We start from the raw sequence: 141,805 nt of genomic DNA on the forward strand, positions 1-141,805 counted from the left end.
GGCTGCCCGCATGCCAGGCGAGCATGCTACCGCTTGAGCCACATCCCCAGCCCTCTTTCTTAGATCTTAACAAAGGGATTTATACCCACATCATCAGCTTTGTCTTTAGCCTATAGTTTCTTGTCAGCATTCTGGACTTGATCTTTGCCCTGAAACTTGTTTTCTAAAAAATATTTCTTTTTTCTTCTTTCCTGGGCTGGGAACTAAATCCAGGCCTCACACATGCCACTGAGCTAGACCCCTAGTTCAGTTTATTTTAGTTATAAACTAACACAATAAATGTGATCCTTTTTTGGTGTATAATTCTGTGCATCTTAACATATGTACATATTAATGAAACCCTGGCCACCACCAGGACACAGAATTCCCTCATCCTAAAAAGCCCCCTGACCTTCTTCTCCCACCCTAACTACTGATTTGTTATCCATCACTATAATATTGCCTTTTTCAAAGTTTCATATAAATTAAATCACATAGAATGTGTAATCTTTGATGACTGGTTTCTTTTGTTCAGTGTGATATCTTTGACATTCATCCATATTTTGTGTATTCCTGTTGCTTTCAGCTCCCCAAGAATCCCTTCCTATATATTGATGAGTAGTAATTCTTGGAGTGCATTACCACAGTGTGCTTATTCACTTGCCAAGAGATGGACATTGGGTGATTTCCAATCATTGGTCATAATGAATAGAGCTACTCTAAACATTCATAAGACAGCATTTCATGTGAGCAGAAACTTTCATCTCTCTAGGGCAAATACCCACGAATGGACCTGCTGGTTCCTATGGTAAATGTATGTTTAATTGTATAAGCTGAATTCTTCATATTTAACAGTACATTCTTTTTAAAAAATTAAAAAAATTAGTTGTAATGAACATAATACCTTAATTATTTTTTTTTATGTAGTGCTGAGGATCAAACCCAGTGCCTCACACATGCTAGGAAAACACTCTACTATTTAGTTACAACCACAGCCCCATTCTTTAGCTCAGTCTCTCTCTCTCTCTCTCTCAGTCAGGGTCTCACTATGCTGCCCAGGCTACTCTTGAACTCTTGGGATCAAGTGATCCTCCTGCCTCAGTCTCCAGAATAGCTGGGATTGGGTTGCTTCCACAACTGGCTCCTCTTCTTTTATTATAGGTAGCTAAAAGAAGCCAGGTAGCACCTTTCACCTTCTCTCTGGGCATCTACCTAGCTAGGTCATCATACTCATTTCTATTTTCTATTCTACTGTAAATGACAATGTTGCTAAGCCTCCTTGCCAGGACGCATCAGCTGTCTCCTTTCCTCTATTGTGAAATAATATTTTTCTCACTTTAGGGACTCCATTGTCTTTCATGGCAAGGTCTTCCATCTCCTACTGCCCCATCCCAAAGCCAAATCAAATCCACATGTTTTAGTTTTATATTGGCAGTGCCCTGTGTTTTAGTTAGCTTTTGTATTGCTATGACAAAAATACCTGACAAGAACAACTTAGTGGAGGAAAAGTTTATTTGAGGCTCACAGTTTCAGAGGTTTCAGTCCAGAGGTGGTTAACTCCATTGCTGCAGGCCCAAGATGAGCAGCTCATCATGAGGAAAGAGGCCATCAGAGGAAAGCCCCTGAGCTCATGGTGATGTCAGGAAGCAGGAGACAGGAGGAGCAAAGGGGCTGCAAGAAAGATAAACCCTTCCATAAAATACCCTCAGTGACCCACGTTCTCCAGCCATGCCCTACCTGCCTACAGTTACCACCCAGTCAGTCTATTCAAACTAGGATAGAATGATTAGGTTATAGCTCTCACAATTCAATAATTTTACCTCTGAGTATTCCTGCATTAACAGGAACTTGTGGGAGGACACCTCAAATCTAAACTCTAACACCCTACTTCTAGTACCAATACCTTTTCTGGTTCTCTATGGCTACCTAACAGACCACCTCCAAATGAGTACAGTAAAAACATTCATGAACATCTACTACTGTTCCCTCTAATAGTTCTAGAGCTTGCTGAACTCAGGTGATTCTCACTTCTGGCATGTCATGTAATAGCAGTCTGATGGTGGCTGGAAACCAAATCATCATCAAGACTTCCTCACTCACTTGTTGGTGAAAAATGCTGGTCACAGGTTGGTATTTCAGCTGGAGCTGCTGGCTAAAACACTTATGCCTGTTGTCTTTTTATACTTCCTTATAGCAAGCATTCCAATATCAGAGAGAAGAAAGGGGAGGGAAGGGGAGGGGAGGGGGAGAGGAGAGGAGAGGAAAAGAGAAGAGAAAGAAAACAGAAACCCTGGCTTCAAAAACCATACAATGCCATTTCGGGTGCATTTTATTTGGCTAGAAGTGAGTTCAGCCCATTTTTCCTCTTTTGTTTGTTTTGTTTTGGTTTGTGTTACCGAGGATTGAAGCCAGGAGTGCTATACCACTGAGTTAAATCCCCAGCTCTTTTTATTTTTTTATTTTGAGGCAGGGTCTAAATTGCCTAGGCTGGCCTGGACTTTGTGATTCTCCTGCTTCAGCCTTCTGAGCCACTGGAATTGCAGGTATGCACCACTGTTCCCTGGCTTTTCTTGCCCCCTGCCCCTTTTTGGTACCAGGGATTGAACTCAGGGGCACTCAAACACTGAGCCACATCCCAGCCCTATTTTTGTATTTTATATAGAGACAGGGTCTCACTGAGTTGCTTAGAGCCTCGCTTTTTGCTGAGGCAGGCTTTGAACTTTCAATCCTCCTGCCTCAGCCTCCTGAGCCGCTGGGATTATAGGTATGCACCACCATGCCCAGCTCCGGCTTTTTTTTTTTTTTAATGGAGCCTCACGGTGTTGCCCAAGCTGGTCTTGAACTTCTGGGCTCAAGCTATCCTCCTGCTTCAACCTCCTGAGTAGCTGGATATATGCTGCTGGGGTCCAAAGTAGATCAAGTAAAGATTCTACCTCTGTTGATATGTTTGTTTGTTTGTTTTTTTTTTTTTTTTTTTTTTTTTTGCTATCCAGGGGCACTTAACCACCAAGAAACATCCGTAGCCCTTCTTTAATTTTTTATTTTGAGATAGGGTCTCAAAAGTTGCTTAGGGCCCCACTAAATTGCTGAGGCTGGCTTTGAACTTGTGATTCTCCTGCCTCAACCTCTGAGCCACTGGAATTACAGGTGTGTACCACCACACCTGGCTGTTGATATGTTCTAAAAGAACCACAGTGGGTCATTTACCAAGGGGTACCTGTAGAGGTGGAGAGATAGATAGGAAGGTAGCCCATTTATTAAGGTGGGGAATATCAGGCAAAGATCAGATTTTCAGAAAATATGGAGCTCATTCCTGGCATGATGACTGGGGAATGTCTATTGGTGATGGAGATGGAGATGTGGAGCAGGCTTTGAGAAATACTAGCCTGGAACAGAGTAATAAGTCAGGCTTGAAGTGACTCACAAGTTGTTATGAGTCAGTGTCATGGATGGTTCCTGTAGCTCCAAGGCTGGAGGAAGTCATCAAGGGTAAGAATGGGGAGCAATAAAGAAACAGCCAGAGCTAGGAAGAGGATGACACAGCAGATGTTGCAGTGGTCTTCCTGACTATGGACCCTATTTTCCCTATTCTAGAGAAACTCTTACTTTGGTGAGTAGTCGGTTCCTGTACACCTCCTTGATGTAATTGGGAACTATTTCTGGGCACTATAGTTGGCTTAGGTGCAGGTGTGCAATGTAGTATTGTGAGGGAGGAAAAGCAGGGAGAGGTTTCTATGATCATCCAAATGGACACATTTGGGAAAAGATGGAGGGTCCATACAGCTGTGGCAGTCATTTTTCAACAATGAGGCAAGCTGGGAGGCCAGGTCACTCACAGAGGTGGCGGCTTTATCTCAGATTAACAAACTCTGGGCACCCTATAATGAACTCTTGTGAGAGAATTGAGCCAGCAAGTTCTATAACTTGAAGTCCAAAGCATTCTTATTGGTCCCAGAATGAAGATGACAAAAAAGCCTAAAAATGGGCTGGCAAGGTAGGAGGAGAGAGGTGTGGATGTGTGCTGCCCTGCAATGGCAGCTAACATCTATGCCCCCCCACCAGGGCCCCCATGATCTTAATGGGTTTCTAAACATCTCACACCTCCTAACTGATTGAATCCTAAAAATGACTCCTGATACTTGTTGTTATTATTATTTTCATTATCTGAAGTACTGGGGATTGAACCTAGGGCACTCTACCACTAAGCTAACACTGTTTAAAAATTTGAGACACAGTCTAAATTGCTAAGTCTGTTTTTGAATTTACCATCCTCCTGTCTCAGTCTCCCTAGTCATTGGGATTATAGGTGTGTGCCACCCAACTTGGCTGATAGTCACTATTATCATGCCAGTTTATAGATTAGGAAACCCAAACACAGAGGAATGAAGGAACCTATGGAAGATTTTTTGTGCAGCTAGGAGTTGACTATTGAGTTCAAGTCAGGCAATTTGTTGCTCTTCCTGTGAGCTACACAATATATTTCCTTTGGAGGTGAAAAGGAGAGTTTTAGGCTGAAGTGCCTGGCTCAGCTGTCCGATACTCCTTATCCGACCAAGTGTAGGTTACCAGCACTGATGGGCCAGATGAACAGGGAATGGTGTGAACAGAGCAGGAATGGCCTAAGCAAAAGAGTGAGGAGGTGGAGAGCCCACCTGAGACAGATCTTAAGCGTAGTGGCTGTGAGGAGGTCATTGATCTACTGGGGAGTGAGGGGCAGGGGGATGTCTTGCTGGGGGAGGGGAAGGGGACTTCTGGGACAGGTGGGAAAGCGGAAGGAGAGACTTCACATAGGTTGGGAAGATTTCCCTGACCCAAGAGCGAAGGCAAGAGAATTGGGGTCCACCGGACAGACGGTTTATGGGAATTTCTCCATGAGGCTGAGACCCGGGGTCCAAAGTAGGTGAGAGGTTTGGGGTAAATGTGAGGTGGGTTCGCGATGAGACTGCCCAAGGTTTGAGAGCCCATCCGAAGATAGATACTAGAAATTTGAAGACCAGGAGTTTGAGCGGCTTGGGTAGGTTTCTCCAGGCGTGCTCACCTGCCATAAAAATGCCTTGAAGGGGACTGGGAGCCAACCTAGTCTCGAAGAAGTGCAGCCATTGGTAAGGCCGTGGCGGGAGGAGGCACTGCGGTGCTCTGGAGGCTGCTATCTCGGGGAGTCCTGGGGTTGAGTACCTCACCGCAAAAGGAGACCGCCAGGCCCCGTGGGCGGCGGGGAGACAGCTCTCCAATCCTTCCGCTTGCGCTGACGGCCCTAGGTGGACAGGAGGGCGCTGCTGGGGCACAATGCTCCCTCCTTGCCGCCGCCAGCCCCCGCACGCCAAGGCGGAGCAGGCTTTCCCGCCACCGCCGCAATCGAGGATTAGCGTGCTCTGAACCCGAGCGGCGGGATTAGCCCGCATGGACTTGGCGCCCGGCTTGGGGATTACCGCGCGCTCCCCCCCGACGTATATATTTTGGCCAGGCAGGCCGGCAGGCCGGGCCAGGCATGGCGGTAGCTGGGGGTGCCGCGAGCCGCAGGGGCCCTGGGCGGCCCTGCCCCTTCTCTATCGAGCACATCCTTTCCAGCCTGCCGGAACGGAGTCCCCCAACCCGGGCTGCTCGACCACCGCAGCCCAGCGGCCAACAGAGCCCCACGGAGCCCGGGGAACCCGGGGCGCCTGAGATTGTGTCCTGCGCCTGTTGTTGCTGCTGTGGACCCCGCGCAGCATCCCGCAGGACTCCGGAGGCGGCTGCGGGGCTGGGTGAGTGGACGCAGGGTGTGAGGGCGGGACGCGGGACCTCTGGGCGCGGAGTAGTGGGTGGGGAGCTTGGCTCCTGCCCTGTGTTTCACAGCGCCCTCGCCTTGCAGGCGCGCGGCTACCGTGGCCACTGAGGCTGGGGCCCGCGGCGCCCTTGCCCTTAGCCGCGGCGGCTGGAGGCTCTGCGACTCTCCCTGGTGCTGGAGGCCCAGTCCCACAGCGACGCACTAGGCGCCACCGCACCATCTTCAGCGAGGAGCAGCTGCAGGCGCTCGAGGCGCTCTTTGTGCAGAATCAGTACCCCGACGTTGGCACGCGCGAGCGCCTGGCTGGCCGCATCCACCTGCGCGAGGAGCGCGTGGAGGTGGGTGCGGGGCAAAGCCACTCCGGTAAGCTGACTGCACGCGGGCTGCTGCTGGACGGCTAAAGGGTCCACGGCAAGAGAGTCCGCGCCTCCGGCTTTCATTCTTTTTCAAAGACTGCGTCGTCCCGAGCACCGCCTGGCATAGTGCGACCCAGCGCAGAAGAGGAAGGAGCCCTCCATACAGCGAATGGGGCAGAGGGCCGGTCCCGGGGCGGGTAGTAGGCGGGGGCATGCATGTGCGGGAAGATGTAGCTGGAACTGGAGGGGGGAGGCAAGACTGGTTTTCTTTGCAATTATTTAAAACTTTTCTCTCTCCCCTCCCCGATTTTTTTTTTTTTTCCTGTGATAAATGAGGCATTCGTTCATGTTCCAGATTTTGGGAAGTTCAGAAATTCACAAGCTGTATAAGGGGCGTCCTGGTCGCCGCTGGGCAGAGGCTGGGGCGGGAAAGGGTGGGAAAAGGGTTTCCATCCTGCATCATGAGCCATTCGTCCCTATCTGCAGCAGATAAGGGAATGTGGTGTACCGCCACTAAGGTGCTGGCTCCGCAGGCCTAGTCCACCCACATCCCTGTGGTTAAGCCCCTACCCAGGTCTGGCCCTTGAGAGTGGCGCGGGGTGGGGGTGGGGGGCACGCGGATCCTGGGAGTCCCATCAGTTCCTTCTCCTCTTCCTCCTCAGGTCTGGTTCAAGAACCGCAGGGCCAAGTGGCGACACCAAAAGCGCGCATCAGCATCAGTGTCAGCGAGGCTCCTGCCCGCGACCAAGAAACCTCCTAAGGAGAGATGCTGATGGATCTGGGAGCTACTCTTGATCTTGACCATGATCTTTGGGGTTCACAAAGAGAGAGGAGAGACCTACCTGAACAGGAGCTAGGAGAACATTGCAGCCTCTTCCATCAGTCTGCACAGCTTCGTACAGTCTGGAGCTAATGCTGGGGTGCCAGTATATGTGTGTCTGGTGTTAACTGCCCCATAGAAGGATTGGACAGCAAGCACCTGAGTGTCCTGTCTTCCCCAGTGGCAATAAGGTAGGAACCAGGAAGGTTCCCTTCGGGTGGAGTGGGGCAAAAGAGCAACAGCTTCCTCAACTCCCACTCACCACACAGAAAGGCATTGATTTCACCCCAGAATAGGAAATACCACTTGTCAACACCTGCATCTAGAATCCTCCCCAGAGGAGTTTCCCTCCCTACCCCTGGGCGGGCTGGATTCCCTCCTCTCCTCATGGGGATATGGGCCCCACAGACCTGGTCTTCCACTCTCCTGGGGCTGGATGGTGGTGTCTGCACAGTCCTGGGCTTGCTGCCACTTTGCATGTCCTATGCTGGGCCTTGGTGTCTGGACCTGCAGAATAAGAAGGTTGGATGAGGTAATTTTCAGAAGCTTTCTCACCTGCTCCTTATAGTGATATCAAGAAATAAATAAAAACTACAAATACCACAGAAGCAGTTCAGAGTCCCAGATCTGCCCTAGCTCCATTTCTACATCCAGGAGAGAGCTGCCTCTACTATCTCTTTCCAGGGAATGGGGAATTAAAGTCTTTTTTGGGAACTCAGCCCAGTAGATCTGCAGTCCCTATTCCAGGTGCCCACAACAGAGCAGACTGGCTCATGGAAGGTGGCTAGACTCTCTGTGGGCCTGCTTTGTCCTTTAAGTGCTTCATGGACAAGGGTCCTTGGCTTCCTCCCTCTGGGGATTTCTATGCAGCAGAGTTTACCTCCCTTACAATGGTCAACCTCTGCCATCTAGGGTAGGGCAAGACAAGGTTGGATTGAGGTGATACCACACACATGGCCTTGGGAAATATCTGCTTTCTCCTCTACTATTTTGGCCCCAGGATGAAGGAAAGTGTAAAACAAGACTTCCATTTCTCCAAGTGGACTCATGCAGTGTGCCAGAGGCACCTAACACCTCATCTGGCTTGAGCACTTTGTTTTCTCTTCTTATGGGTCCTGGAGATTGTGGGGAGTGATATCTACAAGAGACACTGTTCATTCATAAAAGCCAGACAATGGAAGCTAGGGCTGAAGCTCCTGGGGCTCTCTAGGGATGACCGGTTCAGATAACACCAAGAAGGTACCATGTCTCCCAGCCAGAATTGCCCCTGCACTGCTGGGTACCTCCAAGACAGGCATTCTCACCACACACTGGGCTGTCACAAAACTTCTGCCTGAATCCTGGCCTTGCTCTTGAAGATTTCAAGGTGAACAAGACTGTGTCCTGGTCAGCTCCCCTGCAGCCTGGGGCACCACCATGTTGCTGGGTGATGTGTCTCTTTTCCTCCTTGGCTGAACAGCCATTTATCATTGTGTACGGCAATCACAACCCGAGCTTGCCTGAACTCCACCTTCCATATGCTGCTGCTCTCCTGAGCTGTTTCCTCCCTATCTAATTGCTCCTTGGCAAGCTGAACCCCTTCAAGTTGACCACTGATATAAGCATTCTTGAAATTTAGTCCCAAGTGCTCCCCTCTTCTTTTATTGGTTTCCTTTTCCACCCTCAGTTTTCAATTCCCATCTCTCTGCCACATTCACATTGCTAACCCAGGCCTCTTCCCTGAGCTAGATATTTATATCAAATTTCCCCCCTAACTACTCCATCAGGAAGCCCACAGGCTCATCAAGGTCACATTGTCTATAGTAAGCAAACCAGCTGCATAAGCCAGAGAGGTAATAATTGTCCAACTGCTCTTTGTCCCTCACCCACCATACCCAGTCCAACAGCCAGTCGATTTTACTTCCAAATAAATACATAGATATATCTCAGAATCTACCTTCTTTTCAGTTCCAACTGCACCAATCTGATGCAAATTACTGTCACTTCTCACCTTCACCATTGCTGCAATCTCCAACTTCGTCTATCTGTACCTACTTTGGCTCCCCCTTAATTCAGAATAAAGGTAAAACTCACTAGAACTCATGAAGCTCTGTGAAGGCTGGCTCTGCCACTCCAGTGTCATCTCACACCTCACTGAACTCTGTCTGTGTATGGCAAAGGTCTGCTTTGGGATTTGCCTTGCTCCCTTCCACCACTGGGGCTTTGTATATGCTCTTCCTGTTTCATTGGTTCAACAATGCCTGTCCATTCATCTTTTGGATCTGCAATAACTTTCTGCCTGGAGAAATTTCCTTGACTTGCCTCATTAGGTCAAGATTCCCCAAATAAAAAAATTTTCTTGCATTGCCATAGCTTCTATTTTAGACTTGTTTGTAGAATGACCTAAATAGTTTCTCTCCTCCCCATTGGACTGTTAGCTTTAAAAGCAGGAACATCACCATGAAGTCCTCAATGAGTCCATATGAATGAATGGATGACCACATATTGAAAAAGCAAAATTCAACTAAATCATTCTTGGGGCAGAACTTGTTCACTTGACATAATTCACAAAAAAAACCTCCCTTTCGGAAGGAATTCCTGAAAAATGCTTAGGTAACTTTCTGTTCCATTTCAGTGAGAATTGGCTTTCTTCTGGAAGACCACTCTGGTATTTAGGGACCTCCTGTAACCAGACATTTCTTTATTGAACAACTTTCTTATTCTTTGTTTTCATTAATCTTTTGTTAGATAACTGCCAAGAAAGAATTATCTTGGGGTTTTTTGCATAAAGTTTGGAATGTGTATATAATCAAGTTTTCTGATGAATGTGTTTTTGTTAACACACTGAAACATATACAGTGATTATTGGTGACAAATCCAGAGCCTTTTGATTTCCCCCAAGCTGAAATTTCTCACGTTAGCATGAACAAATCAAACAGTCCCCACCACAGCGCCCCCTCGTGTCCACAGATCAGTCAGGCATGAATGATGCGGGGCGGGGAAAAAAGACTACAACTCCTATGAGAGCCAGCGTTAGTAATGACGTCACTACGGAGCGCCGACGGATGCTAAAAAAGCACTGTTTCCCTATTGGCTGACTGTTGGGAGGCGCTGGCAGAAAAGGTGCTCCGGTCGCCCCATACCCTGTGACGCGCCACCGTCGCCCGAGCGGTTCTGGGATAGTGATGGAGACGCCGGGAGTATCTACCCGGACCTTATTGCTCCCGGCCGCGTCGGGGCCCCAGAGGAAGCGATCGGCTGGGGAGACCGAAGCTGTGAGGAGCAAGCAGCGGGTCCTGGACGAGGAAGAGTATATAGAGGTAGTCACCTCAGTGAAACGCCGGCGATTTCCGGGTCCCTCCCTGGTTTTGCGCTTCTCTCGGTTTCTTTCTCTCCAGTCTTGGCTCTCCAGTCCACTAGTGGAAGTGGAATAGCCGAGTCCCTGCTCTTGAGGTGTGGACAGTCCCGAAAGCCAAGTAAATGGTGGGGAGGGAGATGTCCTTAACTGAGGAGGCACTAGCAATATTTTCAGGGGAAAGTAGAGGCGGCTGTGGCGAGGGTCGGGGACATGAGTTTTTCTATTAAAGTGTAAGAGTTTGACACACTTGAAGGATGGTGGCAAAGAGGACTTGACTTAGTCTGCAATTGTGGCAACAACATTGAGTGAGTGGGCTGCAGCCCCTAGAAGGAGGGGTTTGTTCTACTTCAAATACGCAGGAGGAAGGACTAGTATAAAGTTTAGTTTTAGACTGGTTAAATTTGGGACTTTTCTAGGATGTACTGACTGGCAGTATTAATGGACAGCTGGTTACACAGATTTGCTGCTTCCAGAGCTAGGTCTAGCTGGAGGTGCAGATTTGGGGATTTCACTATGTGACCATAGTGACTGGCTGAAGTCACTCGAGAAAGGTTTGGATTGGAAATAGAAACTCCTTGGTACAGTGAAGGTGGTCTGATTGGTATGAAAGTGGAGTCAGTAAAGGAACGCCCGTTAAGAGTGGGAGAGAGAAGAGTTTTATGGACATGGAGAGCATACTTAGTAAATGTTGGATGTTGCAGCAAGGCCACATGGGATGTTCAACCTCACTACAAAGGGCCCCTGAGCTCCTTCAAGCAAGCTGCAATTATTAGAGCAGGCAGAAGCTGAAGGAGGTTCATCAAGGGCTTTAGCTTGTATAGCAGTGAACTGTGAGGTGGAGCACCCAGATTGCAGCTCTGACTTTTGTTTTTATGTCCAAAAGGGCCTTCAGACAGTCATCCAAAGGGATTTCTTTCCTGATGTGGAGAAACTGCAGGCACAGAAGGAGTACCTGGAGGCTGAGGAAAATGGAGATTTGGAACGAATGCGCCAGATTGCAATCAAGTTTGGCTCTGCCCTGGGCAAGATGTCTCGAGAGCCTCCACCACCTTGTAAGGGGACCTAGTGGGTGGCAGAGAGGGTGAAATCTACTGAACTTTGCTATAGGCTTGCTCTAAACCCTACATCTCTCTCTTTCCCCAGATGTGACTCCAGCCACATTTGAGACTCCTGAGGTGCACACAGGCACTGGAATGGTGGGCAGCAAGCCCAGGTCTCGGGGCCGAGGTCTGGAGGAAGGTAATTGAGCGCTCCCTCTTTTGGTCACATAGTGGTGATTATGTGGGAATCTTATCCTGTGAGGCCCTGAGAGAGTGGTCCAGGGACTTCAAGTCACCTCTTGCCCCTGAGGAGTCTCCACTCCTGAATAGGGGTCAGGAAGTATTGGACTAGGAGGCAGAAGATCTGTTTTAACTCCCAAATGTGGAACAGCCCTTCAAGCCTCTCTGTGTTCCATCTCTATGGATTGAGAATTTTACTCTCTCTCACTGGTCTGCTGTGTGCCAGCCCTTGCCCTGCAGGTTTCATGGGCCTTGGAAGGCTCCTTTCATCATTGTCTCCTGAAATTGTTTCTTTCATATTGGTCACTTCTCCCAGATAACTGCACTGTTCGCTCCTTCACTTGCTTCAGGGAAAAATTTCCTGATCTCCCAGTGTAAATACCTTTGGTGTTATGTTCCTTCCAGCTTGCCTTTGTGTTTTTGCTGTAGGTCATAACACCTTTTTTTTTTTTTTTAAGTTATTGATGGACCTTTATTTTATTTATTTATATATGGTTCTGAGAATAGAATCCAGTGTCTCACACACACTAGGCAGGCACTCTGCCACTGAGCCACAACCCCAGCCTAGGTCATTTTTTTTTTTTTTTTTAATATTTTCTAGTTGTCAATGGACCTTTATTTTATTTATTTATATGCAGTGCTGAGAATCAAACCCAGTGCCTCACACATGCTAGGCAAGCGCTTTACTACTGAGCCACCACCCCAGCCCCCAGGTCATAATATTTTAAAACTCCTGTTTATTGCCTCATTCTAAATAATATCACTTCCATGAAAGCAGGGACTTTGTCTTGCTTCCATCTGAATGCTCTGCATATAGAAGAGCATATGATATGTTGTGGGTCTTTAACAGACATGGAGAACAGATGAATGAGTTATTTTTGGCATATTTACTAGAATATGAGACACAGATATATGGGATACGTCCTGAATTTAGAAAGGAATCTTTTTTAGGAAAGAGCATTCTGAAGTCTTGTTAAACGTAAGTATATCATGCACTGTAGGACTTCTTGGTCACTTTATCTTTTCATTGGAAATAGAATATTAGTGCACATATAGGTGGACAGCATACTTTGTTCTACCAGGTTCTAGTCTACAGTATACTTTATTGGCACAGACATCCCAGTGTGTTCAAACAAATATGTTTTTTGTTTTGTAGCCCAGCTCCCTCTGCCATTAACACAGATCTTGTTCTTGGAGCTTGATTCTCTATTGAAGGGTGGCATGAATCACAGGGCAATTTGAAGATTCTTTTCTTTTTATATACCTTATATGTCAATAAACGTAGGAAACCTTTTCATAACCTAAGTGATAGGTACTTTTGTCATTCTTGTTTACAGATAAAGTGAGGCTCCAAAAGGCGGTAACTTGTGTAGTTCTCAGAGATGATCATTGGTGGAATGGAACTTAAGTGATATCTCTTTGACCCCAGGTCTTAAAACTGTAGTCGCTGTGCTTTGAGCACAGTCTAGCCTATACCTGGTGGTAAAGTTGTTACTACGATAGAAGATAAAACTCTTCTATAAGCTGGGTATGATGGGATGTTCTTAATAGTCCCAGCTGTTCAGAGGCTGATGTAGGATTGTGAATTTGACTCCAACTGGGTAATATAGTGAGACTTTGTCTTAAAAAAATAGAAAACAAACATACAAAACAAAACAAAAAACTGTCTTCTAGCACTAGGGTGCCACCTCAGTGGTATGCCACTTTCCGGGGTGGCAGTAATATGGTTGAGGTTGTGGCCCAGCACCCCCACGTGATTACAGAGGCCCCATTCGGAACACTAGGTCATATAAGATTCCTGCCACAGGGGGCTAAGTGGCAGGTCCAGATACTTAGATAACTACCCACCTGTATTGCAAATACCAGGAAGCAGGGAATGATTAGATTAAGGAAATCCCAGGGAGGGAAGGGAAGTCCTGAGGGCTTTGGAGGTAGATCCTGCAGGATTTGCATGGTTTTGGCAGAGGAAAAGCCAGCCAACAGCAGAACTTTTGTGATCAGGGATTTTGTTTTAATGCCTGGGTCTGTACCTCCTCCGCCCAATCTATTAGATTATATTGCATGCTTTTGGCATCCATCAGATGAGCAGAGCTGTCCAGGCATCTTTAGGGCTCTATCTGAGGGCTTTCTGAAGAGTTGGGGTGGATTGATACCACCCCACGGGGAGTCTTCCAACAGAAGTGAGGATTCTAGTCATAATTTTCATTGTTTGTTTTCCCATGACTGCAAAATGATGTTTGTATGGGTTCCCCTGACTTCCACCCTTGAGCAGGAGAGGCTGGAGAGGAAGAGGAGAAGGAGCCACTGCCCAGCCTGGACGTCTTCCTGAGCCGCTATACGAGTGAGGACAATGCCTCCTTCCAGGAGATCATGGAGGTGGCCAAGGAGAAGAGCCGGGCCCGCCACTCCTGGCTTTACCAGGCTGAGGAGGAATTTGAGAAGGTAGACCTGGGCCCTCTGTCATAGCAGGGAGTCCCAAGGCAATGGACACTGTGCCTTGGGGTCCCACTGACCCTTATTTTCCCCCACGTGATTACAGAGGCAGAAAGATAATCTTGAACTCCCATCAGCAGAGCACCAAGCCATTGAGAGCAGCCATACTGGTGTGGAGACCTGGAAGTACAAAGCCAAGAACTCCCTTATGTACTACCCAGAGGGTGAGTGGTGGGGCCAGGTGTTTCTGGCTCTGCATTTGGATCATAAGGTTTGTGTATGTACGCCCTCACAGCATCAGCCTCGGTGGGGTCCTGGTCTCTCTTGAGGTGGGTAACTCATATAAGTCAGTGGGGTAGTAAAGTCCTCCCCAGCTTTGTTTAGGCTCTGCAGGTGTGGAGTGTGAGCTAGGCCCAATGCTTCTGTTTTACTGGGTGAATTGGCTGAGAAAAAGGGTGCTCTCACCTCTTAGTCAGTAGGGCTCATGGTACTGAGGTGGGCCTTCCCATATACCTGATACTTATTATCATCTCTGCTTCATCTACCAGGTGTCCCTGATGATGAGCAGCTATTTAAGAAGCCCCGGCAGGTGGTGCATAAGAATACACGCTTTCTCCGGGACCCTTTTAGCCAGGCTTTAAGCAGGTCCCAGCTCCAGCAGGCTGCAGCCCTCAATGCCCAGGTGAGCCAATGAGAGCAACAGGATTAGATATGGCTGGGCTGGTGTGGGCAGGCATGGCCTCTCTCATCTTGGCTGCCCCTTTAAGTTAGAACTGTCCCTTGGCTTGGTGGAGCTCAGTAGGTGGAAATATTGAGGTCTGTATGTGGCTGGACCCTGTGTCTTTTCTCAATTCATGTGAGCTTCCACTGGGATACTGTCTTGGTGTGACACATTCTGTGGGCCTAGATCTATGCCTTATCCCTTGATGGTGGTGGGCCAGCAAAGAGGCTGTTGGGAGCCAGCCAAGTCTGTTTACACCCATGCTTATGCATCAGACAGGGTTGTGGGTAGACATGGGTCAGTGGGCCAGGGGAGCCAGCAATGGAACCTGGCCTCAGATGGTGGGCTGTGGCGGGATAGAGCTTGGAGTGGTAGAGAGCAGAGAGATTGTGAGCCTGGGAGCAAATTGAGTGGGTACCCTTTGATAGACTGTGATGGTCATGGGGTCAAAGGTTGGGAGACAAGAGACGGGAGACCTAGAAGTGCCTCAGAGGAAAGATAGCATAGGCCCTGTTGTCAGCATTGCACCTCAAGAGGCAAAGGGTGTCAGTTTTGCCCTTGATGGAAGGAAGGAGAACATTCTTGCTTAGATGCCTACTTTGACAGGCCCTCAAGATGTTTCAGCAGAGGGGTGAGTCCTTCCTCTTTTTCCCCAAGCGGACTACCCACCCCAGGGCCCCAACTTTTCCCTGAGGAAAGCAAATATTTCTAGCATGTTCCTCTCCATCTGCCTATCAGCCAGCTGGGGAGACAGCTCCCATGACACTATCTTTTCTGCTCATTCCAGCACAAACAGGGCAAGGTGGGTCCTGACGGCAAGGAGCTCATCCCCCAGGAGTCCCCCCGAGTGGGCGGGTTCGGATTTGTTGCCACTCCATCTCCTGCCCCTGGTGAGAAATGGGCCTGGTGCCCAGGCTGGTCGGGGCTGTGGGTGGGCTGGACTCTCAGGCAGACCCAATTGTAAACTGGAGTACTATCCTGTTGCAGTCCTCTCAATAGTGTCAGCAGGTAGTACTTATAGATTAAAAGTCAGAGAGCGGGATAGGGTGCAGAAATTCTGGGCACCAGGCCCCAAATCTTTTCATCCCAGAGGCAAGTGAAATTTGGGTCAGTCCCTTGATGCATAGGAAGTCTAAACTCTCAGGTACTGGTTGCTGTGATATAAATCAGGGTACATGGAGGCACCATAGGTTTTCCCTGAGTTTTAGGAGGTTTGGGAGCCCTGGGAATCCTGAATATCTCCTACTTCAGAGTGCCCTGTGCTAGGATGGCAGCTCAGCTGACCCAGCTTCCAGTCTATTCTGCCTTGGCTCACAGGTGACCTTAGCATTTCCCTCTCAGAGGCTGGAGGTACTTTCTTCCCAGGGACTCTGGAACCAGGCATGGGCTAGCTGTTGGCCTTGATGTTAGCTAGGATGCACGTGGAGTAAACTGGCTGTGGTAGTTGGGGAGTGCCTGGGGTGGCACCCCCACCTGGTTCCCCTGGCCTGAGTAGCTATGGGTTCTCCATCTGCAGGTGTGAATGAGTCCCCACTGATGACCTGGGGGGAGGTTGAGAACACACCCCTGAGAGTTGAAGGATCGGAGACACCCTATGTGGACAGGACACCAGGGCCAGCCTTCAAGGTGGGTTGTGGTGAAAGGGAAGCAAGGGAGGGACTTGGTATAGACATCTGAGGAGTCTGAGTCCTTGCTGCTCATGACCAAGCACAGAGGACTGGACTCCCAGCTGGTCAAGGCAGGTCCAGCTGATGGGGATGAGCACTGATGCTTCTTAATGCTGAAGAAGGTGGGATGGGTGGATGGGTGGGTCTTTCATGGGATTTAGGGGAGCAGGGGCCAAGATACCAAGGTCTCTAGGGCCTGAAGGCCAGGGGCTATTCACAGAAAAGGTGGGAGGAATTCAAAATTAGAACAGGAACTCCAACTGCCCTGCAAGCCCAAGGGCCAGTGAACCATGGTTTGTGTCCTCAGAAGGGCTATGTGCTGACAGAGCAAGGCTTCTGTTTACAGTACATTTTAGATGTTACAATTCTAGTCTAGTATTGTAGGAGTGGATAGAGTGAAGTTTGTGAGACCTAGGGTAGAACAGGGAGGCTGTCAATGGGCCTGGGTAGATGCAGCAAGGTGAGGTAGTATCACATGACTCCGGAGTGCCAGGCAGGTTGATAAGCTGGAGGCAATGGCCATAGAAATTGTTGGGCATGGATAAGTGGGCAAGAGGAGTGGTATGGCTGTAAGAGCCCTGGGTAAAGCAAGATGTCTTTGTGCAAAAAGTTTTTGGGGAAAATTGAATGATTAGAGTAGTTTAGAAAGGGAAAGGAGATGTACCTAAGAATTGGGAGCCTGCACATCTTGCTGTCAGAGTGCTGGGCTCCTACCTGTTGTGACTCTAGGGTGTTGAGAGGTCACAGGAGGCAAAAGTTTATGTTGTCACAGACGCTGAAGATGTAGATTACATTACCATCAAAAGAAATCAGGTATAGATTCTGGAATGAACACATAGGTCTGATTTGGTGGCTGGGTCAAAGGTTATCTCAAGCCAGTCGCCTTCCAAAATTGGCAGTGATAAGTTTGAAATGCAATGGAAAAGGAAAAGAGGAGAGAGAGATAGAGAGATATAGATCACTTGTGTAGCAATAGAAACAAAACAACTAGGAGTAATGCTGAGGAGAACTTCTGCACCATGCTACCATGCTTTCCAAAACCCAGGCGAAGAGGACCCGGACCCCCACCCCCACCCCCAGCATGGCACTGCTCATCATTCCCCAGAATAGTCTCCTTAGACATACTAGAGCTCCAGATAAACATTGCCAGAAGTTTTGGTGCCATGGTTTCAGAATTTATCTGGGATGCAAGAATAGCCAAGATAACCCTGAGAGTAATAACCAAGAGGGATCTATGCTGTCATACATTAAAGCATTCCCTAAGGCTCTTGACATGTGAAAAGTGTGCCCCTGCCCAGCAACTCAGGAGGCTGAGGCAGGAAGGTTGTAAGTTTGGGACTAGCCTCAGCTATTTAGCAAGGCCCTAAGTAAATCAGTGAGACCCTGTCTGAAAATATAAAGTGCTCAGGATAGCTGGGCGTGATGGTGCATGCCTGTGATCCCAGCAAGAGGCAGGAGGAATTCAAGTTGGAAATCAGCCTCAGCAACTTAGCAACACCCTATCTCAAAAATAAAAAAATAAAAAGGACTGAGGATGTAGCTTAATTGTAGAGTGTTCCTGGATTCCATAGGGGGCAGGTAAGAATTGTGCCCTGGGACCAAGAGCCCATGGCCAATAGCAAAGGAAAAATAGCACTGAAACCATCCACAGTTCAAGTAAGAACTGGAGGTATTATAAAGATGGCAATTCAAATTGTGGTGAATAGCAAAATATTTAGAAATAAAGTGAACTGGGTCCTTAATACATATAGCAAAATAACTTGCAGAAAGATAAAAAGGTTAAAGGTAAAAACAATCACCATTAAACAACTAGGATAAAAATAGTGGTGAATATTTTTTTTGTTGTTGTTTTGGTATCAGGGATTGAACTCAGGGGCACTTAAACACTGAGCCACATCCCCAGCCTTTTTTTTTTTTCTTTTTTTTTTTAATATTAGAAACAGGGTTCTTGCTGAGTTGCTTAAGGCTTCGCTAAGTTGCCGAGGCTGGCTTTGTACTTACAATCCTCCTCCCTCAAGCCTCCCAAGCCACATGAACATTTAGTTTTATCTTAGGAACTTTCTAAACATAAAAGTAAAGGAAAAAATTTCACTAAGTAATAGCTACAACAGTCCCCTGTTATCCATGTTTTTGCTTTCCAAGGTTTCTTGTGGTCAACTGCAGCTTGAAAGTATTAAATGGGAAATTAGAGAAATAAGTGTTCATAAGTTTTGTTTTGTTTTGTTTTGGTGCTAGGGATTGAATCCAGGGGCTTTCTACCACTGAACTACATTCCAAGCCCTTTTTATTTTTTATTTTGAGACAGGGCCTCACAAAGTTGCTGAGGCTGGCTTCAAATTGTGATCTTCTGTTTCAGCCTCCCAAGTCACTGGGATCATCAGCATATGCCACTACATCCAGCAACAGTTCATAAGTTTTAAGTCATTTTATGATAATATTCTACTTTATCTTGTTGTTTTTCTCTTACTATGCCTAATTGTGTGTGCGTGTGTGTGCGCGCGTGTGTGTTGCTAGGGATTCAACCCAGGGTCTCAAGCATGCTAAGCATGAGCTGTACCACTGATATATCCCCTAACCTCTAATTTGTTTGTTTTGGTACTGGAGATTGAACCCAGGGACAGTTTACCATTGAGCTATATCCCCAGCCCTTTTTTATTTTTCATTTTGAGACAGGATCCCACTAAGTTGCTTAGGCCTTGCTAAATTGCTGAGGCAGACCTTGAACTCTTGGGATCTTCCTGTCTCAGCCTCCCTGAGCCACTGGAATTACAGGCATGATCCACCATGCCAGGCACAACCCCTAATTTGTAAATTAAGTTTTATTATAGGTCTGTATAGGAAAAAATAATATATAGTTCAGTTTTCAAGAGTCTTTTGAGGGTCTTGGAACATCACCTGAGGATAAGAGGGGATACTATATATGAAAATGATGAACTTTGGTACAGCAGAAAATGTCATTTAAAAAAGCAAAAGCAAATAATTAAAAAATAAATTTGGTGTAGCTTAATTTAATTGATAGGTAAAGTTCTATAAGTAACAACAATAGACAACTAAAAAGAAGATAAACACTTGGATAGAAAAAGAGGCCACATTCACATATGGAGAGTTCTTGAAAGAAATACAGAAGGGTAATAAAGACAAAAAGATTGTCACACTAATAATTGGAAAAAAATGAAAACAGGACACTTTTTTCCCTGAAGGCTTGTCAGAAGTTTATACCTTGGCAGTCCTGGCCTTGAGAACCTGTTGAATCCAGGCAAGGAGGGGGGCCCTGGGGAATGTACAGGTATGACAGGATGGGTAGGGGCTTTTGATAGGCTATGGGGGAGGGTGGCAATGAAGGGTTGCTGGGATTATGGCAGCCAGGGAAAAAAGATTGGCATCCACAGCAGCTGTTCTTCCAGGTGAGGGACTGCCTGGCTTGGTGACAGGTCCCACACAGGCCACCCACATGCCTGCTGCCTTGTAGATCTTGGAGCCTGGCCGTAGGGAGCGGCTGGGCCTGAAGATGGCCAATGAGGCTGCTGCCAAGAATCGAGCTAAGAAGCAAGAAGCCTTGCGGAGAGTGACAGAGAACCTGGCCAGGTAAGGGGCAACTAGGTCCTGGGAAGGGGTAATGGGTGGGGATGAACTAGTGTCTGCCTTGTCTCTGCTCTGCCCACACTCAGCCATGTGGATGTATGGCTTATAGGGTAGAACCCAGGGCAGATCCATGGGGTTCTGCAGTAGGTGCTGTAGCTGCTCCTCTGCTATGGTTGCATGTGGACCAGGCTACAGGACTCTTTCTGTGTTCTTTCCTCTACATCTCCTTGACCTGTCCTTAAGAGTCACCTTTAGGCAATTTGTCCCATTATGAATTCCTATCAGTCCTGTGGAGACAGTGTTATTATCATTCCTCTTGGAGAGAGGTGGGAACTCCAACTTTCAGAGGTCTGTAGTCTATCCAGCCTCACAGCCAAAGGCAACAGCATCAGTTGAACTCAAGTTCAGTCTGATTGCTGTGTGCTAAGCCACCCAGTGTTGTCTTCCTCAGTTCAGAATGACCATACCTCTGACAAGGCTTTTCCTTAGGGGCTGAGGGAGGCCTTACTCTGATACCTAACCCTACTTCTCTCCCTAATCCCTTCATCCCAGCCTCACTCCCAAAGGCCTGAGCCCAGCCATGTCCCCAGCCCTGCAACGCCTTGTGAGCAGGACAGCCAGCAAGTATACAGACCGAGCCCTGCGGGCCAGCTACACACCATCCCCAGCACGTTCAACCCACCTCAAGACTCCAGCTGGTGGGCCGCAGACCCCCACGAGCACACCAGCCCCTGGTTCTGCTACACGCACACCCCTCACACAGGACCCAGCCTCCATCACAGACAACTTACTACAGCTCCCTGCTCGGCGCAAAGCCTCAGACTTCTTTTAGAGCCAGGCCTGTGCTGGGCCCTTGGACATTGTGTGGAACCTTCAGGACAGCTGTCCACCCAGCAGAGGACTCCACCTGGAAGTTCAGGCACAGACCGGAGGCATTTGATCATCACAGGAATCACAGATGAAAGATGCTGTGCCTCAGCCAGGCCAGCATGGGACACATGCCCTCTCCCTTTGGGATACAGCACCCATGCTGTCCCTTGGGGCCTTGCTGAAAGTTTCTATGTCATTAAAGAACACCTGGCACATTCTGGCCAGGCTGCCCTTCTGCCCTGCTCCTTGAGTGGGCCCTGGGACCTCCTTGGGCCAGCTGTGCTATCTTAAGACTTCAGGATTAGAGGCAAGGGTGCCTCCAGGGGAGGAAGCTGTGGGTAGGGTGGCTCCTCCATTATTTTCTGTGACTCCCTTAGCTACCTTCTGAGCTGAGCTCACAGGTCTTTCTGAGGAAGTGATGGAGCCTCCAGAAATATATTCCTCATGGTCATCTGGAACTCTGAGCCTGTGTGGTTTTCTGGTTATACAGCCATGTAGGTCCTGTGTGACAGACCCTACTTCTGTATGAGGCACTTTCATGGTGGCCTCAGCCATCACCCTCTCCCAGCACTTGACTTCCAGCTCAGAACAGAACCATCTCTGCCTTCCTGCCTGTATTCTCCCCCCACTGCTCTTGGTCTGAGACATGGGTGCCCAACCCTCAAGTGATTGATGGCCAGCTGGGCTCATATACCTATTATCCATGGAATTGAGGGTCATGTCATGGTTTAGTTCAAACCAGTGACTTCAGGCCTCAAGTGGGGGTCACAGGCTATACCCTCTGGGGGACCCAGAGTTCCCACTATTCAAGGGGCTTAGGGAACACCTGATACAGCTCAGAACAGAGTCCTGCTTTATGACCTGTACAAGCCATTTTCTCCAATCTTTCTGTGTTGGTCCTCTTGCCTGTTCCCTAACTGTTGATGTTTTCTGGAGGCTAGTCCAGAGACTGACATCTGCCATTTGATACCTGACTAGGGTTTCTGCTAACCTGTGCTCCCCCACAAGTGAGTTTCTGCAAGCTCCTGGGGTGGCTGTCCTGGGACCCTCCAGGAGTTGAAGCTAGGATGCTTAGTGGTCAGAAAGGTGGGGCCTTGTGTACTTTTGTCTAAGAAGGAAGGTTGAACTTTAGCCCCTGGGAGCCTCCAGGAAGTGGGAGGCAGGAGGTACTGATGACCCTCAAGCACTTAGCATGTAGGTAGCATGCTCTGGGGAGTGATGGATTATCAAACGGGAAACATAAAAGACTGGGCAGTGCCATCACCAACAGCTGCTTCATAGAGCTTGCAGGCCCAAGTGGTGGGGAAGGTGCCCGCAAACTGCCTCATCTGGACTGCCCCTGGATGATGATAAGGGTGGCCCATGAGCAGCTGAGCCAATCTCAAATGACCCCAGGGATTAGAGGAGGACATTGAGCAAAGAGTTGTGAGAAGGAGTATAACAGGGTCAGCATAGGCTGCACTGCATGAAGTGAAGGAGAGGCATGGAGCTGCTCAGCCCTGGAGGCCTCAGGGACAGGGGCAGGTCAGAGGCAGACAAGTGTGGGCCTGGTAGGTAGACCATGGCAGAAGTCCTCTTGCCATAGGCCTCACCATGAGTCTGCCTATACCTGAGCACCGGCCTCTGGTCCCCTATGCTGGAGACCCCTGCGCCGGCTGAGTCCTAGAGAAAAAGACTCCTCACTGGGCACTCTTAATGCTTGTATACACTTTGTGGTTTATTTGGTGGTCAGTAATTAATGTCTTTGCAACTAAGTGGAAGAAAGCTAATAGAACGTAATCAAAATAGTGGTTTAATTGACGGATTTTACTTGTTCCTTGCACCTGTGCCTTCTTCAGCTCCTACCTGCCTACTTAGTTTATGTGAGCGCAAACTACACGCTACGCCCCCCAGGGCCCTCTCCACCACTAGGTGCTTGCCTTCCCAACCTCAGCTCCGGTGATGTGATGGTCTTTAGCTCTGGAGGTCTCAGCCAGCCTTTCCTCCATCCTGTCCTCATTTTCAGGCACCACCAGCAGTCGGTGTTGGGTTTTGGCCCCCAACTTGTGGTCAGGCCGGTGCTCGGGCCTTGTACCTGGCCGGGTATCCAGTTTACACTCAGCCCGGTACTTGCCCTCCCCCTCCCTCTTGAAGGAGGCAGAAGACATGGCTTTGGGCTTGGGGGGCTGCAGCCACGAGTGGCTGAGAATCTCGTCAATGTGCAGCCGTCGGTTGACATCTGGCTGCAGGATACGGTAGATGAGGTCCTTGCATTCACTTGTCAGATTCTTGGAGCGGGGGAAGTCCACACGGTGCTCCTTCTGGATGCGCAGCATCTTTTTGATGTCAGAATCATCGTAGGGCATGGAGCCACAGACCATGATGTAGAGGATCACGCCCAGGCTCCAGATGTCATACACCTTGGGCTGGTAGGGGATGCCCTGCAGCACCTCGGGGGCTGCATATGCAGCCGACCCACAGAAGGTCTTGCTGAGGACGATGCGCCCGCTCCCGTCTCGCAGGCAGCGCTTGGAGAAGCCGAAGTCAGACAGCTTGATGTTGAAGTCCTTGTCAAGGAGAAGGTTTTCGCACTTGAGGTCTCGGTGGACAACATCTAAGTCATGGCAGTACTTGACAGCTGAGGAGAGCTGGCGGAACATTTTACGTGCTACATCCTCATGCAGGGCCCCTCGGCACTTGATGAACTCGAGCAGGTCACCCTGGACCCCAAGCTCCATGACAATGTAGATGCGCCCATCAGAGGTCTCAAAGATCTCATATGTCTTGATGATGGAGCGGTGGTTGACAGTTGCCAGGATGTCCATCTCTCGAGGAAGGAATCTCTCCACAAAGTCAGTGGGTGTTTTCTTGCGGTCGATAATCTTGACTGCCACATTAAACTTAAGGCGCTCAGAGTAGGCAGATTTGACTTTTGCATAGGAGCCCTTGCCCAAATTGATTCCCACGATGTAACCCTTCTTCCTTAGGACCGCGGCATCATCCATGGTGCCAGGAGCGGCCGGTGCCGCTGCCCTCTACATCCCCTCCCCACACGGGCCAGCAGGCATTGTCCTCATCTGCACTGTGGGGAGTTGCTGGCTGGGCTGGGCCTGGACTTGGAGGGGTAGAACGCTCAGCATTGTCGCCAGGTGACTTCAGCGAATGAAGTCATAAAGCCAGGCTGCCGGGAGTGGGGACTGGGGAGTGGGGACTGGGCTGAGGAGAATGGGGCCCCTGGAATCCTGGAAGCCAGGCCAACCTGGAAGGAGCACCCTCTTCCTCCCCGCCCACTGGAACAAAGCCAGGACCCAGGATTGTGGTAACCCTCCCTGCTCCTCTTTCTTGCTATTGCTTCCCTGTCATAAGTCAGGCCCAAAAGGAGGTGGCTCAGGTCCAGCCAGAGTACCAATCCCATGCCCATTTCTCTTACCTGGTCATGGGAACTGACCCTGCATTGGTCCTTCTTTCACTAGGACCAGTTTTCCTGCAAATTCTTAGGGGTGTGAAGAAAACTCCATAGAGCTTCTTGGAATCTGTGGTATCTCAAGCCAGTGGTGGTTCCAAACCTGGTGGACCAAAGCAACTCTTGTGTTTGAGATCAGGAGCTGGAGTCCTTGGGCTAGACAACTAGGCAGATGAGCTGCTGTTGCTTCAGTGAGCAGGGGTGTTTATGGGGATGGGAGGGCAGACAGTACTCAGAGATGCATTGTTTGCCTGGCTAGGTGGCTAAGGGTCCAGGGCAGGGAGATGCATGTTCCAAGGGGCAGGGCAAGCTTAGAGATGGGTCAGGCTTCAGCCAGGTGGAGGAGGTAGTGGGGCATCTAGTCTTCTGAGAGTGGCTGACAAGTCAGGAAGGGAGAGGAGGAGAAAGTCAGGGGCTTTTTTCTCTAAGTGATGGGAAGTGATTGCATAATCCAAGTCTCATTTTAAGGTGGTCACTGGCAGAAAGAAAAGAATTAGCTTTGGGGAGAGTGTGGAAGCTTACTGCCTTGGGTCAGGTTTGAGAAATCTGGGCCAGTGTAGGCTTCTGGGGGTTTAAAAAAGCCCCAAAAGGGTCAGCCTGGATCTAGTCAGTGAGTGGGATGGTTCTGTGGCAGGGTCCTGGGGGATTGGCAACATTCAGAGCATTATCCATGAAGGGCAAGCTTCTGGGTGGGGAGGGGGTCCAGAATATTTCACTTTGGACATTTGGACATTGATGTGGAGTAAGCAGGGGTCACTTGCTAGAACCCTGGCATTACATATCATTTGCATCTCAGACTGCCTATTGTACCTGGTGTGTGGATTTTTGCTTTGGAAAATTATATACTTTATGCATCTCTTTAGCTACTTTGGAAGTCCTGATGTTTGCTTGCCATCCATCAGAGGCATCCTATGCCCACAGAAGCTTCTAATACAGGTGAGCTAGGGGTGTTGTATTAAGAGGGAGCAGAAAGGCCTGTTTCTTGCTTTTTCTTTTTTTAGTTGCAGGTGTACATAATAACTTTATTTATTCATTTATTTTTATGTGGTGCTGAGGATCAAACCCAGTGCCTCACACATGCTAGGCAAGTGGCCTATCACTGAGCCACAAGCCCAGCCCAGAAAGCCTGTTTCTATGTGGGATTTCAAAGTTTCCAAAGAGGAAGTGACATAGGAGTTCTGGTACAGAGAATCCACAGAGCTTCACCAGGTGGACAATGGGATAAACATGTTAGGCAGAAATGACATCTTGGAGCAAAGGCATAGCTGTGTGGACACATCTGGAGCTTGTAGTGTGCCCTGAGTCTGGCAACCTAACTTGGGCTGCCAGTATAAGAGACAGGATGGGTAGGGTGGGCAGATGTATCCATGGTGACCACCTTTCAGCAGCACCAGATTCCTCAGTCAGGCTCTGGCTCTGTAGAGTACTCATAGCTAATAGCTTTAGCTTCATGCATTCCTTTCTCCGAGAGGCTCTTTTTGGCTGAAATGACCGTAACTTCACTCCTTTGTGTCCTAGAAGGGGCTGGCTGTAAGATTTGCAGGCAAGGGGCTGGGGATGTAGCTCAGTGGTAGAGCACTTGCCTAGTACGTGTGAGGCACTGGGTTTGATCCTCTGCACCATATAAAAACAAACAAATAAATAAAAAAATATTTTAAAAAAGATTTGCAGGGCAGGACCCAGGAGTATGATACTTCCTTCTTCTCCCACATTCCTAGCAACCACTGATGCTGGAGCATCTCTGTTTATTAAACACAGGGCACACTACATACTATTGGTCATAATATTGGTTAATTGCACCAATTCACCATCTCCTCCTCCTCCTCCTCTTTCTTCCTTCTCTCTCTCTCTCTCTCTCTCTCTCTCTCTCTCTCTCTCTCTCTCTCTCTCTCTCATGGATGTTGCTCTCTCAACCCTGCCCTTGCCCAGGATAGTGTGGTCTCTCTGTTTCTTCAGGGACATGCTGTAGGAAGCAAGTGTCAGCTTGGCACAAGCAGAGCTGCTGAAACATGGAGTGGGTGGTTTTGTCCTGGGTGTTTTTGTCACGAGGCTAGGGCACCTAGTATATTTGGAGTAGGTTAGATCTGACTGGAGACCTCTAGGGTTATACCTAGTGTGGCTGGGGACCTGCACATTCCAGGAAATCTATAGTCCTCTGAGTTTCACTTTCTTAAATAAATTAGATCCCCACTGACCCATTCTTCCCACAAGCTTGTGAGAGTCTGTTTTAGGTGCTGAGGGACACCAGTGAACTAGAGGCACCCATGCCTTCCTGGATTCCAGAGGTCAGGGAAGCTAGATGTCATACCGACCAGTGTGAGTGCATGATGGTGGTTGTGTCCTGACATGGCACCATGGAGCTGTGAGGACAGAGAATTGGAGATTAAATTTAAGAAGGCTGAGGTCTGGGTAACTAGCCAGGTGGAAGAGAATCGCGGGTAGGTAATGCCTATAATGGCCTGAGGGTCACCTCATGATGAGGACATAAATGACCAGGGAACCACCTTGAAGTCTGGTCCTAAAGCCTCTGAGGATGAAGGTGATCAATCCAGGGTCAAACACACCAGAAAAACTGTCCAAAAGGATGAGGCTATCTGTGGAAGCTATTGTTACCTGGGCCTGCTGCTCTGGTACTGTGCTTTCAGGTAGGTTGCCAATCCTTTCTGAGCTATTTTCACACCTGTAAAGCACACAGCAGGTACTCCTAAAGCCCCCCCTGCCCAGGATGCCTTCTGGCTGGGATGGGCTGCAGTGAGTCACTCCTAGGCCTTCTTACTCTCCTCTGTCCTGAGGACTATGGAAGACCTGCAGGGATGAGCCATTCTCCACCTCCCCACCCAGATAGCATCATGTGCCCTGGGATACCATTCCAACACAAGCTTATTCATGGGAAAGATGCTGGGAGGCCTTCTAGTATTACTGAGGACTGTTCTGTGCCCAGATCCTGGGTACTCAGAGGCCTCCCTGGCAGAGTTCACAGGAACAGGATGCAGAGCACCAGTAGGAATCCCAAAAAGGTTTTGTGGAGGCCAAGGCCCCTTGGCTAAGCCTGGGGAGATGGGCAGAGTCTGCAGGGGCAAGTCTACTAGTAATTATGGCACTAGTGTGTGATGGAGGTATGGGGGTCAGGGTCATCTCTAGGAGGCCAGCAGAGAAAGGATGGGTCTAAAGAAGGCCAGGGCTGGGATTGTGGCTCTGGGGTAGAGCACCCGTCTAGCATAGGTGGGGCCAGGGTTCGATCCTTAGCACCACATAAAAATGTATTGTGCTGTGTCCATCTACACCTAAAAAATAAATTAAAAAAAGGAGAAGGCCAAGCCTGAGAATACCTAAGAGGTTAGGTACTTGAATCCATCCTGTGGGTGGTAGGGGCCAGACTGGGTGTAGGAGGGTGGTTCCTGTGGGAGGTGATGGGAGGAGAGGGGGCTATGGGATGAGGGAGAAGCCAGGGAGGAAAGTAGATTGGATGTAGGAAGGGATGCTGGGATCTCACTGGACCTCAACTTTTCCCAGGGTCTTGGGAGTTGGGGTGTTTCCAAGTTTGGGATACAGATGGAGGAGTGATTTTAAATGCTCTTGTTTTTGTGTATGTGTACTAAGCCCTTAGCACCACCCCCCATGAGGTTATCCAATGTGAGGTGAAGAGAGGGGCCACTGTGGCCAAGAGAGGATTGCCTGGGACAAGGCACAGGTAGGGCATGCAGCACATGGCAATCAATAGTGCCAAGTGCAGGCCATACCTCCCATGGGATACTGGTACCTGCCTTGTTTGTCCACAGGGTCCCGGCATTCTTTGTGAGGATATCTATTCTATTTGCCAGTGTCAGCTTCTTACCTCTGGAAGGAATGCCAACCCTGGCATCAGGCTGAGGAAGGGATGTGGTCAAGGCCACACAGGACTGTGGAACATGCTGGGCCATCCAGCTGAGTCTCTTACTTCTCCTGGGCTGAAGAATGACCATGGTGGGGATATAACTCAGGGCACTGTTGAGAACTGGGTGCCAGTTGGACATGGGGGGAACATGTCCCATGGTGGACAGAACAGAAAAAAAAAACAACAGTTGTCCTGCCCTCTGCAGTCTCTCCCCCAACCCTCACTGACTGGAAAGCTTACGTAATGCATGCCAAGGGGTGATGGTGGCATATCAGTCTAGAACTCAGCTTCAAATGCAGAGAGCCAGCTATCCCAGTATGAGAGGCCCTGGCCTCCCACCCTTCCTTTGCAGGCAACTGTGTTGCCTTTCTCAGCCTTCTACCCTTTCCTACCCCTAATCAGCACCCATGGACCTTCCTCTGGAAGCAATATCTTCCTCATTCAACTCTCTGCTCTGACCCATGCCCCTCCAGGTCTCCCCAACACCTGGAAAAGCTGCCTTAGCCAGGTCCTAAGGTCACAGTCTGAGCTGGGCACACTGGGATATATTTTTCCAGGAGTGAGAATTCATAATCTGAGTGGGAAGCCAGGGGGCACCCAGGACTGCAGTCAGTGGGGCAAAGACATTCACCTCGGGGTCTGCACTAATATAGTGATTTATTGCTTCTTTAGCCATGTTAGTTACCAAGTTCAAAGGGTGGGAGAAGAAACTGACGAAAATAGCGGCTCATCCGGGACTGTCTTCCTTCTCTGCTCATCCCTTGACTCCTTCTGGGCTCAGGCTTCAAGCCATGAGCTCTGCCTCATTCCCTGCCAGCCCCCTGGGCTGCAAGAGGCTCACTAGGTGTGTGTCTCTGGAGGCTGTTGGGGAGGCCCTTCCTCTGATTCCCTGATCATCTGCTCACTGCTGAAGCCCAGGGTCTCTGATTGCCTGGCCACTTGCACTGTATCCTCCTCAGGTTTCGTCTCAGGCCGTGTCTCGTGTCGTGCCTCAGCTCGAGCCTCTTCCCGAGGCTCCAGCTTGGTGGCGGATTTCTTGTCAGAGCCAGGTTCAGGGGTCCATTGCGGGTCAATGCTCCGGGAGCTCTCCCCCTCCTTGATGGCTGCAGAGGATAGACCCCGTGCCTTGGGTTGCACCCAGCAGTGGCTGAGGATCTCATCTATGTGCAGCCGCCGGTTAACATCCGGCTGTAGCATGCGGTAGATGAGGTCCTTACATTCTCCTGTCAGGTGCTTGGAGCGTGGGAAGTTGACACGGTGCTCCTTCTGAATGCGCAGCATTTTCTTGATATTGGAGTCATCGTAGGGCATGGAGCCACAGACCATGATGTAGAGGATCACGCCAAGGCTCCAGATGTCATACACTTTGGGTTGGTAGGGGATGCCCTGCAGCACCTCAGGGGCTGCATATGCTGCTGACCCACAGAAGGTCTTGCTTAATATCAGTCGGCCACTTTCGTCCCGCAGGCAGCGCTTGGAGAAGCCAAAGTCAGACAGCTTGATGTTGAAGTCCTTGTCAAGGAGAAGGTTCTCGCACTTGAGGTCTCTGTGGACGACATCCAGGTCATGGCAGTACTTGATGGCCGAGGAGAGCTGGTGGAACTTCTTACGAGCATCATCCTCTTGCAGGGCTCCCCGGGTTTTTATGAATTCAAGGAGGTCTCCTTGGACCCCAAGCTCCATGACAATGTAGACCTTGCCGTCTGATGTCTCAAAGATCTCGTAGGTCTTGACGATGGAGCGGTGGTTTAGCATGGCCAGAATCTCAATTTCCCTGGGAAGGAATTTCTCCAGGAAGTCTGTGGGGGCTTTCTTGCGGTCGATGATCTTGACCGCCACGTTGAACTTTAGGCGCTCAGAGTAAGCGGATTTGACTTTTGCGTATGAGCCCTCTCCCAAATTTATCCCCATGATGTAGCCTCGTCGCTTGAGGACGGCAGCGTCATCCATGGTGCCGGGAGAGCCCAGTGCCTCTGAGGCTGCCCTCTACATCCCTGCGGGACATGGGCCAGCAGTGTCCTCATTTACACTGTAGACAGAGAGTCCTCTGGGCTGGCCGGGCCTACTGTCCCTGCCTCCTAAGAGGCCAAGACTCTAAGATGGAACATTCAGCACTGTCTCCCAGGTGACTTCAGTGGGTGAAGTCACAAAGGAGGAGTGCCCTAGGGAAATGAGGCTTTGGCTTGGACTTGGAACCCTGGGAGGATCTGCCAGTGGGCTGGAGCAGACTGAAGGCCAGCAGAGTGCCCTCATGCTTGGCTGGGACTTGAGGTAAGAGAGGGCTGTGGGGAACACAAATGTTTGCCCATGTTTCCAAAACCATAACCAGGATTGCTTGTAGAGTGATGGCGCTGGTGACTGCAAACCAGGTCACTCTAGAGAATCTAGGGCAGGTCCTATCAACAGGAAACAGCAGACACACTGAATTTACAATAGTTTGAGGAGGATTTAATTAAGGGATGATTTACAAGGTGAAAGCAGAGTGTAGGGAACTCCAAGGGTAGTATAGGTACCCTAAGGTAGTTACAGACCTCTGGCCCACATGGAAGGAGGAGTATAGAGAAAACCACCCTGAGAGAGGCAAAAACCGTTGATGGAGGGAAAGAGCTAGGCTGTGGTGACATCACAGGTTTGTTTCAGGGAAAGTGATCCAGACCTCTTTTCCTCCCTTTAGCTCTTGACATTATTCACACAGGCAGTTTGCAGGGGCCCAGAGCAAGGCTGAAGAAAGGTGAAGATGGGTTATGAGGTGCAAAGATTCAGTTGCTGCAGTTTGGGAAAGCAGGACTTTGCACTCTCATTGCAAGATTTGGTTAGACTTTTCACCTCTCTGTAGTTTTCTTTCCTCATCCAAACCTTTGCTGGCCTGCTTCTCTTACAGTGGCTCTTCTTCGAGGACAACTGACTCGAATTCTGCTCTTGACTGTAAGTTCCCTCCTAGGGCCCTTGCCCAGCTTATGGTCCTGGCTGGGCTCCCAGGACAGATCTGGGGGAGAAGCAAAAGGCTGGACCTAGAACCCATGCTGAGTACTGGAAGCTGCTCCTGGGAATGCTCTGAGAATGGCACAAGCAGCAAGGGCAGCACTGGACAGGGACCTTCGTTTCTGCCAGCAGTGGGATCCCTCTGCTGTGACAAGCCCTTAGTCCAGCACCTGATCTGGGCTGTGTCCTGGGAGAGTATGATCCCTTGAAGGTCTGGCCTAACTTTGGGTTTGACCTTGACTTATTCACATTGAGAGAGAGTAAGGTACCCTCTGTCATGACCTCAAGAGTCACAGGCTGGAAAAAGGGATGGAGGTGGGTCAGGGTATGCTGGGATCCCACTAGCTTTGGCCCTTACCCTTTTTCTGTGCTCCTCATCTTCACTTTTCCTAGCCTTGACCACCCATACTGCCAGGTCTGGTGTTTAGCTGGTGGACAGCCTGCTTATCCCTCCTGCTGAGGATGCCCCATCTGTTATCTCTCCTCCCTGTTCACCCTATTCATGGTGACAGGTGCAAAGTCAGCACTTGGAGCTTTGTTCCCAGAGAGTTTAGCATCATCCCTCATCTCTACCCAGTGCTTTCCTCTATGCCTTCGCCTCCTCTCCCAGTGTGTAGGCAGGTCCATCCTCCAGAAGAGGCCAGCTTTGCTCCAGTCTTTAGGATCTGGGCTTCCCTGTTATTCTTTGTGTGACTCCCTTAGCCCATTTACTCACCTGTTAAGACTTTCAGGTTTTGTTGTTTTTTTGGTTTTGGTATTGGTTATTGAACACAGTGGTGCTTTTACCACTGAGCTACACCCCCAATCCTTTTTATTTTGAGACAGGGTCTTGCTAGATTGCTGAAGGCTTGCCTCGAACTTGTGATTCTCCTGCCTCAGCTTCCCCAGTCGCTAAACTTTCAGTTTTGTGTGCTGATGAAGTCACACCTGTCTTTTCCTTACAGGACTGACCCTCTTCCCTGTTACCCCGCTCCTCCAGTTTTCTTCCTTCATCCTCCACAGCGGTCCAGTCTTAAAACGCCACTTTAGGGTGCACTGTTGGGTATCGGAGACGACGTGGGTCCGCCAGTGTGAGGATCCTTTGGGTCTTTGGGTCCTGCTTCGACTTCTAGATTGGCTATTCCCGCGACACCACTCCGCTTCGCCCCCAGGCCCTGCCCCTCTGAGTCAGTCATTGCGGTCTCACTCCTCCCCCTCCCCCTCTCCCATTGCTCAAGCCTGGCTCTGTAGGACCCTAGACGCTTGGGTGGCCCAGCCGCTAAGACCTCGCCCCCAAGGCCCACCCCTCTGCCTAGCCAATGGAATGCTTCAGGCCTGCTCCCTTTAGGGACCGTCCCTCAGTCTCTTTCCCCGCCGTCTGGGCCTTAGGCCTCTCCCCTTTTCAGGCCCTCCGCTCAGACTCCGCCCCTTGCCTAGCCCAGATTTGCACGCAGCAGAACGCGCGCGGGCTCCGCCCCCCTCGGTGGTCATTGGCTCGCGCCAGCGTCGCGGGTTGGAGGCGGGGCGGCGCGGGCTCGAACAGGACGGCCGCCATCTTGCGCGGAGCTTGAGTCGGTGCCCGAGGTTGTGGCCTAGAGTGAGTGCGAGTCTGTTGCCCTGCCTCGCCCCGGCCCTGCCTCGCCGCTGCTCGATCCCACCACGGCTCAATCCCGCTGCGGCCCCACCGGAGTCCTCGTTCGCGGAGTCCCCGCAACTAGCCCGGGTCCAGCCTTTCGAACCTCACCCCGGCCCGGTCCGGCCTCCCCGCGGGGTCACGCGGCCGCCCCGGGGACGATGAACGGAGGATAAATGGTGCCCAAAGCAGACAGCGGTGCTTTTCTGCTGCTCTTCCTACTCGTGCTCACAGTTACTGAGCCGCTGCGACCAGGTGCGCGGCGCGGTGGGGGGGCGGGGCGGGGGGCGGGGCCGCGGCCGGGAGTCCGGCGAGGGCCAGAGCCGGGACCACCCTCCACACTCAGCTACCTCAGGCGGTGCGCGTTTGAGAAAGAGATGGGTGAGGTCTGGTTCACCGGCTGCTGGGCGCAAGCTCTAGCTTCCGGTACCTGATACCGGGCGCCTTGCAGGTCTTGCCGCTCTGTCCTCGAGGATGTCGCCTCTGGATCCTCCTCCACCAAGCACTGCGTGCCCTGAGAGCCACCGGCCAGGAGCTGCGCCTTGGGCGCGCCCTGCGGCCAGCCCCAATGTCATGATCGACCTGGAGGGCTGGGGGCCGGGAGCAGTTCGTGGAGGCACCTGGTTTCACAGGCGTCCGCCCCCCTGTGGCCTGGTACAACCTTTCAGCCCAGGACAGCGGTGACTGGGTGGCTTGTTTCCTGTGAGACGTTGCACCGGAGAAATCCTCAGCGCAGAGCCCGATCTAGAGGAGGTACTAGGTCTACAAGCATCCTGTGCAGGGGGCAGAGATCTCGCCGTGGTGCCAGACTCTTAGCAGTGCTCCATTTGTGTGACGCGATTAAATGCTTTTGGAACTCCCCTTGGTGGAAAATCAGAACCATGACTACTAGAGGGCCCTTTTCTGCCTATGTGGGGTATCCCTGAACTGCACCAAGAAAATCGGATCCCCCTTAAGGAAGGATCATTTATCCTGTGCTGCAGACCCATTGTTCTTTTAAGGGGCTACAAAATGTTTTAGTGAGCAGAAAAAAAGATTCTTAGATGGAAGAAAATGTTGTGTGTATTAATACAGTCACCTTTACTTCAGTCCAATGAAAAGTACAATTCTTAATTTTTTGGTACAGTGGATTGAACCTAGGACATCTCACTTATTAGGCAAGCACTCTACCAGTGAGCTACATTCCCACCCTTTTTTATTTTGAGACAAGAACTAAGTTGCCAAGGCTGTCCTCAAACTTTGATTCTCCTGCCTTAGCCCTCTCAATCGCTGGGATTACAGGCTTGCACCACTAGGCTGATTTCTGACTGATTCTTACTGGTTTGTTATTGAGGCAGTGTCCTATAAAGGGTGAAGTGCCCAGGGCCATCTTCTGAGAGTGACATCAAGGATGAGGTGGGAGCACAGAGGTGTGTACTTCACTTTGTTGACCTATCCAGGTTATCATCCTAGAAATGCTGCATTTAGGGGCTGGGGTTGTGGCTCAGCAGTAGAATGCTTGCCTGGCACTTGTGAGGTGTCCAACTACAACTAAAAATGAAAAGAAAAGAAAGAAATGCTGCACTCTGGGCTTCATGCCTTTGTTATCTGCCTGGAATGTCTGCCTCTTCCCGGATGTCAACCTGATGGCCGGTGCCCTAGGCCCATGCTTAACCTGAACAGAATCAGTGATGTTTCCCTGGCTTCTCTGAGTAAGCTCATTGTGGAATGACCTTGGCAGGGATAGAAGCCATGAAAAAGTTTGCCTATGAGGAGGGTACAGAGTTGATGAGTTTGTGGGTTCTTATTAAATTCTTCATAAATGTGTGTACCTTTAGAGAGGTAAAACAATCCTGTTGTGGTTCCTGAATCCCAGTTTTATATATGAGGTCACTGGGCTTGGAGATGAAGTCACACATAATGCCCATCATCTTTGGCATACCTCTGGTTTCAGGTCCAGCATCTCCTGCCTGGATCACGGAAGTGACCAATGTCTTTAACTCCTTTTCCCCATTAACATATTTTACCAGATGGCTAGAAGCAGTAAAGAAAGTGTATGTAAATGCTTGATGTCTGCCCATCACTGGGAGTGTTCAAATGAAGAGAACATACCCTTCCCTTTAGGAGTTCCTGACGTGGAGGCAGAGTCTAGGTACATTCTTTTTGGTTGAGTACCCCTTGAGCATGGGAGCCCAGAGAAGGTGGCAGAGTTGTCTGTCCTTTTGCACCTGTGAAGTAGTGAGTACCCCCAAGTGTGGCAGCCTCGAGACAGGTTGGCAGAGTTGTCTGTTCTTTTGTACTTGTGAAGCAGAGTAAGACTGCAGGAAGCTCATTCTGGGGTCTGAGTGAGACATGAAATGGGGGGGGCTCCAGTAGAGTGAGCAAAGTTATCCTTTTAATTCCATATCCCTCCATATCAAAAACATGTTTTGGCTTTTCTTATTTCAGCAGCCCTTGGGTGGTGTTTTGGATTGCCCTAAAAAATCTCAGGGATCCAACTGGCCCCTGACTTTCATTAGGCAACTAGGACAATTCTCATCCTGGGCCAGATGTTTTCTTTGGATGCTCAGGTGTGCCTCTTCACATATTTGCTTAGTGTCTATCTTTAGAATGCCAGGCAGAGGTTTGCCTGTTTGGTGATTGTGAGAGGAAGGGACTTCTCCTTTTTGAGAAAGAGAAGCCCCTGGTCTTGGTTTGCTCTCTTTTTTGTCTGGTTTTGAACCATACTTGGGTGTTAAGAGGGGCACTAGCTAGAACCTGCGTCTTGGGAGGGAGGCAGGTGGAGATGGTATCCTCTGACTCCTGCTCAGTGTTATCCCTGAGAACAGGGCCAAGCTACTTTGGCCTCCTCTCTGAGACAGGGCAGAGCCTTTCACAGAGTGGTGGAGAGACAGCATATGCTTGCAAGATTTTTCACCAAAGTTTCTTTTTCTTTTTTTGGTACCAGGGATTGAAGTCAGGGGCACTTAACCACTGAACCACATCCCCAGCCCTTTTTTATTTATTTATTTATTTATTTTAGTTTTCTGCGGACACAACATCTTTGTTTGTATGTGGTGTTGAGGATCGAACCCGGGCTGCACGCATGCCAGGCAAGTGCGCTACCGCTTGAGCCACATCCCCAGCCCCCCCAGCCCTTTTTTGAATTTTATTTAGAGACATGGTCTCACTGATTTGCTTAAGGCCTCGCTGAGTTGCTGAGGCTGACTTTGAACTCACAATCCTCCTGCCTTAGCCTCCCACTGAGGATTACAGGTATGTGCCATTGTGCCTGACTCTTTTTTTTTTTTTTTTAAAGGCTGTGTAAAACTACTATATTTACAAAAGTTAATTCAGGGGCTGAGGCTTGTAGCTCAGTGGCAGAGCACTTGCCTAGTATGTGTGAGGCACTGGGTTCCAACCTTAGCACCACATAAAAATAAATAAAGGCATTCTGTCCATCTATAATTTTAAAAAAAGTGTATTCAGTCAATATACATGCATACATACTTCATTTACATCTTGAACAAGGAAAAACATTCAATACTGCAGAGCTAAATGAGACTACTAGACTTAACCGCAGGTGTTAAATGCTGAAGTTACACTAGTTACACTGGAATATGGGCAAATATTGCTCAAGTAAAATTCTATTGTTAAAGCTGAAATAGGTTTAAGGTCATTTGAGTTTAAGAATAGTTAATACAAATCCTTCAGAACCCCATCTATTTGTGTTTGAATTATGTGACTTTTTTCCTAACTTGTGTATTAAATTTCTCTTTTACAAAATCCAAAAGGAAAGAAGAAATCAATAAAACAGAGTTTATAGTAAATAAAAGTAACATTCAAAACTATAATTAAGATGAAGTAAGGAAAGCCTAAACATTAAAATTGTAAAACTTGTTGGAATCAGTCCTATATTTAGGAGTTAGATAATACATACAAATATTTTCAAGTAGATTACTTGCTCTGAGATGTTCTTTTCTAAGTGCACTGTTAAACTAATCAAAACCTCTACATATTATTCCCTTAAAATAGTAGCACACACTATTGATATCTGCAAAGCTGTCAGTCTGAACTGACTTAGTGAATGAAAGTAAACAACAACAAAAAAATTGGATAAGTAATAAGAAATAATGGGAATTACAAAATGTATGCACTTCAGTTCTTTTAATCAGCCAGACAGCTTACTAGCTCCTGTGGAGTATGAATGTGGTCATTGGTGATCTCTGTCCCCTCCAGGGTTTCAGTAGGAAGTTGCTTGTTCAGCTTTGCTTTAGCCATGTTGTAATCCCCAGAATCAAATTATTTTTGCCCTTTTTGCAGTCGTTTTCCTTAAAAAATCAGAACCTTCAGGCTTTTGTAAAAAAAAAATACCTTTTAATTTTGCTTTTTCAGCTTTCTTTGGATTAGTTACTTCCATTTCCTTCTGCTACTCCTCTGAGTCTACTTGGGAGCTTCCACAGACATAGTGTTGTTCCCTGTAATCTCACTTCTCCCCCAAAGTTTCTTTTGAAATATATATTTGGTCTTGGTTGATTGAAGATGGGTTATGTATTGATTAACTTTCAGATGGTCCCTTGTAGACTGTTATTAGCCCCATTTTACAGATGGAGAAACTGAATTACAGTGCTCATAAAGCTAAGTGATTGAGATGAGATTTTAATTCTAGGAATCTACTTGTCCCCTCATTATGTACCCTTGGCTATGTCCCTGTTCACTCTGTGAATGTTCAGTCCTGGTCTTAAGAGAACCTCACATTATGCTTTGAACAGTTTTCTTAACCTGAGCTGTGGAGTTCCAGGCTGCCTCTGTCCCTGATAAGTCCTGGGGATTCTCTACATATTGAACCTTTTTCCTTCTGAATGTTATGGTCTGAGGGATGGAATCCCTCTATCTCCCCCACTCATTCCCCCCACACTTTTTCTGTAATTGGCCATAGTCACCACTGATGTGTATTATGTCCTTCCAGGGTGTGGGGAGAAAGAAGGATCAGAGATTTGTACTGAAATAAGTGTGAAAGCAACCTGGGTTCTCTAGGAGTTGCTAACTGATATTGTTGCATTGGTCTTTTTCCCACTTGTGCAGGGAATGCAATATCATTTGCTCATCTTAAAACTCATTCTGTTGGGCTTGGGTTATAGCTCAGTGGTAGAGTGCTTGCCTAGCATGTGTGAGGCACTAGGTTCAATTCTCAGCACTACATATAAATAAATAAAGTTTCAGCAATAACTAATAAAAATATTTTTTTAAAAAACTCATTCAGTCTTGGGAAACAAAATCAGAGATGTAGATTAAGCCAAATCTCTTTCCAGGGTGATTCCATCATATGTAGCTGAAAAAACTTGCTTCTAAGCAAGGCCATAGTCCAAGAACCCTGGTCTGTCTTTGCCTGCCCATTTCTGGTCCTATAAAAAGCCTTTTGCCAGGCCAGGCCTCCTGGTGAGGTAGCAGGATTAGCAGCTGTCCTGCTTGTATTACTGGCAAAGCTAGTTGGGAAAGGCAAGTGACTTGCTTAAGGTCACACAGCTGGTGAACAGCATAGCTGGGATTTAAGCTCAGCCTTCTAGTTCAGGGTTCTTTCACCTCTGATGTCCAGAGTTTTCTTTCATGTGGAGTAGCATGGATTGGTGAATTGGAAAAGAGAATACTTTTCCTATAAGTGGAAGGAGCCAAAACTCAGAAGTAGCTGGAAAGTTGAGAAGCTTTGGCTTTTTAAATTTTGAGTGCTTTCCTTTATAGCCCATTATCCTGTGACACTTTGTAGAACTTATCCTGCTGGCATATTTGACTTTTGGGTTAACAGTTTCATTCTTTTTGGTTGGAAAGTGGTGTAACACAACTTTTTAGCTTCACTGGCTAATGAATTGTTATTTTTTTAAAGGGAAACCTTTTATTTGAAAATAACTTCAAATTTCAAGAGAAGTTGCAAGAATGAAATTAGGGCAAAACAAAAACCCAAACCCCACTGCATATCCTTTGCTCAGACTTACCTGTTAGCATTTTAGTTTATTTGCCTTATCCCTAACCCCATGCATGTGCCTAAGTGTGTGCCCTTGTGTGTGTACATAGGTATACACTAAAAACACATAATGTTTTTCCTGAATAGCATTGAGAGTAAGTTGAATACATTTTGGCCCTTTACGCCTGAACATGTCAGCTATTCAGGGAGCAGGAGGTGGCTCCATTGCCTTTGCTAATACCTGCTCCGTGCTAAGCACTGCATCATGGTCATGTCCTGTGGGGAAGGTCTTGAGGCCATAAGTAGTCCTGTGGTTAAAACTTAGGCTGACCCTAATGGAAGTGAATAGGTATCAGTGCATGTTAACAGTTATTTATTTTTTATTTCTTCAGTTGTAGATGGACCTAATACCTTTATTTATTTATTCCAAGGATTGAACTCTGGGACACTTAACCACTGAGCCACATCCCCAGCCCTTTTTTGTATTTTTATTTAGAGACAGAGTCTTGCAAAGATGCTTAGAGCCTTGCTAAGTTGCTGAGGCTGGCTTTTTTTTTTAAAGAGAGAGAGAGAGAATTTTAATATTTATTTTTTAGTTTTCGGCGGACACAACATTTTTGTTTGTATGTGGTGCTGAGGATCGAACCCGGGCCGCACGCGTGCCAGGCAAGCGCGCTACCACTTGAGCCACATCCCCAACCCCCTGAGTCTGGCTTTGAACTCACATTTCTCCTGCCTCAGCCTCCTGTGCCACTGAGATTTTAGTCGTGTGCCATCATGCCCAGTTATTTATTTATTTTTATGTGGTGCTGAGGATTGAATCCAGTGCCTCATATATGCTAGGCAAGCGCTTTACCAGTGAGCTATAACTGCAGCCCATTTAGGGTTATTATTGCAGTTGGTGATTCCAGTCTTAGGAGTGAATATGTGCTCCTGTTTATATCTGTGCTGTTGTTAGACTGTGCCTTCCTCTTCTTTCCTGTTCTGCTTCCCAGGACTACCTTGTGGCCACTTTCCTTATCATTTCCTTCCCTGGATACTTCCTGAACTGCTGGATGAGTATGTCCTCAGCAGTGGTGGGAGGAGATCTAGCTGTGTACATGTTCTCTTAGCAGTGATGGCAGTTGATCTAGCTGCATGTTGTCTTCTTGGTAGTGGTAGTGATGACCTAGTAATCAGTCACCTTCCCCTGCTATACCTGAACCTTTGACCATCAGACTTCTTTTGTCTCCTTGGTGTTTGACTTCAGGAAAACTTTTAGTAGTTTTTTGACTCTCAGTGAAATATGTCAGTAGTAACATTTAGAATCCAGTAGAGAACCTATGGCAGTTTAAATATCTTCTTGGTGTGTTGATGGATCATTTCTTCATCATACATGCTTTTTTGTTTGGGTGTTGAGGATTTGGTGACCATTAGTTTCCCTAGCATTCTGTAGAGCAGATTAGTAATCCTGAGAGCCTGATGTGGGGTCTCTAGTTTGCTGAGCTTGAGGAATGGTTAACAGCTGTATTTTGTTTTGGGCTTGATGTATTAATTGTCTTCGGAGCGTTAATGAAAGCTAACACATCTTGTCCTGCAATTTCAAGCTAAGCTTTGTGTCCTGTTATGTAGACATAATGGGCCTTGGTAGGGCAAATCCAGGCTGGAGATGAATGGCTCATGGGCCTGTGTTTGGAGTGCAGAGGGCTGTAGGTTTGGATGACCTAGGAAATAGTAAAGTCCAGATGTGGTTGTGCTTCATGAATGACCTGTCTGTAAAAGGATTCATCCAGGTTAGATAGCGGCAGTTTGGGTGGTGGTTTTAGAGCATGGATCCTAAAGCAACACTGCCTGGAGTTGAGTCTGTTCTGCATTTCCCTCTGTGACTTCTCTGTGTCTTGATTACCTTACCTGGAACATGGACATCATATTAGGGCTTCATGGAGATGTTGTGAGGGTTAAAATGGGTAAGTATAAAGTTCCAAAAGTGATAGAAAGCAAATGCTTCAAACAGGCAAACTGTTAGTGTTATTCTCAGATGGACATCTGGGTTACCCCCTGAATCTGTGTGCAAGATTATGTATGTGAATATAGGCATGACTCCTGAGTCAGGGCTCCTTCCAGGAGGTAGTAAAGTGCAGTGGTTTTAAATTGTGTCTGCCACACAGTGAGTGCTACAGAATCTTAGTGGTATTAGAGGAGCATATATGACTTTCTGAGAGTTTCCAAAACAGCTGCCATGCTTTGGACAGGGCCAGAATTGTTCACAATTTTGCTCCTTGTCATATTCTTTATTTCTTCATCATACATGCTTTTTTGTCTGGGTGTTGAGGATTTGGTGAACATTAGTTTCCCTAGCGTTCTGTAGAGCATGTTAATAATCCTGAGAGCCTGGTGTGGGGTCTATAATTTGCTGTGTACATGTCCTGATTAAGCAGAGTTGGCACTCAGAAATCATTATTGAACAAATGTACAAATGGCTATTTATATTTTGACATAAACAGCAATAGTTCCTTTAGCCAGTGGGCCTTGCAGCTGCCCTTAGAGGGGTGGCAAGGAGGATAAAGGCCTTGTGGCTGTCCAGAAGGAATGCCTTTGGAGGATGGTGGGAAGTGGGGTGGGGGGTGCTGGTGGGGAGAGAGCCAGCTGGTCTGGGCCTTGTGCTGGGGGAGGTTGCTCCTCAGATGTTAGCTGGGTTGAAAGGTGATAGAGTTGAGGGCTTCTGGTCATTATGTATCGTCCCTGAAGTTCACCAGCCATTTAGCCTGGGGAAGGGGGCTCCCCTGGGCTTGCTTGGCAGCTGGATTTGGTAACAGGCCTGCCCTTGCGTGAGACCTCTTTTGGCCTTTCCCCAGGCAATGCATGGTGCAGGCTGTGGTTGAGAGCTCACTGGATATGAGAGCTGTGCATGACTACTCTTGGCCTTCTCTCTCTCCTCCACCTTCCTTTTTCTCTCTGTTGATTCAGTCATCCTGGGCTGGTCATTGTCCTTAGTGTATATTTCTGCCCCTTCCTCCTTTTGGCCCCTCTCTGTAGCCTAACTTCTGCTGTCTTTGGCAGATAACCATTAGTTTGGTCAGCTTGTTGTCCATTCCTTCAGCTGGTTCCTGTTGGACAAGACAGGGCTGAGGGTAGATTCTTGGCAGATATGCTGACTCACTGAGTTAAAAGCTGTGGAGGGGATTGCTTGGGGCATGCCAGGGGCTAGGCAGTGGGCAGAGCTGCAACAGAGAGTCCCCCAAGGGTCAGTACAGGGTTGTTAGCAGATCTGAGCCATATACTTCCATTGAAATTGGTCTGTTGATGCAAAGAGTTTGCTTGTACCACTGGCTGCCACTGGGTTTATTGGCCATCCTGGTAGTGGGATAAGACCTTGGGATCCCCCCCTCCACCTTGTTCATGTGTTGGGGTCTAGTGCAGATTGGTATGGTACCTCACGGGCACAGAGTAAGCCCAAGGGTTATAGATGATCTTGTCTGGACAGTCTGGAAAAAAGTGATGGTTTTCTTCTACATTTACAGATATTTACACAAACTTTTTACATAAATGAAATTGTTCTTTTTCATTTAACAATGTATTTTGGAGATTTATATAGATCAGTATATATAAACTTATCTCATTCTTTTTAAAGATTCTTTTATTTTGGAAACATTTCAAGCCTAGAGAAAAATTGCAAGTATAATAGCATGAATTCCTTCTACATACAAATTTCAAATTTACCAATTGTTAACCCTTGACTCACCAAACATTTGCATGTGTACTTGGTTTGTATGTGTGTACACATACACTTTCTTTTTTGCGATACTACTTGAAATTGAATTGTAGACTTGTTGACAATTCATCTTGAATTCCTCAGTTTACATTTTTTAAGTTCATTCTCTATAACCACAGTTTAGTTACCAAATTTAGGCAGTTTATAGAGATATACTGTTTATATCCTTACTTGTCAGTTGTTCCATTTAGTACTTATTCTTTTTTCAAACTTGGTTCCACCTTAGGATTATATGTTGCATTTAATTGTCACATGCATCTTTTAAATTCTAGAACAGCTCTCTGACTTTCTTTGTCTTTTATACCATTGTCTTTAAAAGGAATACAATCATCATACAGAATTTTCCTCATTTTGGACTTATCAGATTTTTTCCCCCTGTGAAATATTCAGTTTGGCAGGAATAGTGCCTCAGGACATTGAACCACCCTCAGTGCATCCCCTCAGGAGGCACCTACTGTCAGGCTATTCCAGGAATGTCTATTTTGCCTACTTGGTCAGGTGAGATAGATAGCTTTGCCCAGTGTTTTAAAGCATTCATTGATGATTTTTGTCTAAATTATTTATCATGATGATGGTTGCTAAATCATGATTTTCTCCTTATCATTCTTTTTTGATTGGTATTCTATAAAATAGAGCTTTCCCTTTTTTCCTTTTCATCTTTTAGAATTAATATGGACTCATGATCCTTTTTTCTCTCGTGTCATAACTTCTTACTGTTAGCATTCCTTTTGAGGCTTATAATTGATTTGGCAAGCATTAGCCCCTTCCGACTAGCTTCTATATTCGATGCGTTTCCATTCCCTTCCTTGTACCTTTTTTTGTTGATTTGTTTTTTTTGGTACTGGGAACTGAACCCAGGGACACTTTACCTCTGAGCTACAACTACCCAGTCCTTTTTTATTTTTTACTTTGAGACAGGGCCCTACCAAGTTGCTGAGGGTCTTGCTAAGTTGCTGAGGCTGGCCTTGAACTTATGATTCTCCTGCCTTAGCCTCCCCCAGTCACCAGGATTTTATACATGTATCACTGACCAGCTCTTCCTTGTACCTTTTTCCACAGATCCCTGGTTCCTTGTTTTGGGAGATGTTATTTAGTGTTTTGGGTGCTAAGAGAATGTTGCTGTCCAGGAAGAGTGTCTGTCTATCTGAGCATGTGTAAACATGCATGCATTGTCTCTATACCTATGTTAATTCATACTGTTTCTTTTATTTCCAGTACAGCATCACACTATTGCTTGCTTTTCCTGTTCCATATTTTTATCATCCTTTTCCAAAATGAGAACCTTGGCTCCCAGAAACATAATAGATTTACTCATTTACTTAATCATACAGTGCACATTCAGTAGTTTCCAAAGTACACTAAGAGTTTAAGATTTTTTTCTCCAACTCTTTTTGACTTTTTGTACTCTTAGTATATACTCAAGAGTATTGGGTTCAGGAGGTACTTGTATTAATTAATATCTCTGTGTGTTTGTTTTTGTTTTTTTGTGGTGCTGAGGATTGAACCCAGGGCCTTGTGCATGTGAGGTAAACACTCTACCAACTAAACTATATCCCCAGCCCTGTGTGTTATAGTTTGGTTCAAAGCTATGTTGATTTGAAACTCCTCTTATTAAGTAATATTGAGGGTGATACAGTAATCTCAGCATTATCACAAGCTTGATTTCATCACACTGATAGGTAAAGAAACATCTCATTTTTTAATTTAAAAATCACTTTTAAATTTTATAGTTTTTTTTTTTTTTTTAATATGATGCTGAGGATTGAACACAGTGCCTCACGCTTGCTAGGCAAGCGCTCTACCACTGAGCCACAGCCCCAACCCAGTAGATTTGATAGTTTTGATATGCCGTTTCTCACTAACGTACATTGCTATTTGCTTAATTTTATAATTTTTTTATGGAGCTGGTGAATGAACCTATAACCTCATGGATGCTATGCAAGTGCTCTGCCACCCATCCCTGCTTAAAAATTATTTCCATTCTATAGTGAATGTATATTATTTATATTATATTGAGTAAATGATGATTTAGTATCAGTAAAAAAGTGGCCAAATAAAATTTAAATGCTAAAATTTTTTCAATATTGTTTTGTTAACTTTAAAACCTTCTGATGGGATTGTATTAAAAATTACTTTGTAATACTCCTTGCAATAGGGTATACTGGATTGGTGGAATAGAAAAAGGATACTAGTGGAACAGTTAGTGGAATTCAATTAATAGAAATGTGCCACTGTTAGTTTCTTAGTTGTGACCAATGTGTGGTGGTGCTATTAAGTTGTTAACAGCAGGGGCCACTGGATGAGGGATACGTGGTATCATTGCTGTCAATTTAAAATTATTCAGTAAGTCTTTATTTAAAAACTATTTTATAAAATAATTGAATATTTTAAAAATAATTATTTTTCTTTCCTGAGTCCTGAGACCTCATTGGCCTAGTTTTGTATTGATTTGCCAAGAGTTTAACAAACCATTGTGTTTTTTGTTTGTTTGTTTTGTTGTTGTTTCATTTTCTCTCTGGAGATTAAAAAAAAAAAAGATGTCTCATCTCGGTCATTTGGACTCTAGTTGTGGTATTATATGAGTTTGTTGGTTTGGTTAGTAACCTCTCAATTCAACCAACCATTGCCATTTGTATTTCATGTCTGTCTAGTGCCACAGGCTTGGACTCCAAGAGTCTTTGTATATGTTCTGGTATTGGGAGTGGCTAAAACGGGGTTGAGTTTGGCTCAGGAGTTTGGAGTAGTTTGTACATATCCTTTATTTGACAACCATTTATAGGGGTGAGGCAGGTGGGAGGTCTGATTTAAAAATTAGGATGCTGAGGCTCAAAGGATAATTAATTTGGCTGATATATTTTCATAGTTTTTAAGTAGAAGAGAAACAGGACACTTGGGACTGCTGTTTTGAGTACATGATTCCAAAATCATGAAAGTATTGTGTATTGCCAGTAGAGCCCCTACTGCCTGAGGAAGGCCATCTTTTCAAGGGATTAAGGCCCTTCAGTGACTCCACCAGCATCTTGTGTGGACACCGATGCTTTTACAACTCTTTGGGTCCTGGGTGACCAGTTCAAGCTAGTTAGTGGCCTCCGCTTATGATCTCATCACATTGTCATTGTGATCAAAGGCATGAATGCATGTGTTCATATCCCGAAGCTTGGGAGGATGATTGTTAATAATCTACCTCCTTCCTTTTGTATGGACCTTGTGGATTTTGAGCCATGTAGATATATTATCTCTTTTTTGAAAAATATTTATTTTTTTAGTTTTAGGTAGACACAATCTCTTTATTTTTTATTTTTATGTGGTGCTGAGGATCGAACCCAGTGCCCAATGCATGCTAGGCAAGCACTCTACCACTGAGCCACAACCACAGCCTGATATATTACCTCCTAAGAAACATTTACAATAAAATATCAGAAAAAGATACTTTGAAAGGAAAAATTTCATATAACTATATGTCAAACATATTACAAAAAATAGAAGGTAATTCTAAAGATGAGTAGAACATACAAAAATGACATAAAATTCTAACTAAATGCTGTTTCATGTTTCTACTTTTTAATTGCAATGTGAGTTGTGATGCCATTTTTATAGGAAGTGGGTACTCATATTAATCTTATTTTACAGATGAAGAGACAGCTTGGAGGAGTAAGTGACTTGCCTAAGGTCACACAGCTTCTAAGATGGAGCTTATAAGGTGGAGCTGGTATTTGAAACCTGGGCAACCTAGAACTCACACTCTGACATTGTACAACTTCAGTAGGTACTTCATTATCCCCAGCACTTTTTCCCTCTGTTTCTTTTGTCTTTTCAGTTTCAACCTCTCCATCCTGCTTTTCTTATCTTCTTCCCCTAGACTTGGTTATCAGTGCCACAGTCCCAGTTGCCCCCTTCCTGCTGCTGCGTCCATGTGATGCCCTTCAGAAGCCTCACACTCAGCTTGCCAGAAGTGGAGCACATTCCCTCCCAGCGTGTTCCTGCAGTCTCAGCCTTGGTGTTTAGCTGTTGTTATCCTTGTCTTCATCACCTCCACCCCATCCCCTGTCTGAGCATCATGCACTCTGCTAAGCACTTGGTGTGCAATAACTTAATTAACCCTAAACTATAACCCTCAGATGGAGTCTGTGTGTTGAGTCTTCCTCTTCATTTATTTTTGTGAAATAAAGCTTTTTAGGCTGTACCACCTTTGAATAGAGTGTTTTTGTGAGTGGGGATTCTAGCCTGAATGAGCAGCTGGAGCAAAGCTGACTGTTACATCTGGGCCTTGGGATTGTCTCCTTTCAGGATGTCTTAGATTTCCAGTTCAGTGTTCCTGAAGGAGTTGTGTTGTTCAGTTTTAATATTACCCTTAGATGAGGTTGGGGATATAGCTTGGTGTTAGAGTGCTTGCCTAGCATGTATGAGGCTCTAGTGCAAATCCCCCACACTAGAGGCAGGGAGAAAAAGAACAAGAAAATAAAAGGTGAATCTCATTAGAGGCCAGCCTGGGTAACATAACAAGACTCCCATTTCAAAACCAAAAATTACCCTTAGGACTTTAAAATCCCTCTATATTTTCTATGTGCTTTTAAGGGTTAGGTGGATTCTCTGTCACCCTATTTGGGAAACTGGTCCCAGGAGGGACAAAAAAGAGACCTCATCTTTTCTCTAAATAGGAATAGTATTAGACTACTTGAGAGGACATAAAAGAGACTCATCTTTTCTCTAAATAGGATAGTACTAGATTCTTGGAAGTAAGGTTTATTTTTTGTTTATTTTTGTTATAATTGTTGCAAATTTTTAAAATTTAAAAATAACATAAAATATACTATTTTAACCATTTGTATATTTGCAGTTCAGTTGTGTTATCCATATATACATTATTGTGCAAGAGATCGTTACAACATTTTTCATCTTGCAAAACCCAAAGTGTATGCCTACTGAAAAACTGCCCTCTTCCCCTGTCCTCATACCCTCAGCAACTACTATTCTACTTCTTGTTTCTGAGAGTCTGACTACTTTAAATACTTCATACAAGTAGAATCATACAGTATTTTGTCTTTTTGTGTCTGGCTTATGTCACTGAGCATATTGTCTTTTAAGGTTTATCTATATTGTGGCATGTATCAGAACTACTTTTTTGAAGCTGATTTATATTTCATGTATGCATATACTGCATTTTGTTCATTCATTCACCTCCAGACACTTAGGTTATTCCACCTTTTGGTGGCTGTGAATAATGCTGCTATCAACATGAGTGCACAAATTTTTAATTTTTGAGAAACTTCTGTTTTTCACAATGACAGTACTATTTTATATTCCCATTAACAATGTGTAAGGGTTTTAGTTTACCCATCCTTGTCAACACTTTCTATTTTCTGGTTTGGTTTTTGACAGTGGCCATCTTAATGGGTGTATTTTGTGGTTTTAATTTGAATTTTCCTGATTGAGTTCCTTTATATATAGAGAGAGAGGGGCGGGAAAGAGCATGCATGTGCATGTGTGCATGTGTTCCCGTTATTCTAGCATCATCTGTTGAAAGGTTATCATTGTCTTTTACCTTTATCAAAACTGCATTTATGGGGCTGGGGTTGTAGCTCAGTGGTAGTGTCCTTGTCTTGCATGTGTGAGGCACTGGGTTCGATCCTCAGCATCATATAAAAATAAATAATGTAAAGGTATTGTGTCCATATACAACTTAAAAATTTAAAAAGAGTTAAAAAAAAAAATACCCCTGCACTGACTAGCAGGGTGTGGTGGTATATTTCTGTAATCCCATTTACTCTGGAGGCTATGGCAGGAGGATTGCAAGTTTGAGGGTAGCCTCAGCAACCTAGGGAGATCCTGTCTGATATTCAAAAGGGCTGGGATGTGGTTCAGTGGTAAAACACTCCTGGGATCAATCCCCAGTACCACGAGAAAAAAAAAAAAAATACATTGACCATATTTGTGTGAAGTCTATTTCTAGGATCTGTATTCTGTTGTATTGATTTATGTGTCTTTACTGAGATTTAGACCAAAGAAGTTTGTACTTTTAAAGAAGCCCCATAGGATACAAGCTCTGTGAGGGCAGACACCTTGTATTTCTCATCATTCTCATTTGTGTCCAGGACAGTGCCTGGCTCCTAGGAGGTACAGGCAGTGTTCATTGATGAGTGAATGGGTTTGTCTTAAGGATTGATACTAATGTATTCCAAGCACTAAATATACTGCCTGGTACAGGCAAAGTGAATATTTAAGAATCTGGCTTTGCCGAGGTGGTTACTCCTCTTGAGATGATATATTATACTGTGGCTGTGATCAAACTGGTGTGAATGTTGGATAACACCACTGGTAGATGTTACATCAGATGTTAGATAGCCCTTTCTCCAGTTCTGCCCCACCTTCTTACCCTGGCAGTATTCTTGAGTACTCCCTTTCTTCCCCCAGCCTGTCCCCATAAAATATAGTTTGATTGTAGGATGCTATACTTTTACTGACAGTGTCATTCAGTTAATAGTTATGATTGGTAAACCTGCCTCTCCTCTGCTTTCATCTCCTGTGGTCAAATTCTTTTTCTTAGGGTGGGTTCAAGAAAACAGGATAACTTATTTTAAGTGAACCTTCTTCCCCAAACATTTGCCTAAGGAGAAAGGCAGGATAGATAAGCCAGTATGTAGTTGGATGATATCTATGTATAGGTAGTAGCAGGTGATGGAAGTAGTAGCTTCATCTTGTAGATTTGGAAGATGTTTGTTATTTATGAGAAATAAATATTGCTTTTTAGACTTGTCATTTTTTTTTCTGGTGTGGCATTCTCTAGTGTCAGCCTTATGCCCCTTGGCCTATAGGAGAAAGTGACTGGCACTCCCCTAGGCTTGATAGCCTTACCACCATTCACTGTCACAACACAGCTGGCCTTCTCTGCCAGGTTTCTGATGATAGGAACAGGAGCTGTGTGGTTTGTGTGGAGGAATGACTTAGGGTGAAGCCATCACTCAGAGATTCTGTCTGCCCCAGGGGCTACTTGGAAATGGGTTTGGTGGTCCTTATGCCTGGGGAGCAATATCAGAGATGTAAATGTATTTCAGAATAGCAGCAGGAGTCTTTGTGTGTTTACAATATTGCAGTACATCCCTGCCTCTGTGGTCTCAAGTTGGTGGTTGGGCAGTGGCACCTTTCGGTCTCCCTGAGCTTTGTCCAGCTTTGTAAGGAGTCTGTACATCTTGTGAAGTCCTCTGTCTTCTTTCTCAAAAAAAGAAAATGTCAGAACTGAAATATTTGAATCCTGCCCTCTAAGAAGGAGTCAGAACATGGAGCACTGTGCTGGGTAAAAGAACCCAGACAAATCCTGATGCTCAGGGCCTGGCTTCTGGCTGTGGAATACTGAGCAGGTGGATAGCCCTTCTGTGAAGTGAGCTGGCTGAATTGAATGGGTGTTTTGATAAGTAGAGCAGCCTCAGGCCTTTTTTCAGTTCTGCTAATGAAGCTTCCAATCCTTTCATTTTCAAGAGCCACACACCTCTGTGTTGTGAACTCTGGGTCCTCCTGAGTAATAATCCCATGGCCAGTTAATCTCTGAACTCTTTGCAGCTTGAAGTTCAGATGCTGGTAGTGTTGGGACTGCAACCTGGTGGCCTGAGAGCAGAGGATGTCTAGGCCCACAGGTAGCAGCAGACTTAACTGGGTGTCACTGTGGAGATCCAGAAGCAGGCCAATCTGTGCAAACCCCCTGGCCCTGCTTTCTGCCTCCTATCTACTTTTTGTCCATGTGGGACCTTCTGAGAGCATTTATCTCTTCAAGGGATCTCCTGGAATCCTTCCTAGTGTGGGATACATGAAACTTAAGCAACCATGTGCTGCTTGAGTGATTTTTCTGCTTTGAGCAACAGAACTGCCAGTCAGGAGGGCCCAATAAGGATGATTACTTCCATGCTTTACAGATGAAGGAATGGAATGCAGCAAGGCCAGGTAGTTGTCATATTGTCTGGGGGCTGAGGCTTGTTGTTTGCAATGGGTCCCTAGAGCTCCTTTCTGAGCTGATCTCCCTGTACTTCCAGGAAGGTACAGGAGCCAGGAGGTTACAGGTTGGCCATTGGTGCCCAAGAGAAGTGGCAGTGACTAAGAAGAAGCCAGAGGGATTTCAAGGAAGAGCTAAGGGGGGTGGGGCTGCTGAGTCTGGGGTCTAAGAAGATAGGTAGTGGGGCTTGGAAGTGGCCGTTGATCGTCAAGAAAGGGCAAATGGTATAATACTCTTTAGGAAAGGTGATGAGTTTGTAATATGATCACAGATGATTCTAGAATGGTTTCCCATGCTCCTTTTTAAATGCCTGGTTGTGCTTTACCCTACTTCTTCTTCTTCTTCTTCTTTTTTTTTTGTACCAGAGATTGAACTCAGGGGCCTTAACCACTGAGCCACATCCCCAGCCCTTTTTTATATTTTATATTTTATTCACTGAGTTGCTAAGGGCCTTGCTAAATTGCTGAGGCTGGCTTTGAACTCTTGATCCTCCTATCTTAGCCTCCCAAGCCACTGGGATTATAGTTGTGTGCCACAGCACCTGGTACTTTTCCCTACGTCTTAAGAAGTTCTGCCCTTTGATTTCACTCTCTGGGCTGCCACTGATCAGTGTTCTGATGTTGTCTTCCATTGCCAGCTGCATCCCTTTCTGGAGCTATAGGGCAACTTGTGAAGGCATCTGGTACCACAGTTCCTCTGGGCTCCACTGAATAGGGTGCTCTTTCCAGGCCATGCACCTACGCTTTCCTGCTGAGCAACACTTGTTCAGTCTGTACCCTTGGCCATAAGTTTGCCCCAGGATCTCTGGTGGTTCAGATGCTGCCAGTATCTGAGATCTCTTTCAAGCCTCTTCTTGACTGTCTTACTTCAGGACAAAGGTTGACCCCTTTGTTTAGAAAACTTTAGCAGGATGCCCTAGTTGCCATTATTGACAGTAGTCACTGTTCCCTCTTCAAGGTGTCCTGAGAAGAGACTGTCTGCCTAGGTTCTGTGGTCCTGGGTGGAACTATGTTCACAGAAGCCAGTCTCCTAGAGTCATGTGACCATTTGCACGAGCGGCCCAGCCAGCCCTGCTTCAGATCCTCTCTCTGACTTGGAGTATGGTGCTGGACAAATACAAATATCTCTTTCCTAGAAGCACCTTTTGTAAAGGAAGCAGCTGCTGTCTCTGTTCAAGGCAGAATAATTAAGTGATGGAGGCTTAGCTGCCCTGGTCTGCTGGAAACAGGCCTGCCAGGGATGCTGGGATCTCTTGGTCCTGGGGTACTTTTTGCAGGGCATTGATGGCCACTGAAGCAGGTATGGAGGGGCTGCATCCAAGGCATCTCAGTCCACTCTGGTGGAGCCACATTTGAGTGGGCTGTTGGCAGTGGGAGGAGGTGAGCTAATACTTTCTCCTGCATTTCCTTTTAGATATTTTTTATTTCCTTTGTGATGTGGATATGTGTGTGCTTCTGCTAGTATTCTGTGTTTCTCTTGCTTATTGTGGGCAAAGGTTGAGAACTCAATTTCAAACAATTAGGCAGCATACTAAATTTCACATAGTAATTTGAGACAACTCAGCTTACATAATAAAAAAAAATTTTTTAGTTGTAGATGGACACAATGCTTTTATTTTATTTATTTATTTTTATGTGGTGCTTAGGATCTAACCAGTGCCTCACATATGCGAGGCAAGTGCTCTTTCACTGAGCTACAATCCCAGGCCAGTTTACATCATTTAAACCAAGGCCAAGGCTCCTGACAAAGAACTGACTCTGGAGAAAGAATCTATATTGCAGTCTCCTAACTTTCTACAGGGACAGATCAGCCAGTTGCCAGACATTGTGTAGCATAAAACAGTACCTCTCTAAGTGTGCCCAGGATCCTGGAGCACCCCTACCCTTTCAGGAAATCCATGAGGATAATCATTATTTTCATAATACTAAAGTATCATTTTCCTTTCTCTCCATTCTCACAGTGTACAGTGGCATTTCCAGAGACTATGTGACATGTGATGACATCATTGCACTGATAGCTAATTAGGATACATGTTTGGGATTTTCACTTTTCTTTAGTTTTTTTTTTTTTTTTTTAATGTGGTAAAATGCACAAAACATAAAATTTACTATGTTAGCTTCCTTTTCCCCCCATTACTGAAGACTGAACCCAGGGCCTTGTATATCTGTTAGGCATATATGTGCCCAACTCCAGCCTCCTTTTAACCATTTTTTAGCATACAGTTCAGTGGCATTAAGTACATTCAGAATGTTACACAACCTTTATAATGACACATTTCTAAAACTTTTCGAATAGAAACTATGCCTCATTCAAATAACCTCCCCCTTTCTCCTACCCCCCAGTCTCTGGCAACCACTAACCTGTTTTTTCCTTTCTTCCCCCCTCTTTTCCTTTTCCTCCCTCCCTCCTATTTGTCTGCCCTTTTTTTTTTTTTTTTTTTCTTTCCTTTTCTCTTTTTCTTTTGAATTCAGTGGTGCTGGGCTATATCCCTAGCTCTGCTTAATTTGTTTTGAGACTGAGTTTTGCTAATAAGTTTCTGAGACTAGCCTGGAATCTACAGTCCTCCTGTCTCAGTCTCCAGAGTAGCCAGGCATGCACCACAGTGCCTGGCTTTCATTCTCTTGATTTGATGTCTTTTTGTAGGACAAAAGTGCTAAATTTTGATGAAGTCCAACTTATGTAGGTCATGCTTTTGGTATATATGTGTAAGAAATCTTTGCCAAGGCTACAAAGATTTTCTTCCATAAGTTTGATCCTTTGAGGCTTTACATTTTGTCTATGGTCTGTTTTAAATTAAGTTTTATATGTGGTACAAGAAATAGATCACAGTACTTTTTTTTTAATATTTATTTTTTAGTTGTAGGTGGACACACAATCTTTATTTCATTTCTGTGTGGTGCTGAGGATCGAACCCAGTGCCTCATGTGTGTTAGGCGAGCCTCTACCACTGAGCCACAACCCCAGCCCCGATCACAGTACTTTTTAAAAAATGAACAGAGTTGTTCCAGTTTCATTTGTTGATAACACTGTTCTTTCTTAGTGAATTGCCTTTGTATCTTTGTCATAAATCAGTTTTCATATGTGTGGGTCTGTTTCTGTGGTTTGTTTTATGTTCCATTGATGTGATATCTGACTTAATGCCTGTACTACACTTTGTTGGGTACTTATACCACAATGTTTTGATAACTGTTCCTTTATAATAAGTCTTCAAAGTTGTTTTGAGTATTCTAGTCCTTTGCACTTCCATATGAATTTTAGAGTCAGTTTATGAGACTTTACAAAAAGGCACGCTGGAATATTATTGGGGTTGCATTGACTCTACACACCAATTTGGGTAGAATGAATAATAATTTGAATCTGCTGAGACTTGAACACTGTATATCTATAAAAGGTTAGGTTTTTTTTTAAAGTTTCAAGAATGTTTTATTAATGTTTTCAGTATACAGAACTTGTATATCTTCTGTTAGATTTATCTCTAAGTCTTGTTTTTTGATGCTATTTTTTATGACTTTTTTTTTTTTTTTTAGTCGTTAATGGACCTTTTTATTTATCTACCTACCTACCTACCTACCTATCTATCTATCTATTTATTTATTTTGTATGTGGTGTTGAGAATCAGGCCTCACACATGCCAGGCAAGTGCTCTACCACTGAGTCACAAACCCAGCCCCATTTTACAGTAATTTTTTAAATATGTAAATTTCTGGAGAGTTTGTATAAAATTGGTTTTAGTTATTTCTTAAATGTTGGGTAGAATCTTCTAGTTCAGCCATTTAGATCTGGAGTTTTCTTTGTGTAAAGGTTTTTTTGGGGGGTTACTGGGGATTGAATTTAGGGGCACTTTACCACTGAGTTACATCCCCATCCTTTTTAAAATTTATTTTGAGATAGGGTCTTGCTAAGTTTCATTTTGTGTTTCTGATCTTAACCTCCTCCAGTGATTCCCCATCTGGCATCTCGCACATACTCTACTTGTTATGCCCTCCTACTCCCTGATATTTCCTAAAGCCTTGCTTTTTCCTGGAATGTTGTTTCTATTATATCAGAAACCATCTCTCTCCTTGGAAAACCCATTCAAATCCCATCTTTTTAAAGGTATATTCCAGAGCCCTATGGTTAGAGGTAGTTTTCTCCTTCCTTCATGTTTTATTTTGAGGATTAGGACCTTGCTAATTTGCTGAGGCTGACCTCAAACTTGTGACCCTTCTGCCTCAGCCTCCCAAATCGCTGGGATTACAGGCATGCTCCACTGCACTAGTCTATAGACTGTTTTTTAAAGGGCTAGAAATGTAAATGTTCTCAACTGTGATGGTCATACAGGCTACTCAACTCTACAGTTGTAGATTGAAAATAGCCACAAACAATACATTTTTCCAGTAAAATTATATTTGGAAACTGTATTTAAGACCTGGGAGTATAGCTCAAGGGTAGAGCCAATAGTAGTGTACCTCCCCCCCCCCACCCCCCGTACTGGGGATTGAACTCAGGAGCACTCAATCGCTGAGCCACATCCCCAGCTCTATTTTGTATTTTATTTAGAGACAGGGTCTCACTGAGTTGCTAAGTGCCTTGCCCGTTGCTGAGGCTGCCTTGAACTCGTGATCCTCCTGATTTAGCCTCCAGAGCTGCTGGGACTACAGATGTGGGCCACCGCTGGTAGAGCCCATCGTTACAATGTGCAAGGGCCTGGAGTTAACTCCAAACACCAAAAAATAACTAAATAAAAACTATTTAAAAATCAGGTGGGCGTGATCTTCATCATGTCAGATTAGGCCCTTACTTCCCTAACAAGACTCCTAAAGTGCAAGAAATAAAATCAAGAATCAATAAATGGGATGTTTTCAAACTGAAAAGCTTCTTCTTAGCAAAAGAAACAATCAGTGAAGTGAATATAGAGCCTACAGAATGGGAGCAAATTTTTACCACACATACATCAGATACAGCACTAATCTCCAGGATATAAAGAATTCAAAAAACTTAACACTTTAAAAAAAAAAACCCAATCAATAAATGGGCTAAGGAACTGAATAGCCACTTCTCAGAAGATACACAATCAATCAACAAATATGAAAAAATGTTTAGCATCTCTAGCAGTTAGAGAAATGCAAATCAAAACTATCTAAGATTTTTTCTTACAGCAGTCAGAATGGCAGTTATTAAGAATATGACCAATAAGGGCTGGGGTTGTGGCTCAGAGATAGGGTGCTCATCTAGCATGTGTGAGGCACTGGGTTCAAACCTCAGCACCACATAAAAATAAAATATATTGTGTCCACCTATAATAAAAAATAAATATTTTTCAAAAAAGAATACAAGTATAATAGGTGTTGGCAGGGATGTAGGGGAAAAGGCATATTTCTGGTGGGACTGCAAAGTGGTACAACCAATCTGGAAAGCAGTATGTAGATTCCTTAGAGAACTTGGAATGGAACCACCATTTGACCCAGCTATCCCACTCCTCGGTTTATACCCAAAGGACTTAAAAATAGCATACTACAGTGACAGTGAAGCAGCCACATCAGTGTTTATAGCAGCACAGTTCACAGTGGCTCAATTGTGGAACCAACCTATATGTTAGAATTCTCGTACTTTTAAAGCCTCTACAGTTTCTAATCTTACCTCCTCCAGTGGGATCTCATACATACTCTACTTGTGTTATGCTCTCCTGTTCCCTGATATTTCCTAAAGTGCTGCTTTTTCTTGGAATGCTGTTCCTATTTTATCAGAAACCATCACTTTTCTTAGAAACCCTATTCAAATCCCATTGGTAAGATGTAATCCAGAGCCCCATGGTTAGAAATAGTTTTCTCCTTCCTTCATGTTTGGTATGCAGATTGAATGCTTCATTGGTGACCCACCTTCCTTTGGTCTTTTTTTTTTTTTTTTTTTTTTAATTTTTTAGAGCGTACTACAGGGATACTGCCACATCGATGTTCATAGCAGCACAATTCACAATAGCTAGACTGTGGAACCAACCCAGATGCCCTTCAATAGATGAATGGATTAAAAAAATGTGGCATTTATACACCATGGAGTATTACGCAGCACTAAAAAATGACAAAATCATGGAATTTGCAGGGAAATGGATGGCACTAGAGCAGATTATGCTAAGTGAAGCTAGCCAGTCCCTAAAAAACAAATGCCAAATGTCTTCTTTGATATAATGAGAGCAACTAAGAACAGAGCAGGGAGGAAGAGCAGGAGGAAAAGATTAACATTTAACAGAGACATGAGGTGGGAGGGAAAGGGAGAGAAAAGGGAAATTGCATGGAAATGGAAGGGAGACCCTCGTTGTTATACAAAATTACATATAAGAGGCTGTGAGGGGAATGGGAAAAAAAACAAGGAGAAAAATGAATTACAGTAGATGGGGTAGAGAGAGAAGATGGGAGGGGAGGGGAGGGGGGATAGTAGAGGATAGGAAAGGTAGCAGAATACAACAGTTACTAATATGGCATTATGTAAAAATGTGGATGTGTAACCGATGTGATTCTGCAATCTGTATTTGGGGTAAAAAAAATTTTTAAAAAATATTTTTAATTATATTTGGACACATACTTTTGTTTTATTTATTTATTTTTTTATGTGGTGCTAAGGATCAAACCCAGGGCCTCGAATGTGCTAAGTGAGCACTCTACCACTGAACCACAACCCCAGCCCCCTTCCTTTGTTCTTTGTGTGTCTGCCATCTTGACCCAGAATTCCTCAGGAGGTGAATGGTATATGTCCTCTTATCTGTCTCTCCTATAGTCTAGTGCAAAGCTGTATTAGCTTCATATCAATATAGTGAAATACCTGAGACATCTTTTTTTTTTAAATATTTTTAGCTGTTGATAGACATCTACTTATTTATGTATTTACTTATTTATTTATATGTGGTGCTGAGAATCAAACCCTGTGCCTCACACGTTCTAGGCAAATGCTCTGCTACTAAGCTATAACCCCAGCCTACAACCTGAGATATCTTATGAAGTAAAGAGAAGTTTATTTTGGCTCATTTGGAGGTTAAAATCTAAGACCAGGTAGTCTCACTGAGTCGGGCTTCTGGCGAATTGGAACGTTTTGGCAAGAGCATGTATCAGAGTGAGTGCTAACATTTTGGGCCAGAAAAGTGGGGGAGGGGGATAAACCGGGCTCCATAGCCTGTTTTTGAGAGCAGGTCTCCATTAACCTCAGGACCTCCCACCAGGCCCCACCTCTTGAGGGACTACAGAGCCTACCAATTCTACCACCCTTAGGACCAGGTATTTAACACATGGACCTTTGTGTGGAGTATTCAACATCCAAATGAGAGGAAGCATGAAATTCAGAGTATGTGTTTTAAGAAATAAATAACATTTATTGTTTTGTGGGGCATATTCCTCTATCCACTGCTGCAGAGTTGTCATAATTGTTCTTGGCTCCTCCTTTGGGAACATGTATCCAGGCCCTCCTGAGGAGGTAGGTTATAGGAAGCTGCCTGGTTTCTGGCTCACACTGCTAGAGCTCATTGGTGTCAGGGCCTTGCTATTCCAGGTTTTGCTCCTTCTGCCTCCTTCTTCAATGGCCTCTTGCGTTTGATTCCACAGAGCTGCGGTGCAACCCTGGGCAGTTTGCCTGTCGCAGTGGTGCCATCCATTGCATCCCTCTCCCCTGGCAATGTGACGGACTGGCAGCTTGTGAGGATGAGAGTGATGAAGCCGACTGTCCAGGTGAGTGTGTCATGCCTGTGGGGTGTACTCAACCTATTCACTTTTTTGTTGTAGCTGAGGTGAGTGTGCCTTCCATGAGGAGCAGAGAGGTGTAGCCTTATAATTGTGCTGTCTTCACATACTGGAAAGGTGATATGAGCTGACTTCTACTTCTGTCTTTCTTTCTGTGTGTCTTTCTTTTAAAAAAAAAAAATTGACTATTTTACCTGGATCTCAGAACTTGCAAGATGGCAGGGCTGGGGCTTTGAGGAGGCAAGGTGAGGTGTTGCCAGCCCTGGACTCACAACCTTGAGAGTGGACCTGTCCTGTAGGTACCTCTTGAGACTTGGGTAGAGTTCTCATGAATGTACTATTGTAGATTGACTTTGGCATTACCTACTCTTCTTGCCCACACATTCTCTAGTAACCTGGCACTTGTGGGTTTTCTCATGTCAATGTGTGAGTTCCTAAAGGTATATCCTAAAAATGTTTGGAGAGACTACAAAAAAGTCTTAAATTGTTGGTTTTCCGCTTGGTTTCAGTTCCAGTACCCTTGAGGAATATAAGGAACCCTGTGAGTAACAGTGTTCGCTTCAACCATGATTCTTAATTTGGGTTAGTATGAAACGGGTAATATCTTGTGCACACATGGACCTGAGTGAATGTATGATGCATGCACCTTCAGGCACACTAATTCAAGACCCTGAGTAGTTCCAATTAAGCCTTTAACAGGAAAAAAAAAAAAGGTCTTCCCTCAACTCGAGAATCACAGGCCTGAACTCTTTGGCCCAACATTTAAATTCTTTTACTATCTGTCATAATTTTTCTTTGTCAACCTGATTTATTGCTATTTTCCCTTTTGTTGCTCAGCTGAAGTATTTTTTTTATACTTACCCTATTAATAATTTCCTAGCTGCGTGCTTCTTATATTTCCTTCTCTTTTCCTGGAACCTTGTACTGTTTATTCTTTGGGTAAATCCTGCTATCCTTTAAGGCTTGGCTCAGATGCTACCATGGTGAGACGACATATCTGGCTATGGATCTATATCCATCAGCACTTGATCTGTCCTCTTCTCACAACATCTAGAGCCATTGTTAATTCTCACCATTCCTGGAGCCCATGCTTGATCTCTTCTTCCAGACTATGAGCTCCTGAGTCCAGGAAACCTTTTCCTCAGTGGGATCTGGCATAGGACATGAAAGATGGACTATAATTCCTAAAGGGGCAACAGGGAGGGCATCTAATAGAAGGTAACAAGTGAGGTTGGCACAGTTCTTTGAGGGGATTCCAAAATAAGAAGCAGAACTGGGTGTGATCATGCATATCTATAATTCCAGTTACTTACTTGGGAGGCTGAGGCAGGAGTTTGCATGAGCCCAGGAGTTTGGGATCAGCCTGGGAAGGAAGGAAAGATGGAAGGAAGGAAGTGAGGGAGCTAGGGAGGGGAGATAGTTTTTTTGGGTTATATTGAATGTAGTTTAGAGGGGACCCCCCCCCCCCTGCCCATTATCCCTTGAGCCTGTCTTCCTTCATTGGATCATAGATATCTCTGGTAGAGGTGTTTGTCTCTCTGAAGGAGAGTTTGAATGGTGGTGGCCTGAGCCTCTGGGACCAGCCCTGTGTTGGAAGCCCATCCAATCGTTCCCTTGCATCAAACCCTAGGGAGAGTGGAATTCCAAAGGACTGTGCTCACTTAATAGAAAATCATACATCAGTGATGGATGAATCTTGAAAATATAGAATATAGGTGACAAACGCAAGTAGCCAAAAACTACAATGAAGATAAGCAAAATGGATCATCCTTTATTTACTTTAGTTTACAAAGTAACTAAAATTTTTAAAAAATAAATTATACAAAAATTAAAAAATAAAGTATACAATAATATATAGAATTCTGGCTCCTTCTTCCTTTTGGGGAAACAGAGTTGAGACTGAGAGAAGCAAGCATGTAAGTTCAACACTACAGATGATATTTGCATTCCTAAGTAAGGATGTGGGGAGATGGTTCACAACTATACTTTATTATGAGGTTTATATCTTTAGTGTTTCTTGTTTTTTTGTTGTTTTTTCTTTTTTCCTCTTTTTTATTATTTTTATTTGTAGATGAACACAATACTTTTATTTTATTTATTTATTTTTATGTGGTGCTGAGGATCAAACCCAGTGCCTCACACATGGTAGGCAAGTGCGCTACCACTGAGCTACGACCCCAGCCCCAGTTGTTGTTGTTTTTTCAATGGAGTCTTGCCAGGTTGCCTAGTCTGGTTCCAAACCTGGGCTCAAGTGATTTTCCTGCCTCAGTCTCCTAAGTGCTAGGACTATAGGCATGTGCCACTGGGTTGGGTTTTTTAACAGAAAAACCAACAGAAGGAGAGTGATAACTGACATAGCAGAGCAGAGCAAGTGCAGCATGGGGCTGCTAAGGAACAGTAGGAAATGAACCAGTTTGCCTGCTAGTACCCTGAAAGGCTCTTGAATACTGAGGTGATGGGCATCTGGCAGGGATGGAATCAGAATTCTCTCTGATTATTCTATACTCCTTACCACTCTATATGCTGGGTGACTCTTCCTACCAGGAGATATGAGGCTTATTTTTGAGACCTGTGCTATCCAGTGGTAGTCATGAGTCTCACATGGTTGCTAAGCACCTGAAATGTGGCTGTTTCTAATGAAGATATGCTGCAGATATAACCTATAGGCCAAATAGCAAAGATTTTGTGAATACCACTTTATAGTGATGAGATATTGGAATGATAGTATTTGAATATATTGGGTCATGGTACTAAAATTAATCTATTTCTTGTCAAAATGTGGCTTACATTAAATAGCACATAGCACATGGACTTAAAGTCTGCAAAATAGGAGACACCATGTATCTCAAAGGGGGAGTTGTGGAGGAATTGAGAGATACTTTCTGTGGTGACAGGTAAGACACTCAGCCCTATCTTCTGCTTTGGTTCAGATGCCATCAGCTTGGTCTGTGTCCCAGGTAACTAATTGGAGGAGCCTTTCCTGGAGACACTGGCATTTTATAGAAGAAGAATTACAATAGAAGGAGAATTACAATAACATATGTTTCCAACCAAAAAGCTATGGTTCCTACCATGAGGCTTTCCTGAACCAGTACCAGAACCTAATAAGCTAGTGCTCACAGAGTTTGTGGCTGGCTAGACTGCAGCCCACCCCCACCCCCACCCCCACCCCCACCCCCACCCCCACCCCCCTGTAGTATTAGTTGAATACAGGGCCTCACACTGGTAGGCAAGTGTTCTACCTCTGAAGTACATTGCCTGCCCTTGTTATTGTATTTTGAGACAGGGTCTCACCTAGACTGGCCTATAACTTGTGAACCTCCTGCTTCAGCCTCCTGAGTAGTTGGGATTACAAGTATACCACCACACCCAGTGATCTCCTTCCTCATAAACATAGAAAACAGTGAGTTCTTTCCAGACTCTGTGGAAGAAAAATCTATCATGGATGTTCAGCAGACTCTGGACACAGAATCCTAGACCAGAAGGGTCAAGAGTTACAGAGTAACCTGAAGTAGCAGTGTATAAAACCGTGGTTAAATGTGGGGGCTTAGAAGCAGGCCCTAGGGTTGACAACCCTACCTATTACCACTTAACTGGCTGTGGACAAGTAGCCTCTGTAAAATGGGGCAAAGAGTAGTACCTACATTTAAGAGTTGTGAGAATTAAATAACATGTTTCATATCAAGTGCTTAGGGAAAAAGAGCACACAATAATCTCTCAATATTAGCAGTTACTTTATTAATCTGGGGAGTAAAAGGAAAGTTTAAAAATATATTCTATCATCAGCAAAATTGTCTAAGAAGCTTCTAAACACCTATTTCACCACATAAATATTAGAAAACAACTAGAGATTGGGGGAAATAACTTTATAGAAACTCTGGGCAAATAGTCAAAGGTCTACACCAACTAGAAAAAGCCACATTCGGGCTGGGATAGTGGCTCAGCAGTAGAGCGCTTGCCTAGCACATGTAAAGACACTGGATTTGATCCTCCGCACCACATAAAAGTAAATAAATAAAAATATTAAGGTAATGTGTCCATTTACAACTATATATATATATGTATATATATATATTTAAAGAAAAGAAAAAGCCACATATTAAAATAGCAGATTTTTGTGGAATTTTTACTTTCCTCTCCCCCTCCATGTGGCATAACTTGGTCTGAGGGAAACAGTGGCCAAATTTTCAATCTTACTGCAACATTCTAATTTCTGGGAACTGCCTGAGGGATTGATCTCTGTTTGGCCTGACTTGGAGCTCAGATGAGGAAGTAAGGTAAGTCTGAGAGAACTGTGGAAAGCAGCAGACAATGTTTGTGAAAGCTGCGGTGGGGCCTATAGACCTGCAGATGCCTGGAACGAGGTGCTTACGTGTGAGGAATACAGTAGAGTGTCTTAAGATCCTAGGGAGCACTGAAGGTAACACTCTGGGAAACAGAAGTAGACTTTGGGAATCAAGAAAAACTCACTCACAGGCAAGATGTATTCACAGAAAAAAAAAAAAAAAAAGCCTAAGAAGACCTTAAAATCATTGCCTTTAGTTAGTCCCAAGGCTCAGACCAAGCCCTGCTAATAACTCACGGTCGTTTCCAGCACAAAGCTAAATCTGCAAAGACTGTGGGAGATGTCTGATTTTTCAATAACAATAACAATTAAAAATGCCTTATTTTTAACAACAACTATAAAAATGAAAAGGTCAGAACAGAGTAATAGAGAAAGAGGAAAACACGGCCATTTAAAGTAAGAAAATAAAGGGAATAAACCTGAAGAAAATTTTTAGACAATAAAGACTTTGAAACCACATCTTAGCTAGGGACAGTGTTTTATGCTTATAATCCCAGCTGTTCAAGAGACAGGCAGGAGGATTGTGAGTTTTAAGACCAATCTGGGCAACATTGTGAGACTCTATCCGCCCCCCCCCCCCCAAAAAAAAAAAATTAAATATGCTTGAAAAGCTAGAGAAAGGCCTAGGGTTATATATAGCTTAGTGGTAGAACACTTACCCAGCATGTGTGAAACCCTGGATTCAATACTTTGCACAGTAAGAGGAATTTTAAAAAAAAGAAAATGTGGACAAAGAACTAAAGGAAAATTACCATATCAAAAGGGAAATTATCAAAGGAACCAAACAACTCTAGGCCCTACCTGAAAAATATAATAACTGAATTGAAAGATTCAGTAGAGAGATTCAGCAGGAGACTTCAATCTGCAGAAAAAGGACTAGTGAAACTTGAAAAGAAGACATTTGAAATTATTGAGTCAATAGAACAAATAGGAAAAAGAATGAAGAAAGGTGAAGAGAGCCAAGGAGTTTATCCCAAATACACATTATTTTCTAAAGTGCATGTGGAACACCCTCCAGAATAGGCCATGTGTTAGGCCACAGAATAAAAGTCTCAGGAAATTTAAAAGATCTAAAGTATTGCAAAGTGTCTTTTTCTGATTATATTGGAATGAAACTAGAAATGAACAGTGGAAGGGAAACTGGAAAGCATATAGATACACAGAAGTCAAACAACATACTCTTAATCATGGGATCAAGAAGAAATCATAAGAAAAGTTAGAAAATATCTTTTGACAAATGAAAAAAAATCATATTGAAACTTGTGTGATGTAGCAAAAGCAATGTGAAGAGGGAAATATATAGTTCTAAATGCTTATATTTTGAAAAAGATCTTAAATAAGCTAACATTATACCTTAAAGAATTTAAAAAAGAACATACTAAACTCAAAGCTGGTAGAATGAAGAAAATAATAAAGATTAAAAGAGAGATCAGTGACATGGAAAACATAAAAATAATGAAAATCAAGAGTTCTTTGAAAAGATCAACAAAGTGAACAAACTTTTTAAGCTAGATTGACTAAGGAATAAAGAGAAGACTCAATTAGAATCAGTAATGAAAGTTGGATCATTACCACCAATTTTGTAGAAATATAAAGGAATAAAAGAAAATGCTATGAAGAATTGTGTGGTAACAAAATAGATAACCTAAATGAAGTGGTGTAATTCCTAGAAACACTACCAGTCAAGATTCAATCATGAAGGGCTGGGATTGTGGCTCAGCAGTCGAGTGTTCACCTAGCATGTGCAAGGCCCTGGATTCGATCCTCAGCACCATATAAAAATAAATAAAATAAAGGTATTGTGTCCAACTACAGCTAGAAAATAAATATTAAAAAAAGATTGAATCATGAAAAAAAAAAATCTGAATGAGACTGTAATTAGTAAGGATATTGACCCTGTAATCAAAAATCTCCCAACAGAAAAGCCCTGGGGTCTGAGAGTGTTGCTCACTGGTAGACCTTGCCATGATTAAATCCTAGGTTTTGCCCTCAGTACCAAAAATAAAAGTCCTAAGCCAGATGACTTCTCTGGGAATTCTTCCGAACTTTTGAAGAATGAACAGTATTTCTTAGATTCTTTCAAAAACTTGAAGAGGAGAGAAATCATTGCATGAGTCCAGTGTTACTGGATACAGACCAGTATCCTTATTAATACTGATGCAAAACCCCCAACAAAATACTAGCAAACCAAATTCAGTAGCATATCAAAGGGATTATACACCACTACCAAGTTGGATTTATCCATAGAATGCAAGAATAGTTCAACAAACTAAGTCAATCAATGTAATACATCATTGATACAAAATGTAGTGGGGGAAAGAGACATGATAATTTCAGTTGATTCAGGAAAAGCATTTAATGGCAAAATTCAGTATTTTATGATAAGAACAAGACACACAGAAATAGAAATAAGCTACCCCAATGTAATATAGGCCATATATGAAAACCTACAGTTAATGTCAATGATGTCAAGATTGAAATTTTTCCTGCTAAGATCTGGATTGAGACAAGGGTGCCAAAGACATTCATGAACCCAAGAAGAAACAGCGGAGATAGATTTTGAACTCGGAACTTGAAGGGGTATATTTTTGCATTTATTTTTTTGGGGGGGTTATATATACCTCTCATGGGTATAAAATGGAAAAGCAAACAGTACTCCTATTGATATTTTTAAAGCACAACCTCCAAATCCTGGAAGAACAGAGACAGATGGCAGCCACTGGGGCACATCCTCGAGTAAGTCTCAATACTTGAGGTGGCCCTGGTGTTGGCTGCACATTAGAATAATCAGATTTAAAGAACCTGCATGACACAATGTCAGTACCATTAGGAATTTTTTTTCTGGCTTTCTGATTTTAAGAATTCTATTTAATAACAAGTATTATCTGACTTAAAGACATTGAATTTTTTATTTTAATTTTTATTTTGTTCAGGGGTTGGGGAGCAATACTGGGCATCAAACCCAGGGGCACTTTACCACTGAACTAAATCTCTAGCCCTTTTAAAAAACTATTTGTGTGTGGGGGGGGACTTTGAGACAAGGTCTCTTTGAGTTGTGCAAGCTGGCCTTCAGCTTGCTGTCCTCCTGTCTCAACCTCCTGGGTCACTGGGATTATAGGCATATATCACTATACCTGGCATGACAAATATTTGACTTTTTTTTTTTTTTTTTTAAGAGAGAGAGAAAGAGAGAAGACATAGAGAGAATTTTTAATATTTATTTTTCAGTTTTCGGTGGACACAACATCTTTATTTTATTTTTATGTGGTGCTGAGGATCGAACCCAGCACCCCACACATGCCAGGCGAGCGCATTACCGCTTGAGCCACATCCCCAACCCCAAAATATTTGACTTTTGAATATGACTGCAGACTAACTTGGGTATAAGTATGAAAAGGATATGAGTTCTGACAACTTGGAGTACTAAAGAAGCTCAAGTCCTCTTGTCCTCTCCTTTATTTGGGGAAGAAACACGTTCATCTGGACTCTAATGCTCTATATGGGCAAGTTTTTAAATTTTTAGAAACACAAGTTAAAGTCCCTCACATTTTGTCCTTTATTTGCAAATAATCCTTTTTGAATGCTTTTCAGAAGCAAGCATGCCACAGACTGTTTTGACTCAGTTTCTTTGTTGGACTTGCAGTGCTCTAGCATCCTCAGCTCCCATTGTGAGGTTATCTGAGGGGGAAGGAGACTATCAGGCATATTAGCTACTGCCAGGAGGTGAGGCCACAGGGCCCAGAGATGCGGTGGGCTAGGAGCAGACAGCTTGCCTGTCAGGCCCATAACCTGTGGCTCTAGAGGAGGAGGATGCCCTGACTCTGGTGCCCTTATTCCCCACCCCTACTCTGGAGTATTTGGCCTGACCCTGCTGAACCTGATTTTCCTGTTGAAAGAACATTCCTCTTCCCTCATATTTTCAGTACCAGTTAAACCATGGTTGCTTCAGGTCTCGCTCCATGGATTCCTGTTCCATCTTTGGCAGCAGGAGTAGCTCTGCAGTCTTGGCCAGGAAATCTGAAGAGAAAAGAGCTATTCTAAATACCAAAGAGCAGCCTGGCCATGGGGCCCCATGGGCTGCTTATGTTGCTGCTTTCTAAGATGTCAGGGGTTGAGTTCAGCCCACTTGAACTCAACCTCATCATAGTTAGAGGGGCCCTGTCCAGTTGCCTGATGGAAAAGTTAGAGGATATAACTTCTTGATAAAGGGAATAAGATTGTCCACTGTTTGTTCATTGGTATAGTCCCTGTGCCTAGGACAGTGCCTGGAACAAAGAAAGGGAGAGAAAGAAAGGTTGCTTTGGGATGTGTATCCTGGAAGTAGCACTCAAAGATTAGCCACATGTGGGTCAGCTCAGCAGTGACAGCAGGGCCTGGTGTCTAGCTACATACCCACAAGCTGCCTCTCAGCAGGAAGAGGGAAATTTTGTCAGAGATTCTCCTAAGAAATCTGAAAGGCTGCTAATCCTGTGCTCTACCCATTCCCCAGTTTTCCCCAGGACACTTAGGAGTCCGTCATATAACTGTCACCAGTATCGTTGTCTTTCTCTTTCCTTTCTTGCTAGTAAGGGCCTGTGTCAGTGCTGGGGGTTTCCTTGTTGGGCACGTAGTAGACATTTAATAAATAAGTTAGTGTGGAGATGAATGAATTGGTATATAAAGAGGAATGAAGGAAAAGAAAAGGGTTCACAATTGCTACCTTAGCCCCAGAGAAGCTTGTTCAGCACAAAGGTACTTTTTTTTTTTTTTTAATATTTTTAAATTGTTGATGGACTGTTATTTTATTCATTCATTTGTATATGGTGCAGAGAATTGAACCCAGTGCCTCACAGGTGCTAGGCAAGCACTCTACCACTGAGCCACAACCCCAGCCCACAAAGGAACTTCTGTATCACCATTTGCCTCAAATGTTCCACCTGTCCTCCACCCTTAGGCTACAGATGGCTTCCCTCAGACAGTCAGCATCCACATATGTGATCTCAGTGTCCGTGTGACCAAGCAATTCCTCTGTGCGATCTTGTCCTTCTCTTTGCCTCCCTCTGCTGTAGATTCGTCTTTTTTTTTTTTTTTTTTTTGGTGAGCAGTTTCCTACATACTGGTCTTGGTTTGGGGAAGAGGCCAAGATACAAAGTGGAATCACAGGTTTTGCTTGTTTGAGCAGACAAAGGGGAGATGTCAAATTTAGCTAGTGAAATATACTTAAGCCACACCTAATCTGGTCCTAGATGTACATACTTTTGCCCTCTGCCCAAGCTCTTCCCTCTGTCCAGAGCCTTTCTGTTCTCAATCCTCTTCAGCTTCCTGTCTAAAGTCCAGCTAAGAAGCCCGTGTGACTCTTTCCTTCTCCACCCAGCACTTACATGCCTTGTATTAGTGATCCTCCTCTTCCCGTGAAGGGTCTGTGTCCTGGGTACTGCCTCCGTGTCAGAGATGCTCTAAGTTTGGGAATCCCCCTTCCCACATTTCTGGGTAATGCAGAGAGTGCTGAGTCCTAGCAAGCTAATGTGCTAGGTGTTTGCAGAGAGCAGCCTTAAAATCAGGCTTGTCTCAGTGTCAGGTTACTGATCACATTGCATTTTGGGCACCAGAGGTTTTGAAAATGCACAATGAATACTTGAAGATGCTTCCCACTTTGAATCCTTTGCTTTGTGCTGAACTTATATTGAAAAGTGGTAGTACGTTGTATGTTTTACAATGATTCCCAGTATAATAGCAACTGTTCTTCATCATGTGCCTGAGAGGAGCTATGGAAGTAATAGCTGAATATTTAGTGATTGAAGGAAGCAAAGTTTGTACAATCTGTCTTGCCCAGGATCTCCAAAGGAAACAGTGAGGAACACATGGAGATTTTTGTACATATTATTCAGTGTAGCCTATGTAGCCTTTCATAGAACAACACAAAAACTCAATGGTTATGAAATACATCCATGAAATACTATACAACCCTTAAAAACTTAAAAGCTACATTCTTATTAAGAATGCAGAAGGCTGGTTATAGTTGTAAGCTTACCAAGCAATTCATATAATAGAATTGTATGACCTCATTATTTTTTCCTTTTTTTTTCCGTGCTGGAGGTGGAACTCAGGGCCATGTTAATCGAGCCTCTACCAGTGAGCTACACCCCTGCCTTTATTGCAGTATATTTAAGGATTTGTGTGGAGAAAAAGAGAGTGGAGAGGCGTACCCAAATGTAGTAATGGTTTATACATATTATTTTTCCAAACTTTTTTCACATTAAATTTAAAACAATGTTCATAACACTAGCAGAGTCTGATGGGTAGAAATTCTTCAGTCAAGTGGGGCTGATTGCCAGCTGTGGCATCAGATAATTTGGGTTTGTAGGAACTCCTGTCTCCTGCTTCCTAAGTCTTCTGTCCCATTCTGGCCTGAAGGAAGCCATCTGTAGCTAGAGCATGTCTTCTGTCTTTCTGTTTGTGTGCAGCCATGCAGACAAAATTTGTTGCCCGTCTTTCCTGAATTTGCCCCAGCTGCCCTTTACTTGGAAAGTACAGGTGGAGTAGAAGGTAGGCTGGCCCAGGAGGGGCATTGCCTCTGTCTCCTACTCTGTGGCCTTGGGTAAATCACTTCATTGTTTTTTTTAAGTCTGCTCAAAAGAGACTGTGTAGAAAGGCCTGAATATTTTTAGGTCATGCTACATAAAACTAGAATGCTTCCCTCTTCTTCAGCTTCCTGTTCACAACTTCCAACCATGCATAAAGGCTTGCTGCACACCATGCCTATGTCAGGTGCCAAAGAGCCAGATACAAACATCCTGAGTCCCTGGCTTGGAGGCTCTTGCAGCCCTACAAGACCAGCTCAAGACTGGTCAGAAACAGACAGCAGGCAGCTTAGCCAGTGATGAGCAATATAGAGGAGGGTCATACACAGTGGATCCCCACTTCACACTAACATTGGGAGGAACATGAGGGGAAGGGAAATTTGGGTTTTAGAAAAGATTACCTCACCTGGCATCCCTGTGAAGCTGGCATTGCCAAAGGATTTTAAGCAGGAATGTCTGGCCTTTTGCTATACTAGCTATACTTGCTAGAAAATGCAATGGAGAGACCTCATATCATAATAATTATTAAAAAAAAGAAGATAGCCAGTGTTTAACTGATGTGAATGGCAATGATTTCTAGAGTGCTAAAGAAAACCAAAATAAATGGACTCTGCTACCACACTCTGCACCTGGTCCTTCCAGCCCTAAGGAGAACTGAACTGATGTTCAACTTGGTGCTTTTTAGAGAACCATCATGAGTGCACCCTTACTGCTGCACATGTGGGACTCATAGCACATTTCTTTTGCTTTCAGAAGTAACCGGGGAGACACGTCCTTACCATGGAAAGGAGGCTGTGGATCCGCGGCAGGGGCGGGCCAGAGGAGGTGACCCCACACATTTCCATGCAGTGAATGTGGCACAGCCTGTCCGCTTTAGCAGTAAGTTGCAGACCTGCCCTGACTGTCACCCACAAACATATAGCCTACCTCAGTAGTACAGCCTAAGACTCAGTTCCTGGCTCTCCCAGTGCCATTTAGCTGGAGGAGTGAGGTGGGGGGGTTGTTTCCCAAAGAAGCTCTTAAAGACAGGGGGCATGAATGAGGCTTCATGATGATTACCTGCCCAAGATCTCCCAGCTCTAGACATGGCACCCATGCTCTATGTTTTCACAGCATGACTGCCCTCAGGGCTGGATGGCATTGTCCCTGGGAAATCCCATAATTTTATCATTCCTATTATAGGTGGAGAAACAGGCTTTGAGAAAGTTGGTACAGCTGGTGGCATGGGAAGGCTTTACTTCATGTTTTTTTTTTTTTTAAAAAAAGGTGATTAGTTATTTGGCTGGCCACGTTGGCATGCACCTGAAGTCTCAGCTGCTTGGGTGACTAAGAAGAAGATCTCTTGAGTGTGGGAGTTTGAGGTCAGCCTAGGCAGCATAGTGAGACTCCATCTCAAAAACTAACTAAATAAAATAATTATTTAATGAATTAATCATGACATTAAAATTTTAAGGTGACTTAATAAGGTTAAAGTTTGAGGAGAAGGTATAGTTGAAATGCCCCATTGTAAGCAGATGTGCTCAGGTGATTGTACTTAAGTACAGTGAGCAGCCCCAATTGGGTTAGGAAGATTTGTCTGCTGCAGACCTTAGGGGTGGTCTGCTTGTTTGTGTTAACACAGCCCATAGACTCAGTGCTTGGGAGCACCTGAGAAGGCACATCATAGCCCCTTGTGCTGCAGCTTGTGCTGACTGCTTAGAGTCCTGGGCTAGACCACTGAGCTGCAGTGGCTCTGCCAAGCCCCACACTGTCAGTGATGAGGCAGTCCTGGGAAGCCACCCACACTGCAGGGCCCCCAGTACTCCTTGAACCCCCTACCGTCATGGAGCCGCAGTTCTTTGTCTGATCAGAATTGAACAAGCACTAGGTGGTGTGGGCCAGCCCTCCTCTGAGCCCTGGCACTGTGCCTGGTTTTACCACACATTAACTGCAAACCCTTTCAGTTGAAAGGTATTGCACAATACTGGGTGAATGAGGAAACAGGCTCTGAGAGGACAGCCTGTCTAGGATTACATAGATGGAAGGGGCAGCTCCAGATGTATCCCTATGGGTCCTGATGCTCAGCTCTGTGCTCTATTATCTGTTCTTTTGAGTAGTAATACTTCTCCCTAGGCAATAATTCCACAAAGTTCAACACATTAAAAAAAAAAAAAAAAAAACAAGCCAACTGGTTTCCCTCTGGACCTCTTCCCAGATGAGAAGCCCGGCCCTGCTGCTAGCTCTTAAGCTACTTATCCTTTCCATGCCTTGGGGTCCTCACCTCTAACATGGAGATGAGCAGAACCACCCCCAGGAGTGCAGTCAGTCTAAAAACATTGGCATGGACACATAGAAAACTCAGTAAGTGCCATCTTATTGTTGCCCTTGATGGTCATGTGCTATACACACTGCAAGGCCTAGCTCTTTGTCCCCAAGTGGTGATCAGGTGGTGCTATCCAGCTTGTTGTCCTTGCAAATAGTGCTATGGACATGCCTCAGGGACCAGAACCATCATATTATTTCTCTGATCTCTTTTCTCTGCCATAATGGATGCCCATGTTAACAGAAAGGGAAGACTGGGGACTCAGCTCAGGAAACTGCTTGCTGGCAGCAGAAGCTAGGACAGCTGGCCATCAGGGAAGCAAGGGCTGGGCATGGAGGGAGTCTCTCTGCTTGCTCTCAGCAGGATCTCACAGACTATATGGGGGAGTTATTTTCTTGTTAATTAGGCTTAGTGAAATCTGCTTTACAGAAACTAATTCAGCAGACCTATTTACTACTAAGTAAATTAAAAGATCTTGTGGAAACGGGAGAGATCACTGAATATACTAGCATTGTAGTGTGAATTTTTATATCTTTAAAAAAATATGAGCATTTTTACAGAATGTATGATCTTATCCTCTAGAGTCTGTTTCCCCTTTTTTCCAAGGTGATTTCTGAGGTTTGCCTGTCCTTAATGCAGCACATATAATTTTGTTTTTGGAGTCAGGATCCTAATTTGGGGGACAACTCCCCTTCTGTCCTTCATGTTTCCTAGGGAAGTGCCCAACAGGGTGGCACCACTATGAAGGCACGGCCAGCTGCTACCGTGTTTACCTGAGTGGGGAGAACTACTGGGATGCTGCACAGACTTGCCAGCGTGTGAATGGCTCACTTGCCACCTTCTCCACTGACCAGGAACTGCGCTTCATCCTGGCCCAGGAATGGGACCAGCCCGAGCGGAGCTTTGGTTGGAAGGACCAGCGCAAGTAAGTCCTGGGAATAGGAGTCCTATGAGGGCTGAGCACATGGTCAGCAGGTAACATAAGAGGAAGGCAGCTCCCTACCAACTGGAAGCAGGTAGACATTTAGGAGCTTGGCATATATGCATCAAGATGGGATTGGAGGCTCATGGAGGAGATAGTGGAGGGCTGGGATCTCAGGAGGCTGAGGTAGAAAGATTACAAGTTCCAAATTGTAGGACTGTGGGCCAGCCTTTTCATTGGTTCCCCTCTGTTGGTATAACAGCATTTGTTGAGTGCAGCCATGGATTGCTGTTCTCTATCCTGAGGGACTATTTGGTGTGGGCTTTGTGGCCTCTGGTGTAAGGGTGCACAGGTGGGCAGGGGTTCTCTTTGAGACAGTAAACCCTGTTATCTCTGCTCAGTGCTTTCAGTGGGCCTGCTCATACATGCATGAGTGTGAAAGTAGATTCCCTGGGCATATGTGTCAGGATTTGAGCCCAGGCAGATTGCTCAAAACCTGGCTCCTGGCCTCCATGCTCTGTGCATCAAAGGGAAAATGTGAAAATGAATACTTACTACACATCTGCCAGACCCAGCATTTGCGGGTAGGGGATTTGTTTAGGAAATAGGAGTACACTGAGGCCTGCAGTGTGCCACCTCTGGAAGATGTATCAAGCTGTTCCATTCACACTGCTAAGGGTGAAGCATAGATAATGGCATCCAGTGGCTGTCCTCTTCTGGAGGGGAGCACAATTCTTTGGAGTTCAAAAGATATTTAGTCACCTGCTGCCTTCCTAAAGTGGACAACTACAACACCGCCATGAGACGATGATGACCCAATGCAGGTGGATAGAGGACCTTAATTTCAAGTCTAGAGCTTGGGTTAGTTAGTTAGGTCCTATGTGACATTTGCAAATTGTAAGATCAATCTGTTTCTCCTATTGCAGCTGCAAAGTGAGAAAAATAGTAGGTTATTTTATCAAACCCCATGAGGAAATGCCTGGGAGTCTAGTGGAAAAGCAAGAAGGCATCAGCCAGTGGGTGGGGAAGGCCTGACTCCCGTGGCTGCCAGTATATGCACAGCACAGGCTAAAGGCAGAGTAGCACCATGACACTGTAGCAGGTTGACCTGCTGATGGGTTTCACCAGCACTAGGGCAGGGGATAAAAAAGAGGTGCTAAGCTGTGTGCAGTGCTCGGTTGTGTGCTTGGGAACACGTTGCAGGCCTGGTGTGGGCTGGCTATGAGCAAAAGCCATGTAAGTGACTTTTTAACTCAGCTGGTAGTGTTTTGTTTATTCACAGGTAAGGTTTGTTTCTTTACTGAAGAATAAAATCTGTCATAGAATGTTACTGTTCTGTAGTTTTAACATAGTCATACAATTGTATTCCTGCATTTTATGTCTACCAAGAGTAAGTTCTCATTTAAAACGTGAAAGCTTTATGGGATCAACTACTAAGAACAAGCTTAGTCTGGGTGTGGTGGCACATGCCTATAATCTCAGCTGCTCAGGAGGCTGAGGTAGAAGGATTACAAGTTCCAGGCCACCCTGGACAACCAATGGAGACCCTGTCTCAAAAAAAAAAAAAAAGGACTGGGGCTAGGGCTGGGGCTCAGTGGTAGAGTGCTCACCTAGCATGTGTGAGGCACTGGGTTCAATCCTCAGCACCACATAAAAAATAAGTAAATAGGGCTGGGGTTGTGGCTCCATGGTAAAGCACTTGCCTAGCGTGCATGAGGCATTGGGTTTGATCCCTGGCACCACATTAAAAAAATAAAATAAAGCTATTGAGTCTATCTACAACTTAAAAAAAAAAAAAAATTAAAAAATAAATAAAGGTATTGTGTCCATCTACAACTAAAAATAAAAATTCTTAAAAGGTGGCGGGGGGGGCGCTACAGATATAGCTCAATTGGTAAACCACTTGCTAGCATTTACTACATTTGGGGTTTAATCCCTAGTACCTAAAAAACAAAACAGAACCACCAAAAATAAGCAGGGTTGGCAGGAATTACCTAAAGTTAATTTTTTTTTCCTGATCTATGAATTTGTTGTTTAGAATTTTAATATATTTTATTAAAACTAAAAGTTAAAACTTGAATCACTCATATTTTAGAATTTCAGTTTTTAGAGGTCAGCATAACTATTGAAACACATATATAGTTCTCCTGAAATCTTAGCAGCAAAGGAATTCCGATCACAAGTTCAAAGTGAGCCTCATCAACTTAGTGAGGCCTAAACAACATAGTGAGACCCTATTCCAAAAAAAAAATTTTTTTTAAAGGTCTCGGGATGTGGCTCAGTGGTTAAGCACCCTGGGGTTCAATCCCTGATACCTAAATGAATGAATGAATGAATGTGCACGCGCTTACACACACAAACACATAGTTCTGGAGGTATAGTTCAGGAAGAGAGCACTTGCCTAGCATGCATCAGGTGGTCCTGGATATGATCCCCAACACTGTACAAATACATAAATATATAAAATACAAATATAGTCATCAAAGGCTGCTTTCCTCCTTGTGCTCAGGTCTGTTTCCATCCCCTGCAGGCTGTGGGTTGGCTATCAGTATGTCATTACTGGCCGGAACCACTCCTTAGAAGGTCGCTGGGAGGTAGCATTCAAAGGTAAGTCTTTCTGGTTTTTGAGTTTGAAAGTGGTGGGAATCGTCCTGATTCCCTGTCTTCCCTCCACAGTTTCCTCCAGTGGTGCCTGGTCTACCCTGGTGCCTGGTATAGAATACATGGAGATAAGGGGCCCCCAGATTGTAGGGAGGGTATTTTGAGGCCAATGTGCATGCAACCCAACTGATCAGGACCCATGTGGGGTTGGAGCCTTCTCTGAAACCCATTGTTGTTTCTCACTGTGGCCAGATTTATAGATTTCCTGTCTTCTCTTTGAAGTTAAGGACTTTGACTGGGGAGAGTAGGTAGAAGGTTGATCAGTGGGTATCAAGTTACAGTTAAATAGGAGTAAGAAGTTCTGATGTGCAGTTGCACAGTAAGGTTAACAATAATGGACCCCTTTTGAAAAAGCTAGAAGAAAGGATTTCCAGTGTTTTTACCACAAAGAAATGATAAATGTTTGAGGAGATAGATGTTTAACTTCATTAATATGTATTGCAACAATACATGGTACTCCATTAGTATGTATCGTTTTATGTATCAGCTAAAATTAATAAAAAAGAGGGCTACAGATATAACTCAGTGGTAGAGTGCTTTCCTAGCTTGCACAAAGCCCTGTGTTCACAAAATATGGAAATAGAAAATAAAGTTAAGTACTTTGGAGCATATAAATGAGTATACAAAGTATGCTGCTGGCACATATAATCCATAGAGGGAAATCAAACTTTCTAAGAGAAGTTCAGAATTAGAAGCTAAAACTTGAAGGAAACCATCAGATAGATTGTGTGTGTTGTTATTTCAAAAGTTTTATACCTTTTGACTTGAAAATACTAAGTAACAGAAAGGAAACGGTGGCTATGTGTAGTATAGTTGAACACCTACCCCTAGCTCATTCCTCCCCTCCTCTACTATTGCCTAGTAGTGACAGTCCTTCCCCAGCACCCTTGTTGTGTCCTATCTGCTTGTACCTGAGCCACACTCTTCCACCCTGTTGTCCATCATCAGCCCTCACCTGTTGGGCTATTCCTTGGGTCTCTGGCTTGAGCTCAGATATAGGTTCCATTTCCTCAGACACATCCCAGTCTTGCTGTTGATGTGTTCATTGAGAAGGACAAATGAAGAATTGTGGGCCCTGAGATAGGGTTGAGAAGGGTCAGGGCACCAAACAGCTGGTTTCCCTGGAGAGAAGGAGGACTTCATATAGATAGAGACCACACAAGGCACCTGGGGCTGGGCAGGGAGCAAAGGTGGAGTCTGCAGGGCCCAGCAGAAAGAGCAAAATCCACTAGCCCCTGCTCCTACTGAGTGTATTGTTCCATTCTTATATCCCCTGATCTCCTTACTGAAAACACACCCCCCTTGCAACATATGTGTTGCTTAGGTTTCCCACAGGAATAGTTGGCAAATAGATGGCTTTTGGGTTTCTAGGCTCCAGAGTAACACTGTGCTTTGTAGAGGATCATTCTGCTAGTAGCTTTTTACCTGCTGTTGTCACAGCTGTTGAAGGTGCATTTTTGAAACTCTGAAGTCCAGACCAGCCTTCAGGACAGTGTCAACACTCATGAGCATGGTTGTCTTCTGAATAATAATAATTAAAGGGAGAAGACATCTGTCTGTCTGGCATGGCAGCATACCTGAGTTGGGGGACTGGTACCTTCATCCCTGTCATTCTGGTAAGGGCCCCGGGTAGACTGTAATGACCATGCTTATCTCATGGATCTGTTGGGGCCTGAGGAGAGTGAAACTAAAATATAGAAAAATATTTAATGTATGTGTCTACACTGGCAACTATGTTTGGCATACCACCCCTTGTTTGTGCAACTGATTGGGAATTGACCCCATAGCAAGAGGGGGCACTTGTGCAGGGCATATGAGCATCCTGCAGCTCTGCATGGACATACCATTGCTATTGATTATGGATTTGGGGACTCCATTAGTAGATTAAGTAGTGGTCACCAAACATATAATTAAAAGAGGATTTTTATGCTCCAAGATCACTGACCTGGGTGCTTGAAACAGTTCACCATTTTGAGTTCCTCATGAATCAAAGGAATTAAACATAAAACATAAAAGCAACTCTTAATGGCATTCTGGATTAGGAAGGGCCTTATAAAAACTTTCAGGTGACAATTAGAGAAATTTGTGGACTTAATAGTGGATATTGACTTAGATGTTCATTTTCTTAGGTATGCAATAGTATTGTAGATGTTTGATTTTAGATGTGCACCTATATGCGGGAGCCAGCTGCCAGTATGTCTGTAGAGGTGGGGGGAATAAACAGCAGGATGCTGCTCAGCATTGAAGTTACTCAGGAACTTGCAGTCCTTCGACTCAGAGTATTTTTTTTTTAATTTGCAAATGACAAACACTTAAGATTTCTGATAAGAAACTGGCCAGTAAAAAGATTGAAAGTACAAATAACATGGCCAGAACTGCCCTATCCTGCTCTCAGAGTAGCTCTTTTTTCAACTGTTCTTTGGCAGTTGTGCTATGTTGTAAAACAGAGGGATCTGTTTTGTCTGAGAAATTGACCCAAAGAAAAGGATTCAAAAGCATGTGTGAGGCACTGGATTCCATCCTCAACACCACATAAAAATAAATAAATAAAATAAAAGGTTTAAAAAAAATGAGAAGTGTATTTAAATCTTTGTCATTAATAATGAATAGTTCCCTAAGAACATTCTGTGCCTAAGACTCTTAGCTAGGATAGTAGGAAGGAAAGAAGAAGGAAGATGTTTTAAAATGTTTATTTTTTTCTACATCTTGTACAAACTTCTTTTTTTTAAACATTTATTATTTTTTAGTTGGATGAATTATCTTTATTTCATTCTTATGTGGTGCTGAGGATCGACCCAGGGCCTCACACGTGCTAGGCGAGCGCTTTACCACTGAGCCCCAGCCCCTGTACACATTTCTTTTGTGTGTAGTTTTTTTTTTTTTTTTTTTTTGTGGCAGGGAGAGCGATTTTGGTTTGTGGTATTAGGGATTGAACCCAGAAGCACTCTACCATTGAGCTTCATCCCCAGCCTTTTTTATTTTGAAACAGGGTCTTGCTTAGTTGTTGAACTTGAACTTGCAATTCTCCTGCCTCAGCCTCCCAAGTGGCTGGAATTGCAGGTGTGCACCACTGTATCCACCTGTATGTTTTATTTTTTTAAATATTTATTTTTTAGTTTTAGGTGGACACAATATCTTTATTTTATTTTTACGTGGTGCTGAGAATTGAACCCAGTGCTTATGCATGCTAGGTGAGCACATTATCACTTGAGCCACATCCCCAGCCCAAACCACCGGTGTGTTTTATAACATGTATTCTATATTGGCACAATGCTATGTGCATATTACACATGTATATATTTATGAAACATCTGTGTTCACACCTGCCCCCCACACACTTTAGGTTTGAAGTTTATTCCTCTTGGACTCCTGAGGGCCTTGGAGGATGCACTACCTTACCATTCCCTAGGAGGGTGGCAGAGCTGCTCTGTATCATGTCTTCATAAGCTCATGTGCTTGTATAGCCCAAGGACCTTGGAAAAGTTCCTAGACCCTATAGGTATGGCAGCGCCAGGCCTTGGAGAATACGCTGGAGACTGAGAGCTGCTGCCACCTGCAGACACAGGCCCATCATTTTTATAATGGAAGAGTATGAAGAAAGTATGAAAAAAATGCAGATCTTTGTTGTCTAAAGAGAACCATCTACATATTCCCTCATCATTCACAGGGTTTCCCATCATTATGGTTAACAGTGTCACTTCAGTTTCTGGTTATTGGTTATTCTTGCTTGATTTTTATTTTATTTTATTGTATGTATTTATTTACTTAGGTACTGGGGATTGAACACAGGAGTGCTTTACCACTGAGCTATATCCCTAACCCTTTTTATTTTTGAGTCAGGGTCTCACTAAGTTGCATAAGGCCTTGCTAAGCTGATAAAGCTGACTTTGATCTTGTGATCCTTCTGCCTTAGCCTCCTGAGTCACTGGGATTATAGGTATGGCAGTCAAGCTGGCTTGATATTATTTTAAAGCACAGAAGTGGAAATACATTTTATAATGTGCCCACATAATATGGAAGTTGGTTCATTTAAGATTTGTTCAGTCTCTCAGGGCCTCACTTCTAAGATGACCAAAAAAGGAGGACTTGTGGCAAAAAGGGTCATAGCCACATGCAGCCTATTCATTGCATGAACTGCACCTGGTTCCTGCCCAAAGACAAGGCCATTAAGTAATTCATCATTTAAAACATTGTAGAGGCCACAGCTGTCAGGGATGTTTCCAAAGCAAGTGTTTCCGACACTTACATGCTTCCCAAGCTCTATATGAAACCACAGTACTATGTGAGTTGTGCTATTCATAGCAAGGTGGTCAGGAATTTCTTGTGAAGCCCAGAAGGACCAAACACCCCCACCCCAATTTAGAACTGTTAATGCTACCCCATGACCTCCACCAAAACCTATTTAAGGAGCTGGGTCCTTTAGGAGTGGAGAAAAGCTGTTTAGGTTTGAACCTTATTCCTCTCAGACTCCTGAGGGCCTATGGTGAAAAAATAAAATGGGAATTATAATTTAAAAACAAAAAACATAAGTGTTTGTTCAAACCAGACGTGGTCTCGCACACCTGTAATCCCAGCACACATGGGCAACTAATGGAGACTCTGGCTCAGTAAAATACAAAAGGCAGCACCCCTGTGTTCAAGCTCCAGTACCACAAAAAAGCAAATAAGTAAATATTCACTCATTCGCTCAGTACCTTTGCCTTCACATCTCCCCCTCCCTCCACCATATGTCTGAGCACACACCCATACTGCTGGAGCTCACTTGTATCACAGGCTGACATCTGGATGTGCATATAACCTAGAAGGAGCCTTGTCTCCCAGACATCTTTTCAGATCTGACTTGTCTGCATCTCTGTCTTGGTGCTGTACCCAGGCAAGAACATGACTATAGTTAGTAGGACCTGTATGGTGGAGTCAGTAGATAGAGCTTTGGTGGGCACTGGCAGCAAATTGGCAGTGCCTACCATCCCAGCCTCAATTGCACAAATCATGTGATTGAGAGCAAGTACCTCTTTCCTTTGACATTCTGCATTTGGGGTGGGCAGGGGGTACCCACATGATCAGTCCATAGACAGCACCTTTGATTGCAGTCTTTAGCAGCTTCCATGGGCAGAGATGCTATATCTGCATGATGCTGCCCTTGACATGGAAGTGTCACTGTGTCTTTCATCTACTGGTGGCTTGGTGGGACCTAGGCCCAGAGACTTCCAGGAACCCTTCCAAGTCACCTTCCAGCTTGACTCTGCCCTGAGGAGTTACTTATGACCTTGGTTTGAGTGTTGCCATTGTGTGTATCATAGTTGTGTTCAGGAGTTCTGGACTGGCACCCAGCCTCAGTTATAAAGACTTGCTTTTTTTTTTTTTTGGTACTGGGGATTGAACCCGTAGGCACTTAACCTCTGAGACACATCCTCAGACTTTTTTATTATTTTTATTTAATTTATTTTGAGACAGGGTCTCGCTAAGTTCCTGAGGCTGGCCTTGAACTTGTGAACCTCCTTCCTCAGCCTCCCAAGCTGTGGGATTATAAGTATGTGCCACTAGTCAGAAGACTTGCTTTTTAAGGGTAGGGAGGACCCTGTTTATTTTTTAGACTATGGAACAAGAAAGCAAATAGTGAAGAAAGCAGTATTTTAAAGGGAAGGACTACCCAGGTGAAAGCATCCCGTCGGGAAACAGGGAGCCTGGAGGAAAGGCAAGTGTCAGTGCATAGCATACTGGTGATGGCTTCTATTCTCAGCAGTGGGGATGATTCCTCCAGGTTGTGTGGGAAAACATCTCCAAGGAACCATTCTAGTCCCTTCTCCTCTTTTGCATCTGTCACACACAGATGAGGCTGGCAGGACTGGAGCCTGGATGTCCCTGAAGTGGGAAGCAACTTTAGTGGTGGCTGTGCTACCCAGCCAGGAACAAGTCTTGTGGGTCTTAATGCTTCCAGAAAGCCAGTCTCCCTGCCCTTGCCAGGGAGCCATGGGTCCATGTACTGCAGCTCAAAGCTGCCTCTAGACACATCAGCTCCTTGCAAACCAAGCACCATGTTTAGTGCAGGGAGGAAACAGTTCAGGAAGGTTTGAGTGGAAATATCTATTCTGAGAAAGGGGTAAACTGCATTGCCATCTTAGTGAACAAGAAATTTGGGTGTTCCATCATGGTTGCTTTTGTATTTCCAGTGATCCATGTCAGGCAAAAGGAATCTTGGTAGCCCAGCCCTGGGGTGCTGCACAAGGTAAATAGTGAGAGAGGTTGGAGATTAACAGCCCCTCCCCCAATGTACCTGAATCCCATCCCTTGGATAGTGAGGATAGTGTGGTTTCTGATTGCCTTTTCTCTAGCTTGGAAAGTAGGAGCTGAGTGCATTGCAAGTTCCTTCTGAGCTTGGAGAGGGACCCAAGGGGCCAGTACTTTCCAAGTGTTTACCTCAGCCAGCTGATGGGGAAGGTGTTTGTGCTGGTGGGTGTCAGAGCTGACATTTGCCTGAACTGCACATGCCTCATAGGCACAGTACAGATGCTTCTGAAGTGCTCCATTTATTACTGGGAATTTTGTTGTAGGGGAGAACTTCCACCTACCTGTTTTATTTCCCTACCCATATTCACATTTATATATTTGTTCATTTTGTCAGTATGAATCCCTGCATTTTGATCCAGTGTGTTAAAATCCATTGTTTCATCATGCATGCTGGTTCTAACACCCCTTAAATATCTCTATCCAGCACCTTTTCTCTGTATAGTACTTATCACTACCAGAGTTTGCTTGTTCTTTTGTTTGTTGAGGCCCTGCCAGGCCCATTGTCTGGAACTGATTTACAAGAGGCAGGGGAAATCACACATGTACACTTTAGCCACAAGGATGTAGCACTAGCATTTGGTGGTCCTCAGTTTCTTTGGTTGATGGTCCTGTTTGACCCCATGGATCCTTTGAGAAAACTGCATGCTCATCTGCTGACCTTATGTTCTCATGCCCAGCCTCACCTTTTATCTCCCCACACAGGCTCCTCAGAGGTGTTCCTGCCCCCCGACCCCATTTTCGCCTCAGCCATGTCTGAGAATGACAATGTGTTCTGCGCCCAGCTCCAATGCTTCCACTTCCCCACACTTCGGCACCATGACCTCCACAGCTGGCATGCTGAGAGCTGCTATGAGAAGTCTTCATTTCTGTGTAAAAGAAGTAAGTCCTTTGGAACCTACCTTCTCAGGAAGCCATCAAGGCCCTGATCAGTTTCTAATGGGCTCTAACCTTGCAGTGCTTGGAGATGGAAGCCCCTGAGCCACCTTTCTGTGGCCTGGGCAGCTGTGGGCATCTCTGAGCTCCTAGTTCTCTAATCTTAGATAGATACCATATTTCCTGCCTTACTGCTTCAGTGTTGTTAAGAGATTAAATCCTTGGGAATGGTGACCCAAGCATTTGCCAATCCCCTGGCACTTCTGCAGCATTCACTCCCTGTCTCCTCCCTTAGCTCTTTGTGGCTCCTTCTTTTTGCTTCTCTCTTTGCTTATCTGGACAACCCCTCCTCACCAGTCAGTGGTGTCACAGATCTTTCCCTGGCACCCTGCCAGCACACTTGCTGAAATTCCACATCAAGGTCCCTTTCACACCTGTGGTCTAGAGCAAGATTCCCTGCTTCCACCCAGTCCTCTGCAATTGGGTTGAGAGGTTGTAATCAGCCTTGACACAGCCACTGACAGCCGCTAACATTGGAGTCCAGTTCAGCTAATGATCTCATCTCTGCTCATGTGGCCCATCCCTACCTTCCTGCTGATAAATCATAAACCAGAGTTTTACTTATGCCTGATCCTGTTTCTGGACTCCATTCTTACCCTTGACTCTTTATCAATCCTTTGTCATTGCCATACTGTCATCCTTATAGTAACTGTGATAAGTCTTGATAGCTGACATTACAACTTCCTTATTTTTGGTATTATGTTGCCTTTTCTATTCTATATGGATTTTAAGAGTGAGGTTTTTGTTGTTTTGTTTTTTTTGTGGGGGGGAGTACTGGGCATTGAACCCAGGGATGCTCTACCACTGGTCTACATCTCTAGTCCTCTCCTCATTTTATTTTGATGCAAGGTCTCAAGGTCTCATTAAGTTGCCCAAATTTGACCTCAAATTTGTGATCCTCCTGCCTAAGCCTCCTAATTTGCTGGGATTATGGGCATGCACCACTATACCTGGTTTATAAAGTCTTCCAGCAGATGGATTGTCCTAGATTTTCTCCTTTTTTCTTTTTTCCAGTACTGGGGATTGAACCCAGGGGTGTTTTATCACTGAACTATATCTTACAACCATAATTTTATTTTGAGACAGGTTCTTGCTAAATTGCCCAGGCTGGCATTGAACTTGTGATCCTCCTGATTCAGTCTCCAGAGTGTTTGGGATTAAAAGGCATGTGTCATGGCATTCAGCTTGATTCTTTTATATTAATCATAGTTGTTTTAAATTCCCCATGGATGGTTTCTTTATCTGTGTGATAACTTAGTCTAGTTTTGTTGTTTGGTCTTTGAAACGTGGTACTTTTTTCCAGAAATTGTCATTGAAAGCCAGACATTGTGCAGGAGAGTAGACACTGAGATTAGTAGTTTTGGTGCTAACCTTTTCTTCCACTAGGCCTTTAGTGTGGGGAGGTCTTCAGTACAGTGAGAAAGTATTAGAAAGTATTAATCTTGAGGTGGGGGACTGGGCTGGACTCGAGTTTGTTGGACCTGTGTTTATCCTCAGTGCACCCCAGCCTTCGTATTTGGTAGGGATGCCTCTTGTGTCTGCTTCATCTTCTACTTTAGGTCTTCCCTTTGGGGGGACCCTCAGAGAAGCTACTTATTGGAGCTCTCCCAGCAGACCATTGAGACTGATTCCAGGCTGCTGCTGCTTTTTTTTTTTTTTTTTTTTAAATCTTGTTCTAATTAGTTATACATAACAGTAGAATGCATTTTGGCACATTGTTCACAAATGGAGCACAACTCCTCCTTCCTCTGGTTGAACATGGTTACACCAGTAGTGTAATCATACATGTATATAGGGTAATAATGTCTCTCATTCCACTGTTCTTCCCATTCCCACATTCCCTCCCCTCCCCTCCCCTGACTCCCTTCTGCACAAAGTTTCTTCACACACACCCACACATACACACACACCATTATGGACTAGCCTCCACTTATCAGGGAAAACATTCGGCCATTCGGTTTTGAGTTTGGCTTATTTTACTTTAGCATTATATTCTCCAGCTCTATCCATTTACCTACAAATGCTGATTCCAGGCTTCATATGTACCTGGTAGCAGAGATTGGGGGGACAAAGGGGTTGATGTTCTGATTATGTTTCAGCCTTCAGCAGACCCAGTACCCTGGGTCTCCAGGGTATGGCTTTCATCAGTTCTTCTCCTGCTCCTCCAGCTGGAGTTGGATCCAGCACTGGAGCTTTCACCAGTGCTCTAAAGACTCCATGTTTGCTCTGATTGGAGGTAGACTGACAAAAGGTTGGACAGTTTAGGTGGTTTGTTTGAGGAGCAATTTGACTTTTTCTTCTGGGATGTCCTGAGTTGGAAGTACAGAATAGGGAAGTTGTGGTCAACAACCAGATCCTGAGTGCCCCAGGCTAGTTACCTCAAAGATGGTAGGTCAGAATTATTTGGTCATGTATGGCCTGGCCATTGTCAGGTATTACATTATGAGACTGAAATGTTCAATATCTAACCTTTTGGGGTTGGCTTCCTCACTGCCACTACTACTCATAATTTCTGGGAGAGTTATTCAAATTATTACTTAGTCCATGGTTTATATTTATTGCTGAGGAGTATTTATTTGCCTCTTGAAGGACATCTGAGCCGATCCCAGTTTTTTGTTTGGGTTTTGTTTTTTTGGTACTAGGGATTGAACCCCAGGGGCACATAACCACAGAGTCACACCTCCAGGCATTTTGTATTTTATTTGGAGTCAGGGACTCCCTAAGTTGCTGAGGATAGCTTTAAACTCACAATCCTCCTATCTGAGCCTCCCAAACCACTGGGATTACAGGCATGCACCTCCATGTCTGATTGATCCCCAGTTTTTGATTATTGGGACAAAAGCTTCTCTGAACATATGCATATAGGTAATGTCCAGGGATAATTGCCCAGGATGACAGTTGCTGGGTTGAATGCTTAGTTTTTGTTTTGTTTTTTTGGCACTGGGAATTGAACTTTCGGACACTTAACTACTGAGCCACATCTCCAGTCCTTTTTATTTGAGGTTGACCGTGAACTTGTGATCTTCCTTCCTCAGCCTCCTGAGTCACTGGGATTACAGGCACATGCCACCACACCCAGCTCCTGTTTAGTTTTTTAAGAAACTAGCACTCATGGGGCTGGAGTTGTGGCTCATTGGTAGAGTGCTTGCCTAGCACACGCCAGGCCCTGGGTTCAATCCTCAGCACCACATAAAAATAAATAAATAAATAAATAAAATAAAGGTATTGTATCCAACTACAACTAAAAAATAAACATATATAAAAAAACGAAATTCAGGGGGCTGGGGTTGTGGCTCAGCGGTAAAGTGCTCGTCTAGCACATGTGAGGCCCTGGGTTTGATCCTCAGCACCACATAAAAATGAATGAATGAATGAATGAATGAATAAAAGTTATTGTGTACAACTACAAAAAAAATAAATATTTTTTTAAAAAAGAAATTCAGTTTAATTAAAAAAGAAAGAAACAAGCCCTTTTTCCAAAGTAACTAAACCAAAAATGTATATGTATATATATTCCACCAGTTTTTCCACATTCTCACCAGGAATTATTATTTTTACTATATTTTTTATTTTGCCTATTCTGATAGATATGTTATACTATTTCTTGTGGGTTTAGTTTGCATTTCTTTCCAAAACCTTTTCATGTGCTTACTTGCCATCTGCATTTTTTTTCTTAACTGTTGAGGGTTTTTTTGGGGGGTGGGGTGGGGTGAGGTGATACTGGGGAGTGAATCCAGGGGCACTTAACCACTGAGCCACATCTCCAGAATATTTTGTGTTTTATTTAGAGACGGTCTCACTGAGTTATGAAGAACCTCACTAAGTTGCTGAGGCTGGCTTTGAACTTGCAAAGCTGCAGGGATTATAGGCATGCGCCACAACACCAGGATAAACTGGAGAGTTTTATTTATTCTAGATACCAGTCTTTTGTCAGAAATTTGGTTTGCAAACATTTTTTGTTTACTGTTTGTCTTCTTCATATAGGCTTTCATGAAACCAAGAACCTAGGGTTTAAGTATACTAGGCAAGTGCTGGAATAAAAGTTTTCAATCTTGATAGAATTCACTTTATCAATTTTCCTTTTATGGTTTATTTTTTTAGTGTAAAGTCTAGTAACTCTCTGCCTAGCCTTATATTCTGAAGAGTTTCTCCTGTTTTTTTCTAAAAGAGTTTTTATAGTTTTATGTTTTCCACATATCTCTGATCCATTTTGAGTTCATAAGATTTGGGTCGAGTTTCCTTAACTCAATATAGCTTTGCTCTCAGTACACCACCTTTGTGTGGTTATTGACAAACATCATGCACATATTTCATTTCTGTATATTATAGACCCAATACTACATTATATAGTATTATTTCATATGATTTTTATTTATTTCTGTTTTAAGGCAGTGCTGAGGATTGAACCCCCAAGGCCTTTGCATGTTAGACTAAAGTGCTCTACCACTAAGTTATATCCCCAGCCCCCACAATTACTTTTTAAATTAGTTAAAGGAAAAAGAAACATGTACATTTAAAAAAAATTTTTTTTTTTTCAGTTGTAGATGGATACAATACCTTTGTTTATTTTTATGTGGTGCTGAGGATCGAACCCAGTGCCTCACAGATTTGAGGCGCACACACTACCACTGAGCCACAACCCTAGCCCCGAAACGTACATTTTATACTGTAATTTGTAATTATGTAATTACTTCTATTGGTGATCTGTTGTTTTGTAGATTTAGATTACTCTCTGGCAATCACTAGCTTTTTTTTTTTTAGCTTGAAGAACTTTAGAACTTCTTTGCTATTTCTTTTTTCTTTTCTTTAAGTGCTAGGGATTGCACCCAGAGCCACTTTACCCCTGAGCTATATCCCTGTTCTTTTTTATTTTATTTTTTGAGATGGTCTCACTAACTTAGGATTCTACTGCCTTAGCATTCCTGTGTACCTGAGATTACAGGCATGTGCCACTGTTACCAGCATCTTTGGGCAGGTCTGGAAGAAATAAACTGTTTTAATCTGGGGAAGTCTTTACTTTGCCTTCACTCTTTGAAAAATAGCCTTGCCATCTATGGTTTCTTCACTGATAGGTTTAGTCTTTGAATACTTTGAATATGTTATTCTGCTGCTTCTGACCTCAGTTGTTTCTGCTAAGTTGTTGATTTTGTTTGGGTTCCCTTATAAATAACAAATCATTTTTTATTGGCTTCTTTTAAGATTTTCACCTTGTCTTAAACTTTGGCATTTTTACTGTAATGGGTCCATGTGTGGCTCTGTTGCATTTATCCTACTTAAAGTTTATTGCATTTCCTGGTTGTGTAGGATTTTGTTTTTTCTCTGTTCCTTTTTCTCCTCCTCTTTTGGTATTCCCATTTCACACATATTGGTGTACTTAATGGTATCCCATACTCTTCTAAAAATTGTTCATTTTTCTTCATTCTTTTCTCTGTTTTAGCAGAGATTCATTTATGTGAATTTCTTCCCCTGGGAATTCCTGACTAAATGGCTGACATAGATTTGACACCAATCTTAACTGAGGCCCATGGTCATGAAATTTCTGAAAAGTTGTTTTCTAGACCTCCCCATTCCATTTGGAGATTGGAACAAACTTCTTTCTCACATCCCTTTGCCTTTTACCAGGTGTGCCCTGTTGAGGACCAAACCCAGTTTATCCCTTATCTCATTCCCAGGTATCTGTTGGGTCTGCCTACCAGCTTAAGGATCTGATTGTAACTGTTTCCCTTACTCTAGTATCAGTTCAGCTCTATGCAGAGTTTACTACATGTGTTTCAGGAGATCATCTTCACAAGCAGAACCAGCAGCTTCTTAGAAACTTATTTGAAACATTCTGGTTTTAAAATGGTTAATGTCCATAGCAACTATGTCTTAGAATTGAAGAATCTAAACTGTTTGAGTCAACTTAAAAACAAATGCTAACCAGGCGTGGCGGCATAGGCCTCTAATCCCTCCCTGTAGTTCTGGAGGCTGAGGCAGGAGGATCGAAAGTTCAAAGCCAGCCTCAACAACTTTGCAAGGCCCTAAGCAACTTAATGAGACCCTGTCTCAAAATAAAAAAATGAAAAAGGACTGGAGATGTGGCTCGGTAGCAAGCACTTCTGGGTTCAATCCCTAGTACAAGAAGGAAAAAAAAGCAAATGTTTCTGTAAGGACCTTCACTCTGGAATCTGGCATTCTTCTCTCTTCTAGCCCTCTGCACTCTGTGGGCTCAATTTACCCTGGCCAGGTATGCTTTGTTGTAAAAGTGTGTTGTATTATCTGCTGTCAGACAATTGCTCCTAGCACTGTTAAGCAGATCCACAGCATTCCTGCATGGGGAGGACTCATACACAATCTGGCTAGCGCCTCAATTTGTCCCCCAGGTGGATTGAATCAGCATTTCTTTTGCTGATAATGCATACATCTGTGCACGTATGTGCCCATTGCAGGTCAAACTTGTGTCGACATCAAGGACAACGTGGTTGATGAAGGATTCTACTTCACTCCCAAAGGGGATGACCCATGCTTGAGCTGTACCTGCCATGGAGGGGAGCCTGAGATGTGTGTGGCCGCCCTCTGTGAGCGGCCTCAGGGCTGTCAGCAGTACCGCAAAGACCCCAAGGAATGCTGCAAGTTCATGTGTCTGGACCCAGGTGAGACTCTTGATGGTGGATCCTGAGTCACTTTCCCCCTTCAGGGCCAGAAGCTAGATGTCCTTTTGCTTCCTCAGTGATGGGGACTTGTGAGAGCTCATTACATATAGTGCAGCACTGATGGCACTATTTGGTCATAGCACTCTCACATGCAACCTGTCCCCTATAACTGCTAACCCTTCATGTTGCCTCATTCCCATTCTCAAGTAATAGATATTATTCTCAAATGAACATGAATTTTGGGGTGACTGGTTGTTCACAAATCAACTGAAACTGGCAGCTTCAAACCAATCTTTCTTTCTTTTTAAAACTGAGAGCTAGACTACAGAATTAGATATATTCAGATTCTTCCTCTTTCTATTATGGCAGGATATGTCTTTGCTTATATTCATCAATTTTTACTGATAGAGTCTTCAAGAAAAAGATGAAATATCACCTTCAGTTTTAAAATAAAACTCCTCACCACTAGGTGGTGCTTCAAGTGAACACTACACATGAATCTAGTTTCAGTATAACCCAGCTCCTCCTGCTTACAACAAAAGAACAGCAGATGGAGTCCTGCTTCTTCCTAGGCTTACTAACACCTATCAGACACTCTGCATGGCATGCTTCATTACCACACACAATGCTTCTGGCAACTCTTCACAAATACAGGTATTAAGTATACAAAGCATGAATTTCTTTTTTTGGGAGTGCCACAATGTGAGAATGAAGTGGCAGGGACTCATGAAAGTTCCTGGGCCCATAGATCTTTCAAAATAGCAGCTTGAGTAGGTGTGGAGACTGTCTCCATCCCCAGGGAAGAGAGGCTGGAGGCAAAGTGTGAGGCCATTATAGTGAGAGCTGTTCCCAAATGGAGTGTTATCAGTGTTCTTACCAGGAGAGTTACCCAGGACAGAGCCATTCTTCAAAGAAGGTGTCAGAGGCAGGGCATAAGCAGGTACCCTTGCCTGATACCATCAGACACATGTAGTTTGCTGTACATAGGTGCACAAGCTGTGCTTACACTCAAGCACACTGGGGGACCTGGAGCTTGAGACTAGTGAGTGTGGCACTCAGGCCTCCCCCATCTGTCAGGGTGGTAGACAGGTTTCTTTTTGTGCATGATACATCCCTACAGAGTCATGTGAAGCCCCAAGTTGAGTGCTTATCAAGTTTCCTGTGCCCCTACTCACATTACTCCAAACCATCAACTCAGTTAATTTTTATAGGAATTGAACTCTGATCTTTCACAAACCGTGCCATCTGAGTTCCTGGTTCTGTTTCTCAGGAGTCTCCTAATGCTGCCGTGCTACTCTGTCTAAGCATTGTAAAAATGACCAGAGTTATAGAGGATGACTCATCTGTGATGTGTAGCCTATTGAACCTCCCCAGGCCTGAGGACATCTCCGCAGAGTAGAACCCTCAGTGCATCTGGGAGTGCCCAGAGATGCTGCAGGCAACTTCTCTGCATGACCAGAGCAGCTCAGCTAAAACCTGTTCTGCCTATTATGTGGCCAGGTTTCAATGGGCTTCTGATTTTCATCCAAAGGCCTTCTCCTGGAAAGAGCTCATATTGTACCAAGAACCAAGACCCTGCTAAACATAAGTGGAGATGCTGGGAATAGGGTCTTAGCCTTCAGTGTCCCCTTCAATAAGATAAAAGTGTCTATTCTCATCACTGTTCAGCATTTACTCAAGGTCAAAGCTAGAAACGAAATGAGAAGGCATTTATGCCAGAGGGAAGAAATGGAACCATTGCTCTTTGCAGATGACATGATTGCATAGAAAATCCCATAGAATCTACAGGAAAGTTACCAGAACTAGTGTGTTTAGCAAGGTCTTCAGATAATAAGGTCAATATACATAAATGTATCGTGTTTATACGTACTACCTGTAACAATTGGAAATTGAAATTTTAAAGAAAAGTAGCATTTATAATTGCACCAAAACTCATGAAAAGCTTAACTATTTTTTAAAATCTTTGCATTATATTTATTTATTTGTTTATTTGTGTGCCAGGGGCACTTAATCACTGAGCCACATCCCCAGCCCTTTTTATTTTTTGAGGATCTTGCTAATTTGCTTAGGGCCTTGCTAAATTGTTGAGGCTGGCCTTGAACAATCCTACCTCAGCTACCAGAGCCTCTGGGGTTACAGGTGTGCACCCCCGCATCCAGCTGTTTGTGTATTCTTTATGTTGCAAATATAACACTGATAAAGAAAATCAAAGGCATAAATAAAAGGAGCAATATGCCATGTTTATGGGTCATGAAGCTCGATATCATTAATAGTTTAATTATTCCCCAAATTATTTATAAATACAGTGCAATACCAACCAAAATTACAGCAGACATTTCTGTAGGCATTGACAGGCTGATTGTAAAACTTAACAATGATTAGCAAAGGAGTTAGAATAGCCAAAATAATTTTTATAAAGTTGGAGGATTTACAACTTATATACAAGCCTTAGTAATCAAAAAAGTGATACTCATGAAAAGATAAACATGTAGACTGTTGGAACAAAATACCCACACTAAATGGTTAAGTGATATTTGAATGCAAAAGCAATTCATTGAAAAATTGATAGTCTTTCAACAAATGGTGCTGGAACGGTTGGATGTCCACATGCAAAAAATAAATTAACCTTATGCTGTACCTCCTACTATATATAAGATTAACTCAAAATTGTCATAAATCACACTACAAAACCTTAAACTAGCTTGGTGCGGTGGCATAAGCCTGTAATCCCAGGGCTCAGGAAGCTTACAGGAGGATCGCAAGTTCAAAACCAGCCTCAGCAAAAGCGAGGCACTAAGCAACTTAGTGGGACTCTGTCTCTAAATAAAATACAAAATAGGACTGGGATGTGGCTCAGTGGTTGAGTATCTCTGAGTTCAATCCGTGGTACCCTACCTCTTTTCCTCTCCCCCCAAAAAAGAAAAACTATCAAATTTCTAGAAGAAACTGGAAGAATTTTTGTAATCTTGGGATGAATCAACAAATTTTAAAAACAGCTTCAAAGGGGCTGGGGATGTGGCTCAAGTGGTAGCGCGCTCGCCTGGCATGCATGCGGCCCAGGTTCGATCCTCAGCACCACATACAAACAAAGATGTTGTGTCCACCGAAAACTAAAAAATAAATGTTAAAAATTCTCTCTCTCTCTCTCTCAAAAAAACATTGATAGGGAAATGAAAAGACAAGCCACTTCAACTGAGGAAAAAAATATTTGCAAAACACAAATCAGACAAAGTTCTTGTGTTTAAAATATATAAGAACTCTAAACTCCATGAGAAAACAGAATAACCATTTTGAAAAATGGTTGTAAAAAATATTTAAATTGTACTTCAGAGAAGATAGATGGTGACAGGGAAACACCTGAAAAGATGTTCATTGTTGGTTATTAGTGAAACAGATCTACATGAAGTACCATACCCAATGGAAATTCTAAAATGATAAAATTGACAGCACCAAGTGTTGGCTCAGGCATATAGCAACTGGAATTCTCACACCTGTCCCTTCCGGCACTGATGCTTAAATGCAGCCATATCTCAAGGCCCCAAGAGCTAAGCTACAGTGAGATGCCCAGTGGTGCAGTTTGTGATGTAGTGGAGCCCACATTGGAGTCTAAGCCCTCTGATTCTTGCTGACTTTCTCTATATACCATCTTTTCAATATTTTACCATGTAACCAAGTTCAGTGAAACTGGGTGCTCATCAGTGGAGCCCTTCTCGTCCTGACTGGGGGCCACCTGGGGACTTAGAGTTGTTCAGACATCAGATTAAGGACCAGGCTGGATGGACTGAAGGTGCCCTGAATAGCATCTCTCCCAAGAAGATATGTCCTCTGGGAGCCTAGGGGTAGCTGGGAGACAGAAGACAGTCCTGTCTGCACTGTCTAGGACTCCATAAAGTAAATAACCATGTCATGGGTTTCCCAGGACTTCTACTCTGGCCTCTGGCTTTTGGGACAGGCTTTGTATGTGACTGCAAATGGTTTGGTTTTTTAGAAAATGCTTCTTCCTCGTCTCATTGTGGAGGGGTGTTTGGGAACCTTGACCATGTTCTTGGGTTTATTTTAGAACTGATAAGGAACTAGTAGTTATTGCAGAGGGACTGCTTCCTTAGACAATCCCTTGGGAACCTGAGCTGGCTGCTAATTAACAACCATGTCAACCAGCTCCTTGAGCTGATGGGGTTCCTCCTACAGACAGGAATGAAATGTTCCTTGGAGGAGAGTCAGCAGCATCCAGAAAAGCAGCTAATTGGTAAAAGGATGTATTTTTCACATGTCCACTTCACAAGTGTTGTCAGCAACAAATGCAGGTTTTGGAGATGCTTTCTGACTCCACAGGAAGAGGATAGGAGCAAGCTTTGGCCATCTGTGTTGGTTTGGAACAAGCTAGCTATGGGATACCATCTCTTTGCATTGTGTACACATTCATTGAAGTTCAACACTGGGGTTTCAGTTGCTCATTTGCATGGGTGTGCCCAGAGCTGGTATGCCATGGATTGTGTCAAATCACAGCTGCAGTGGAGGCCCCTTTGTGAATAATACCCAAGTTGACTGTGCTTTTTAAGTCTTATCCCTAACAGTTGTTGGAAACCCCTGTGTGGCAGCAGCAGGTGCTCCCTGCCTTCCTCCCCAGTCCATCAGTGAATCATAGTAAATCTCAATTCCAGTCTTACCTATGTTGTCATTTCTTTTCATCTATCACCACCCCTATCTGAGCTTTAGTCATTTTCTCTGGGTGGGTGGTGTAGACAGCTCCTCACTGGATTCCCCAACCTTCATGCTCCTCTGTACAACCTTTCCTTCCTATGGCAGCTTCCCTGATCCAAGCTCTATAGAGCTATGACTTCTCCAAACCTCCCAGTGGCTCCATTGAGGGAGACCCTACTCATTTGGGATAGTACATTTGCCTGCCCTTACCCTGGCTTTTTCTCACTGGGTAACAGAGCCGCAGGCCTTGGATGGAAAGCAGCCTGGTAAGGCCTTCCCTTACCCTGGCCCCACTATCTTATGGATCATTTTCTGCCTTTCACCTTTGTCCCTTGACCCTGCTTCATTGTTTTGGGGGCATTGGACATAATTGAAAATGGTTCTCCAGGTCATGTTTGTCTCACCTGGGTGAGCTCAGGGAAGCAGAGATTGCAATATCATGTCTTATTGACCGAGGAGGGCTCAGGCCTCATGTGCATCTATGCACCTGGGAAATGGCATGTGGCCTCTGCAGAAATATTGTGCCTCAGTTGTACTTGTGCACAGTGCAGCTTGTGTTCTGTCTCCTAGAAAAGACTGTCCTGAGACAGAACGCTTTACCTTTGCTCAGTAACAGAGGGAAGTTTGTACACAATAGCCACCAGGGTCTGGCAGCTCTTGGAAGTACTCAGTTACCCAGAATGAGCCAGAGTTGAGGCTATATAGCAACTCTGTCATAGAGCAGCAACTCTGTCATAGAGCAGGGTGAGGATACCCCAAGAAGGGCTCCATGTGGAAGCATTCCTCCTGAGCCACTTTACCCTTTCTGCTTTTGGTATTGTCACAGTGTTCTCCATTTTGAGCAGTTTCATTTTACCTTCTATCCTAATTCTCAAGTGCACTGGCATCCTCCAGTGCAAGTGCCTCTTTTCTTTCTTTCTTTCTTTTTTTTTTATGTGTGTTAGGACTGACCTCATGCTATACCCCCAGTCCTGCAAGCTCCTTTTCTCAGACCAGTGGATTTCCTTCCTCCCCCCTCACAGACGGCAACAGCTTGTTTGACTCTATGGCCAGTGGAATGCGCCTAGTCGTCAGCTGCATCTCCTCCTTCCTCATCCTCTCATTGCTGCTTTTCATGGTCCACCGGCTACGCCAGAGGCGCCGGGAGCGCATTGAGTCACTGATTGGAGCAAACTGTGAGTGCCCTCCAAGGGCCACAGTGGTGGCACCTGAGCCCTCATCTCCAGGTCTTCCCTTTCCTGTGTTCCCACCAAGGTAGAGTCAGAGGTAAGGTGAGGTGCCAGCAGTTTCCTTGGTGAGAGAATTAGGGAGGAAGGCCCTCTTGCCACAGAAGATAATGCAAAGGTAATCCCCTCTTCAGCTGTGCACCTGCTCCTAGGCCAAGTACACCCCTGGGGAGGCAGTGACACTGGTGGGCACTTGAGCAGTTCACAGGCTGAAATTAAACAGAGCTTCTGCTCTCCTATCCTCACAGCAGGAAGGGGCATTACTGTTTATTCAGGCAGTGATGTTTCCATCGCAGTGACCAGAAGAGGTGCCTCAGACACCATTTTGGTGTGTTTTGCCCTCGTTAGCCAGAGTTGCTCAGCAGTGTACCAAGCCAAACTGGAAAGCCCCTCTTGCAGTATGGAGAGGGGTGGGGCAGGTGGCAACTAGTAAGAGGTACCTTGCCTGCTGTGTGAAGGGCCCCTGGTGCCTCCTAGGGCACCCAGGTCAGGCTTGAAGGATTCATATTGCTAAGGCCTTGGTTTCTCATCTATGGGCAACCCTTTTTCCTCCCAGCCTTCCTTAATCCTCACTAAGCTCCAAGTTCTGAAGTCAAAAGACCTTCATGAGTTAGACACCCAGAAGCACATTAGATCTGGAGGGTGTGGTAGTAAAAGTAATAAGACAAAATGGCAGGTTTTGTGGGGGCAAAGGTTGATGGCACATTGGCAGAGGGAATGGGAAGCAAGAGATTCAGATCAAGTCACAGTTCTCTTTTGACATGCAGAATGTGAGCAGCTGGGTATAGAATGTGACACTTGGGGATGGCAGGCCCAATCTTGGGAGGGGGGCTCAGGAACCAGGCAGCTCTTCTCCAAGTGACACAACTCTGCTCCTGTTTCTCGCTTTCGACGGCCCAGTGCACCACTTCAACCTTGGCCGGAGGATCCCTGGCTTTGACTATGGCCCAGACGGATTTGGCACAGGTCTCACCCCACTGCATCTTTCTGACGATGGGGAAGGCGGGACTTTCCACTTCCACGACCCTCCGCCTCCCTATACAGCTTATAAGTACCCAGACATCGACCAGCCTGATGATCCACCACCGCCCTATGAGGCCTCCATCAACCCCGACAGTGTATTCTACGACCCTGCAGGTGCCTACCCACTCCAGGAAGAGGGAATGTGGAGTTGTCAAACAATTGGGCACCAAAGGCCAAGACCACAGATATTTCTCAGCTCTAGAGTACTGGGGTCCCCCACTTCACTGTGGCCTTCTTTGGTCTTCTCTTTGGTTTTCCCTTTAGGGCTTTAATCCTAGAGTTGGTTTTACAGAAGAGGCTTGGTTACTCTGTCCTGGCCTTCTTCCACATATCTATGTAAAGAGCTCTGGGGAAGCCTGGGACAGGAACTTCTCTTTTTTCCCTCCCATGAGTACCCGTTAGCTGAGCAGCCCTTGGGGTCATTTCAGCTCAGCTCTTTGGAGAGATGGGGTACCCTGCAACATTGATCATGAAGATGGGACTGACCCAGGAGTGGGCCACCTGGCTATAAAGATACATGTGCACATGTGGTGAGCTGAAGGGACATTGTCATGTCAGTTCTTTATGTCATGCTGCGATGTAGCTCTGGGAGAGGGGCCAATTGCTTCAGTCTATTGCCCATCTGATCCTAAAAGTCATCCTTCCCATGACTCTAGCTAAGAAGAAAGGTCAAGTGCCCCACCCCCACCAGTTGTCTGGCCCATTGCTGTCCTTAGAGTGCAGTATGGTGCTACCTACCACTTTTCCTTTTGCATTATACCCTCTAAAACTCCATTCCACAGTAGTATTGCAGGCAGTACCCCACCCCAAGGCAGCTGGCTCCTTGTATGCGTACATACCTTAGCAGAATGTCCTGAGACTAGCACTGCTGATGGTTTGAAGGTACTGGAGAGTCTTGGATTTTACCCTGCCCTTGGGACACAGATTGTTACAGAGTTTAGGGATTGGGAGTATAACTAAGTGGTAGAGCATTTGCCTAGCATGTGCAAGGCTCTGAGTTGATCCGCAACACCACAAAAAAAGGGATGAGGCCAAGGTTGGATGCTTCAAGAGCTGCTGCTGGTAGTCTCAGACACCTTATAGACCAGACTGCAGGGCAGTGCAGGGGGGGTGACAAGGAAAGTTGGCCTGGGGAGGGGTATATCATTGGGATCTCCTACCACCAGCTTCTCAAAAGGAGTCCATAAAATTAGGTAGGTAAAATGAAGGGAACAGACTGCCTCCCCCAAAGCTTCTCTTGAACCAAAGCTTTCTGCAGACACCATGTGGTTTTCAAGGCTGCCCACCCAACCCAGTCTTTCATATTCTGGGTGCCATATTACAGCTGCAACCCAGAATGTTCTTCCATTTGCCTGGGCCTGATAACTCCATAGCATCCTGTGCTGAAACCTTCCCATTGAGCCTGTTTCCAGCTCTACTGAGTCTGAGGTAGTTTTCCTCTGATCTCCCTTTCTTTGGGTGACACTTTGTTGCTGCATCTCATCCACAAACTGAAGGACAGGACCAACCCATGTTTGTTTTGTCAGGCTTGACCTCAGTCTTGCACATAACAGATGCTGGCCACCAAGTATGTTATTATACAGCCAACGTGGGGAGGATTCTTCTCCAGAATCTGAGGTCCAGTGGGGCCACCAAGGCCTGCTCACCATCCAGTAATGGTGGGAATGTTCAGGTGGGAATGTTCAGGCAGGATTGTCTCTGGTCTGCTCAGCCTTGTTCTGTCCCCCTTGCCAGGCTCTCACTTTCCTCTCTTTCCTACAGACGATGATGCCTTTGAGCCCGTGGAAGCTGGCCCACTGAACCCAGGGGATGGAGACACTGAAGGTGCATTGCCTCGGCACTTGGAGCAGCCTCTGCCCCCTGCGGGGGCCTCCCTAGCAGACCTGGAAGACTCTGCTGACAGCAGCAGCACCCTGCTTGTGCCCCCAGAACCTCCCCAGAGTGGGAGCACCCCAACTGCAGAGGTGCCACCAGTGGGTGGCTGCCATAATCGTGGCTCCCTCAATACCATGGTGTAGATGGCTTAGCTTACAGTTCCAATGGGCTAGAGCACCTGTTGGCTGTCAAGAAGACATTGGTTCCTGTGGGAGGGGCCACAGCCTGGAACCCTGTTCCACTGCTGCATACCCACTGGCAAGCGTGTGTGTACATAGAATGCGGCCAGCCTCCCTCCAAGAGGAGCAAGCATCTGTGCTGTTTCCTTGAGGGGTTCACAAACATGGCATAGCTTTTGGTCACTATCCCTTTTTAAATGGGAGAAGGACAAAATGTTCAAACCATGCGTTTTGGAGGTAGGGAACAAAAGGTACTGAGCTATGCTCAAATGAAACACATCTTGGGCTTGCTCACTATAATGTGCCACCCAGTGAAGTCTGCTGGCCAGTCACCAACCAATCGCTGAGTCCCAGGGCAGGTGGAGCATGGGGCTGCCATTTATGCCCAGGAGGCGGAAGGGGGTTTTTGTGGACACTCATTGTTAAAGCAGGGGTTTTCCAAGGAGACAGCCTTTGGGTCTGCTATCCTGGCTGCTCTGGGGATAACCCTTCCCAGTATAGTTGTGAACGTCAAGATACCTGAAGCCCAAGAAGGGGGCCTAGAAGGAAATTGAACTTACTGCCCACTTTCCATTTGGGTTCTGTGAAACCCAACTCTGTGCCAGGAGGCCCAAGTTCACCCCTCCCATCTCCAATGCATTGCTGTGCATGGCTCCCCCAGGTGGAGGCGCTGGGTCTACACTGAGGGTTAGGCGCTAAGCGAGCTTCTATCTGCTCTGGGCCCTACCTTCTGTTGAATGGCCTCTGGGCCTGGTATGCTTCCACCTCACCTTGTTTGTGCCATAAAGGATTGTTTCTTTGGGGCAAGGGGTGGCTAAAGGAGCATCCTGGGCTGTGTCCATCTTCTGCAAGTCCACTTCTTGCACCATTGCCACCAGTGGAGTTCAGTGCGTGGTGGCTGCATGCACACCTTCCCACCCCTCAGCAGTACTGGGTGCTGGGGGTCTTTTGTCCATGGGACCCTGTTGCCTGTTCAGGGCAGTTTTCTTGTCTCATGACACAGGCCTTTAGCATTTCTGAGTTTGGAGATTAAGCGGGTTCTGTGCGATTTTTTAGCACATTCATATCTTTTCTACGTTGAATGTCTGGATCTTTTCTTTTGTGTGTGTGTCCTTGTGTGTCTGTATGTGGCCAGATGTTTGCAAGTGATGGTTCACAGGAACTTGGGGTCAGGTAGGGTTCTACTTTCCCAAGTTGGCCATTTCATCTTAGGTTTCCAGACAGAGCCATGTCTAAGCCTTTGCCCTTGCCCATGGATCATGGATCTGGGCACCTTGTGCCACTGAGGAAAATCAATGGGAAAAAGTGAGTAAGGCATATGGTTCAGCGGTACTTTGTGGTGACTGGCCTTTGTGCATAGTTCAGTTTTAGACACATTCTCTTACTGGTTGGAAACTTGTTTTCTTTCTGTGCAGAAGAATTACAAGTTGCCTAGACCTGACCAGAGCTGGCTGGAGGTATAAATTTTTGTCATTAAACAAGCTGTTCCTGGGCTTGGCCCACAGGAGCCAGATCTAGAGGCTGCGCTTCTCTTGTCAGAGGGCTTCCTTGGAATCATAGCCACAAGGACCCCACACCCACTGTTGAGAACAAAGCAGGACACATGTAGTGTCTCCAGTATGTTCATTGAGCTGGGCAGTCAGACTCTAAAGCGGCCATCAAGAATCTTGTTGCCCAGAGACCCAAAAGGATCCTGAGGAACACCCCAGCAGAGCCCACACACAGGGATGGCACCAGCAGTTCAGCGAGACTTCAGAACCATGTGTACAGGGCAGCTGGCATGAGGTGTGTGGACCTGGGAAGCTTCCTCTGGGGACCAAAGGACTATTGGGGCCAGTCAGGCACCTAGAGGAGGCATTGAGGAAGAGGATGGGTTGCTTTGGATCTAGCCAGGTGTCTGTTATGGGTGCTCTTCCATTATTGCCCAGTGGCTCTTTTCCCCTGGGAAGCATCAGGCCGGCCCTTGGGGTACATAGCCCACTGATGTCCTGAGACTGGTCAAAAGGCCTGTTTTGCAGGACTGCTGAGACACTATTGCAGCTCCAGGTGTTGTGCTGGGGACAGTTGTGAATGGAGCAAGGAGAGCTGGGATCTGCCCTTATGTTCCCACCTGCCATCTGTCATCCTGTGTGCCATCTTTTGCAAGATCTGGTTGTACTCCATAGGCCAGCCTTGCTGAGACTTGTGTTCTTGTGTGAGATGCTCCCCACCCACTCCATAATAGGGCCCTGGAGGGACCGACCAAGCTCCTGGGAGGGACCCCCTCCCCCAGGACTGCCTTGCCACTGTTTCTGATTGGGGCCCCCTGACCTGCCTTGTAGAGGTGGAATTTGATACTGTACATTGTCTCAATGCTTGTTTTTACATTTTCCTTTCACTAAGGGTTTTAGTTCAGGTGTATTTTTGGTCCAGTTGACACTAATCCTTTTCTTAAAATGCTGTGAGAACCATTTCATCCAAATGCCAAATAAACTTGTGTTCTGGAAGAGGTGTGGTTCGTTTATAGTGTGATAAAACTCCCAGAGCTGCCACAGGCCGAGGTGAGAGTGACTAGGGCACCTGCTATTAAGCAGACTCCCTGACACCTCTTGGCTGAGGACCAGATAGATCTGAATTTGGAGCCTCCAGGCAGAGTGTGCAACAAGAGGACCCAGCCCTGTGCTTGGCTCCCTCCCTCTGACACCCAAACCCTGCTGTCCTGGGCTTTGCTAGGGGAATGACAAGGCTGCTTTGCATCCTACTTGACCAGGCAGGCTATCCTGACTATTAGGAAACAGTATCAGATGGGCCAGGCATGGGACAGCTTGAACCTTGATCCCCTACCCCAACTCTAAGCTCTATTAGCCATTCAGGTGCCTATATGCAGTTTCTCCCTGAAGCCCAAGCCATCTAACTTTCTGAAGCACCCCTGGCCTCTGGTGCCTCTTCAGACCTGTTTTGAAGCCCCAGCTAGTACATGTCTAGGTCTCAGGATAGGGATCTGACTACTCAACATCTCCAGAGAGGAACTTATCCCTAATTCTTAAAAGAGTGCATGTGGGATGGGGAAGGGGCTGGGGCCCTCTGGAACTCTTCTGGAGTAAAATGGGTTAGACAAACTGCTTGCTTTTCCAGTGAGTACTGGAGGTCTGCTTCTAGGAACTGGGGCAGGGCCCGGTGAGACTTGGACTAGGTGCCCTGCTGGGGCTCACTCAGCTGGCAAGAAGATGACTCAGAAGAGCTGGGGGGAGGGCGGGGAGATGTGGAGCTTAGCAGAGTTGGGGCTTTGGAACACTTGCAGAAAAGTTTGGGAGAGCTGTTATCATTTGTGAGAGCCAGGGGCAGGGTCTGGTACTAAGAACTTAACTCTAACTTATGTTCTCCAAGTGTCCTTTGAAAACAAAAGGCTCAGGGTGAGAACCCTGGGTTCATCCAAGCTCACCCTTATAATCTAGACTCCTTCTGGCCCGGGATGTGTCAGCAGGTGCCCCCGATGGGGGCACTGCAGACCTAGCACGCTGGTGTTGAGGGTCAAGAAGGAACTGGTAAGTCTCTTGATAGAGATGGGATTTCCATTTCTTCATTTCTCATTCCTGAACACATCTGCTAGAGCTGGAGAAGTAGGAAGGCTAAATGGCCCTGTCTCAGCACCACGGACAGTGCCCCCTTCCCCACTCTGCTGCTGCAAGCGCCTGACCCGCTGGCGATTGGAACTAGGGGCCAGGTACAGAGGTGTCCCTCCACCCCATCTCGCGTGCGCTTAATGCGCTAGCCCAGTTTTACTCACACCCACAAGTATTCGGAACCACACCAGAAGCAGACGAATCATTTTCCAGGAGAGTGAACTGGGGGTCTCCCAAATCTGTGGAGCTGCTGCCAAATCTTGAGGGTAAGGGGCCGGGCTGAAGCTTCCCTGAGACACTCTGGTAGGGTAGTCCTTGGAAAGAGGGGCATAGGTAGGGAAGAGGCTGTGATTTGGGGATGGGTTGGAGGTCCCAGGCCTGCTGTAAAGCAAGAAACGTCCTCTCAGATCCCCCTCCCATCCTGGCCTCCCAAGTCACTGGCGCTGGGATCCAAGGTGTCCTCATCCTTTGAACAACTAACTTCCTTGCTGATGGCTTTGACTTGTCACTTCTAGTCCCCAGCGTCCCGTTTCATCTACCGTAAATGGGAATAATAGGGCACATAATCTCCTGCTATTGATGTCAGCCATTATGCTGGCATGCTGCTGAAGCCCTGGGATCAAGGCGTGTGCCTGGTGATTTTGGAGCCCTGACTCCTTGGTGGCCTTGACTGGGCTCTGCCCCCTCCGACCCTCTCGGTTGCTGCCCTGTCCCCACTAGCCTACAGGACAGCCACGCCCCTAGCCTATCCCACTAATGAATATGTAGCAACCTCACCTGAAGCCTTGCTCCAAGGTTCTCTGCCACTTAGTTTTTTCGAGCTGCAATCGCCTCCCCACCATGCAGGCGCTGGGCTGTGCGCTCCTCTTCCTCGCCGTGCAACTGATGGTGCCGGCATATTCAGAAGGTGAGCGCCAGGACTCTGCCCATCTAGTGTCTCAATCTGCCCAATCCCGCCACTCTCCACTTCCTGTTTGGTACTGCCAGTAGTTTGAGGTGAGGGGGCTTGGGAGGTTTCTCCTGGCCCAAGTCCCATTCTCCATTCCTGTGCCCAGTTGGGATGGGGGTTTGTAGAGGTCTCAGCTCAATCCCCTGCTTACTATCTGCAGGTACCTGGTGCTACGACTCCCAGGACCCAAAGTGTGGTGAGGAAAGTTTTGCATGAGCTGTGTGGAATTGGTCTGTGCCTTGGAGCCAAGAGTGGTGCAAGTGTGATCAAGAGACAGACTGCATATTATGCTTCTGTGTTCTCTGCAGGCTCCTATGTTCTGTGTCCAAGTGACTGGACACCAGACAGCTTGCATGTGACTGTTCCTCTGTATATATGTCTGGGTCTGCTGTGATCCCAGGCCTGCTCATATCAGTCAGAGTCTGTGAGCCTGTCAGTGTGGCCAGCCCAACTGTGTGCATGTAGTGGAGGTCCCCATTGTGGGTATGCAACCATGTAGTAGATTCCATTCACCCTCTCTGTGGGGCAATTTGCCTGCAGACTTGGTGGCTAGGTCAGGTGCAGGATGGGGGGAAAGGGATGCTGTGACATTTCCAGGTGCATGGAGGGAGCAGAAAGGAGTTTCCTGAAGTTGGGCTATTCTCTGGGTATATGGGGTCCACCCTCCTCGCCACCCCAGACTACCTCCTTGATCTACCCTACGGACCCTAGATCTTGTTCCCTTAGGCCCCACTCACTGGAAGGAGTTAGCCCCTGCTTGTGGAGGCCCAACCCAGTCACCCATCAACATTGACCTTCACCTGGTTCAGAAGGACTCTACTCTTCAGCCCTTCATCTTTCAAGGCTACAACTTGGCACCTCCAGGCCCTTGGTCCTTGGAGAATGATGGTCATACAGGTCAGCACCCTAGAGTCAGACCTCCCACAGAAAGGTCAGGAACCCCACAAAGCAGAAGGGAACTTGCAGTAAATACACGAGGATCAGGACTCACACATGGGAGCTGAACCACCATATAAAACCTCCACAAATGTAAGTCATTGACCCCTACAACTGGGCTAAAAAGCTCTAAACAAGGATGGGAACACCTGTATAAAAATAAGAATCTCCATTGCAGAGGAAATTCCACACACAGTGACCAGCACAATCCCCATAGATATCAGGACCTTCTGGAAAAATAGCAGCCAGCCACAGGCCCTGAGGACAGGGATTCAGGACACATCTAGAAGATACAATTCCTCCCAGGATCTTCTACCTGGACAGTAATCATAACCACACATAGCTGGGAGCCATTGTGCCTACCTCAGGAGGGCAGCCCTCTCCCCTGTTGAGCTGGTGAGGAATTTCCACTGCAGGTGGTGGTGAGTTAGCGGGGAAAGAGTGTCATATGCTCCCTCACCCTCAGTGCTACTCCACATGGACACTGGTCCACAGAATGGCCTGGAGATTTGGGGAGCCGGGCTGCCACCACCTGCCTACCGAGCTCTGCAGCTGCACTTTCACTGGGGGGCCCCAGGGCATACAGGCTCGGAGCACAGCCTGGATGGACAGCACTACTCCATGGAGGTGGGTCAGGCATGGGGTAGGGTGGCAGGAGTGCCCCACAGAGGTCAGAGGAACATGGAGGGAGAGGAAGCTGGGTACTTCCTGTGGTCTCTGCCTCCCCAGATGCACATTGTCCACATAAATACAAAGTACCAGAGCATGGAGGAGGCACGACGTCACCCTGATGGTCTCGCAGTGCTGGCAGTGCTGTTGGCGGTGAGGGAAGAACTATGAGGCTCCATGTGCTTTCCCAGAAAGGGGAGTTTGAAGGGGTATGGAGCCGGCAGGGTGGACCTTTGGAGTAAGAAATGGTTCAGAGATCTATAAAGTTTGTAGAATTTTAAGGATTTTGTGGAAGGACAGGGCCAATGGGATGTTGTGGATTTGTAGACTGTCACCTCCCACGGGCCCTCTCCCTAGCAGATCCCCCAGACTCCCGTTACCACTGGGAACTTCCCAGTAGAGTCTCCCCACTACTTTCAGAGTTCCTACCTTTGTATACCTTCCAGTCAGGGCCACTCACACTGGGATCCCTCCCCAGGAGCAGGACCAGGACAATGTCAACTTCTCTGCTATTGTGTTGGGCCTGAAAAATGTGTCTATACCTGGTGAGGAGCTGCTGGGGTCACATCTGGGCTGGAATTTGCTGGGGTGGAGAGGGTAGGGCTCAGGGAGGGAGGTTCCAATCTATCCTCCCCTCACCTTCCCAGGTGTCTCAGTGAATATGACATCCACCTTTCCATTGTCCTCACTGTTGCCAGGCCCCTTGGGGCTTTTGTGCTACTATCGCTACTCTGGGTCGCTGACTACGCCCGGCTGTGAGCCTTCTGTGCTCTGGACGGTCTTCGAGAATGCCGTACCTATTGGACGTGTGCAGGTGGGATCACTGCCCCTACCCTGGGCCAGGTTGCCTACTTCCAGTGGCTTCAACCCTCCCCTGCTTGCCCCACCCCCACCCCATCTTAACCCATCTTTTTTTCCCCTGAAACCTCAGATAGCCCAGTTCCAGACTGTGCCCCAGGCCAGGATGCTGGGCTTGCACCCTGAACCACTCACGGATAATTTCCGCCCTCTGCAGCCTCTTGGAGGGCGCAGAATCTTGGCCTCCCCCAAAGCCTCTATTCGATCAGCAGCTCCACCAGGATCCCCCATCCTGGCTGGTGTTCACAGGGCTCTGCTGGCCCTGGGGCTCAGCCTGGTGGTCTGGCAGGACCCCTAGAATTCAAGTATGACTTCCCTCTCACAATAAACAATGCACAGTGACCCTGGCCTAATGTGAATGGAGTGGGGAGACCTAAGGTGAGCTGCCTCCCTCCATGGGGACTCCTGCCCTAACCCCACTGAGGCCTCAGAGGATCTATCCATACAACTGGGAGATCACTGAGTGACCTTTCCCTACCCCACCACAGCCAGTCTCAGGATCCTCTTGTAGAACCCCCAGACTGATCCCCAGATCCCTCTCAGAGAGAAGGGGTCTCCACTCCCAGTCTACATTTCCTATATGAAAAGTTAGCACATCTTAGAAATGCCACTTTTAGCCAAGATTACACATTTTATTAAAATTCAATCTGGGTGATCAACCTGGGAACACTGTGCCTAGTTAAATGATAACCCCAGCTGAGATTTCCCAAGACCAGTAGGTAAGAAATTGCTGGTTCCAGATTCTGCTGCAGCTGGACTGGTTTGGTGGATCCTGGTGACATAAAAACTAGTAAAGAGTTGTCTGGCCATGATGAAGCCTCACACTGGTGACACTCTCTAAAGTTAGGCTATGGAGTCTTGATTGTAGGGTGACATTTTCTAGAGAGACAATAGTGTCCAGGCAACTGTGGCTAGACTAAGTGAGGGGTAAGTGTCCTTGGTGTCTCTGTCCAAAGCAAAGCTGAGTCCAAGGGATACTGACTGGATGAGATTATCCAGGTGATGCTATCCAGTAAGACAGGGCCTGGTTGTTAGTGGAGCAAAGCTGGCCAGAGTCAGGATGCCGTCCAGTTGATATGTGGGAATGTGGAGGAAATAGATGATAGATAGATAAATGATAAATGATAGATAAATAGCACATTTTTCTCAGTGGTACTGTCCAGGTCACAATGTCTCAGCCATCCAGGTGTCCCTGGAGTCTATTGCATAGTGGTGTGTGTAGGGGACTCTATTTCAGTGCATGGAGGCTCTGCCTCCTCCCTAAGACATTTAAAGAAAAAGAATATGCAGTCTCCTCCCCTACAGGTAGGGAAATTAGGTTGTAGACCCCAAGGTTTCTGGTTGCCCTTCTGGAGGCTGACATACCCTGGCCCAGATCCTTCCCCTGCATCCCCCGCCCCCCGCCCACCTTCTTCTTCTTTCTATGTGCTGGGGATCGACTCCAGGACCTTGCACATATTAAACAAGCACTCTACCAGTGAGCTACGCCCCCAGCCCCCTTCCCCTACATTAAGGCCCAAAGGGGCTCTACCAGCCCTTTCCAGTCCAGACTGACAGCAGCGGTGATTATCCGGAGCCATCCACCCTTTGCAGACTATGATCCTGGGCAATCCCTACGCTACGCCGCCCACCCTCCAAATAAATAACCGCATTCGTTGACGGTTGTTGGTTGCTTGCGGACTCTTCTCGCTTAGAAATACGCTCCAAGAGGAGATCAGATCTCTACCTTGGCCTCCTTTGGCTAGAGGCGATTCCTGCACTTCCCTGGGCCGCCCTCAAGTGCGGACGCCCTCAATCTCCGCCACCTTGAGGGGCCGCTGGCTGCACGGGAGTTTTCTTGTGGTTCTTTCGGGCAGGAATTCGGTCTTCCGCAGGGCCATCGGGGAAGTCGTTGGTCGGCCTGGAAGCCACAACCAAGGCGTTCACAGTGCCTAGCGCCCGCAGCAGGGCTGGGGCTCGGGATCCTGCCCGCGGGACAGCACGGGGCTCGCGGCGGGCGGGTGGTGGTGACCGTGGCGGCGGCAGCAGCGCTCGCAGGGCGTCCAGCTCCGCCCGAAGCTCAGCGCGCAGCGCCTCCAGCCCCGTACTCAGCTCCGCCCGCACTGCCGCCAGGCCCTCCTGCAGCCGCCGCTCGCTCACTTCAAGGACGCCAGCCGGGTAGGTGGCCCCACCGCGCGGCTCCCCGCACACGGAACACACCGAACCACCGCTGCGCGCTTCGATCCTCTCGCCAGTCCCCCCCGCTCCGGCTCCGGTCCCCGCAGCCCCGGCCCCAGCGCGCTCCACCAGCCGTAGTAGTCGCGGTGCCTCGGCCCGTGCAGCAGCTTGGGCTCGGAGCTGGCCGCGCAAACGAGCCAGGCGGCCTGGGACGCGAACGACTTCAGAGACTGGCCCATTGGGCTGCGACCCTGGGTCCCGTCGGCGGCCAGCGCCTTGTCTCAGCGCTTCACTCGCGCCGTACGCATTGCGCGCCTGAGCCCAAGAACGCCCGGACTCTGCAGCCATCCGCACGCTGTCTCCACCACTACTGCCAGCACTAGGCCTGGCTGGGAGCCCCAGAGTGCAGCCTAGCAACCGCAGGGCCCCAGCGACAAGCGGTGGAGAGGGCTCCTGGGACAGCTGTGGGAATGATGGAAATCTCTAGGGATACGGCCTGAGGCCCGGGGAACCCGGATAGAGTTGGGCCCAGGATGGCTGGGGTTCCAAGGGAGCCTTGGGGCGGGGGGGAGGGGGGTGGTGGTGCCAGTGGGCATGATTGTGCTTGACTTTTCCGCAGGGACCATGCTGATGTGGGTTACCACATGAGGCTTGGGCTGGCTTTTGGGTAGAGGTGACATTGCAGAAGCCCAGGCACCCCCAGACCAGAAGCAGAAATCAAGCTCACATATTCTGTTGGAAGTTACTGCCCTCATCACAGCTGGGGGAACCTGAGTTTGTTCATGGACCCCATGCCCTCCTCACTGGCTCAGGGTTACCTGCTTCCACGTCATAGTCCAGACCACACTTATCTCTGAATTCTGTGCCCTACCCACACATAGCCCTTGTTATGGGCATCTCCAGCCAATCTTCTACCCCTCATTTCAACTTCTTCATGGTCTTCCATGCTCCCAGATGTGCCTCAGCCCTCACTAAGGCTGCTGAAGTCCCCGCCCATCTCATACAGTGTCTTAGTCATATCCTTTTTAACCTCTTCTAAACCAATTTTCTTTGCCCTTTTGGGCCTGTGCATAAGCCCCTGCTCCCCATTTGCTTAGCAGTTCCCACTTATCCCTCTTGAGCAGGGAAGCAGGGAAGCCTACCCCATGCCAGGTAACTCAACACCCCCACCCCCACCTCTGGACAGCATAATTTTCAGCTGGTGTTTGTTTGCTTATTTTTAAGCCATGTGTATTCTATGTTGCTCAGGCAACTCCTGAATTCAAGTGATCCTCATGCCTTAGCCTTCAGAGTAGATGAGACTACAGGTGCACACCATGGCACACAGCTCATAGACAATTATTTTAAAATGACTTTCTGACTTCCCATAGTGGGGTCCTGAACCAGAAAGGGATTATCTTCTCCTGGGCAGAGTCTGACCCAGGATGAGGTCCTCCATGTTGCTACACATGCTGAATGTTGGATGAAGAAACAAATGGATGAATGAATGGAGTTGGGATCCTCTCCCTATTTACAATAAAGAACTGAGGGAAGGGCTGGGGCTGTAGCTCAGTGGCAGAGTGCTTGCCTTGCACATATGAGGCACTAAGTTTGATCCTTAGCACCACCTAAAAATAAACAAATAAAATAAAGACATGCTGACCATCTGTAACTAAAAAAAAAAAAAAAAAAAGAACTGAGGGAAGGGTCCAGGCCAGCCTCTCCCACTTGTCCTGAACAGTCTTTCCAACTCTTCTGCCTATCTCTGAGATCTCCTGGCTATCCTTGCTGGCTTCTTGCCCCTGTAGCCCTTTCACCTATTCTTTCCTAGCTGGGTGCCTTTGCAAGTGCCCAGGAGCCTGGGCCTGTTGCAATGGACTGTGGGCCCCTCTAGAGGGCAGTGTGTTCCCACTCAGCATGTTTTTTTCACTGCACCCCCAGGGGCTAGTTAGGACTCAGTGCTCTGGGCCTTGGGGCCTCCCCTAGCAAATTGTGAGGAGGGTGGACCTGGTATGAATCCAGGCTGGGCTAGGAGGGAAGACAGTGAGACAACCACTGGAACCTATGTCCCCAGAGTATACTTTCTGGCCTCTCTGCTTCTCTGTGCCTGAGTGTATGTAGAGGGGGAGGGAGAAGGGGTGTTGACCCTGCGCTTGGGCAGGGTCACCTGAGTCCTCTTTAGCTTATGCATTCACTCATTCACTGCAGCCTGTATCTTTGGAAGGTGCAGAGGAGAGGTGAGAATTTAGCACTCTGTCAACCCCTCAGATTCCCGCCATTCCTGCTGAGTCACCCCTGCCCCAGCTTCTGGCTCTGCTGATCCCTAGAGCCTCATTAGCCATACCCCCACCCCAACCCCAATAATTAAAATGTTGCTGACAAAAGAGCCTGATTCTTTCCCCAGGCCCGCTGGAGACAGGCTGTGTGACCCAGGAGCTGACTCTTCTCTCTGAACCAAGTTTGCACTCATGAAAAGAAGGAGATTCCTGCTATCCCTAGGAGGGGTTGGCAGGGAAGCCAGAAGGATGGCAGAGTGTGTGGGAGAGGCTCCAGGTTGCCAACTAGCAGATATAGATGTGTGAAGTTGGAGAGGCCTGGGCAAAGATAGGTGACTAGTTTGATTTTGTTGTCTATGATTATTTATAGACAGGCTGAGATATAAAGCCAAGCCTTTACACTGAGTTCAAGTTGGGGTTTGTTGGAGGTGCTGACGTGGAGCCTGTAACTTGTGGCAGAGGATCCCAGAGCCCTAGGTTGTGCAAGAAGCAGCAAGGGTAGAGTGTGAGAAAGCTTCCATGCATCTCAACTGATCCTGAGGAGGGCTGAAGAGATATTGGTGAGGGATGAACAGACAAGTGGACACAAACTCCTAAGCCCCTGATCTCAAATGCAGTAAAGATCGAGAAGTAAGTGGTGAGGACCCTGGCCCAAGCTTCATCCATGATGTCAGGGCTAGGGTGTCTGGAGGTGAAAAAATGTGATCAAGAGAGCACACAGGGGCTGGGGTTGCCTCGAATGTGTGAGGCACTGGGTTTGATTCTCAGAACCACATATATAAAAATAAAGGTCCATTAAAAATATTTTTTAAAAAAGAAAGAAAAAAGAGCACACAGTTCTCGTCCAGACAGGCTAGACAGAATACAGGTGTTGCCCTTCACAAAGGATGGGATGGGAAGCAAGGGCAGAGCTGGATGGGCTATGGGGTGGAGAGGGAGAAAGGCCTGCTAGTGTTTTCTCCTGGGCTTGTTTCACAGCTGGGCATGCACTGGTAGCTCACTGCATGGAGGGACTGACTTGGGCCTAGCGCAGGGCAAGGCATAATGGAGGTGCAGAGGCCTGCTCTGGAGCTGTCCCCAACTGGCGTAGGTTCCAGCTCTGTGCATTCAGGCAGGTCATCCCTCACAGGCTGAGTGGGTGATTAGGAACCTTGACACTTATTAACTCATTAACAATTCAGGGGTAATGGGGAGGAAAAAAGCCCCAGGGCTTCTGGCAGGGATCTGGATGGGGCAATCTCTCCATGTGACTTAACTGTTGTCACTAGTTCTGTTGCTGTTAAACTCTGGCAGCCACCAAGACAGGAGGATTTATTTCCCAGAGCCTGAGGGCAGCTGGAAGCCAGGAGAGCAGTCAGCTGGCAGAGCCAGACCAAGTTTGCTTGTTGAAGAGGGTTCTGGTGGCATCCCAGGAGAGGGCAGTTGTAGGAACCAAGCTGGCCAGAGATGGGAGAGGATCAGTGGGTGGGAATGTAGCTACACAGTCCTCAGGGGAGTATCTGGAACATACAACCCCCCAGATACCTGCATCTTTCCAGATACCATGAAGAAGAGCCTCTTCCGTGTGTTCTTTAGGTGTCTGACTGACAAGTTTAAGCCAATATGGTTGTGGGTGAAGTAGGAAGTGAAACAGTAGAGGGAGATGAAGCTGGCTAAGCCTTAGGTCCTGAACTGGCTCTGAGAGTCAGTATGGTGAGGTTGTGGGCCAGGTGCAGGCCTGATGGGTAAGCTGGAAGGGGACTCTAGGTTACAGGGCTCTGGAACTGTCTCCAGAAGGTGGTGGGGAAACCCAGTAGGGAGCCCCATTGGAGAGCGAAGTTCAGGGAATCATCTACAGTCAATGTCTGATCTGCCCTGAGGGACCTGGCCACCATAAGGATTCTGGGTTCAGAGGCCTCACACAGACCTCTGGTGGCTCCTGTTGCCTAGTCTCAGTTTCCCAAGAGGAGTCAAAGCCCAGGAGTCTATGCTGGCAGGGAGGTGGTGAGGGCAGCAAAGGTGAGAGGCTGTCGAGAGTGTGCTTGGTCACAATAGCTGCCAGGGTGGTCAATTCTGGGAAACCACACCTCCTGGACCCCTGAGCTGTAGGTGGCTCCCAGTTCAGATGAGATCAGTTGCATTAAGGGTGATATGGCCATAGAAATGTGGCCCCTATTTTAAAGAAGAGGTTGGAGAGAAGTGACTAACTCAAGACTTATCGCAGGGTCTGGGGATTCACACAGAAGTAAATTCAAGGACACACCTTGAACCTGAACAGTCACTGAGTCTTCCAACCATGCCCTGGCCTCCCAGTGGCACTGTCTACTGAGGTGTTGTATGGGAACTGTCCTGGGGCAAGTGGCTCAGCAGGGGGGCAACTCATTACCCAGTAGTGTCCTTGCCTGACCTCCTAATGACTTTGTTTGCCTATTCCTGGCATCAGCAGCCTCACCCCCACCTTTAGGACTGTCTGGCCTGGGGTGGCTCTGACCAGTCTAGGCTATGGACCTCAACTCTCCCACAACCTGTCTCAGATGAAGTTGGGGCAGTGGACCCACCAGCCTCTGTGTATGCCCAACCTCAGCTCCCAGTGGCATAATTCCAGGTTCTGGACCATCCCTTCCCAACTGCATGACCTAGGCAAGAAATGCCTTTACCCATTCTCTGCCTCACTCTCTCAGCATGGATGGTGACAAAGATCCTTTGCTTGGCCAAACTTTTTTCGGGCCTCTGAACCTTCTCTTAGACCTGTCTGTGCACTTCCTTGTCAATTCCAGTTTTAGCAAGAACTCTGCTAAGTCAGCTCAGCAAGAACCCCCTCCTTTCCCCCATAACTTCTCACCCTCTGTATCTGATTAAGATCCTCCCATGCCTCAGATGATATCTGATCATCCTGGCCTACCTTCAGCTGGAATCTCTCCCTTCCCCGTTTTCTCTTAGTGATTTCCACCCACTAACCTTCACCCTATTTCTTGTCTAAAAATTACCAGTTATCCACAGTATATTCAGAGTTGAGCCCAATCTCTGTACCTAATGTAGAATCCCATTTCTGTGGTCCCTGTACCTATCTAGATGGTCCTGAATAAAGTCTTTCTTACCATTCTTTAACAAGTATCACTGAATCATTTTTTTCTTTAACCATGGGGGGAGGGGAAGAGGGTCTGCATGTACAGCTGCTACTAAGCAGTATGGAGGGCCACCTCAGAGGACATGCTGGGCTCATAAAAGGACAACTTCAGGGGACTCTTCTTCCCCTGCTTGCTGGGCTGAGATTTTTGTGTCAAGATCATCCTTAAGATGAGAAGAAAGCCAGGAAGGAGAGTCAATGTCCTGGGTCAATCTGTCTGAGGCCCTCTCTTGCCCATTTCCAGCAAATTTCCTCTCTGGGGCACGCATATCCTATTTCTGAGGCCAGTTCCTCCTGCTTAGCCTAAGGACAAAGTTTATACAGCCCTCCTGGAATGGTCTTCTCCAGGTTATTCCTGTGTCTTTCTGCCTGGCACTCACTTTTTAATTCCTTCTGGCCCATAGCCCATAGTCTCTGTCCTCCTTTGGATTTGACTTCTACCAGAACAGGGACTTCCCTGTGTCCTCACCACTCAGAAAAGTGCCCAGCACACAACAGACATATCATAAATATTTGTTCACTATCAACGAATGAAGGTGTGTGCACAGGGTTTGGCATCCAGTAGGCACTTCATGGATGTTGTTTTCTTTATCTGTGGGATTATATGGTGTTGCACTTGAGCCTCTGCTCACAACAGGCCCAGCTGCCTCTGCTGGCTGCATCTCCAAGGCTCCTGCCCCAGTAATGCTTGTGGAGAGGCAGGGTCTTTGCCTGACCCTTTGTTCTTTGTCTGCTATGGGAGAAGGAGGCTGCATCCACCTCTGACAGTCAGGGAAGGAGGAAGGGAGGGAGGTAATAGTGGGTCCTGAAGAGCAATGCTGATATGGGGGCGGGGGAGAGGGACATGCAGGGAGAACAGTGGTGGCAGCAGAGCTCTTGTCATCTTGCTCAACCCTTGGACCCCTCCTTGAGTCCTTTTGCTTTGGTAGATGGGGCTGAGGCAGCACAAGTATAGACCTCTATCCAGAATTTGAAATAGGCCATACCAGACTCTTTTTTTTGTTTGTTTGTACCGGGGATTGAACTCAGGGGCACTTGACCACTGAGTCACATCTGCAATCCTATTTTTTTTTGTATTTTATTTAGAGAAAGGGCCTCACTGAGTTACTTAGTGCCTCACTTTTGCTGAGGGTGGCTTTGAACTCATGATCCTCCTGCTTCAGCCTCCCAAGCTGCTGGGATTACAGGAATGCTCCACCCACACCCTGTCCCATATCAGACATTTTAACATGCCCTTATAACACTCCTGTCCAAGTGTTAAGCTTAAAGATGGTTAATTATTTTCTTTATTGTGCATTTACTCTAACATGTGATGACACACAAAATACTACTTAACATCTACCTGAGTTAAAAGCATCATTACATAACCACCATCTGTGAACCAACTTCTCAACTGAGACTTAACCCAGTGTGAATGACTCATTCTCCTTCTCTCCAGAGGTACCTGCAATTCTGATTTGTATGTATCCCTTGCCTGTGTGTGTGTGCGTGCGTGTGTGTGTGTGTGTGTGTGTGTGTAGAGAGAGAGAGAGAGAGAGAGAGAGAGAGAGAGAGAGAGAGAGAATGTATGGTACAGGGGTTGAATTCAGTGGAGTTCTATCACAATTCTCCTTATCACTACACCCTCAGTCCTTTTATTTTCTAGTTGTCCAGACTGTCCTCAAACTTGCAATCATCCTGCCTCAGCCTCCTGAGTAGCTGGGATTATAGGCATGCAGCACCACTCCTTGCTTGCTTCTCTTTGAATGTTGTAAAAATTGTATCATAGGGTTGGGGCTCAGTGGCAGAGCACTTGCCTAGCATGTGTGAGGCCCTGGGTTTGATCCATATAGAAATAAATAAAATAAAGGCATTCTGTTCATCTACAACTACAAAAAAAATTTTTTTAAAATTGTATCATAGGGGGCTGGGGGTGTGGCTCAGAGATAGAGCACTTGGCTACCATGCATGAGGCACTGAGTTTGATCTTCAGCACCACATAAAAATGAAATAAAGATATTGCATCCACCTATTACTAAAAAATATTTTTAAAAAATAAAAATTGTATCATAAGGCTGGGGATGTGACTCAGAGGTAGATCACTTGCCTAGCATGTGTGAGGGCCTAGGTTTGATTCTAGTCACCACAAAAAAAATCATAATAATACCCTATGTAGACTTCTGGGATCTGACATCTATACTTCCCATCTTTTTTTTTTTTTTTTTTTTTTTGCCATGCTGGGGATCACACCCAAGGCCTTGTACATGTTAGGCAAGTGCTCTACCACTGAGCTACCCCAATCCCTACTTCTAGAATTCATTCATTTTTCTGTGTAGCTGTAGTTCATTCATTTTCATCACCATGAAATATTCTGATTTATTTCCTTATCAATAGACATTTGAATCATTCCATTTTGTTTTTGTTAGCTTCTATGAATACTTTTTAAATCTGTCTCCTGGGGCCCTTATACAATATGGGAGGAGTTTTGTTTTGTTTTAAAGAGAGAGAGAGAGAGAATTTTTTAATATTTATTTTTTAGTTTTCGGCAGACACAACATCTTTGTTTGTATGTGGTGCTGAGGATCGAACCCGGGCTGTACGCATGCCAGGCAAGCGCACTACCGCTTGAGCCACATCCCCAGCCCATGGGAGGAGTTTATTCAGGAGGGGAACTGGCATGTACACTTCACATAAGTGCCAATTTTTTCACTGATTCCCAACATCACCAGTAGTATCCAAGCATTTATTGATATAGGTTCTCTCCAACACTTGATACTGACAGAATTCTTATTTTTTGTACTTGACACTAACTAGGTTGTAAAATGACATTCATTGTGTTCTTGTCAGGCAGAGAGACCCTTGGTAGCTGGGTGGTAGAGTGCCCCTGAGTTCAACCCCCAGTAACATCATTGTGTTTTTTTGTTTTTTTTTTTAAGTTGTCAATAGACTTTTTAAAAAATTTATATAAGGTGCTGAGAATCAAACCCAGTGCCTCTCACACATGCCAGGCAAGCACTCTCCCACTGAGCCACCATTCCAGCCCCCATCATTGTGTTTTTACTTGGTATTTCCTTTGTGACTGGTGAAGTTGAGCATCTTTTCACATGCTTATTCATCATTTTTTGTTATTTCTATTTTATTTTTAATATTTTTTTAGTTGTAGATAAACAAGACAAAGTTGAGAAAAATAACTTAGTTGGAGTTTATCAATTTATGTCCATCTCTTCTACCTCCAGGCAGCTGGGAGTTGAATTCAAAGCTTTTGAACTAGTAAATTCCATAACAAGCACAGAATTCTCCTTATCAACAGGAGTCACCTACAAATGGGCATTTCTCTGGGCACCAAAAAATTCCCAGGAGGAGTCTTGCTGTCCAGGCTCACATAGTTCAAAGCAATGATTGATTCACAGCTCCCACAGAGAACTCCTTTGTGGTGTCCCACGACTAAACACTCAGGATCACTCCAGGTGAACTGAGCTGGCACGAAATAATCACACAGAGACAGAAAATACCTTTTTCTTTAGGTCTTGTCATGGCTCCTCTGACCTTAGGTGTCCGTGGAAAGAGAGAGAGGAGCACGTGCTGAACCCTTTAATTGGGAAGAAGCCATTCAAATGAGGCAAGGGGTAGGATTACAAAGGAATAGGTGAGTGTGGCTCAACTCCCGCAGGTGACGCCTACACCTGAAGACCCATCTTGCGATCTGAGCTGGGACAACACCCAAGTCACCACGAAAATTAGTGATTGGTCAGAGCCTTGTGCTTCAGGACTGGAAGACATGGTCATTCAGAGCAGCTCCCCTCACTTCTTCAAATAAATTTTTTGCCAAGCTTTGTGGTATATGCCTGTCATCACAGTTGAGAGGCTGAGGCAGGAGAATTTCAAGTTTTTGAGGCCAACCTGGGCAAATTAGCCAAACTCTTTTTTAAATTAAAAATTAAAAAGGGTTGCGGGTATAGCCAGTGGGTTCAACCTCCAGAACCTTAAAAGTAAATAAATAGAATTTTTAAAAGTGACAAATTTTTAATAGAAGTATGCAAACTGAAAAGTATAGGAAAACCTTTGGTCAGAGTGCATGTCTGATTCAATTCTGGAGAGTGTACACTGTAGAAAAACTCTTATCTGGGCTGAGGCTGTGGCTCAGCGGTAATGCACTTGCCTGGAATGTGTGAAGCACTGGGTTCAATCCTTAGCACCACATATAAGTAAACAAAAAAATAAAGGTCTACTGACAACTAAAAATATATATATATATAAAAAAAAGAAAAGAAAAACTCTTATCAATGTATGGAATGTGGAAAGGCCTTCGCCATAAATGTATGCCTTACTCAACATCAAAAGATTCATGAGAAAGAAACTTTTAAGATTATGTCCAGAGCTGAGAGTGTGGCTCAGCAGTGGAGCACTCACTTGCCTAGCATGTGTGAGGCCCTGGGTTCAATCCTTGGCACCACATACAAATAAATAAAGTAAAATAAAGATATTATATCCACCTACAACTAAAAAAGAAAAAAAAAGGTATGCCAAACTAAATTCAGACTATAAAATTCAACAAAACTAATGTGAGAAATATTTAATCTACAATGTAGACTTCTCAATATCAGTGAAAGATCAAGATCAATCTACCTTTTTCAAATAATAGTTATGAGAAATAGCCATTGTACACCATTTATTTAATATGGCTCCTTTTCTTATTAATAAATCCTGTAAATATATTAAACATGTAAAATATTGTAGTGAGTTCATATTGAGGGAAATAATATTGGGGGAAAAATACCTCTTACAAATATTTGCTAATACACACTGGGAAAAACTAGTTAACAGCACATTTTCTTTTCTTTTTTTTTAATATTTATTTTTTTGGTGTAGATGGACACAACATAATGCCTTTTATTTTTATGTGGTGCTGAGGATCGAACCTGGGTCCCGCCCGTGCTAGGAGAGTGCTCTATCGCTGGGCCACAATCCCAGCCCCTAACAGCACATTTTCACCACAAATTAATGTCTTTTCTTCCAATACTTTTAATTAACTTTCTAGAAACCATATAAAAATAATGTATTTGTATTTTGATAACCCTTGGAAACAATGTTATTTATAAATGGTGATGTCCCAAATTTGAAACCCACTTTTACAGAACTAACTATGAACTTAATACTAACAAATCATAGAGTACAAATTTCTCTCATTCTAACAATGTAAAATTAATCACTCTAGTTATTACAGTGATCAATCCTGTTAACCTAAATTTATTTCTGAATCACAATGTACTATATAGAATCATTTTCTTTGAAAATTATAGGTGTCCTTTCTATGCCACCTGGAATTACATTTCTTATTTTTAGGTTTTTATTTTTAGTGTAATCCAGAAAGTAGAATTCAATCTTTTTATGTTGTAGCTATTTGAAAGGAAAACATATTTCTGTCCTTTTTAGCTTATCTTATTAGGATTAGCAGGAGCAATTTAAAGAGGTCTGTGTGCCAATTCACAATAGCTAAACTGTGGAGCCAACCTAGATGCCCTTCAGTGGATGAATGGATAAAAAAATGTGGCATATATATATATATATATATATATATATATATATATATATATACACATACATACAATGGAATATTACTCAGCAATAAAAGAGAATAAAATCATGGCATTTGCAGGTAAATGGATGGCACTGGAGAAGATAATGCTAAGTGAAGTTAGCCAATCTCAAAAAAACAAATTCCGAATGTTTTCTCTAATATAAAGAGGTTGACTCATAGTGGGGTAGAGAGGGGGAGCATGGGAGGATTAGATGAATTCTAGATAAGGCAGTGGGGTAGGAGGGAAAGGGAAGGAGCAGAGGATTACCAAGGATGGTGGAATGTGAGGGACATCATTATACAAAGTACATGCATGAAGACTTGAATTGAGTGTCAACATACTTTATATACAGAGATACAAAATTTGTGGTATTAAGAATTTTAATGCAAACAACAACAACAACAACAAAGTACATCTATAAAGGCAAAAAAAAAGAATAACATTATCTTAGATTAGGTAGAGGGTAATGAAACGAGGGGAAGGCAGGGGATGTGGGGTTAAGAAAGATAGTAGAATGAAACAGACATTATTTTTCTATGTATATATGTGACTGTATGACCAATATGATTCTACAATGTGTATACTCAGAAAAATGAGAAATTATATCTCATCTATGTATGATATATCAAAGTATATAAGTGCATTCTACTGTCATGTATAACTAATTAAAACAAATAAAAAATTAATTAAAAAAAGAAAAGAAAAAAGGAGAGATCTGTGTGCAAGTTTTATAAGAAAACTTAACAGCTGACAAACCCTCACTTTCCTTACTTTTCTTTGTTCTTTTATCAGTAAATACTTCATTAACAAAGTTTTAAAAAATAGGTCTTAAATTCCTAAATTTAGAACTGTAGTTTGAATCTTAATGTGTTCCCCCAAAGGTCCATATGGTAAAGGCTTGGTCTATGGTATGGCACAGACCAAAGGAAGTGGGAGAAACTTCCAGAAGTGGGGCCTTGTGGGAGTTCTTCAGGTCATTGAGGGCATGCCCTTGAAGGGATAGTAGGACCTCCTCACCCACTTCCTCTTTCTCTTTTTTGCTCCCTGGCCATCAGGTGAGTGGTTTTGCTCTGTCCTGCACTCCCCTCCACAAGGTGCGGGCTCACCACAGTATCAAAAGCAGTGGATCCAATTGATCAAGGACTAGAGCCTCCCAAACTGTGAATAAAATAAACCTTTACCTTTTTATAAGTTGATGATCTCAGGCATTTATTATAGTGATGGAAAACTGACTAACACATTCAACAAAAAGCAATTACTCGCATCACAATTGTTTTTCTTTAAAAGTAACATGTTGGGTCTGGGGTTGTGGCTCAGAGGTAGAGCACTCACTAACGTGGATGAGACACTGGATTCAATCCTCAGTACCACATAAAGATAAGTAAATAAAAGTATTGTGAAAAAAAATTTTTTTTAAAGTAACATGTTTCCACTATTTTTATGTTTGTTGTTCTTGATAAGATTCTTAAATTGTACAGTGGATTTTATGCATTCAAATGAAAGTTATCCTTCTAAATACCAATCTTAAAGGGTCTGGGCTACATCCTTTGTTACTCTCATTGTTCAAAATGACTTCAGTTCTCTTTATTTCAAAATACTCTGGAGTAGTTTTCTGACCATTCAGGCAAGCTATATTACTATCAGTTTGGAACTTCCTAAATAAATGAACAATGAATGAATAGGACTCTTGTTAAGCCTCATCCCTGCCAGGTGGTTGATTGAACATTGTTGCTTCTTTTTGGCCTTAAATTAAAGGGAATTGTTTCCAGAAATGTTGCATAATGCTTATTATTTAACTATTAAAATGTTTCTAAAAACTGACACATGCACACACAGAATGGGAAAACCAGAAAGTGAATGGAATTCACAAAAAACAATATTAGTGGAGACCAAACATTTTTGTGTTGATATTAATGAGGGCATTGCAAATGGATGGAATAAACTGGTTTTCTCTATCCAAAGCATGTTTCTCTTAAATACAATAATAATTAATATGCAAGGTTATTTATTGGAACTTTACTTATAATAATAGCTCAACATTCAATGTAACATCACATCTAACTATAAGAAACTATATTTGGTAAACTCATTTAATAGACTGTTCTAAGCCTGCCATTAGAAATTAAATTTATAGGCTGGGGGTTCTTTGTACAAGGACCTGGGTACAAACTGCAGCACCACAAAAAAGAAAAAAAAATACATTTAAGTATGAATTAACAGAAATAGCTTATAATACCATTACATGACTATAAAATTGGATCTTTACTATCTCATGGGCTTTTTCTCCTTCTTTTCATGCAACTCCAACCATGTGGACCATTTTCCTTTTCTGGGCCTTACCTAATGTTTCCTGGAGCACTTAACCGTGTGCTTGCATCTTAACCTTCACTTTCTTCAGGTTTCTGTCAAAATGCTACATCCCCTGACTACCTTGTCCAGACTCTCAGCCCTTCTGCTTCTACTACATCTTCCCCAGCTTTACTTTTCATCATAGAACTGTTATTGAATCATTGTATTTGTTGTCATTTATTCATTATCTTCCAGACCCCATTCATGAAAAAAAAGAGCAACAAAACAAGTTTGTACTCTATGCCAGGCATGGTTGTAGGCACTGTAGTCTCTGTAAAAACTTGTTTTGTGTTCTTTTCTATGCTTTCCTATGTTAAGGATATTGATCTTTTCTCAAAAATATGTACACTGTCACCCTATTTATCACTTAGATTTTAAGTTACATATGATTCCTTTGACTTAGCATATATTTTAGGTTTAAAAGAGCCTTTTATTCAAGAAAATACTGGTTCTATAAAGAAAATATATATGTATATATTTGCTTATACTTTTATGACTCCCACTTGTACATTTAACTTTTTGTTCTTGTGATGCTAGGAATCAAACCCAGGGTTTCTTATCCACTAGGCAAGCATTCTACCAGAATCACATCCCTGGCCTATACATTTAATTTTTTAATCCATATGAGAATTTTTAGCTTATAGTGTCAGGTATGGAGCTCCCCTCCACGAATCTAACAATTTTTCATTCATACTTTATAGATCAGTTCTTCCTATTTATCCATCCTATATTGGTTTTATTACCTCTCTCTCTCTCTCTCTCTACCAGGGATTGAACCCAGGGGTTAAGTAAACACTGAACCATATTCCCAGTCATTTTTACTTTTATTTTGAGACAAGATCTCACTAAGTTGCTTAGGCCCTCACTAATTAGCTGCGGGTATCCTAGAACTTGCGATCCTCCTTCCTCAGACCCCCAAATCACTGGGAAATAGGTGTGCACCAGCATGCTTACCTAACAATATTTTTTTTTCAATTAAAGATTCCACCATATGGTCTAGACTACAGCATGTGTGAGGCCCTGGGTTCCACTCCCAGCATCACAAAGGAAAAAAAAAATCACTGTACTTTTTCATTGATTCTACAATATCATTGCTGGACCATAGGAGAGCTGTTGTTTTCTTTATTTCCTTACTAATTCACAAACTCAGTGAATTATTTAACTATATTTAATCATTTCAAGTTTATTATCTTCGATTTTCCAGACACATAATCACATGTTTGAAAATAATTTTAATTTTGTTAGTTTATCATTGTATCTTATTGTTCTGTTTTGTGTCTGTTAGTCAGTTTTTTATCGCTGTGATCAAAGCACCCAACAAGAACAACCTACAAAAGATTTTAATTTGGGGCCAACATACCTTATGTACAAACAGAGATATGAAAAATTGTGGTATATATGTGTATTAAGAATTGTAATGCAAAAAAAGAGTACATGTATAATGGCATAAGTACATGTATAATGGCATGAAAATACTTTATATACAGAGATACAAAAAATTGTGCTCTATATTGTAATAAGCATTGTAATGCATTCCACTGTTGTTGTGTATTAAAAAAAAAAAAAAAAAAAGAACAACTTACAAGAGGAAAAGTTTACTTTGGGCTCACATTTTCAGAGGTCTCAGTCCATAGTCTGCTGGCTCCATTTCTGTTAGGCCTGTGGCAAGGCAGAAGCATCATGGCAGAAGGGTGTGATGGCGACAATCTGCTCACCTCTTGGCAGTCAGGATGGGGAGGGCCAGGGATAAAAAAAGGGAAACAGAAAGAGATAGGAAGAGTCTTTAGAGAAAAGATAGACTGTTCCAGGGCATGCCTCCAGTGACCTACTTCCTCCAATTAGGGCTTACTTCCCAAGTTTTCCTCCACTTTCCAATAGTCCATTCAATTATGAACCCATAAATGGATTAATCTTTTTTAATATTTATTTTTAGTTGTAATTGAACACAATATCTTTATTTTATTTATTTTTATGTGGTGCTGAGGATTGAACCCAGGGCCCCACACATGCTAGGTGAGTGCTATACCACTGAGACACAACCCCCAGCCCTGGATTAATCTTTGTGTGTGTGTGTGTATGTGTGTATGTGTGTATATGTGTGGTACTGGGGATTGAACACAAGCCTCATGCATACCAAGCAAGCACTCTACCACTGAGCCACATCTCCAGCCCCTGGATTAAAATAGTGATGACATCAGAGCCTCATGATCCAATCACTTCCCAAAGCCCCACCTCTAAATATTGCTGCACTGGGGACCAAGCCCTCAACACATGAGTCTCAAACTCTTCCCTAGTATTTTAGTCCTAATTTTCATTGCCATGACCAAAAGACCTGACAATAACAATCAGAGGCAGAAAAGTTTATTTGGGGGGCTCATTGTTTCAGAGGTCTCTGTCTATAGATGGCTGATTCCATTGCTCCAGGCCCAAAGTGAGGTAGAACATCATGGTGGAATAATGTGGTGGAGAAAAGTGGCTCAAGACATCACACCAGGAAGCAGAGAAAGAGAACTCTGCTCAACAAGGACAAAATATACACTCCAAAGGCATGCCCCTATAGACCCACCTCCTCCAGCCATACCCTACTGGCCCATAGCTACCACTCAGTTAATCCAATCAGAGGGTTGATTTATTGATTGGATTAATGCTCAGCCCAATCATTTCACCTCTAAATCTTCTTGTATTGTCCCACTCATGAGCTTTTGGGGGAATACTTTACATCTAAATCATAACTCCTAGAGTATATTATTTAGAAATCAAAATAGAGAAACATTTCCAAGTAGTGCTATACTATGTTAGCTATCTATTATCTATTGCCACATAGGCATCCACACTAATACATAGCTGAAAACAGATACCATTTTCTTTACTTAAGATTTTGAAGGTCAGAAATTTGAGCAGGACTCAGCAAGGATGGTTTTTCTCTGCTCCATATGGCATCAGCTGAATCTGCTCATGCAGCTACATCCACCTAGCAGTTGGGTAGGGATGGAAGATCTGAGATGAGCAGATTAACATGTTGGAGCCTGGATTCTGGCCCTTGGTTCTCCTCTCTGTGTTTATATCTCCAGTGGTCTTTCTCTTTATATGTAGTCTCTCTCTCTAGCAGTATACCCTGGATTCATTTATACTTGAACATTCCATCAATCAAAGCAAGTTCCAAGTCCAGGCCTAGGTTCAAGAGGAGAATAGCTGCAAATTCCTTGACACTCTTCCTATTGAGAGATACAGACTTTGTTCCCTCTATTTGCATCTGGAGGACTTCTAATGTATAAATTATTTTAGGAGGGATGCTATGTGATTATTTAGGTTAAATCATACATTCCATGTGTCTCCTATCTAGTTCTTTTTCTAGATGTGTTCTTTCTGGTTGCTTTCTTCATGTTATGGTAAGCAAAACCCATAGAGAATCCATATATAAGTTGAACATTCCACCTGAGCCTAGCCTACTAGTGATCTCAGTCCAGGCTTCAGATATGTAAGTGAAGAGGCCTTCAGATGATTCTAGCACCACACGTATGACTCACCTCAGCCATTTGAGTCATCCTTATTGAGGCTACATGAGTCACAGACAGCAACAAACCAGCCCTAACATTCCTTGTCCAAATTCCCAGCCCATAGAATGTATGAGCACCTTTCATTGGTTGTTTTCCATTAAGGAGTTTAGGGTGGAATGGTATGTTGCATGGATAACCAGAATAGGATTTGACATTCTGTAAGTGGAGTGTTGTCATTGCAAAAGTCCAAGACATGTGACATTTAGTTGGGGACTGAGCAGTGGATGGGCCTTGAAGAGGTCAGCACTCAAGGAAAGCAAAGAATGTATTATTGGAAATTGAAGGAAAAGAAACTTCATTATGGAGGGGTAGAAAACATAACAAAACTTTGACCTCGGTAAAATGGAAAGTAATGGATATAATAACATATTCATGGATCTGGATGAGGACCTTCCCAGTTAGTATTGAAGGTGCCACCTTGCTTCTAGCTGCCCACAATAAATTGAGAGAGGAGGGAGATGAAGTGCTAAAGGAACTATTTGGTTTACAAGTAGCATTTGGAGAATATGAAAAGGGCCTGGGCCAGTTTTTGTTTTTGTTTTGCCAGCAAAGGGGTCTCAAGGTGAAAAAGGGCCTCAGAACAAATCCAGTGTACCATCAGGAAAACAGCCTCATGATAAACAGTGTTGTGGGTCCTCCTGAGATCCACACCCACTGATTTCTTTAAGATAAGCCATTGTTTACCTTGGCCTTGCTGAGTTGACCAAAAGACGGTAAATTTAAGCTTTGTAGAAGTCCTTTGGTTTTGAAAGGCTCATTGAATCATTACCTTAAATTTTTGTAAGGGCTTAACAAATAATGTTACAATGTCATCTTTTTAAATATTTAAAGGATTTATGCAGATATAATTTACTCATTATATAACTCACCCATTTATAGTTCCATGAGTTTTAGTATATTCACTGAGTTGTGTAAGCATCACGGCAATTGTATAATTCATTCATTGCCCTTTCAAAAACAAAACAAAACCAATTCATAACCATTAGCATTCATTCTCCATTTTTCCCAGGCTCTAGGCGGTGTAGAGGAGGAAAAATGCTGGTCTGTGGCCAATCTAGGAAGTAAGTTGACATAAGATAATTTAACAGGAGAAAAACAGTTTTAATTATGTTCGCATGGGAGACCCATGAAATTAGGAAAATCAGAAAGTGGCCAGATGGTTGAGACTTATATACCATCCTGAGCTATGAGAATGTTTGCTATCAAAAATCAGAAAATAAAATTGGAACCTTATACACTGAATGGGAATGTAAAATGCTGCAGCTGCTATGGGAAATAGTATGGTGGTTCCTCAAAAAGTTAAATATTCAATTATTCTATAATCCAGAAATTCTGCTTTTGTGTATATACCCACAAGAATTGAAAGCAGGTTCTCAGAGGGATATTAGTATACCCATGTTCATGGTGGCATTATTCACAATATCCTAGAGGTGAAAGCAACTCAAACATCCATCAGCAAATGAACAGGTAAATAAAATGTGGCTTATACATGCAATAGAATATTTTTTCAGCCTTAACAATGAAGATAATCAACTTAGAAAATATTTATTTTGGCTCAGTGTTTTGGAGGTTCCAGTCCATGCAATTTGGTCCCCTTGATTTTGGGTCTGTGGTGAGGCAGCACATCCTGGTAGGGTGCACGTAGCAGAATGGCTGGGAAGTAAGAGAAAGAGGAAGGGGCTGGGCTTCCTTTATGCCCTTCAAGGGCACAATCCCAATCAACTAAAAACCTCCAAATAGGCCTTACCTCTTAAAGATTTTTCTACCTCCAAATAGTGCCAAGGGCTGGGAACCAGATCTTTAACACACAAACCTTTGGGGGACACTTACCCAAACTATAGCAAGAAATAATTTTAACATGCTACAACATGAATGAACCTTGAGGATTATGCTAAATGAAATTAGTCAATCACACACAAAAGATACTGTATGATTTCACTTACATGAGGTATCTAGAGCAGTCTGATTTGCAGAAATAGAAAGTAGAACATGGTTGCCAGGGGTTGGGAGGAGAAAGGATGGGGAATTTTTTTTTAATAGATAAAGAGTTGTGGTTTGTCAGGATGAAAAAGTTCTGAATATTGGTTTCACAAGGGAATATACTTACTTTTAGTCTATACACTTAGAAATGATTAAGATGGTTAAATTTTATGTTGTGTATCTTTTAAAATAATTTTAAAGAACAACCGCAAAACAACAATTAAGATATTAATGAGAACAAAAAGGAAAAGACCCTGGGAGCCCACAGAATGCTGCTTAACTGGAGTCCCTTTCATGCCCTGATGATTCTCCTTTCTTGAGTTGAGGTGCTGGGTTCCAATAAGCTCCCCTACTCTAGGGAGGGCATCTCTGGAAAGTCTGTCCAAATGGGATTTTCTTCTCTCTTGCTTAGGGATATTGGTTCAGGGCTCAGTGTTAGGTCTTCTAGGCATTTGAGCCATTAATTCAAAACCAGGATAATGGAACCTCATTTCTCTATCTACCCATCTTCTCAGCACTTTTGTGGAGTACTGTGTTCGGCACCTGTCCTCAGAGCTTCTAGGGCAGTGAGAGAGACTGAGGCTTCTGAGTGGCCAATGGGAGAAGTACCCTGATCAGGGGCTGGCATACAGTAGGCCACAGGCAGTATCAACAGGTGGGTGCATGGATACAAATCTACATTAGCCCTAGAATTTGCAAGGCTGCCTGAAGGAGGAAGGTTTATAGGGACTTCTGAAGGATAGGCAGGAATTATATAAATTGGATGGGGTTTCTAGGTAGAGAGAATAGCATTTGCAAATTTCCAGAGACTTAATGATGTGTCTGGGTAATGACATAGGCCATGGGGGGGGGGGGTCTCAAAATCATGCTAAGATTATCCTTATTTTATAGAATCCTCCAGAATTAATAATAAACAGGTGCTACAAAATTTCTGGAAAATACCCATAAACAGTGATAGCCCTTTCCCCAGTACCAGAGAGAGAAATTTTGTTAACTTTTTTGGTGAACATCCTTGTAGTCTTTCCCAGTCTTATTGTGTTAATTAATTTAGTAGCTATTGATACAAGACTCTCCAATTTGTAAGTACCAATCTAACATCTATTATCATTTTAGATCCTTGAGTATAGTATTATTTACACATGAATGTTCTCATGGACACTTTTGGAGATTCCTAATTTCTAGGTAAAGTAAGAGGATCTTATTCCAGGGACCATCATGGTACTCTTGTCTTTGTGCACTTGTTTAAATGTCTCCTTAGGCTGAATTTGCAGCATTGGAATGTCTGGCAGAAAGGTAACATTTTAAAAGAAACTGTTGATACATTGATACTGTTGAAAGATTGTGTCTATTTATACTATCTAATTTTAGCTACTGCATCTGGCCCAGACATTTTAGCAGATAGACCTCCTTTACTCATTTTCTGGGTAAATAGAGACAATCAGAAGAGAATTTCCACAGGTTTCTACAGCTAAGTCTCCCACCCCTGTCTCTGTGCCCAGAACCTGACTTCTTCTGGTGGAGGAACTGTCAGTGCTTCTAGCAAAGGCCACCCCACCTGGTACTCTGGATTCATAGATCTCCAACCATCTGTAGGGCTTACCTCTAATCTGCCACTGACTGATAATTTATGAAATTACAAAAAAATATGTAAATAGAAAAAAAGGAGGTTGAAAAAACAAAGACAAAAGATAAAAGGTCAAATTTGGCATTAGAAACTTCAGCTATCCAATTAGAGAAATGCAAATTTAAACTATACTGAGATTTCATCTCACTCTGCTTCCAAATGGCAACAATCAAGAATACAAGTAACAATAAATGTTGCCATGGATGTGGGGGGGAAATGTTTACTCACACATTGCTGGTAAGACTGCAAAGTGATCCAAACGCTCTGGAAAGCAGTATGGAGATTCCTCAGAAAACTTGAAATGCAACCACCATTTGACCCAGTTATCCCACTCCTTGGCACATACCTAAAGGACTTAAAATCAGCATACTATAATGAAGTGGCCACATCAATGTTCATAGCAGCTCAATTCACAATAGCTAAGCCGTGGAACCAACCTAGGTACCCTTCAACAGATGAATGGATAAAGAAAATATGGTGCATATATACAATGGAATATTCCTTAGCCATAAAGAAAAAATAAATTATGGCATTTTAAATGAAATGGATGGAACTGGAGACTATCATGTTAAGTGAAATAAGCCAATCCCCCCCCCCAAAAAAAAAACCAAACAAAGGCCAAATGTTCTCTCTGATATGCAGATGCTGACTCAAAATAGGTGGTGGGGAGGGAAGAGTGGAGGTTCACCAGATTGGACAGTAGAGTATTGGAGGAATGAGGTGGGTGGGGATGGAAAAGACAGTAGAATGAATTGGACATACTTTTCTATGTTCATACACGAATATATAACCAGTATAACTCCACATCATGTTCAACCAGAATGGGAGATTATTCTCTCTCTCTTTTTCTCTCTCTCTCGTGTGTATTCTACTGTAATGTATAACTAAACAGAACAAATACATTTTTTTATATAATTCGAAATTTATATATGCTCAAGTTATTTATGTCATTTATTCTTAAATTGCACAAAGCTGAAGCTAGTCTAAAAAAGAATCAAACACACCACTGCAAGGTATTCACTGAGTTACTTTTTTAAAAAAATGTGTACAGCAAAAAATCCCCAAATGACAATCTATCCCATACAGCCAGCTGTCCAATATGCAGGAATCCCTGAAACTCCTGGAAGAAGAGCCAGGATTGGCAGCTGCCCTCTACAGGATTAACTTCTACTTACAGGTGAAGTGTGTGGAAAAACCTTGAGTTCCCTTTGTTCTCCAGTGTATCTTGTACAAAATAATACATTTTAAAACATTATTTACAGAGTTTGCACAAATAGAAAATGGTTATAAATTACAACCAGGCTTGGCAAGATAACAGTTCCCCTTCCCAATAAGAAGGGCCAGAGGTGTGACAATTGCTCCATATTTACATCTGCATTAAAAAGTCTGGGTTCCTATAGACCTAGAGGAAGTGTATAAAAACTGATCAAACACCACCAATTCATTTATGTTGAGCCGTACAGGAAATTGATACCAGTCAGTCAGTTCATGGCTGGCTCCCTGAAGAAAAACTTTGAAGTAACAAAAACCCTTAGCGGCAAGCCACGCATGTCCTGTGGCCAGCCCACTAGAGTCTGTGGGGTTTTGGTGGAGAGGGTGGGAAGGAAGCAGATGGCAATAGAATGGAGGGGGAACAGGACAACCTGGTTGAGATTGCTTCCCTTCAATATTTCTTTTTAAACAGCTCAGGTTAACACCGTCCAAAGGCTTTGAAAAGAACCCGCTGTTTCATCCTTTTTCCTCGGAGAGGAACGTCTTCTCTATAGGACCTACAGAATGGGGAGAAAGAGGACTTGAGAGGATGATGTTTATTACTCTGATGTTAACTCTTTGCCTTCAGTGCCAAGCCCAATTTCAACAGTGCAAAAAAAGACTCAAGTGGTGGCTCTGGGAGCCAGGGTCAAAGGCTTGAGTAGTAGCTGTCCACCCACTGCGCGAGACCTCACTCCACCAGTGACCGGTTTATCAGCACCACTTCATCTCCAACCACATTCCACAGCTGAATCAAGGGAAGGCCAGTTGGACTGTAACTTGTTACCTGTGCCAGAAGCGCTGTGTTTCCTGTCGTCTCACTCATAGCTGCATCTGCTTCAGGCGAAAAGTGGTCATCATCTGACAGAGGCATCACACTATCCAGAAGGACTTCTGCCCCTGGAACGGCAAGGTCACAAAGTCAGACCGGATCTGCCGGAGCAAGTCTACTTTCACCCTCTTGTATCCACCGTAGTCCACATAGCGAATCTCCACCTCGTTGGTCTCCTCGTAGGAGGCAACCACTTGGGCATGCCACCAGGCCCCGTCTGCACCAGGGACAGCACAGATAACAGTGATTTCCACAGGGGTGGGCAAGGTGGGGATTCCAGGCTGAGAGTAGCGAGGTACATCTGCTGGTCCAGGCTGCGCAGTGCATGGAAGGTGGGATGCATGTGCTGCTGCACAAACAGGTGCCCGGCATTGACCTGGTTGACCATGATTACCTCCACAGTGATGCCATCAGGCAGCATGAGCCAGGACGTCATTGGTAGAGAAGGCAGTGCCAGTGAAGGCACTGGAGGAGCGTAAATATTGGTGAGGTTCAGTTCCTTGAACTTCTTTCCAATCAAGTTCAGAGCTTTGTCTACATGATGCTGAGAGCCTTCTGTGTGGCAGATCTGGATGTTCTGGGTGTAAGGCAGGGTTGAGATGTAGATCTTGGCACCAGATGTTTGCTTCAGGAAACTCACATACCGCCCCTGCTTGCCGATTAGCCGACCAACTAAGTGCTTTGGCATTTCAATCTCCCAGATGATGAGGTCAACCTTTTTAGGGTTGGAGCCTGCCTGGGCATTCTGGAAACTGTCGATCTTCTTGAGGCCACAACAGCTATCCACAGAATCCACGCTGTTTCTGTCGGAACCTCCCAAGTGATCTGCTTCTGCATCCACAGTCCATCCGTCCTCAGTCCCCAAATCTGACAACTCCCCTTTCAGCACCCCATTACTGAAAGGCACAGTATTGTCCGGCAGCGGCGGGGTGATGGCCTTGTCCCTGGGGCTTGAGTTGGTCTCTGTGCAAGAGTCTTCAAGCCTTGAAGTGCTGATGGAATCCGAGCACTGCCCAGAGGAGGCCGCGGAAGGAACACTCTGGCTGTCTGACACACAGGTAGCACAGGTGGCATCTTCCGCCAGGATGCTTGCCTTGTCCACTGACTCTCTGAGGGGGCTCGCTGGAGGTGGGCAGGGAGCCAGGGAGATGTGGTGTGCGGAGTTCTTTGGCTTACTGTCCTTGGTGGGGCTGGACAGTGGGCTGCTCAGGCAGCTCACATAGGTCTTTGGTGAAGGCAGGTTCTCTGCTGGTGGGCCTGGCAAGGGAAGGGGAGAGTCCACTGCACCAGCGGCTGCCCCCACTACGGCTGGAGCAGCCTGTGCAGTGTCTTGCCCCAGGACAGTTTTCTGGCTGGCTGGGGCACTGCTCTCCACCTGCCCTACAGTCGGACTGTCTGAGGCCTGATATAACTGATCTGCCATCTCGACCCCCATGCTGGCCAGCACCTCTTCGGTTGCTTCCAAGATCACCTGGGAGATTATCTGGAAGGCAGCCTGCTCAATCTCTCATTCTTATCCAAGCTCTCCTTTTTGCCTAGTTCTGCCGCCTTGTCTCTGTCCCAGGTACTGTCATCTTGGACCTCAGATGCCTGCATCTCCTCATCCTTTGCCAGCTCTGCGTGAGCCAACTTGCCAGAGCTACTTAACAATTTTCCAACTGCAGACTCTTCTCTCAGAGGGGAGAAGGGGCCACCGCTCCCCTTCTCTCTTCCGCCTCCCCAGGGGGCCAGGCTGAGGGCCTTGCTATTCTCCAATTTTGAGACACGCTCCTAGGACAACAAGCCTTCTTCAAGCACGTTTTCCCCCAACGTTGCATCACCGGTCCCCTCGGCTCCACGCGTCTCTCTTGCCTTCTCCCCAGGGCTATGCTTCTCTGCAGCACACACAGACTGGCTGGGCCAGCCCCTCCCTGGTGATTTACTGAACACCACCTCTTACTTACACACCTCTATGGCTTCATGGGGGAACTCCACATCCTTGGGAGATGGGAAGGGACACTCAAGAGGAACAGATCTGGCTTTGTCACCCATCAGGGCGAGTTCCACCTTTGTACTGTCATCTTTGCGTGTTCCTGGTTGAGATCTTGTGTTCGTGGGGTTAGGGAGGCAGCCTGAGGACTCTGATCTGCGACAGATTGGGTGTGTGTGCAGCAAGGTTGGGGGCTCCACAGAAGGCTTGCTTGCAGTGGACTGTTCCTTTTCTAGTGGCTGTGTGACATTGCGGGGTGTGGACGCAACTCCAGGACAGGTTTCTTGTATGGGGAGTGATTTCTTGATGTCAGGGCTGGCCCTCAGCACCACAGCACCAGCGTCCACCTTTTTATCATTGCTGCTGACCTGCTCTTTTTTACGAGAGAAAAACCACCACCAGCCGAGCGCCAACATTCCAGGCAATGCCAAGGGAAAGAGTGAACGGAAATGGATTGCCATCCTGGAGGCCTGAAGTAGTTATGCCAGTTTCTCTGCGACTGTCGGGGTGTGGAGCCCTGGCGCCGCCACCACCCCCCCAGCCCCCGCCTGGCCTCATGGCCCAGCCCTGCAGCTCTGTGCTCGGGCTGCTCCCCCACGTGCTCGCCTAGGCCAGTGGAACACAGAGACATTTATAAATTTTTTTTGAAAAAGAAAATTCAGCTATCATAAAATCCTGATCAGATCTAACAGAATTTGGATGATCTATGGACCAGACTCTGGGTAGCACTGCCCTGTAACCCCAGTCCTTTGCATCAGAGCAGCTTTCCTCTCGTTTCCTGCAAAAGCACTTTTGCACTTTCTCCAGCATCTTTTCCACCCTCATATAAGCAGGGTGCTTGCTCTTCCTACAGTTGAAATCTTGTTGCACTTTCCTCTCCACCTCCCACTCCATGCCTCTTTTCCCCCCTTTAAGCCAGAACTCCTCTGATGAGTTTTTCATATTTTCTTGCCTGATATCTGTCCTCCCATTCTCCAAGTAGACTTTGTCCCACAGTGGTGCCAAGGTTGTCCTTATCAAGTTCACAGCAACTTCCATGTTGCTCAACTTTTTTGGCAGCTTTTGCAGGTGGCGATGACTCTTCCTTCTCCACAAGCTGTCTCCTGACTTCAGGGCAGCACCCTCCTGGTTTTCCTCCTGTCTCACTAGGAGCTTCTGGATCTCCATTGCTGGTCCATCATCTCTCCCACACCTGAAGGCTGGAGGACCCAGGGCTCAGTCTTCTAGTGCTTCCCCTTTTCTCTATCAGTGTTCACTCCTTAGAAAATGTTTCTTGTGCTTTCACTGCCATCCAAGCTAATGACTCCCAACTTTCTTTCCCCTGCCCACATCTGTGCTTTGAACTCCAGGCTCCTGAATCCAGCTGTACTTGACATCTCTCCACTTGGATATCCGAATCCGTGATCTTATCATCAGTACAGTAAATTCCTGTTGTCTCCCCAAATTTTCTCCTCCTGACTTTTCTCATCTCAACAAATGATAATTCCTTTTTTTTTTTTTACAGCTACTCAATCCAAAAATCTTGGAGTCATTCTTGACTTTTTCCTCATATTTGATTAATTCACAAATTCTGTTGTTTCCACCTTACCAGTATATCCTCTTTCTGTCCCTTCTTTACAACTCTTTTCTGACTGGCATGGGTTGTTGTCATAGCTCCTACCTAGTCCCTTTGGTTCTCCTTGCCCACCTTCAGTTTGTTTTGCACATAGCAGCTGGATGATTCTATTAGAGTGAGACTGAAGTGGCACCTCCTTTCTCTACAGAAAACTCTTACTTGGGATTCTAAAGAAATCTTCACCGTGGCTGAGTTTAGGACTGTCAGCAAAAGAGTCTGTAAAAAAGTTCAGTGTGGATAAACTTCCTATTTTTGTGTCGCTCTATTTTACTTGGCCACTGGCCGAGAAGATACCAACACTCCAGCTGCTGGACACCCCCTTACTAGTTTTTCACAAACATATCCAATACAGTAGTTTGTAGAAATGTGAAAAATAAGGTCTCTGGCCTTGAGCTGGGCTTCACAGAGATGTCTACATTTTTAAGATATGTTACCAACTGGGTTCCATGGTAACAGCTGGCAGGGGGAGGAGAGAGGGGAGAAGAGGCTCTCTCTCCTCAGGTGTTGTCCTTGAAGGGTTAACTTGCCCAAAACAGTGGGGAAAAAAAGCTGCTTTTATGTGAACTTCTGCAGACTGTGAACTTCTGAGCCCTTTCCCTAACATGCTGGATATGAAACTCTGAAACTACTTGAACTCGGGGTTCAGGGGATTGATTGATTACAGCAAGCTGTGCCCTCTGAACCTGGTTGCAGCCAAATAAAACTCTTTCCTGCTATCTTCAGTGCCTTGCCTCATCTGTTCCTACAACAAGACCATATCCTTTCCTTTGCTGTGAATCCACTATGGGCTCCCATTCCATTCAGAACGGACATTTCTCACCATAGAAGTGAGGTTCTGTACCTCTGGTCCCCTGCAAGTTCCATCCTCATCCCTACTCTACTCACTCACTCTGCTGTAGTCATGATAACCTCATAGTTGTATCTGGAACTCACCAGACGCACATCTACATACCAGGAATGCTGTCTTCCTAAATATTCATGTGGCTTGCTTCCCCCACCCCACCCTCCTTTTTAAAATCACTCTCCTACAGCTGTTTCTGGAAATGGTCTCTAAAATTTTAGTCTCTCTTGTGTGCTCTTTTTTAAAAAATAATTTAAATTTATTTGTTTTTATGTGGTGCCGAAGATCAAACCCAGTGCCTCACACATGCTAGACAAGTGCTCTACACCAGCCCTCCTCTCCATACTATCAATCTCACATCCCTATTTCCCTCGCCCCCCCATTTATCTTTTCGTTGTCTTCATTAATTATCTATTCCTGCATAGGAAATCACTCCAAGATTTAGGGACTTCAAAGAGCAAACATTTATCATCTCATATCATTGTGGTAAGTTAGGAATTTCTGAGCAGCTTGGTCATGTGCTTTTGGATTGGGCCTCTTATAGGTCGCAGTGACATTTTCAAACTGTCATCCAGGTCTGCATACATCTGAAGGTGGGACTGGGGCTAGAGGATCTGCTTTCAAGATCAATCCCTCATTGGCTATTGGCAGGAGGTCTCAATTCCTCACCACAGGGGTTCTCTACAGATCTGCTTGAGTTTTCTTACAACATGGTGGCTGGCTTCCCTAGTGTGAGCGATTCAAGAAAAAGCAAGGTGAAAGCCACAACAGTTTCTATGATCTGACCTCAGTCAACACTATTCCTGCAGCTGGTTACATCCATTAGTCTTTTCACTGAGGAGGAGACAACAGGGGCACAAATAACAGAAAGCCAGAATCATTGGGATTGGCTAACACACTGTCTAATCCGTGAGTGTGTGTGTGTGTGTGTGTGTGTGTGTGTGTGTGTGTGTGTTTATAAGTCTCCTACCTTTGCTTCCTTTGTGTCTCGGGTTACAGGCACTCTAACTAGTGCCCAGTTCTAACCTACTCTTTTATTTATCTTGTGCATTGTCTGCCTCCTTGACTAGAATGATTCTTTGTAAGCTCTATGAAGGAGAGATCTCCTTTGGCTTATTTACTGCTGCATTTCCAGTTCCTAAAACAGTGCCAGGCACAGAGTAGGGGCTCAATATATGTTTGTTAAATGAGTCTCAGAAAGTCAATCTGACATCATTGTAGAGATTGGTTGGGGACAGGAGGCCTGGGTTAGTGGCAGGTGAGCCAAGAAGGAAGTCAAAGTGGTGGTTCAGACAAAAAAAAAAAAAAAGATTTGAACTTGAACTCTGGCAGTGGGGAGGGGACGAATAAGAGGGATCGGGTGATAAATCTGTAGCCCTCGGTATCAGGGCATGGAGTTGAAACAACAAGCATGACCTTGGAATCTCCAATTTTTTGGTTTGGCAGTGTGATAGATGGAGGTGTCATGGTAGAGATGGGGACACAGAGTGACTGAAAGGGGAAAATATATAGTCAGATGTTGGTGTAGGTGACATCAGAGGGAGAAAGCCAGGGCACCTTTGGTTTGGAGGGTACCAGAGAGAGCTTGGAAATTGTCAGCATCTCAGGGTTGTAGAAGATAGGAGGAGCTAGGGTTTTTGTTTGATTTTTAAAATAACTTTATTGATGAATAGATACAATAAAATTCACATTTTGAATGTACAGTTGGATATATTTTAGCAAATATCTCTGTAACTATTATCACTACCAATCAAGACAGAGAATTCTTTTTTTTTTTTTTTTTTTTTTTTTGGTGTGTGTGTGTGGGTGTGGTGATGAGGGTTAAACCCAGAGCTTCACACATGCTAGGCAAGTGCTTTACCACTGAGCTACACCCCCAACCCTTTTAAAATTTTTATTTTGATACAGGTTCTCATTAAATTGCCCAGGCTGCCCTGGAATTTGTGATTCTCTTGCCTCAGCTTCCCAAATTTCTGGGATTAAAAGCATGCATCACCACTCCTGGCTTGAATTTGTCTATTCTTGATAGTTCATGTAAATATAAACTTATAATATTTGTTCTTTTGTGCCTGACTTATTTCATGTAGCATTTCAATGATCTTTTTTTGTTGCAACCTATATGATATCTCTATTCCTTTTGATGACAATATTCCATTGTATGTATAAGTCACATTTTGTTAAATGCTTTCACTGTCAGGGATGCAAGATTGGTTCAATATATGAAAATCAAAAAATGTAATATATCACATCAATAGACTTAAAGACAAGAATCATATGATTATCTCAATAGATGCCGAAAAAGCATTTGAAAAAAACACAGCATCTCTTCATGTTCAAAACACTTGAAAAACTAGGAATAGTAGGATCATATTTCAACATTGTAAAAGCTATCTATTCTAAGCCCAAGGCCAACATCATTCTAAACAGAGAAAAATTGAAGGCGTTCCCTCTAAAAGCTGGGACAGGGATGTCCTCTTTCACCATTTCTACAGACCTTGAAACTCTAGTCAGAGCAATCAGACAGATGAGAGAAATTAAAGGGATTATGTATAGAAAAGAAGAATTCAAACTGCTGCGACAAGTGACTAAATCAGTCAGGATCACTCCAGGTGAATTGGGTTGGTGCTAAATAATCACACAGATTCAGAGAAAATAGCTGGGGTTCAGTGATGGTTCCTTGGCCCCAGGGAAGCAAGAGAGGCAGAGAAAAAGAGAGAGAGAGAGCACACCTGAAACCATCCTATTGAGGGGAGCTGTTCGATAGAACATTCCATCCAAAAAAGGTAAGGGGTAGTATTACAAAAGAACAAGAAAGTAGCCCACTCCCATTGGGTAACGCTCACTCCCATTGCTTCACTCCCCTGCTGAGTGGAGTTGGGGATCCACCTGCTTCCACATGCAGCAGAAGCCAGTCTCCACGTTTCCATCACTCAAAGCCAGAGGGCGCTCAGCTCCTATGTAGCAGCTCCAGGCATCAAACTATTCCTATTTGCTAATGACATGATTGTATATTTAGAAGATCCAAAAAATTTACCAGAAAACTTCTACAACTAATAAATGAATTCAGCAAAATAGCAGGATATAAAATTAACACCCATAAATCAAATGTATATATATATATATGTATATATATATATATATATATATATATATATATATATATATATATATATATATATAATGAATCTATTGAAAGAGAAATGAGGAAAACTACCCCATTCAAAATAGCCTCAGAAAAAGATAAAATACTTGGGAATCAACCTAACAAAAGAGGTGAAAGACCTCTACAATGAAAACTACTGAACACTAAAGAAAGAAATTGAAGAAGATCTTAGAAAATGGAAAGATCTACCATGCTCTTGGATTGGCAGAATTAATGTTGTCAAAATGGCCATACTACTACCAAAACTGTTATATGGATTTAATGCAATTCCTATTAAAATTCCAATGACATTCTTCATAGAATTAGAAAAACAAGTCGTGAAATTCATTTGAAAAAAATAAGAGACCCAGAATAGCCAAAGTAATCCTTAGCAAGAAAAGTGAAGCAGGAAACATCACAGTATTGAACCTTAAACTATGGTACCGAGCAATAGTAACAAAAACAGCATGATATTGGCACCAAAATAGGCATGTAGATCAATGGTACAAAATAGAAGACACACCCAGCAGCTCAGGAGGCTGAGGTAGAGGATCACAAGTTCAATGCCAGCCTCAGCAAAAGTGAGACACTAAGCAACTCAGTGAGACCTTGTCTCTAAATAAAATAAAAAATAGGGCTGGGGATGCGGCTCAGTGGTCAAGTTCCTCTGAGTTCAATCCCTGGTACCCTTCCCCCCCAAAAAAATTAGAAGACACAAAGACAAACCTACACAAATACAGTTATCTCATATGAGACAAAGGTGCCAAAAACATACATTGGAGAAAGATAGCTTCTTCAAGAAATGGTGCTGGGAAAACTGGAAATCCATATGCAGCAAAATGAAATTAAACTCCTACTTCTCACCATGCACAAAACTCAACTCAAAATGGATCAAGGACTTAGGAATTAGACCCAGAGACCCTGCACCTAACAGGAAAAAAAAAGTAGGCCCAAATCTTCATCATGTATGATTATGCCCCGACTTCCTTAACAAGATTCCTAAAGCACAAGAAGTAAAATTAAGAATCAATATGTGGGATGGATTTAAACTAAAATTTTCTTCTCAGCAAAAGAAACAATCAATAATGTGAAGAGAGAAGACAGAGTGGGAGGAGACCTTTACCACATGCACATCAGATAGAGCAGTAATCTCTAGGATATATAAAGAACTGCCTGGGATGTGTGAAGCACTAGGTTAGATTCTCAGCACCACATGTGAATAAATAAAATAGAGGTATATCAACAACTAAAAAATATTTTTAAAAAGAATACAAGCAATAATATGTGTGGGCGAGGATGTGGGGGGAAAGGTGGGACTGCAAAGTGGTGCAACCACTTTGCAAAACAGTATGGAGACTGCTTACAAAACTTAGAATGGAACAACCATTTGACCCAGCAATCCCACTCCTCGGTTTATACCCCAAATTAGCATACTATAGTGACACAGCCATATCAATGTTTATAGCAGCTCACAATAGTTAAATTGTGGAAACAACCTTGATGCCCATCAATAATGAATGGATAAAGAAACTGTGGTATATATACACAATGGAAGATTGTATACACAGGGTTTCATTGCTCAGCATTAAAAGAGAATAAAATATGGCATTCACAGGTAAATGAATAAAGTTGGAGAATATCATGCTAAGAGAAGTAAGCCAATCCCCAAAAACCAAAGGCCGAATGTTTTCTTTGATTAGTGAATGCTGATCCATGATGGGGGGGGGGACGTGGAAAGAATGGAGGAACTTTGGATTGGACAAAGGGGAGGGTGGGGAGGGGTGCAGATATGTGGCAGGAAAGACGGTGGAATGAGATGAACAACATTACCCTAGGTACATATATGGTTGCATGAATGGTGCGACTCTACATAGTGTATATCAGAGAATTGGAATGTTGTGCTCTACTTGTGTACAATGATTTGAAATTCATTCTGCTGTCATGTATAACTAAGTAGAACAAATAAAATAAATAAATAAATAAATGCCTTTACTGCATTAGTTGTAATGATTGTGTAGTTTTCTTCCTTCATCGCCTTAATATAGGGTATTCCTTTCCTTTTGTATGTGGAACCATCCCTGATTTCCTACTTGGTCATGTGCCTAATCCTTTAAATGTACCACTGAATTTGGTTTGCTAGTAGTTTGTTGATTTTTGTGTGTCTATATTTATAAAGGATATTGGTCTATAGTTTTCTTATAGTTACTCTGATTTCAATATTGAGAGTAATGCTAGCGTTAAAGAATATGTTAGAAAGTGTTCCCTCTTAATATTTTTTTGAAAAGTTTGAGAAAGTTTGGTGGCAATTCTCCTTTAAGTATTTTGTAGAATTCACCATTGAAGCCATCTGGTCATGTGCTTTTCTTTTCTTTTCCTTTTTCTTCCTGCCTTTCTTCTTTCCAGTTTTTCTTTTTGTGGTACTGGTATTGAACCCCGGGTTTCATGCATTTTTAGGTGAGAGCTCTACCACTGTGCTACACTCCCAACCTATGGCTTTTGTTTTTTGGGGATATTTCTGATTAATATTAATGATTTTTGATCACCAGCAGACCTTCCCCCCTCCTCCCAAAAAAAGGAAAAAAGAAAGAAATTGCAAGTTATTTTAAAATTCCTTTTGCCTAAATTTTTTTTCTCCCAGGTAAATGTTAGAACTTAGTGTTTTAATAAATCAGTTGTGAAACAGTGTCTACTTAAGTCTTCTTCATTTTTTAAAATAGTTTTTCAGTTTTAGGTGAACACTATACCTTTATTTATTTTGTTTTTATGTGGTGCTGAGCATCGAACCCAGTGCCTCCCACATTCTAGGCAAGTGCTCCTACCACTGAGCTACATCCCCCAGCCACATAGTCTTCTTTATTTAAAAAAAGGTACCTTGGGAGCTGGGCATGGTGGCACATCCTTGTAATCTCAGCAATTTTGGAGGCTGAGGCAGGAGGATCACAAGTTCAAATCCAGCCTCAGCAAAAGTGAGGCGCTAAGCAACTCAGTGAGGCCCTGTCTCTAAATAAAAAAGAAAATAGGTCTAGGGATGTGACTCAGAGGTTGAGTACCTCTGAGTTCAATCCCTGGTTCTCAAAAAAATAAAATAAATTAAATTAAATAGAAAAAAACAAAGTTGTCTTGGATTGTTTCCATTTAACTCTTTTTTTTTTTTTTAGTTGTCAGTGGACTTTTAATTAATTAATTTATTTATTTATATGAGGTGCTGAGAATCAAACCCAGCACTCACATGTGCTAGTCAAGCACTCTACCATTGAGGTATAGCCCCATCACCTTCCATTTAACTCTTTAAATTAATTTATTAATATTCAAATCTGATTATCCATATAAGTAGGAATTTTTCAGGTGATTTCTTTTTCATATATTTTTATCTTGTATACTTATCCTGTCCTGAATTATTCTCATTAATTGTAAAACTTTGCTAGTAGGTATTTGCAGGTTTTTCTACTATCAAAATATCAGGTTGTAGGCTGGGATTGTGGCTTAGTGGTAGAGCGCTCGCCTCACATGTACAAGACCCTAGGTTCGATCCTCAGCACCACATAAAAATAAATAAATAAATGAATGAATAAAGGTATTATGTACAATTACAACTAAAAAAATAAATTAAAAAAATATCAGGTTGTAGCCCAGCATGGTGGTGCACACCTGTGATCCCAGCAACTCAAAAGGCTGAGGCAGGAGGATCTCAAATTCAAAGTCAACCTCAGCAACTTAGTTAGGCACTTAGCAACTCAGTGAAATCCTATATAAAATATTTAAAACAGGGCTAGACTTGTTGCTCAGTGGTTAAGAACCCCTGGGTTCAATCCCTGTTACCAAAACCACAAAAACAACACCAGGTTGTAAAATATTATTACAAATAAAATAATGACATCCTTAAAAGTTTCAAGTGATTATCTATGGAACAATTCTAAAACCTTAGGTATTTAGGTAAGTTCATCTCTTGTTGCTGGAATTACATTTTGGTTTATACTTGTGGGTTTAACTACTTAGGATGAGAGATAGGCATGGCATTTGTTCACACCTTCTCTACTTAGTCTGGGGGAGGTTATATTCCTAGCTAGTGAGATGGCCGCTCTATTGTGGTTTGGATTGTCTGGACATCTGCAAGAGCTACTGCAACATGGAGGTAACTGCTACCCTGGTCTGATCTCAGGCTTTCTCGAGTTTGTTTGTTTGTTTGGTTGGTGATACTGGGGATTGAGTCAAGGAGTACTCTGCCACTGAGCTACATCCCCAGCCCCTTATATTTTTCATTTTAAGACAAGAGCTTACTAAATTGCCCAAGCTGGCCTTAAATCTATAATCCTCCTGGCTCAGCCTCCTGAGTCGCTGGGATTACGGGTGTCCACCACTGAGCTTGGCTAGTCTCAGGCTTTCTCTATCAAAGTGGTAGTCCTTGAAAAAGAGCACTTTGGTGAGGATGCCTTGTGATAATGAAACTCATAGCCATCATACTAGGCCCATCCCCATGGCTTCTGCTGCCCTTTGCCCTGTGTAGTGTTTGTTGATCTTCTTTGGTGAGAAGACACCATTTGTGGTGAGATGGGCACTGTTACTTAGAAGGTCTCCATCTCTGGTGAAAAGGATACCTAAGCTCATGGCCTCTGCCATGTCAACTTCTTCTCCTCCTCCTTCTCTTCCTCCTCTTTCTTTTTTGAGGTAGGGCTAGGCAAGAATTCTACCACTGAGCTACAACCCTGGTCTAGGTCATGGCATTTCTACCTGTAGTGAGATGAGATGGGCACCACTGCCCATGGGTTCTTACCTATGGTAAAGAGAGTTCTACCACCTTGGTCGCTTCTGTCTGGGGGGATCTCTACTGTCTCCA

At 44.7% G+C, this 141,805-nt stretch overlaps 7 protein-coding genes and 2 pseudogenes across 13 annotated transcripts; 5 read left to right on the forward strand and 4 right to left on the reverse strand.

The window, feature by feature from the left end:
• Positions 1-5,467: 5,467 nt before the first annotated feature.
• On the forward strand, positions 5,468-6,875 carry Gsc2 (goosecoid homeobox 2). The gene is made up of 3 exons (XM_027924223.1): positions 5,468-5,723; positions 5,831-6,084; positions 6,765-6,875. Exons 1-3 carry the CDS (start codon positions 5,468-5,470, stop codon positions 6,873-6,875), a joined length of 621 nt encoding a protein of 206 aa, XP_027780024.1.
• A 3,170-nt stretch (positions 6,876-10,045) lies between these two features.
• Ess2 (ess-2 splicing factor homolog) lies at positions 10,046-21,270 on the forward strand. Its single transcript, XM_027924305.2, has 10 exons — positions 10,046-10,221; positions 11,143-11,311; positions 11,403-11,498; positions 13,812-13,981; positions 14,079-14,196; positions 14,521-14,654; positions 15,481-15,583; positions 16,210-16,319; positions 19,830-19,945; positions 20,495-21,270. The coding sequence occupies exons 1-10, from the start codon at positions 10,087-10,089 to the stop codon at positions 20,772-20,774; spliced, it is 1,431 nt and encodes a 476-aa protein (XP_027780106.1). The 5' UTR covers positions 10,046-10,086; the 3' UTR covers positions 20,775-21,270.
• Positions 21,271-22,719: 1,449 nt separating this feature from the next.
• Positions 22,720-23,796, reverse strand: Tssk2 (testis specific serine kinase 2). Its single transcript, XM_027924306.2, has one exon. The coding sequence runs from the start codon at positions 23,794-23,796 to the stop codon at positions 22,720-22,722; it is 1,077 nt and encodes a 358-aa protein (XP_027780107.2).
• A 4,972-nt stretch (positions 23,797-28,768) lies between these two features.
• On the reverse strand, positions 28,769-32,233 carry Tssk1b (testis specific serine kinase 1B). Its single transcript, XM_027924343.2, has one exon. It carries the CDS (start codon positions 30,076-30,078, stop codon positions 28,969-28,971), a length of 1,110 nt encoding a protein of 369 aa, XP_027780144.1. The 5' UTR covers positions 30,079-32,233; the 3' UTR covers positions 28,769-28,968.
• A 312-nt stretch (positions 32,234-32,545) lies between these two features.
• On the forward strand, positions 32,546-100,207 carry Dgcr2 (DiGeorge syndrome critical region gene 2). Of its 7 annotated transcripts, none has more exons than XM_071617993.1 (11): positions 32,546-32,977; positions 57,940-58,062; positions 69,733-69,858; positions 71,987-72,206; positions 74,713-74,810; positions 81,855-82,031; positions 88,514-88,717; positions 94,441-94,593; positions 95,545-95,781; positions 96,096-96,197; positions 97,429-97,517. In XM_071617993.1, the coding sequence occupies exons 1-10, from the start codon at positions 32,899-32,901 to the stop codon at positions 96,176-96,178; spliced, it is 1,500 nt and encodes a 499-aa protein (XP_071474094.1). In that variant the 5' UTR covers positions 32,546-32,898; the 3' UTR covers positions 96,179-96,197; positions 97,429-97,517. The 7 variants fall into 7 exon arrangements, with proteins under 7 accessions (XP_071474094.1, XP_071474069.1, XP_027780025.1 ...); XM_071617970.1 differs by lacking the exon at positions 96,096-96,197 and adding an exon at positions 46,021-46,152 and having other exon boundaries at positions 32,888-32,977; positions 97,429-100,207; XM_071617968.1 differs by lacking the exon at positions 96,096-96,197 and having other exon boundaries at positions 32,577-32,977; positions 97,429-100,207.
• LOC114083127 (small ribosomal subunit protein eS26 pseudogene) lies at positions 77,039-79,270 on the forward strand (annotated as a pseudogene).
• A 1,956-nt stretch (positions 100,208-102,163) lies between the features above and the next one.
• Positions 102,164-105,033, forward strand: LOC114083131 (carbonic anhydrase 15-like). The gene is made up of 8 exons (XM_027924310.2): positions 102,164-102,230; positions 102,433-102,468; positions 102,999-103,169; positions 103,675-103,835; positions 103,938-104,030; positions 104,356-104,422; positions 104,525-104,691; positions 104,809-105,033. The coding sequence occupies exons 1-8, from the start codon at positions 102,164-102,166 to the stop codon at positions 105,031-105,033; spliced, it is 987 nt and encodes a 328-aa protein (XP_027780111.2).
• A 1,493-nt stretch (positions 105,034-106,526) lies between these two features.
• On the reverse strand, positions 106,527-107,240 carry LOC139705001 (protein FAM246C). The gene has a single exon (XM_071609167.1). It carries the CDS (start codon positions 107,238-107,240, stop codon positions 106,527-106,529), a length of 714 nt encoding a protein of 237 aa, XP_071465268.1.
• A 21,918-nt stretch (positions 107,241-129,158) lies between these two features.
• LOC114083160 (A-kinase anchor protein 1, mitochondrial pseudogene) lies at positions 129,159-131,885 on the reverse strand (annotated as a pseudogene).
• Positions 131,886-141,805: the final 9,920 nt, after the last annotated feature.

The sequence above is a fragment of the Marmota flaviventris genome, chromosome 1 (genome assembly GCF_047511675.1).
Source record: "Marmota flaviventris isolate mMarFla1 chromosome 1, mMarFla1.hap1, whole genome shotgun sequence".
NCBI classification, from domain to species: Eukaryota; Metazoa; Chordata; class Mammalia; order Rodentia; family Sciuridae; genus Marmota; species Marmota flaviventris.

What these genes read in the sequence shown, in the direction of transcription:
- LOC114083131 (XM_027924310.2), top strand. Translation starts at nt 102,164, where the DNA reads ATGCAGGCGCTGGGCTGTGCGCTCCTCTTCCTCGCCGTGCAACTGATG. An exon ending in GGTGCCGGCATATTCAGAAG is followed by an intron (nt 102,231 to 102,432) that starts GTGAGCGCCAGG and finishes TACTATCTGCAG; the next exon opens with GTACCTGGTGCTACGACTCC. An exon ending in CTCCCAGGACCCAAAGTGTG is followed by an intron (nt 102,469 to 102,998) that starts GTGAGGAAAGTT and finishes TTGTTCCCTTAG; the next exon opens with GCCCCACTCACTGGAAGGAG.
- Tssk2 (XM_027924306.2), bottom strand. Translation starts at nt 23,796, where the DNA reads ATGGATGATGCCGCGGTCCTAAGGAAGAAGGGTTACATCGTGGGAATC.
- Tssk1b (XM_027924343.2), bottom strand. Translation starts at nt 30,078, where the DNA reads ATGGATGACGCTGCCGTCCTCAAGCGACGAGGCTACATCATGGGGATA.
- Ess2 (XM_027924305.2), top strand. Translation starts at nt 10,087, where the DNA reads ATGGAGACGCCGGGAGTATCTACCCGGACCTTATTGCTCCCGGCCGCG. An exon ending in ACGAGGAAGAGTATATAGAG is followed by an intron (nt 10,222 to 11,142) that starts GTAGTCACCTCA and finishes TATGTCCAAAAG; the next exon opens with GGCCTTCAGACAGTCATCCA. An exon ending in GTGACAGAGAACCTGGCCAG is followed by an intron (nt 19,946 to 20,494) that starts GTAAGGGGCAAC and finishes CCTTCATCCCAG; the next exon opens with CCTCACTCCCAAAGGCCTGA.
- Gsc2 (XM_027924223.1), top strand. Translation starts at nt 5,468, where the DNA reads ATGGCGGTAGCTGGGGGTGCCGCGAGCCGCAGGGGCCCTGGGCGGCCC. An exon ending in GGAGGCGGCTGCGGGGCTGG is followed by an intron (nt 5,724 to 5,830) that starts GTGAGTGGACGC and finishes CTCGCCTTGCAG; the next exon opens with GCGCGCGGCTACCGTGGCCA. An exon ending in TGCGCGAGGAGCGCGTGGAG is followed by an intron (nt 6,085 to 6,764) that starts GTGGGTGCGGGG and finishes CTTCCTCCTCAG; the next exon opens with GTCTGGTTCAAGAACCGCAG.
- LOC139705001 (XM_071609167.1), bottom strand. Translation starts at nt 107,240, where the DNA reads ATGGCTGCAGAGTCCGGGCGTTCTTGGGCTCAGGCGCGCAATGCGTAC.
- Dgcr2 (XM_071617968.1), top strand. Translation starts at nt 32,899, where the DNA reads ATGGTGCCCAAAGCAGACAGCGGTGCTTTTCTGCTGCTCTTCCTACTC. An exon ending in GGTTGGAAGGACCAGCGCAA is followed by an intron (nt 72,207 to 74,712) that starts GTAAGTCCTGGG and finishes CCTTGTGCTCAG; the next exon opens with GTCTGTTTCCATCCCCTGCA. An exon ending in TGTATTCTACGACCCTGCAG is followed by an intron (nt 95,782 to 97,428) that starts GTGCCTACCCAC and finishes TCTTTCCTACAG; the next exon opens with ACGATGATGCCTTTGAGCCC.